Source organism: Mustelus asterias, chromosome 26 (genome assembly GCF_964213995.1).
Source record: "Mustelus asterias chromosome 26, sMusAst1.hap1.1, whole genome shotgun sequence".
Taxonomy (NCBI): Eukaryota; Metazoa; Chordata; class Chondrichthyes; order Carcharhiniformes; family Triakidae; genus Mustelus; species Mustelus asterias.
In genome coordinates this window covers 29,373,319-29,517,497 of record NC_135826.1, presented here as the reverse complement: position 1 = coordinate 29,517,497, position 144,179 = coordinate 29,373,319, and the positions used below count along the sequence as shown (strand labels likewise).

General features: G+C 45.8%; 1 protein-coding gene and 2 non-coding genes across 4 annotated transcripts; all 3 read right to left on the bottom strand.

Annotated features, from left to right (window-relative positions):
* Window positions 1-25,710: 25,710 nt before the first annotated feature.
* Window positions 25,711-140,874, bottom strand: LOC144479546 (phospholipid-transporting ATPase IC-like). 2 transcript variants are annotated; one of them, XM_078198370.1, is made up of 29 exons: window positions 140,660-140,874; window positions 112,125-112,172; window positions 111,937-112,005; window positions 104,271-104,362; window positions 102,661-102,774; window positions 98,804-98,902; window positions 94,496-94,557; window positions 92,575-92,647; window positions 92,411-92,481; window positions 89,717-89,799; window positions 88,375-88,533; window positions 81,825-81,913; window positions 80,272-80,468; window positions 77,438-77,646; window positions 76,964-76,995; window positions 75,501-75,657; window positions 72,967-73,155; window positions 67,817-67,929; window positions 60,880-61,044; window positions 56,345-56,456; window positions 53,832-53,907; window positions 52,762-52,906; window positions 51,714-51,990; window positions 40,624-40,847; window positions 39,382-39,465; window positions 32,511-32,756; window positions 30,943-31,081; window positions 28,782-28,912; window positions 25,711-27,593 (listed from the first exon to the last, which is right to left on the bottom strand). In XM_078198370.1, the coding sequence occupies exons 3-29, from the start codon at window positions 111,992-111,994 to the stop codon at window positions 27,354-27,356; spliced, it is 3,636 nt and encodes a 1,211-aa protein (XP_078054496.1). In that variant the 5' UTR covers window positions 111,995-112,005; window positions 112,125-112,172; window positions 140,660-140,874; the 3' UTR covers window positions 25,711-27,353. The 2 variants fall into 2 exon arrangements, with proteins under 2 accessions (XP_078054496.1, XP_078054498.1); XM_078198372.1 differs by lacking the exon at window positions 104,271-104,362.
* trnan-guu (transfer RNA asparagine (anticodon GUU)) lies at window positions 123,318-123,391 on the bottom strand. The gene has a single exon. It is a non-coding gene; the product is annotated as a tRNA-Asn (tRNA).
* A 2,065-nt stretch (window positions 140,875-142,939) lies between the features above and the next one.
* Window positions 142,940-143,131, bottom strand: LOC144479782 (U2 spliceosomal RNA). The gene has a single exon (XR_013495566.1). It is a non-coding gene; the product is annotated as a U2 spliceosomal RNA (small nuclear RNA).
* Between the last annotated feature and the right edge of the window lie 1,048 nt (window positions 143,132-144,179).

Sequence of the window (144,179 nt, the reverse complement as noted above, 5' to 3'; positions counted from 1 at the left end):
CTCACTCGTTTGGAGTATAGGCCAAAGACCATAACATAACAGGGTTGACTCAGCAGCCTACAGAAGGCAGCCCTCTGTGACACGGCCTCACAAAATCGCTCTTTTAAAGAATAGATTTAGAATTTAGAACAAGTTTTAATTAAAAATTAATTTGTGTCTATAGAGTAGCAGTCATACCTCACTATAACAGAATGAGAGAAATGGAAATTGAAATCGCCAACAGCACAATGGAATTCTAACACATGTTAAAGTAGAAATGTCCAGGAGTAATGTTATTTCACAAGTGTTTAATTTACTCATATCAAGTTCCTCTCTGCCATTTCAAGTTTTAGGCCACCTGGTTTAAACAGCGGAAAGTAAATAGCTATGAAAGGTGATGACCTAGTGGTATTATTTCTAAATTATTAATCCGGAAACTCAGTTAATGTTCTGGGGACCCAGGTTTGAATCCTACCACGCCAGATGGTGAAGTTTGAATTCAATAAAAAGTATCTGGAATTAAGAATCTGCTGATGACTATGAAATGATTGTTGGAAAAACCCATCTTGGTCACTAATGTCCTTAAAAAGTTAACGTTTTATTTATTAGTGTCACAAGTAAGGCTTACATTAACAGTGCAGTAAAGTTACTGTGAAAATCCCCCAGTTGCCACACTCCAGCGCCAGTTCGGGTCAATGCACCTAACCAGCACGTCTTTCAGGCTGTGGGAGGAAACCGGAGCATCCAGAGGAAACCCACACAGACACGGGGAGAACATGCAAACTCCACACAGACAGTGACCCAAGCTGGGAATCGAACCTGGGACCCTGGCGCGGTGAGGCAGCAGTGCTAACCACTGTGGAAATCTGCCGCCCTTACTTGGTCTGGCCTACACGTGACTCCTGAGTGACTATGTGCAACTTCAATGCGGTTGACTCTCAACTGACCTCCAAGGGCAACTAGGAATGAGCAACAAATGCTGGCCAGCCGGTGACGCCCACGTCCCACGAATGAATAAACAAAAACCAATATAATAAGCATATGCACGATAACATTGTCTTTAAATATTGTTGGTATTATTACAAAATCTTTAACTTAATAATGTGCCCCAATAAATCTTGCTTTAGCAGTTCATTCAATAATTCAAATATATATAAGCTAGAAATCTTTTAGGAAATTGAAGAATCCACATTTTTCCAATTTCACTTCATCGAATATCAAAAGTTATATTTTCAGAGGAGCGTCTCCCAGCTCATAGCCTTGCTAAATGAGATTGCATCAGAGACTTGGGGCCTGATTTTACCATTTTGATTCTAAGTGCTGAATCTGGGAATGATCTAGGTCCGACTTTTGGACCCGTTCTCAGGCGCCCCCTAAAAGCAGCGGTTCTGAATCACGCTGCAGAAGCCTGCGGGCGGGTCTTATCGTGCCCGAAACGTTGCAGCTCCGATTGGAGCCTTCAACTGAGCATGAGCAGGAAACAAATTTGCAAAACGCTCCCCTGCCACAACGCTCCCGGACAGCGGTGGCCCCCCACAGACATTGCCCCATCCCCACAACATAACTGTCCCCCTTAACCACCCACCCCTCCGCTACCCAGACCGATCGCAGATCCCAGCCCCACTTCCCCCCCATCGATCACACGCAGAGTGGCAGCGGAACCCCCTTCATCCCCTCCCCACCAGAGAGCCATCTGACCCATCTTCCTCCTCCCCCACCCACCAGAGAGCGATCAGACCCGCTTCCCTCCTCCTACCCACCCCCCCAACCAGAGCACAATATGGCCCGCCTCCCTCCCCCCCACCCACAAGAGATCCACGTGACCCGCCTCCCTCCTCCTCCCCCACCCACCAGAAAATGATCTGGTCCACCTCCCTTCCCCCTCACCAGAGAACGATCTGACCCGTCTCCCCCCCCCCGCCCCCCCCCCCATCACTGATCTGAGTCAGAGAGCCACTGGAAGCTCTGAACTTACCTCCTCAGAAGTTGGAGCGTCCGAAACAAACCTTTGCGGACCATTTCTGTTTTGTGTCAAATCTGGACGGGTGAATACGGTGGTAAAGGGGGAAATGCAGGTACGTTTGGGCATGCAGTCCATTAAGTCAATGCATGCAACTGCATTTAAATCGACGGCGCGCCCATTTCGGGCACGATGCCGATGGCGGCCATTTTAGTCACTTGGTAAAGGGGGAACGGGCGTGGAGGCAGGCATGGATCACGCTACTCGCCTCACGCCCAACTTTACCAAGTTTTCGCACCCGAAAATGGCCGCAACTTGTTGGCAAAATCGGGCCCTTGGTCTAGCACGTAATGGGAGTCTACTCTGTGACCCCCCTCCCCCCCACCTTGTCATGTTCCACAGTGAGAGTCCTGCTCGCAAAGTGACCCTTGTGGAGTCCAGTGATGACTGTTGGCAATATTAGCACACTCTTAGTGTGTCACATGGTGTTCCTTTATCCGTTATTTTAATGCGGGCATTATCCCATTTCAATGAGGTAATGTCTCCGTTAAGTAGCAGTCAGGGGAATGCCTCACAAATGTTTTAATTGTTTCTCCATTAATATGATCAACAGCCATTAATATGGTCAATAGAATTTTGCAGCATAGTTTACAGTTATTGAATACTTCAAAGAAACTTGTGTTATCTGTTCCCAACATGAAATCTTTCATTGCAATAACTAAAAATTTAATGCAGCATAATTTCCAAACATATATTTCTCCTTTTTAGCTCTCATTCTTCTATCTATTCTTTAGCTGATCTGTAACTGACTGCATGAACATAAGAATATAAGAAAAAGAAGCAGGAGAAAACCATTTGGCCCATCAAACCTGCTCTGCTATTCAATATGATCATGACTGATCTTGGGCTTCAACTCTTCTTTGCCACCCGCTCCCCATATCCCTTGATTCTCTGAGACAACAAAATTCTGTCCATCTCAGCCTTAAATAGATTCAATGATGTTGCATCCAAACAACCCTCCAGGGTAGAGAATTTCAAAGATTCACAACCCTTTGAGTGAAGAAATTTCTCCTCATTTCAGTCTTAAATGATCAACCGTTTATCCTGAAACTGTGTCCCCTTGCTCAAGCTTCTCAAACAGAGGAAGCAACGTCTCAGGGTCGACCCTGAAAGACCCTTCATTATCTTGAATGTTTCAATGAGATCACCTCTCATTTGTCTAAATCCCAGAGAAGATGAACCCAATTTACTCAGCCTCTCATCATCGGGCAATCATCTTATTACAGGGACCAATCTAGTGAACCTTTGCAATATTGCCTCCAGTATAAATGTATGCATGGCGACCATGCAGGCGGCACAGTGGCACAGTGGTTAGCACTGCTGTCCCACAGCATCAGGGATCCGGGTTCAATTCCCGGCTTGGGTCACTGTCTGTGCAGAGTCTGCACGTTGTCTGCAGAGGTTCCCTCCGGGTGCTCTGGTTTCCTCCCACAGTCTGAAAGACGCACTGGTTAGGTGGATTGGCCATGTTAAATTCACCCTCAGGCACCAGAGTGTGGTGACTAGGGGACTTTCACAGTAACTTCATTGCAGTGTTAATGTAAGCCTGCTTGTGACACCAATAAATAAAAATTAAACTTAAAACAATTTCACACAGTGGGCAAGATCTTCCAGCTCTTCATGCCGGCAGGATCTTCTGGTCTCACAAATGGCACCCCTGCACTTTTGACTTCATTTATTATTGTCACATGTGAAAAGAATTGTTTCTTGCACGCTATACAGACAGAACTTACCGTTCATAGAGAAGGAAACGAGAGAGTGCAGAGTGCGCTGCAGTGGGCAGCACGACAGCACAGTGGTTAGCACAGCTGCCTCACAGTTCCACGGACCCGGGTTCGATTCCCGGCTTGGGTCACTGTCTGTGCAGAGTTTGCTGCGTGTCTGCGTGGGTTTCCTCCGGGTGCTCCGGTTTCCTCCCACAATCCAAAAGACAGGCTGGTTAGCTGTGTTGGCCATGCTAAATTCTCCCTCAGTGTACCCGAACAGGCGCCGGAGTGTGGCGACTAGGGGATTTTCACAGTAACTTCATTGCAGTGTTAATGTAAGCCTGCTTGTGACTAATAAATGAACTTTAAAACTTTAGGTTTCCCAAAAGCATGCGCTGAAATCAATGGGAAATCCCATTGATAGCAACCAAGAAATTTGCCTCGCGCAGGCCAAAGAATTCCACCCAGTATCCTAGGCGTGGCCCCATACAACTGTAGCAAGACTTTTTTATTCATGTACTCCATTCCTCTTGAAATAAAAATGCTTCTTAATTACTTGCTAGACCTGCATGTTGACTTTATGCGTTCCTTGTACGAGTACACACAATTTCTGTTCTTATGACCAATAGTGAATAACTGCACACTTCTCATATTATACTCAATCTGCCATCTCAATGCCCACTCACTTGACCTGGCTACTTCTCTTTACGTCTGTGTCCCCCTTGCCGCTTGCTTTCCCACCTAGCCTTGCAGCGTCAGCAGACTTACTCTGTCTCATCATTCATTCATTAATCTGGATTGTAAATAGCTGCAGTCCCTGTGCTGATCTTTGTGACACTCCACCAGTCACAGACAGTAAGCTTCAAAATGTCCCAATTATCTCTGCTTACTGTCCATTAACCAATCAGAGTGGAATTCTCCCCAAAAAAATTCTAAGTGCCGAATTCATGTGAAAACTGGAGTAATTCATGCTGGTTTTTTTCAGTGGGAGTTCAGAGAAGAATCGCCCACATTCTGTGCACTGCAGAGATCACCAGCGTGAGATTTCAGGGGGCAGGGGGCCTATTGCCTCTGGAGAGGCTGAATTCAGCTCGCTGAGTGGGCCATTCCGCATGCGCCGATCTGTCAGTGCCAGGATTGGCGCATAAGCAGCGGCCCCACACTAATGGCCTCCCAGTTGCTGGCCCAGCTCACTCGCTGGCTAGCCCACTGACCCCCGCATCTCCGGCCCTCCATCCGCCCACAGCCCGATCCCTGCCCCCCCCCGACCATTCCTGGGGCCCAGCCCCAACCCCCCCACTCCCTGCACGCCACAAACTCCATGCCCGCTCCTCCCCCCCCCCCCCACCCCCCCCCCCCCACCCACCGATTCCCCCCTTAACAGTAACCCTCCCCCGCAGTCACAACCCCCTGCCCCCGCAGTGCCGACCCTCCTCCCGCCCCCCCCCTCCCCCCCAAGCAGGCTTACCGCCACCCCTAGCTGACCCTCTCCCCACAGCCCGCCCAATTGCTGGCCTCCCTGCTTCCCCCATCGATTCCTATGCAGAGTGGCACCCCCACCGATCACTCCCTAGGTCCTGCCCCCACCAGGCCCTGCCCCCAAATGCCCCACCCAGAATGCACCCCCATCAATCACTCCCTAGGTCCTGCCCCCACCAGGCCCTGCCCCCAAATGCCCCACCCCCCCCTTGGCACTCCCCCATGCCCGATAGGCAGTGCCAAAGGCACTTTGCACCCTTGGGCAATGCCAGGGTTCCTACGCTGGCACTGCCAGTGTGCTAATGCCCAGGGGGCACCCACTGCCGCCCGACCATCTGGGGGACCCTGTTTGCCCCTACTTCACTCCAGCAGGATCGGGCCACTAGCTCCCCAAATGTGAAGAGCTACTGCAATCCCCACTGGAGAGAAACACTCTGGCGGGCCCGCTAATTGTATTTGAAATATTTTACAATGACCATTTATATGGTCTTTGCGCCTCCCCGCTGATTTCCTGCAAGGAACAGCTGCCACCAGAAATCTGGCACTAGGAGGCGCTAGCGGGGCATGAACGCTCATGCGAACCCCACAAATCGGCCAATGTGAGAATCTCCCGGTCTGCTGCACTAAAAAGTTAGTGCAGTGGGATGAGAGAATTGCGGCTGCAGTGTCTATGCTAAGATATCACCCCCATCTCCGTGAACCCTTATCGTGTGCACACAAGGAGGCCATTTGGCCCATCAAGTCTGCACCAACCACAATCCCACCCAGGCCCTATCCCCGTGTGCATTAATCTCTTGTGTGACACCTTATTGAATGGCCTTTAGAAATCCAAGCATCCCACATCTGCTGGTTCACCTTTACCTATCCAAGAGTTACATCCTCAAAAAAAACTCTAATAAGCTTGTCGAACAGGATTCCCCTTTCGTACAATCACAGAAATCACAGAAACCCTACAGTGCAGAAAGAGGCCATTTGGCCCATTGGGTCTGCACCGACCACAATCCCACCCAGGCCCTACCCCCATATCCATACATACTTACCCGCTAATCCCTCTAACCTACACATCTCAGGACACTAAGGGGCAATTTTAGCATGGCCAATCAACTTAACCCGCACATCTTTGGACTGTGGGAGTAAACCGGAGCACCCGGAGGAAACCCACACTGACACGAGGAGAATGTGCAAACTCCACACAGACAGTGACCCAATCCGGGAATCAAACCCAGGTCCCTGGAGCTGTGAAGCAGCAGTGCTGACCACTGTGCTACCATGCTGCCCCTATGTTGACTTGTTCTAATCATATTTTGCTTTTCTAAGACTTCTTCAAGAATAGAAACCAGCACTTTCCATGACTGATGTCAAGCTAATTGACCTGTAGTTCCCTGTTTAGTCTGTCACTCCCATCTTGAATAGTGGTGTTACATTTACTCGCCTCTAATCTGCTGCAACTCTTCCAGATTCGGAGAGATTTCGAAAATTATAGGCAGCGCCTCCACTATCTCTTTTAGAATCCCAGAATGTAAGCCACCAGATCCTGGAGATTGGTCAGATTTTTGTCCCTTGAGTTTCCAATACTTTTTCGATATTAACTACTTTAATTTCCTCTCACGTATTAGCCTCTAGGACGAGGTTACTCGTTATTTCTGGTAGGTAGCTTGTCTTCTACTGTGAAGTAAAATGGTTCAGGCTCACTCTTGTATTACTTTATAATGTATAAATAAATATTTTATAATATATATTTTATAGTATGTTATTACATAAAGACCTACAGCTGTAAGCATACATTTTATCCACTGAATTTTGGACAACCGACAGATCCATTATTTCTATGACCACCTCCTTTAGTACCCCAGAGGATTTCTCAGCTTTCAATCCCATTAATTTCTCCAACACTATCTTTCTGGCGATACTAATTTCCTTCAATTCCTCCTTCTCACTGGACCCTTGCTTTCCTAGCATTTCTGGGAAGTAATTCCTCTGTGAAGACAGGGCTAAAGGAGCTGTTTAATTGCTCTGCCATTTCCTTGTCCTTTCTCTATCATAACTTCTCCCATTTGAGACTCATCATTTTCCTTTTCCATACTTTTGGAGGTTTGTAGAGTTTGTTTTTATTTTACTTGCAAGTTTACTCTCATACCCTATTTTTACCCCGCTTAATCAATTCCTTGGTCCCCCTTTGCTGAATTCTGAACTGTTCCCAATCCTCAGGCTTGCTACTTTTTAAGGAATTTTATATACCTCCTCTTTGGATCTAAAACTATCTTTAATTTACTTTGTTAGCCAAGACTGTGTTGTTTTTCTAGTTGTGTTTTTGCACCAGAAAGGAATGTATAACTGTTGCATTGCATATATTCATTCCTTAAATATTAGCCATTGCCTATCCACTGTCAAGCATTTTAATGATGTTCTCCAATGTATTTTAGCCAACTTATGCCTCATACCTTCATACTATCATAGAATCACAGAATCCCTACAGTGCAGCATGGTGGCACAGTGGCTAGCATTGCTGCCTCACAGAGCCAGGGACCTGGATTCGATTCCCGGCTTGGGTCACTGTCTGTGTGGAATTTGCACCTTCTCCCCGTGTCTGCGTGGGTTTCCTCTGGGTGCTCCGGTTTCCTCCCACAGTCCAAAGGTGTGCGGGTTAGGTGGATTGGCCATGCTAATTTGCCCCTTTGTGTCAGGGGGGACTAGTTAGGGTAAATGGGGATAGGGCCTGGGTGGGATTGTGGTCGGTGCAGACTCGATGGGCCAAATGGCCTCCTTGTGCGCTGTAGGATTCTATGCAGGAGAGGTCATTCAGCCCAATGAGTCTGCACCGCCTCTCTGACAGAGTATCTTACCCAAGCTCTCTCCCTGCCCTATCCCTGTAACCCCACACATTTATCATGGCTAATCCATCTATCTTCGATGTTTGCAGAGCTCTCTTGACTGTTGTTATTGTCACAAGATCAGAGTGGAGTTGTGCTGAAAACTAAGAGATTAAAATAAAAATTCTATACCATTGTACTGGGGAGCTTTATCACTCTTTAAGGTGCAGTGCGACTGCTTATTCTGAAGAGATTTTGTTGACCTTTGATTTGACAGATTTAGTGAAGATAATTGTCACTAATTGAACTTTTGGGAGCCCAAAGCATTCATTAATTATGAAAAGTAGGTATCTGCTGCTAGGGAGATTTCAGAAATCAATAGTGCATGGGCTAATTGGCAACTCTGTCATAATGTTGCTTTGGAACATTCCTATGACTTGGCAAAGTAGATAGCCCTTAATGCAATGCTTATCAGTAGTGGAAAGTCATTCCTTTTGCTTCACAAAATTCCTGGTTTCACATTTTTCTTGGGATAGGTCACTGGAATTACCAAACTGGTCTTGGAGATGTAAGTTCGTTACTTGTTAGCCTTCAGCCTCAGCAAAATGGAGGTCAGTTCACCAACTCTCTAATTTCCTCCTAGCTCTCCCTAGACTATGACCCCACCACCAAACGTCAAGCCATCAATTGCCACTGACCTCATCCCTGGAGATCTTCCAACCTCGTAGTCCCCCAACTCTAAGCAGGCAGATTATACCCCCCTCCCAAGATCCAAAAGTAGGATTGCCCGGTAGGTCCAATGTTTCAGCCTACGTCTGCCTCACTGAACCGATTTCTTCCCACCTTGACTATGGGTGGGATTTTCCGGCCGCGCTCACCCCGAAACTGGAAAATTCTGTCCAAGGTCAACGGATCTTTCCATGGTCGCCCCTCGCCTGCTACGATTTCCGTGGCAGGCAGAATGGGTAAATTTGCTCCTCTATCTTTGTAATCACTCCTGTCTTCCAGTCTGTCACACACTTTCCCTTTTACTTATCTTTCCATCCATCCCTTTTTCACTTACTTATAACCTTCAAACATTTCCAAATTCTAATAAAAGACCATCAATCTGAACCATCAACCTCCCTCCTCTCTTCACAGATGTTGCTTGATCTGTTAAGTATTTCCAGCTGTTTCTGTTTTTATTTCAGATTTCCAGCATCTGTAGTATTCTTTTGGCTTTTTCAGATGATTACAGGCTCATTTAACATTTATGAGAGAAAACTTTTGAATTATTAATTAAAATTATCCAATTGAAGAGAAAGTCATTAGAAGCATCCAATATGGATTTCAAAAAGGCAGGTTGTACTGAACGTGTGAACATGCCTAATAGAATGCTTTGAGGAGGTGATGCCGATATGGTGGATGAGGGAAATACAGCGGATGCAATGTACATGGACTTTCAGAAAGCTTTTGACAAGGTGTCCAATGAAGACTGTTGCGGAAGATTTTCATTCCAATCCTCTTCCCGCACCTAGTGATGCACTAAGGCAGACCTCTGTCTATTTCCACAGAACCATAGAATCCGTACAGTGCCAAAGAGGCCATTGGGCCCATCAAGTCTGCACGAACTCTCCAGCCTATCCCCATAATCCTGCTTGTGGCTAATCCAGCTAACCTACATCTGTGGATACTAGGGGACAATTTAGCATGGCCAATCCACTTTACAAACACATTTTTGGACAATGGGAGCAAACCAGAACACCCGAAAGAAACAAGCAGACACAGGGAGGATGTACAAACTCCACACAGACATTCACCCAAGGCCGGAATCGAACCCGGGTCCCTGGCATTGTGAGGCAGCAGTGCTAATCACTGTGCAATCGTGTCAACCATAGCTAGTAATTCCCAGAACAGGTCTCTAGTCTGTTGCCAGGGGCTTATCACTTGAGGGGACGCCACTCCGCATCAAGCGGCTGTTGTGGGAGTCTCTCCCATTCTTCCCGCCTGCCATTGTTGGAAGGATTTTCAGGTTGATACTCAACCTGTTTGACTGCATTCCATGGCCATCAAGTCTTGGGGTGGGACTCGAACCCGGAGCTTCTGGCTCAGAGGTAGGTACACTACCCACTGTGCGACAAGACCATTGGCGAAGATTGAAGGGTATGAAATTGAGGGATGGATAGGAAATTTGATTAAAAACTAGTTATATGGGAGGAAACAGGCAATATAACAGTTGTGGGAGCAGTTGGAAGTGGATTGTAGTTTCTTGCAGGGTTCTGTTTTGGACTCCATCCAAACATTGTTTATATCAAAGATTTGGACGTAGAGCCAGAAGAAGTAGGGACCAAATTTGTAAAACATACCAAAATAGGAGATATGCCAATAATTCTAAAGGTTAAAGGAAACTGTATGGGGTTATGGATATTGTGGCAGAAAGGCAATGGCAGATGAAATGCAATGTCAGTAAATATGAAGTCAGATTAAAATAGTGATAGCAATTATTTTACGTTGAAGAAGGGAAGTTAGGATAATGTATAAAAGCCAATGGAGTTGGGGTTCTAGTTCACAAGACATTAAAAGCAGCACCTCAAGTGGACAAGTCTATAAAATGTTTATGGAATTTAGAGAGACCACAGGTGAAATATAGTGTGCTGCTTTGGACATGGCGGCAGGTTGGCACAATGGTTATCACTGCTGCCTCACAGAGCCAGGGACCTGGGTTCGATTCCCGGCTAGGGTCACTGTCTGTGCAGAGTCTGCACATTCTCCCCGTGTCTGCGTGGGTTTCCTCCGGGTGCTCCGGTTTCCTCCCAGAGTCCAAAAGACATGCTGGTTAGGTGCATTGGCCATTCTAAATTCTCCCTCAGTGTTTCCCGAACAGGCACCGGAGTGTGGCGACTAGGGGATGTTCACAGTAACTTCATTGCAGTGTTAATGTAAGCTTGTGACACTAATAAATAAACTTTAAAACTTAAACCATGCACAAAGCTATATCAGCCCGAAAGAGTTACAACTGCCTCTACTGCTGTTTACCTGAGTGCATTGCTCTGTGTTTACCTGCAGGCCACATTTTTCTGTTGTTGCTGTGCTTGTTTCTTAGTGATACACTTTCGACATCTACACTGCAACATTGCATCCTCTGCTGTTATAATCTCTCTTAGGACGTATATTGTGAAATATTAATAAAGTGCGAATTCAGAGGCTTCGTATTTCCTATCCCACTCACTCTGGCTGAGCTGGAGGAGGAATTCTAAACATTGTTAACACAACAGTAACCATTCTCCTTCCCAAAGGCCAGTATCTTTTTCTGTGTACATTGTATAATATTCAGATTCCTCTGGACAATGCCAGTACCTCTGTTATTGATCATGGTGTTGCATTATACACCCTCCCAGGTTTCTGTGTCATGAAATTTCTCCTGACCTCTCCCCTCACCTTGTTAGTGGCAATTTTACATTGATGAGCTCACTGCCAATCACTGAACATATTTTGGCCCTATTCATTTCATAGAAATTCTTCAGAATTTTAATAACGTCTAATAAATAGCAATGGAAATAGTCTCAGTATTGCACATGTGTCTGCAAAATGTTGTGTCATTCTGATGAAACATACACTGCTCATAGAAACATAGAAAGTAGAAGAAGGAGGAGGCCATTCAGCCCTTCGAGCCTGCTCCGCCATTTATTTTAATCATGGTTAATCATCAAATTCAATATCCTGATCCTACCTTCCCCCCTTGATCCCTTCAGCCCCAAGAGCTATATCTAATTTCTTCTTTAAATCACACAAAATTTAAAAAATCATCCCCGGGATGTGGGCATCACTGGCTGGGCCCAGAATTCATTGCCCATCACTACCTGCCCCTCATTTCAGAGGGCATTTGAGAGTCAACCACATTGCTGTGGGTCTGGAGTCAGATGTAGGCCAGACCAGGTAAGGACGGCAGATTTCCTTCCCTAAAGGGCATTAGTGAACCAGATGGATTTTTCCGACAATCGACAAAGGTTTCATGGTCATCAGTAGATTCTTAATTCCAGATTTTTTTTATTGAATTCAAATTTCACCATGTGGCGTGGTGGGATTTGAACCCGAGTCCTTGGGGCATTACCCTGGGTCGCTGGATTATAAATCCAGTGACCATACCACTACACCACTGCCTCCTCTCACTACTGTTTACCCTCTGTGGCTTCACTACACTCTCTGTACATACCATTGATGTTGGTGATATATTTTGCTCTTTATTGGCTTCAGTTTTAGACACAAACAGATAGATCATTGTCCGTCATATTGAGCCCTTGTGGTCTCCATGAGAAAGAATATTAAGGAAATTTTGTTTTGGCCAGCAACTGTTGTGAAATACAAGGGGCCCAAACAGGGAACCAGGTTTCCAGTGAGCCCAAAGAATGAGTTCTGTCCTCTGGAGCAGTGGTTCCCAGCCAGTGTGCCACGGCGCACTGGTGTGTCGTGAAGACTCCGCCGCAAGAAAAGATTCAAAATGATCCGGAATTCATGTAATTAAACAAACTAACCTTCGTCTCCAGCTCTGTGGTCAGCATCTCCAAGACCCAACAAACCTCAGGCCTCCCCTGCATGCGCCAGCTGGGAAAGAGCGGCACATGCCCGGTTTATGTTGATTAGGCCCATGCACATGGCCAACGGGACTTGCGGCTGAAGACAAGGACACCATGTGCCAGGCGAGATCTGTGACTTCTGGGCTTTTGCCAAATCCTGAGCCCTTAACGTCATTCCCACAGACGGAGGGAGTAGGTTCAAGATCGCCGCCTCTGTGTTTACATTTATCATCATTTTTCTGTAAAGTCGGGCCAACCAACAGGTTATGTCGCAAAACATTTTAGAGAATTCCTCAAAGGAATCTAAAAAGAAGTGAAGTTTATGAGACAAAATATAGGTGGAACTTTTCAGATGTATTAGAGGCAAACATTGATGTTATAAAAAGCTGAACTTGCAGAAATACGTCTTCCAATTCTTTCCAAAATCAATGTATGTTTTCCTAGTAACCTGAAGCATTATTAAACATTCTGAACAGTTTATTGATTAGGAATTATCTCCATGTATATTCAGAGGTGTAATTATAGGTATTAAACTGTAAGTTAGAAAAAATTTCCATTCCAAATAAACTCTTGAATATAAGATGATGTTCAGCACTATGTAGGTTAAGGAGGCCTTGTAGCATGATGGATAGCAACCCTGCCTCTGAGCCAGAAGCTCTGGGTTTGAGTTCTACCGCAGGACATGATGGCCAAGGAAGGCACGTTCATAATGCGGACAATAAGTTGAGTGCGTCAACCTGCAAATGTGCCAATGCAGAGGGTAAGAGTGGAACAATTTCTGGTCAGCCATGCTTGATGTGGAGTTGTGCCCCTCAAGCTATAAGCTTCTGGCGACAGACAAGTGACCTGATCCAGGAAAAAGCTTGCAATAAGTTTATTTATTCATGTCACAAGTAGGCTTACATTAACACTGCAATGAAGTTACTGTGAAAACCCCCAAGTCGCCACACTCTGGCGCCTGTTAGGGAATTTAGCATGGCCAATGCACCTAACCAGCACACCTTTCGGACTGTGGGAGGAAACCGGAGGAAACCAATGCAGACACGGGGAGCACATGCAAACTCCACACAGACAGTGATCCAAGATGGGAATCGAACTCAGGTCCCTGTCGTTGTGAGACAGCAGTGTTAACCACTGTGTCACTGTGCCACCCACAGAAAGTGCAAACTCCACACAAACAGTGACCCAAGCCAGTAATTGAACCCGGGGCCCTGGCGGTGTGAGGCCAGTAAGAGTTTTAACAACACCAGGTTAAAGTCCAACAGGTTTATTTGGTAGCAAATACCATTAGCTTTCGGAGCGCTGCTCCTTCGTCAGCAACAGTGCTAACCACTGTGTCACTGTGCCACTCATAGAAAGTGCAGACTTCATACAGACATTGACCCAAGCAAGGAGACAGGTGAAAATCAGCCTTGTGCGCCATTAGATATGAGAAGAGAAACAACAAAATATGTTGTCTGCTATACCACAGCTACCGGTTTGACTCTGTTGCTGGCTTAAGAACAATAGGCCAGGAACATCGTGTATTCTGCTCATGACTGTGGCATCCAATGTAAAATAATACAGGCGCAACTTACATTGCTGGCTGCAGCACAGCTTAAGCAAAGATCTTTGCTTTGTGCTTAAACAATTAGGCTCTCCAGATCTGACCACACTCTGCTACAAAAAAACAGGTGGGCGTGTTTCACGCTGTCACTCAGGGGTAACGGAGCCTCAACAAGCTGTTACTCAAGGCACTGACTATATATTTAGTTAAGTGAAGACTCTCTTAGCAGTTAACATTAGCACCTACGAATATCACTACAACAACAGCCTGTACTTATCGAGAATCCAGGATCCTATAATGCAGAAGGAGGCCATTCAGCCCATCAGGTCTGCACCGACCACAATCCCACCCAGGCCCTATCCCCAAACCCCGATGCATTTACCCTAGCTAGCCCCTGTGACACTAAGGGGCAATTCAGCAAGGCCAATCCACCTAACCCGCACATTTTTGGACTGTGGGAGGAAACTCACGCAGACATGGGGAGAACATGCAAACTCCACACAGACAGTGACCCAAGCCAGGAATCAAACTCGGGTCCCCGGCGCTGTGAGGCAGCAGTGCTAACCACTGTGCCACGGTGCCACCCAAATATATCGCCTATATTTACTGAAATTTCCCAAGATGCTTCACAGGAGTGCAAACAGGACAATAATTGACACCGAGCAAAAATATTAGGAGAGGTGACTAAAGACTTAGCCAAAGAGATAGGTTTTGAACATTGTCTTAAAAGGGCACGGAGACGCAGAGATTTGTGGAAAGAATTCCAGATCTTTAAGGATGGCCACCTGTAGCGGAGAATGCATGCATATGCACTAGGGTGGTAGAGCTGGAGAAGGTTACAGAGATAGGTTACAGAGGTAGGGAGGGAGAGAGATCGCATGGAAGCTACAGTTGGTTCTGCAGCCCCAGTGAGAGGGGCTAAGTCTTTAGTCATCTCTCCTAATATTTGTGCTCAGTGTCAATTATTGTCCTGTTTGCACTCCTGTAAAGCATCTTGGGAAATTTCAGTAATTGTAGGCGATATATTTGGGTGGCATGATGGGACATTGTGGGCAAACAACCTGTGATTTTCCGTCTACAAATTTCAAGAGCAAGCAATCACAGACAATAGGTTTGGAGGGAGGGAACATTTAATAAGGAGGGAGAGTGAGGGGTAAGGTCCCTGCCACCTTCCTGTCTCTGGTCTATTTAATTCCCATGTTGGAAGCCACATGAATGGTTTTCCCGCCCCACTGCTAATTGAGGTTTCTAAGTGGAAATTCAGTGCCCACTCACAATGTTCAATTCCTCGCCGCTGGTATTCATCTGGTGTGGCAGGAAGGAAACCCAAAAAGCAAACCATGTCATGGGGGATTAGAAGAGGTGGTTGACAGCGGAAGGGGGGGACTCTCTTGTTGTTCATCATTCAGTGTCAGATTGGGGGACCCTGTCCTTGCCTCTGACCCATCCCCCCATCCCACCACCAGTGACCCCCACCTCTCAATCACATCCTTTCCTCATTCAGTGTGGTCTGGTTCCCTCGTTGATCCTGGGCCTCTGGCATGTGCATTGCTGGCAACAGTCACCATTTCCCTGGTGCCTCTGATAGGTTGGCACGGTAGCACAACGGTTAGCACTGCTGCCTCAAATCTCCAAGGACCCAGGTTCAATTCCCGGCTTGAGTCACCGTTTGTGCGGAGTCTACACGTTCTCCCCGTGTCTGCGTGGGCTTCCTCCGGGTGCTCTGGTTTCCTCCCACAGTCTGAAAGGTGGTTAGGTGCATTGGCCATGCTACATTCTCCCTCAGTGTATCCAAACAGACTCTGGAGTGTGACGACTAGGGGATTTTCACAGTAACTTTATTGCAGTGTGAATGTAAGCCGACTTGTGACTAATAAGTAAAAACTTTAAAAAAGTTGAAACTTTACAGCAATGAGGAGCTGGTTGACTGTCTCCTGGATCTCTGGGAAGGCCCTTCGCTTGCCAGTGTAGGGCTTGATTATGACAGGCATTTCCCAGAGAAGGCAACAGTGGTCTCGCGCCAGCAAGCAAGCAAGACAACCGTCATTGGATTAAATTCTGCCCCATGTGTTGAATTTCCAACCATGCACTGCCCTCAGAATTCTGCTCCCCTCTTCATAGAAATCATAGAAACCCTACAGTACAGAAAGAGGCCATTCGGCCCATCGAGTCTGCACCAACCACAATCCCACCCAGGCCCTACCCCCATATCCCTACATATTTTACCCGCTAATCCCTCTAACCTACGCATCCCAGGACACTAAGGGGCAATTTTACCATGGCCAATCAACCTAACCCGCACATCTTTGGACTGTGGGAGGAAACTGGAGCACCCAGAGGAAACCCACGCAGACACGAGGAGAATGTGCAAACTCCACACAGACAGTGACCCAAGCCGGGAATCGAACCCAGGCCCCTGGAGCTGTGAAGCAGCAGTGCTAACCACTGTGCTACCGTGCCGCCTGGTCTTGAACCAGAGAGTGAAATTAGCTCTGTATCACAGCCTATAGTGAGACTGGTGCCTAAGTGTTACTATAAGACCATAAGACCATAAGACATAGGAGCGGAAGTAAGGCCATTCGGCCCATCGAGTCCACTCCACCATTCAATCATGGTTGATTTCAACTCCATTTACCCGCTCTCTCCCCATAGCCCTTAATTCCTCGAGAAATCAAGAATTTATCAATTTCTGTCTTGAAGACGCTCAACGTCTCGGCCTCCACAGCCCTCTGTGGCAATGAATTCCACAGACCCACCACTCTCTGGCTGAAGAAATTTCTCCTCATCTCTGTTCTAAAGTGACTCCCTTTTATTCTAAGGCTGTGCCCCCGCGTCCTAGTCTCCCCTGTTAATGGAAACAACTTCCCTACGTCCATCCTATCTAAGCCGTTCATTATCTTGTAAGTTTCTATCAGATCTCCCCTCAACCTCCTAAACTCCAATGAATATAATCCCACGATCCTCAGACGTTCATCGTATGTCAGGCCTACCATTCCTGGGATCATCCGTGTGAATCTCCGCTGGACCCGCTCCAGTGCCAGTATGTCCTTCCTGAGGTGTGGGGCCCAAAATTGCTCACAGTACTCCAAATGGGGCCTAACCAGTGCTTTATAAAGCCTCAGAAGTACATCCCTGCTTTTGTATTCCAAGCCTCTTGAGATAAATGACAACATTACATTTGCTTTCTTAATTACGGACTCAACCTGCAAGTTTACCTTTAGAGAATCCTGGACTAGGACTCCCAAGTCCCTCGAAATTGGCCTATAATAAATATCAAAATAACAGAGTGCGCGGTATTTTTAACGAGTAAGTCTTTTAACAATAGTTTCTATCGATTTCTCAGCATTGCCTCTTCAGCTGCGGAATGGCAGTCTGTACTTAGCACAATGACACAAAGCTTATCAAAGTTAGCAAGGAGCAGTCAGCAACGATTACATTGCTGAAAACACTACACATCACATCAGATTGATGATAAATACTCTTCTGAGGCTTCTCGAAATGATGTCTCACTCAAAATCATTTCACCTTTGCAAATCAATTATTTGGATTGGACTGTGAGTTTGATACATGTGGTGGATGAACAATGGTTTAATTGTTGCTGCATCACAGCAAACGTAAGCACGTTGGTCTCAAAATTACATCGTACAATAATTTAAACCGTTTCTCACTGAGTTAAAATAAAGGGGAGAATATAGAACTGCAAACTTACTGAGATACGTCGCAATGTAGCATACTCTCTTAAGCTTTTGACTAAGATCAAGCATCAGATCAAGCCCAAGATCAGATACAATGTCTCATCTTGTCAGCCTGGATCTTAGAATCATAGACTCATAGGATCCCTACAGTGCAGAAGGAGGCCATTTGGCCCATTGAGTCTGCACTGACCACAATCCCACCCAGACCCTATTCCCGTAACCCCGTATATTTACCCTGCTAATCCCCTGATACTTGGGTCAACTTAGCATGGCCAATCAACCTAACCCACACATCTTTTGGACTGTGGGAGGAAACTGGAGCACCCGGAGGAAACCCACTCAGACACGGGAAGAAATGCAAACTCCACACACACACACCCGAGGCCGGAATTGAATCAGGGTCCCTGGCGCTGTGAGGGAGCAGTGCTAACTATTGTGCCACGTGCTGCATGTCTCTCTTGTGGGGACCATGAATTGGATTCAATTTGAATTTGGTTTTTGGAGCAAGCAAGGAGATGGATTTGGGCTTTCCGGGTCCAAACTGAGCTTTGGCTTTGTAACTTTAAGAATGGAGTAAAAGTTTTTTAAAAAACATGTGGATCTGATAATCCAAGTTCATTCTGATGGCGGGGACCTCACATTACATCACTCCAAATCAACAATTATAGTCAGACTATGTCGCTCAACATATAACACAAATTTCAATGTTAAAGTATGTACGACCGTCCAGATTGTACCAAAGCAGTGACTGCACTTCAACAATGTTTCATTGGTTTCAAAGTGCTTTGAGATTTCTGAAGGTCGTGAAATGTATCATAGAAATGTCTTTCTTTCTTTTTGAGATTTACACATTAATGTGAATCTTCATGTCTGATGCTTTAGGCTTGCTGTAGTTTGACACACTACAAAAAGTCATATCACTATATGTCCTGGGCTAGATTTTACTGTGCATTGCACTTAATAGGGTGGCACGGTGGCACAGTGGTTAGTACTGCTGTCTCACATTCCAGGGGCCCGGGTTCGATTCGCGGCTTGGGTCACTGTCTGCGTGGAGTCTGCACGTTCTTTCCGTGTCTGCGTGAGTTTCCTCCGGATGCTCCGGTTCTCCTCCCACAGTCCGAAAGACGTGCTGGTCAGGTGCATTGGCTGTGCTAAATTCTCCCTCAGTGTACCCGAACAGGCGCCAGAGTGTGGTGGTTAGGAGATTTTCACAATAACTTCATTACAGGGTTAACGTAAGCCTACTTGTGACACTAATACTTAAACTTAATAGCACCGACTGTATATGAACACTCGATTTAAAGTTTTTGTGCAGGCAAGTTGCTAAAAATATAGGGTAATAACGACACAGTGAGGAAAACAAAGGGCAGAATTTAATCTAACAGACTGCAGTGGCAAACATGACCGTCAGGCCCACATAGGAGGAGGCAGCGATGCTGTGGTATTGTCACAGGACTGGTAATCCAGACACGCACTCTGGGTTCAAATCCCATCATGGCAGATGATGAAATTATATTTCAATGAAAAAAAGGAATTAAAAGCCTAATCACGACCATGAAAACATTAGTGATCGTCACAAAAACCCAGCTGGTTCACTAGTGTCCTTCCGGGACGGACATCTGCCATCCATACCCAGTGTGCTCTACATATAATTCCAGACCCAATGTAACTGACTCTTAAATGCCCACTGAAATGTCCTAGCAAGCTACTCAGGTCAAGGGCAATTAGGGATGGGAATAAATACTGGCCCAGCCGGCAAAGCCCACGTCCCATGAATGAATAAAAAGAAAACTTGATCAGAGAATCCCTACAGTGCAGATGGAGGCCATTCAGCCCATCGAGAGCCTGGACTGACAACAATCCAACCCTATTCCCATAACCCCACGTATTTACCCTGCTAATCCCCCTAACACTAAGGAACAATTTAGCATGGCCAATCCACCTAATCCCCAGATCTTTGGACTGTGGGAGGAAACTGGAACACCCGGAGGAAACCCACACACAGGGAGAACGTGCAAACTCCACACAGACAGTCACTTGGGGCTAGAATTAAACCCTGGTCCCTGGCATTGTGAGACAGCAGCGATAACCACTATGCCACTGTGCCGCCCGTCAAAGGAGAGGTTGTGCATCAGTCACCTGGTGGTAGGAAAGCCTCTTGCAATTAAGTTGGAGGCAGGAAGAGGCTTTCCCTTTCCACTTTCCTAATGAACAGAAAACACATTTGCATGCACGATGCTGTGTGACTGTGAGTTACCCAAGTTAACCACTACACACCCACTGTTCCCATATGCATTGACAATTGTTTATTTTACTAGTTGATCAGGGCACAGGCAGTGAACATAAATTGTGCCACGCACTTCATGGTACCTGTGTACGTCTGGGTGTTTCTTCTCCAGAGAATGTCTTTCCCATGGTCCTTGTTGCCTTTGTAACTATTGTTGTTTCATTGCGGTTGCTGGGGGCAAGTGGACCTCTGGGATTGCTGGTATATCTTTACTCAGTATGGAGTCTTCCATGGTTGCAACTTCTCCTTGTGCCTTTTCTGCCTGCCATTTTCTCTGTTGTATATTTGGTCGAGTTGTTCTTTTAATTCCTGCTTTGAGTTGCCAGCTGCGGAATTGAAAGTCATTATTCCCTCCAGGTACTTTTGCATCGTCTCTGAAATTTGTTCATTCAGATGTTCACACTGCTCAGTTAATTGAAAACTCCAGTTTATCATGCATGTTCAGAGGTATATACTCAGCTTAAATCTTGTGCTTCAAAACTCCCAGTTCAGCTCTGATGTGAACATTTTTCTGTAAAACTGCTTCATTTATGTTTGGCTGGTGTATTTCATTTCGCTGAACTGATTGGCAACCATCTTGTGATTTACTTGATTATTGGTTCCCTCGCTCTGAAGTCTTTTGTCAGCCTGTCTCTGGCAATTTCTGTCACCTTCTCTCTGGCTCTTTCGCTGTCCTGTCTCTGTTGGCACTTTTAGGGATCCCGGCCCAAATGTTAGACATGTCTCAACTGAGATGAGTGGCTGTTGTATCGCATCTATGATCTGGAACTCTAAATCTTTCTTATTGCCATTGCATTGGATACTCAGACTAACTTAGAATCACTGAATCCCTGCGGTGCAGAAGGAAGCCGTTTGATCCATAAAGCCTGCATCAATAACAATCCCACCAGGCCCTATCCTTGCAAACCCACATATTCACTCTGCTAATATCCCTGACCACTAAAGGGCAATTTAGCATGGCCAATCAACCTGACCCACACATCTTTGGACTGTGGGGGGAAGCTGGAGCACCCGGAGAAAACCGACGCAAGCACAGGGAGAACGTGCAAACTCCACATGGTCAGTTAATCGAGGCTGGAATTGACCCCAGGTCCTTGGCACTGAGAGACAGCAGTGCTAACCACTGTGCCACCGTGTTGCCCCATCCTCTTAGTACGAGCATTGTACCATTTTTTAGCCTCAACCTCACTTTTGGTTAGCCATGTTGAGCCACTTCACACAAGTCTATAAAGGTCATTATGTTGCATGATGCACCAGTGCCTATCTGACATTTCTTGTCCATTTGATATTCTCCTGCTGCGGTCACCATTGCAACAGTCACAGGCCATTTGTTGGCCTATAGACTTGACAGAACCAACCCATTGTAATGTACATTGTTAGAATCATAGAATCCCTACAATGCAGAAAGCGGCCATTTGGCCCATCAAACCTGCACCAATAACAATCCCACTAGGCCCTATCCCTAGTAACCTCACATATATACCCTGCTAATCTCCCTGATACTAAAGGGGCAATTGAGCATGGCAAATCCACCTAACCTGCACATCTTTGGAGTGTGGGAGGAAACCGGACCACCCGGGAGGAAACCCATGCAGACACAGGGAGAATGTGCAAACTCCACACAGATAGTGACCTGAGAACAGAACACTGGTGAGTGTACCACACCATGAAAGCAGATTCCCTGATAGGTATAGCTGTAAGTAGCAGCAGCAACTTGGAACATTGAAAAATTCTAATCTAGATCTGAAGCTCTATTGGAGATCCATGGGCCACCAAGATGGCACAGAACATATGGGCGGCACAGTGGTTAGCACTGCTGCCTCATAGCGCCAAGGGCCCAGGTTCAATTCCCAACTTGGGTCGCCGTCTGTGCGGAGTCTGCATGTTCTCCTCGTGGCTGCATGGGTTTCCTCCGGGTGCTCCGGTTTCTTCCCATAGTCTGAAAGACGTGCTGGTTAGATGCATTGGCTATGCTAAATTCTCCCTCAGTGTACCCAAACAGGCGCTGGAGTGTGTCACAGTAACTTCACTGCAGTGTTATTGTAAGCCTACTTCTGAGACTTAGAAATAAACTTTACTTTAGGTGTTGTTGCCTCACTGAAGAGATAAATCCTAAATCAGATCGTCAAGATCTGCTGGTATCAGTACACTGGGAAAGTAACAAATTAATGGGATCATCCATGTGATCCAAGGCTCTATATTGCTCAATGATCCATGAGGACAAATGGACATCCCTAATATGACAAAAGACTTGCATCCTAAAGAAACACAAAATGCCGGAAAATCTCAACAGGATTGATAGCATCTGTGGAGAGTCGGATTCCAGCATCTGCAGTATTTTGCCTTTCATCCTAAAGAACCAGGCTGGAATGATACGGCTGTTCATGCCAACGGGATTTTCCCATCCCGCTGCAGTGAATGGAGATTTGGCTGGGCGACAAATTCTTCAACCTCGCCGCAGTGGGAGTGTGACGTGAATGGCCGGTAAGATCACACTGCCTGTCTCAAAGAAAGGAAATTGATTGCAAACAGCAGAAAATGATTTGATAATCTCAGTAATTTATTTAACAGAACACGATGTACTCAAGTAGAGGAAGCAACTTTAAAGTGCAATTCCAATTACACTTTTCTTGCACATAGAAATGGGAGTAGATATTAGTACAGACACTATTCTCATACAGATTATTGATCAAATACAGCAGAGATATCAGAGGAAATTGCATTGTGTTTGTATAAAAGCAGCAAGAGTTCAAAATTTCTACCCATCGAACGGTTGCACATTCCTCATTGCCTAGTCACAGTGATAATCTATGTGCTGACAAAATACGCATTTAATTCAAACATATCTCCAAACTGCATCTGATATGGATTTGATGACATTCGCAAAAGGCTATTTATTCATTGAATCTTTACAGTAAAGTCTTTTTATATGAAATGCTTCATTTCAAACACATTTGAATATAAAAGTATCAAAAATACAATATATGCAAATATAGCCTCTGTGTAATGAATTCCAATGGCATTATTTAAAAATAACATGAAGAGTTCAGATTATTGTCCTTTCTTATAATATACCACATAAAGGTCAACAATAAAGTATCTCCCAGTCCATACTCCAATCTGCACATTGTCAATCCTGCAGGCTCAGTATAGATGCTCTGAGCACATTAGGAAAGGAGGCGAGAAGGGGTCAGGGTTAATTTAGTTTCAGAGACAGTTCCAAATGTTACCAGATATGAATTTTGTGAATTCTAAAAAAAATTCAATGATTTGAATGGGATGAGGATGGAATGGTGGGGGGGCTTTTAAGTTGGCCAAATAATTGAGATCTGCAGGGACTGAACCGTGCAGAGGCACTTAGGTTCTGGGACAAAGGGAGCATCACTTCCTAGCTTGAGAACTTGCTCCGCTCAAATGAGAGACATAATTTTGCTTCTCTGGTCCCTAAAGAGGTAGCACCATTGATTAAGGCATATAGAGTCATATACAGCAAGGAAACAGGTCCTTCGGCCCAACCCGTCCATGCCGACCAGGTTTCCTAAACTCAACTAGTCCCATTTGACTGCGTTTGGCCCATATCTCTCTAAATCTTTCCTATCCATGCACCTGGAAGTTCTTTGGAACACATAAGGCCCATTCAGGCTGCAGCACAAGGAAGCTCTGGGAACATTGCAAAATTATCCAGAGTATAGCATGCTTTGGTTTTCTTTTGGGTTCAGTAATAATGAAAAAGTGGATTTGGAATTAACATTTGAGTGAATCCATCACTGAAGCTTCCTAATGTGGTATTCGAGGGATATACATCACCAGAGTGTGTGCTGGGGCTTAGGCTCATCATTTAAGCGGTGATTCCTTCAGTAAAGCTACCTTTTGGAATTTCAAATACATCGATCGCTAGAATTCCACCATCCCGCCCACCGCAGAATCAGAGTGGGCAAGGACGGACAACGGAAATGTCCGTTGACCTCACTGGAGCGAGACCGTAAAACACTGCCCATAATCTTAACCACACAATAACTGGTAAAGTAACCACCATGCTGGCTTCTAACAGTGCTGAGTTGAACGTGAGTTTCAAAGTGACTGCAAATGGTCCTATCTGGGTTACTCAAAATCCTGACGCAGATAGGCATGCATGTGCAAACATCAATACCGACCATCAATTTTTACTGATGCCACAGTGACAAAGATAGAGCTAATTTGAATAAAATACAAATGATCAACAACCAAATAATGGGAGGGTATAAATCTCTGACCCCTGTCAATCTATTGCACATTTACATCCAATTATACTCAAGACCCGATATCTTGATGTTATCAAGATCTCGGTAAGTCCAAAGATGTGCGGGTTAGGTTGATTGGCCATGATAAAATTGCCCCTTAGTTTCCTGAGATGCGTAAGTTAGAGGGATTAGTGGATAAAATATGTAGGGATATGGGGGCAGGGCCTGGGTGGGATTGTGGTCGGTGCAGACTCGATGGGCCGAATGGCCTCTTTCTGCACTGTTCTATGATCTACGATCTAAGACATAGCAGGGACTGAGTGCCTGAAAATGGTACCCGAGGAAAGCACTGATGATGTTGATGACTTAGTCAGTGTTATATTCAACCTTTAGTGTTCTAGTGCAGTGTTGTCTAATACATTTGCCACTAGTTAATTGGGGATGCAGATGGTAAAATAATTTTTAAATTAACAGCAAAAGATGGGTAATAGACAGTATCATCAACCATGTGATCCCAATGTTCATATGCATGCGCATTTGAACATTTTTGCGTGCTTGTAGGTAAAAAGCTATTAAAAGCACAATGTGTGAATGTTTATTGATTGTTGTTTGTGCTTTTGCTTACTGATAATTGGTCACTCGCTAACATGGAGTGCAAGCCCAATGAAAAGGCTGAACTGAAAACGCTGCCATGGAAACAGCAGAAACATCAAACAGAGAGGAGAGTTGATATTGTCATCAGCTCGACCAATCGGGATAACTGCTCCAGGCCAGAAGAAAGCAAGACCAATCAACACCAGCAGTTTTAGTGGGCACCTCATGGCAAAGGGCAAGCAGCGTCCAATCGGCACTCTGGATGGAGCAGGACGGGGCATGTCTGACACATCTCGCTCCGAGGATCAACATTTGCAACAATCTCTCACATGAAGTCTTTTTATTCGTTCGTGGGACATGGGCATCGCTGGCTGGCCAGCATTTATTGCCCATCCCTAGGTGCCCTTGAGAAGGTGGTGGTGAGCTGCCTTCTTGAAACGCTGCTGTCCATGTGCTGTGGGTTGACCCACAATGCCGTTAGGGAGGGAATTCCAGGTTTTTGACCCAGTGACTACGAAGGAACGGTGATATATTTTCAAGTCAGGACGGTGAATGGCTTGGGAGGAAACTTGCAGGTGGTGGTGCCCTTGTCCTTCTAGATGGAAGTGGTCATGGGTTTGAAAGGTGCTATCTAAGAATTTTTGGTGAATTTCTGCAGTGCATCTTGTAGATAGTACACACTGCTGCTACTGAGTGTTGGTGGTAGAGGAAGTGGATATCTCATAGAATCACAGAATCCCTACAGTGCAGAAGGAGGCCATTCAACCCATCAAGACCGCACCAACAACAATCCCACCCAACCCCTATCCCCGTAACCCCATGTATTTACCCCACTAATCGGCCTAACCTACACACCTTGAGACACTAAGGTTCAATTTAGCATGGCCAATCTACCTAACCTGCACATCTTTGGACTGTGGAAGGAAACCAGTGCACCTGGAGGAAACCCACTCAGACATAGGGAGAACATACAATCTCCACACAGGCAGTCACCCAAGGCCGGAATTGAACTCGGATCCCTGGCGCTGTGAGGCAGCAGTGCTAACCATGTGTATTTGTGGATGTGGTGCCAATGAAGCGGGCTGCTTTGCCCTGGATGGTGTCAAGAGTGTTGTTGGAGCTGCACCCATCCAGGCAAGTAGGGAGTATTCCATCACGCACCTGACTTGTGCCTTGTAGATAGCGGACAGGCTTTGGGGAGTCAGGAGGTGAGTTACTCGCCGCAACATTCCTAACCTCTGATCTGCTCTTGTAGCCATTGTGTTTATATGGCGAGTCCAGTTGAGTTTCTGGTCAATGGTAACCCCAAGGTTGTTGACAGTGGGGAGATTCAGTGATGATAGCACTGTCCAAGTGTCATTTGCAGGGGTCAGGAAAAAAAATGAAGAAGCTGCACTGAGATGTGACGGGTTTGGTCAGTTCATGTCAGTGTTCCAAACGGACATGAACGGAAAGGAAAAGACTGCAGAATCCCGCAGTGAATGGCCATAGCCGTTTGTTGAATAAATAAAGATGTGAAGTTCTTGTACTGAATGTAAGGAGCTTATTAGTGCATGTGACCTAATTGTTGCCAACATGACAAGACGTGTGGTTAGTCAGTGATTTCTATTGGACAAGACCCTTCTAGTGAGTAGTAGGTCCGCACATAGCACTGCTGGACAGCTACATGTTATGTATGTTACTGGAATTTAATAGGCGATATGTGTTTTGATGCTCTAGTGAAGGTTAATCCCCAGTGAGGGTTAAATGTGTAGGGAGCAATTTTAACCTCATCCGCCCATCGTGAAATTAGTGGTGATCGGGTTCAATGTTGATTTTCCACCCACCCAATTTCATTCCTATTGAAGTTGGTGAAGTGTAATATTAGGTTGGGTGTAAAAGGCAAGAACTCCACCCAAACTGGTCATTATCCTCCCCGGTGGGTTAGATTAAAATTGCCCTCTTAATCTCTAACAGTTTACATTGAGGTCAGATACCCAAGCTCAAGCATTTAATGAGAGAGGGTGGATATATATGTGCAATCATTACTGGGGCAACAGCAACTTGTGACAGTAGTCATCTCTCTTCCTGGTGGTCTCACATTCTTTCGGAGTGGAAACCTGAACGAGGTTTGGCTTTCGGAAACCAAAAATAAGAAATCCAATCATGGATCCCTTAATTGCACCACAGAACAAACTAAATAATTTTTAAAAAATCAACGAAGAAAATCTCTCAATTCTATTTAAGTAGATTGAAATAACAGAATGTCTAATGCACTGGCCCAAACAAATCAGGAGGAAAGGCACTCTATTCATTCAAATTGCAGGGACAAGACGAACTCTTAACGTGGGCTGCGCACAGTCTTCAGTCAGTCAGAATCCTTCAGAAAGCTGGCGTTTGGGATATTTACCAGAATTGTCCACAAAACAGCATCAGAACATTTCCAGCATCTCGGTAAGTGCACAAAATGAAGAATGCGGCAACTTCAGAATCTTTCCTGCATCACATCTTTTTCCCCTTCAGGCATGCTTTGAGCATTGTTGTTTGTGTTTGCTTCTGAAGCGAGCTTTTGCCTCCGAATGCTTGCTCCGGAGGTGATGAGGTCAGCGTAGCCTTTGTCCTGGGAAAAGGCATAAGCCGAGCGGCGTTGTGAGGAATCCCTGTGGAAATGATTGGCCTTGTTGCTGGAAATTTTCTCACCTTTGTTTCGATTTTCGTAGGTTGCCTGGAAATAATCAAAAAGGCTGTCACTTAGTGAAGGCATTTGCATTCCGTCTTGTGCATCCACTCAGTGCACACTGCATAAATTATAACTCATAAAGGGCCATCCCTCATTCACCACCATAGCTGATCCACCAATGGACTCCTCTATGGAATATTGGCGTCCTTTGTAGGGCTATGGGGAATGTCTTTAAGACACAAGGGGTAATTTTAAACTTCACTGCAGAAGGACGAACCTGGTGAGGTGGAGAATCAGTGTTAGAGTCCTTACAGTGCAGCAAGAGGCCACCTGACCCATCGAGTCTGCACCGATTCTCTGAAAGAGCATCCCACCCAGGCCCTCCCCTCCGCCCTCTCCCCGAAACCCTGCATATTTTCCCATGGCTAATCCACCTAACCTACACATCTTTGGACCCTCGGGGACTATTTAGCATGGCCAATCCACCTACATCTGTAGATGTTTCCTAATTCTGTATTTCTTACAGATCTCCATGTGGCTGGTGGGCTGCTGGTGTTATTTGGCACCAGACTGCAGAGTTTATTGATGCATGAGGTATGGTCAATACACCACCCCCCACCCTCTGAAGCCAGACCCCAAGCCTCCCCCCTCTGAGGCCTCTGACCCCTCCTCCCAACACCAGCCCACCATCCCTAACCCCGCCATCAGGCAATCGAGCCAAGCCCAAGTTTAAGTTTTATTAAGTTTAAGTTTATTTATTTAGTGTCACAAGTAGGCTTACATTAACTCTGCAATGAAGTTACTGTGAAAATCTCCTCGTCGCCACACTCTGGTGTCTGTCCGGGGACTCTGAGCGAGAATTTAGCATGGTCAATGTACCTAACCAGCACGTCTTTCGGACTGTGGGAGGAAACCGGAGCACCTGGAGGAAACCCACGGAGACACGGGGAGAACGTGCAGACTCCACACAGGCAGTGACCCAAGCTGGCAATCGTACCCGGGTCCCTGGTGCTGTGAGGCAACAATGCTAACTACTGTGCCTCCGTGCCGCCTTAGTGTCAGGGGGATTAGCTGGATAAATGCATGGGGTTACGGGGATAGGGCCTGGGTGGGATTGTTGTCGGTGCAGGCTCGATGGGCCGAATGACCTCCTTCTGCACTGTAGGGATTCTATGATTCTAAATACCAGACACACTGAATGATAAGAAACTAATTTAAAGCAGCTCTACTTACTCTTCCTCCCCCTTTGGAGTTGAAGACTCCCCAAATTAATCGAATTGTAATGGAAGGGATAAAATTTACAGCAACCGTCAGTAGGATGATGAGCCAGACATAAGGCTGTTTAAAAATGTTTAATGCCGCTCCTGCAAAATACAATGGAAAAAATATTGAGCGCCCAAACGTCTGACAATAATCATTATTGGGGCAGACATCAACGACCTTAATGCACAAATCTAACAAAGCACACTCCTTCGCCAGTACCTTCCAAACATGTGGACCACTGCCAACCACCAACCCCCCTCCCCCACCCCCGCCTCCGCCCTGGAAGTACAAGGGAAGAATGTACATGGGAGCATCATCACCACCAATTCACATAACATCCTGATTGTTCCTCCATCTTGACTGGGTTAAAATCATGGAAACTCCATGCCCAGAATTACCCGACTGTTCATGCTGGTGGAATCTCTTGTAGACCTAGCTCATTTTCCATTACTTTAATCAGAAAACACCGCGGGTGTCCTTTCTCGGTTATACAAAGCCTCATTAAGTCTTCTGCTAAATAAATACTTGCGTGGCTAAAATGAGTAATTATCCTGCTCTCTCAGCATCTGCTGTATTACCTCTAGGCACTGGAAGATCCCAGCCGCGAATGAGGATGGAAGATTTTGGGCACTGTGACAGCAAATCTTCTTCTAGAATATCCAATTGAACAGAAGACTGGTGGGATTTTCCAGTGCTTTCTTTTGAGGAGGGGTCGTGGGGGTCGGGGATCTTCCAGTCCCGCCAAAGGCAACCGCCCATGGCGGGTTCCCCAGAGGTGGGATGGACAAGTCACACAAAACGCTGTCGACATCAGTGGGACCAAAGGGCTGCCTCCGCCACGAAAACACATGCCACGGGGGTGGGGGGGGGGGGCTGCTGGTGTTATTTTACCCACCCAACATCTGTTAAAGAATCTTGGTTCAACTGCTTCACACTGAGAGATTCACTTGATCCCACCTTTCCAATTATATGAGCATTCATTGTTTGATTAAATGAAAATTCACAAGTCACTTTTTATAACGTTTTGCTGCAGATTGAAAAGGAAAATGTAATAAAATACCAAGAAAGATGCAGGCTGCAATTAGGGCTTAGAACAGAAGTATCCAGCCTCTCATCAATTGACTCTGTCTACGCTTCCCGCTGCCTCGGCAAAGCAGCCAGCATAATTAAGGACCCCATGCACCCGGGACATTCTCTCTTCCACCTTCTTCCATCGGGTAAAAGTTACAAAAGTCTGAGGTCACACACCAAACGACGCAAGAATAGCTTCCCTGCTGCCTTCAGACATTTGAATGGACCTACCCTGCATCAAGTTGATCTTTCTCTACACCCTAGCTATGACTGTAACACTACATTCTGCACTCTCTGCTTTCCTTCTCTATGAACGGTATGCTTTGTCTGTATCGCGCGCAAGAAACAATACTTTTCACTGTGTGCTAATACATGTGACAATAAATCAAATCAGAGTTTCCATAGGGTTCTTGTCCTATACTAGAACATTTCTCAGAGTTAAAATAATATTCACTTCAACACCAGAGAATTTGGTGATAAACTAGCAATAAAGATACACATTTGGATTATATCTGCTGATCTTAAATTTGGTTGCAAATTGGCATTGACCAACTGTTAAAATAATTCAGAAAATGCTGGAAAATCTCAGCAGGTCTGACAGGATCTGTGGAGAGAGAATAGAGCCCAATGGGATTAGTGTGCCTTTAGTGGTTATTTATTGTCGGTGCAGATGCGAGGGGCCAAAGGGCTTTTCCTGCGCTGTTTGACTCTATGGCTGGAATTTTACTGCCCTGTTCACCACAGGAATCGGAGCAGGTAAGGGGTAGACAACAGGAATGTCCGTTGACCTCGGGCGGGATTTTATGGTTTCGGGACGAGCGAGGGTGTAAAATCCCACCCTATGACTCTAACTTTTCAAGTCTGGATGACCTTCCGAAGGATCATCCAGACTCAAAACGTTGGCTCTATTCTCCCTCCACAGACGCTGTCAGACCTGCTGAGATTTTCCATCATTTCCTGGTTCAGATTTTAGCATCCGCAGTAATTTGCTTTTATGCTAAAATAATTCACTTGTCCTCTGTTAAATGTATACATCAAAAGAGATAAATTGCTTTCTTACCTTGGAATTGGAACATATCTGGTTTCAGTTGAGACAAGGAATTGCTTTGGGTTAAAAAGGTGAAGCAAAAGTATAGTCCAAGACTGATGATGATGGACAAAACACTGGGCACTGTCCAGTATGAAATCTCCAACATAACCTGTACAGAAAATAAGTTATTCCCTCGAGTTCTTCCAGACAGGTGCAGATATTTTGTGATTAAGTAGGAACTGGCTCACTCCCACATGAAAGTACTTTTCATTTAGAATCCATAGGATCCTACAGTGCAGAAGAGGCCATTCGGCCCATCGAGTCTGCACCGACTACAATTCCACCCAGGCCCTATCCCCGTAACCCCACATATTTACCCTGCTAATCCCCCTGACACTAGGGGCAATTTAGCATGGCCAATCAACCTAACCCGCACATCTTTGGACTGTTGAAGGAAACCGGAGCACCCGGAGGAAACCCATGCAGACACGGGGAGAATGTGCAAACTCCACACAGACAGTCACCCAAGCCAGGAATCAAACCTAAGTCCCTGGCGCTGTGAGGCAGCACTAACCACTGTGCCACCATGTCGCCCCATTTAGATGAATTAAACTTCTGACAAAATACTACACTCATTGCAGTGACGAACTTCATTGCAGTGTTAATGTAAGCATACTTGTGACTAATAAATACATTTTACTTTACTTTTTTACTCTGTTCTACAGAATTATTTGGCTCCTAAATTCCATCAAGGTTGTAGCAATTGGCTCCCAGAGATGTCCTCCATCCGCAGAATGCAACAAAAAAGCCAGAAAGGGAGTCTTGCCATCACTCAGAACCCCCAGGACTGGAATCAGGCAGAAGTGTTTGATGACCACACTTAAATATAGTCACATCCACTGCTTGAACCAGTGATTCTCAAACACTTTTGGTTGAAGGATCTCTTTGCAAGTGGATTAGTAAACGCAGACCCCCCCACCCCCCCCAAAATCATAACACCATGTAACACTTACAATATAGAAGTGTGGCATGTATAAAAAGTTCCATTATGCTTTTTACTTAGAGATATCAGAGAAATGAGTGTGCCTGCTTCTCATTGTAGAGGCTGCCTATGCTTAGTGTGTTTTTTTTAAAAAGTTTATTACTGTCACAAATAAGCTTACATTAACACTGCAATGAGGTTACTGTGTAAATCCCCTAGTTGCAACACTCGGGCGCCTGTTTGGGTACACTGAGGAAGAATTTAGCATGGCCAATGCACCTAACCAGCGCGTCTTTGGACTGTGGGAGGAAACTGGAGCACCCAGAGGAAACCCACATGGGGAGAATGTGCAAACTCCACACAGCCAGTCACCCAAGGCCGGAATCGAACCCGGGTCCCTGGCGCTGTGAGGCAGCAGTGCTAACCACTATGCCACCATGCCGTCCCAATTACACATTATTTTTCCACCCCAAGGGGTATGTGGACCCACGTACGTCAGCCAACTTGAGCTTCACAGGGATTTACATTTGTTAATTGGATTATTTGTGTTGATAGTCATTAACATAGATTCCAATGAATAGTCCTGTCATGGCCAAAGATTTAATTGTGGACTTACCTCCAAATTAACAGAAAACACCACAGCGGTGCCAATGGTTGTAGATAAGGACTGGTAATCTGAGACTGCTGTGCCATCTCTCCCCCCAGACTCCAAGAATGCTCCATATGGTATAAAAAATAAAACTATTGAACTTAGAAGGCCATGAAATAGAGTAATTAAGAAGATCCTATAATTAAATAGTTCATTCCGCTGTCCAATTTTGTAGAGTTTCGGGTGCTTCATGCTCAGATTGTCACCTACATCCTGTAATTCCAAAAGTACAAACACAGTTAGAAGCATTAAGTGTAATAACCCAAAACTTGATTGAATCCTCAATATTATAAAGGGAAGGACCAGTGCTTCCCTGTTGCCTAGAGTTATTAAGTAATAATAGAGGCTTGGGACGGCACGGTGGCACAATGGTTGTGCTAACTGTGCTAAGCTGCCTCACAGCGCCAGGGATCCGGGTTCAATTCTGACCTTGGGTCACTGTTGTGCGGAGTTTGAGCATTCTCCCCGTGTCTGCGTGGGTTTGCTCTGGTTTCCTCCCACAGTCCAAAGATATGCAGGTTAGGTTGATTGGCCATGCTAAATTGACTTTCGTGTCAGGGGATTAACAGGGTAAATACGTTGGGTTACGGGGATGGGGCCTTGGTGGGATTGTGGTCAGTGCAGACTCGATGGGCAGAATGGCCTCCTTCTGCACTGTCGGGATTCTACGATTCTGTGGGAGTTCCAACATCATAATGGATGGAAAGAGTCTGATGTGGGGCAAACAGCCAAGGCAGCAGATTAAATTGCACACCAATGTTGCACCTTAATATGTCTCAAAGAGCTTTTCATAATGTATCACTTTTAAAGTGTAATAACTATAGTTGTATAGGCAGACAAGGACACTTAAAGGGGAATGTACTTAATTTTCCTGCTGCCATCCATATCATTCTCTACCCAGGAAGAAAGCCAAGACCTGGTTTAAGTTACCCTAGGACACTTACAGTTGATATTATAGCGGAGGCTCATTTGGGCCTAACCTGTTTGACGGGAAGGAGTATCAATGTCAAAAATGCAGGTCCTTTTAAGACTTAACCAGGACGAGCCTCACAGTGAATTGGGAGCAGGTGACGCTCACTGAAACTTGTATTTAAGAGCTGGATTTCCCACCCAACCTCCATCCCCCACCTCCACCCACCCTCCCTCCCGCCTCCACCCACCCTCCCTCCCGCCAGCCCTCCAGCAAGAGAGGTTGTTCTTTTTTGACAAAGGATGCAGAAGGGAAGACTGGAAACCAGTATTTGTGCTGAACCATTGTATCACAATAACACTCTTGTGAATCATCAGAAGTCAAATTGTTGAATTTGATGAGTTTTAAAGTTTATCTATTAGTGTCACAAGTCAGCTTACATTAACACTGCAATGAAGTTACTGTGAAAATCCCCTAGTCACCACACTCTGGCGCCTGTTCGGATACATTGAGGGAGAATTCAGCATGGCCAATGCATCTAACCAGCATGTCTTTCGGACTGTGGGAGGAAACTGGAGCACCCGGCGGAAACCCATGCAGACATGGGAGAACGTGCAGACTCCACACAGACAGTGACCTGAGCCGGGAATTGAACCTGGGTCCCTGGAGCTGTGAGGCAGCAGTGCTAACTGTGTCACCGTGCCGCCCTAATGGATATTCGCCTGTTTTAACATAGAGTTGGGTTCAGGTTGACTGCCTGCTCTATTTCCTACCCATGATGAGGCAATGGCCTAGTGGTATTATCGCAAGACTATTAATCCAGAAACTCAGCTACTGTTCTGGGGACCCGGGTTCAAATCCCGGCACGGCAGATGGTGGAATTAAAAATCTACTGATGACCATGAAACCATTGTCGGGGAAAAAACCATCGAGTTCACTCATGTCCTTTAGGGAAGGAAATCTGCTGCCCTTATCTGGTCTGGCCTACATGTGATTCCAGAGCCACAAGCAATGTGGTTGACTCTCAACTGCCCTGGGGAAATAGGGATGGGCAATAAATGCTGGCCAGCCAGCGACGCCCATGTCCCACGAATAAAAAAAAATTCTCCACTGAAGTCAGTGGGGAGTAAACGTGTTCATGTTGTAAAGTGGTCAGCTGACCAAATCAGAGCAGGTATCTTCCCAGGCAAGGTAAAGATACCCCCACATCATGAATGTTCATCTGTCAGTTGCCAGTGCACACACACTGGTAGAATGAGCTAAACTGGTGATTCTTTGTTCCTGTTTCTGGAGAAACCACAAGTATGCTTGCAAAACATTTTGTACTGAACTATCCAGAACCAAACAGCACCACCTTTTGTCAGGAAAAAATAATGGACTGGATTTTCGCAGAGTCGTGGAGATTTTGTGCCTTATCCAAAATGGTGGACTTGCCTCCATATTAACAATATGACTTGCGATTTTTAAGAGTAGACCTGAACTCTTCTGAAAGGCGGATAAGGTCTGTGGCATGATCAATCTATCAAGTTATTTCAATCCCCTGCACTTCAAGTTTTGAATATAAAGACAGCCTGATGAGTCTCTGAGTTGAAAAAAATTGGTGCTTGCTGTTTCAATAGCTGTTTGTTGACAATGTGAATGGTTTTCATATTATTGCTGTTTGACTGCTTTCACAAACTATCATTATCACAGTAGGGGGACTACAAGTAGTTGAGGGGATTTAAATGTTGAATGGGCTTTTAAGTGAATTCTGTAATAGATACTTAGCACTTTATTTTAGTTAATCCCAGCACACTCCTGAAGTCTGCCCAGGGTGAGTGCTGCTGAGCTGGCATGGAGGGTGCAAGGGCAAAGGGTCAGAGGCCACGTGTTCCTATTAGTTTGCACTAACTAGACGCAGGGGCTAGAAAGGGTCATTGGGATAGGTTGGGGGGGGGGGGGGGCTTGGGTTGGCATAAAAGTTTATTTATTAGTCACAAGTAAGGCTTACATCAACACTGCAATGAAGTTACTGTGAAATTCCCCCAGTCGCCACAGTCCGGCACCTGTTCGGGTCAATGCACCTAACCAGCGCATCTTTCAGACTGTGGGAGGAAACCGGAGCACCCGGAGGAAACCCATGCAGACACGGGGAGAATGTGCAAACTCCACGCAGACAGTGACCCAAACCGGGAATCGAACCCGGGTCCCTGGCGCAGAGAGGCAGCAGTGCTAACCACTGTGCTACCGTGCCACCATGGATGAGAGGCAGGAGGAGTGGGTGGCCATATGTGGGGTGAGAGCTGGAGGGGCTAATATCAAATAAAACAACGGGGACAATGTCCCAGAGAATGCAGGAGGGTCTGTTAACTGGCATGTATCGTCACTCGGCAGCCTCTTTATGTTCTAAGCCCCTCCAAACTGTTTCAGGGAAGCAGTGCACCAAACTCCATCAGCCACCTGCAGCCCCCACCCCTCTTGCCCTCTCACCATCCTCCCATCCCTCTGCCCACCACCCAATAATGAAGATCCTACCTTCTTGAGGCAGGTTCAGGGAGCCAGAATATTTCCCGACTTGGAAACAACAATCTGGGCCGATGAATCAGATCCTTTTGCCTCTTAAAAAGATTCATCTACCCCACCCTCGGAATTATTCCTTCCTAGTTTATGATGCCACATTTGAATATTCAATGTTTTGTCAACAATTGAAACTAGTTAAATGATCATTTTTGGTTGAAGTTCTTATCCGAGCTGGCACTTAATTCCTCTGTCATAAACTTAATCCACATTACAAAGACACAAATGATGGAAAACATGCCATAGAGTCTTTTCGCGCAATTTGTTTGGAAGTGTAACACATCCACCCAACTCTGAATCTGTGTTTTAAATGCCTTATGTTACTTCAAGCAGGAAATGCCCGCAATAGTAGCGAAAATAGGAAGCCAACAGCACCATCCCCATATTAACAATCCCTCTCAACGCAACAGAGTTACATGAGGGAAAACAGCGCACCTTGCATTGAAAAGTAGTAGTTAGCACTGCAGCCTCACAGTGCTCGGGCCCTGGGTTCAATTCCGGCCTGGATCAGCAGGTTTGCTGATGATACAAAGATGGGAGGTGTAGTGGACAGTGAGGAAGGTTTTCAAAGCTTGCAGAGGGATTTGGACCAACTAGAAAAATGGGCTGAAAAATGGCAAATGGAATTTAACGCAGACAAGTGTGAGATATTGCACATTGGAAGGACAAACCAAAGTAGAACGTACAGGGTAAATGGTAGGACTCTGAAGAGTGCAGTTGAACAGAGGGATCTGGGAATACAGGTACAGAATTCCCTAAAAGTGACGTCACAGGTGGATAGGGTCGTAAAGAGTGCCTTTGGTACATTGGCCTTTATAAATCGGAGTATCGAGTGTAAAAGTTGGAGTGTTATGGTAAGGTTATATAAGGCATTGGTGAGGCCGAATTTGGAGTATTGTGTACAGTTTTGGTCACCTAGTTACAGGAAGGATGTAAATAAGGTTGAAAGTGTGCAGAGAAGGTTCACAAGGATGTTGCCAGGACTTGAGAAGCTGAGTTACAGAGAGAGATTGAATAGGTTGGGACTTTATTCCCTGGAGCGTAGAAGATTGAGGGGAGATTTGATAGAGGTGTATAAGATTTTGATGGGTATAGATAGAGTGAATGCAAGCAGGCTTTTCCGCTGAGGCTAGGGGAGAAAAAAAACCAGAGGGCATGGGTTAAGAGTGAAAGGAGAAAAGTTTAAAGGGAATATTAGGGGGGGCTTCTTCACGCAGAGAGTGGTGGGAGTGTGGAATGAGCTGCCGGATAAAGTGGTAAACGTGGGGTCACTTTTAACATTTAAGAAAAACTTGGACGGGTTCATGGATGAGAGGGGTGTGGAGGGATGTGGTCCAAGTGCAGGTCAGTGGGACTAGGCAAAAAATGGTTCAGCACAGACAAGAAGGGCCAAAAGGCCTGTTTCTGAGCTGTAATTTTCTATGGTTCTCAGGTGACTGTCTGCGTGGAGTTTGCATGTTCTCCCCATGTCTGCGTGGGTTTCCTCCGGGTGCTCCAGTTTCCTCCCACAGTCCAAAGATGTGCTGATTAGAATGTTTGGCCGTACTAAATTTCTCCATACTGTCCCAAGATGTGTAAGTTAAGGGAATTAGCGGGGTAAATATGTGGAGTTACAGGGAGAGGACCTGGGTAAGATGCTCTGTCAGTCAGAGAGTCAGTGCAGACTTGATGGGCTGAATGGCCTCCTTCTCCACTGTAGGGATTCTATGTTTCTAAAATGAAAACTCAAATCCCCCCGAGTGGGTCACACACAGAGATTGATGGTCATTCGCTCAATATGGCAGTATCTCGCTGGTAACTGGAATTGACCAAGAAGAACTATTTAAATAGCAATGACATGGGGCAACAAACAAACTAACATAGATTTTATAACAGGGTAAATGCCAGAAATCTGAATTAAAACAGAGTTCTGGAAATGGACAGCGGATTTACCTGCATCAAATGACTAGCCTGTATTTAGCAAGGATTATTCAACTGTGGCAATCTCTTCCAAAGATGTGCGGGTTAGGTTGAGTGGCCATAGTAAATTGCCCCTTAGTATCAGGAGGATTAGCAGGGTAAATAAATGGAGTTATGGGGATAGGGCCTGGGTTGGATTGTTGTTGGTGCAGACTCAATGGGCCAAAGGGCCTCCTTCTGCACTGGAGGGATTCTATGATTCTTAAGGGCATGGATGATGGTCCCACCAAGAACTCATCGTGCCCCTTTTCGAAGTTGATGGGCCGACCTGTGCATTTGCACCCGGCTCTGTTTTTCCTGTTCCCAGCCACCAGGCCTAATAACCATTCTCCAGCTGCAGAATTACTCATTTGACAGGGGAAAATCCTCCGCTATTACGAAAGGTGGATTTCCCACCTCGGACCAAATCCACTGGGTTTCCAGAAAAGTGGAAAAATCATTTGAGTCACCCTACAATTGGAATCCAGTTGGATGTCAATCTTAACAGCTTTGGGTTTGAGGTGTGACTGATTACACAACTCATCATGTCACCTCGATAAGTTACACTCACTCTCATGATTGGAAACAGAATTAATGCAGGCAGACAATGACTAGAGTTTCTTTTCATTTGTGCACATTTTTAAGGCCGGAATAAGCAAGTAAGTAATTTTGGTTACATTATAAGTGACCATAAATATGATATTGTCTCTAATAGTTCAAATAAATAACATTCTTTGAATAGTGATAAGCGTGTGGATCTCACCGTTACGGTGGGTGGTTGAAGCAGAAAGCATTGATGTATTGAAGGGGAGGGATGATGCATACTTATAAAATGGGAACGAAAGAAAGGTGGAGGAGGGGGGTGGGGTGGCAGTATGAGAAGAGCTAATTAGAACAAGAGGAGGCTCCAGTGGAATATAGGCTGGGATTTTCCAACCCCAACACCAGCGGGCATGGCCGAAGGGGGGACTGGAAAACATGGTGCATCATCACAGCTCTCCAAATTTCCCCCGTCCCTCCCACAACGATGCCCACCGGTGTGGGAAATCCCACACCCAGGGCTGAAATTTTCCAGTCCTTCCCGTCGATGGGATCTCCCAGTCCCGCCGATGCCGACCTCCTGCGGTGCATTCGCTGACGGCTAATGGTGCAGGACACACAAAACCCCCAAGGACGGCAGCAGGACTGGAAAATCTTGCTGCTGGCTAATGGTGGGCCAGTGGGGCTGGAAAATCCCACCCGATAGACACTTTGATCAATTGGGTTGAGAGGCCTGCTTCTATGCTGAAGATTCAGTGCAATTCAGTGAGCTATTGCAACTATTTTCACAGTGTCAGGACCGTACAAATATTCTGAGCATATTCAAGGATGACTCATTGATTTCCACTCACAGCTGACACTGGGAATGTACACTGAGGCTAGATGGCATCTTACCTGATCCAACGCCCCCAGGAACAGAATAGGCAGCCAGCTGTACGCCACCTTATAGAAGGAGATGCACCACTTCTCAAAAACAGACTTTGGATAAAACAAAAATTAGGAATGTGAAAATTACTTCATGTTGGTTACAGAGTGAGAAGACACAAAGCGAGTTCAAATACGCCATATTTCAATGCAAGTTTAAATTGATTGTCTAACAGTGGGTTTGATAGCATGTGCAGAGGGCACATTTCACATCTCTTTTTTTTAAATTCTGTCATGGAACCGGAACCTTTGACTATTTTTCTTCCACAATTCATACACTAGGATCACTTACGCTACGAGACAACATAATAACTGAATTTCTTTTTTATTCATTCGTGGGACGTGGGCGTCGCTGGCTGGGCCAGCATTTATTGCCCATCCCTAGGTACCCTCGAGAAGGTGGTGGTGAGCCACCTTCTTGAATCGCTGCAGTCCATTATTTGTGGGTTGACCCACAATGCCGTTAGGGATGGAATTCCAGGATTTTGACCCAGCGACTGTGAAGGAACGGCGATATGTTTCCAAGTCAGGATGGTGAGTGGCTTGGAGGGGAGCTTGCAGGTGGTGGTGTTTCTATGTATCTGCTGCCCTTGTCTTTCTAGATGGAAGTGGTCGTGGATTTGGAAGGTGCTGACTAAGGATCTTTGGTGAATTGCTGCAGTGCATCTTGTAGATAGTACACACTGCTGCTACTGAGCGTCGGTGCTGGAGGAATTGAATGTTTGTAGATGTGGTGCCAATCAAGCGGATTGCTTTGTCCTGGATGGTGTCGAGCTTCTTGAGTGTTGTTGGAGCTGCACTCATTGAATTCCCATTGAAGGCGGTGGGACCAGAGAATCCCATCGCTAGCAAACAACGTGCACCTCCCGCCAGCAGGAAACACTCGGCTGGGAGGCCGGAGAATCTCACCCTTCCCTTTCATGTGGGTTCCCATCTGAAACTCTTCTGCCTTTTAGGTTAAGGAAACAGAACAGAATATTCTAGCTAAAAGGAAGGAGGATTACAAGGGGAAAATCTTCTCAAGATTTATTTCATATTGCCAAATCTGATGTGTTTTATGTCAAACGAATTTGGTGGCTTTTAGGTCTTTGAAGTCAGACATTTCCTGTCCCAGAAATTGAGCCTCTAGGTGCTTCCACTCCTTGAATCCCAAGTTTCCCAATAAATTGGAACTTTAGGTAAACAAAGTAGCAATGTTATATTCTTACTTACCAGACCAGAGAATCCATTAAAGAATGAAAACCAGATTTGGACAAAGGAAAATGCGAATGTCTTGTAGAGGAAATATCTCAGGAACTTGCAGATCCTTAAGTAAGACCATCGACCGTGAACCAGGAGCAGGCGTTCGAGGTAGCGGAACTGGGCGAGTGAGTAATCGCTGGACAAAACAGCTTGCATGCCCTCCTGACCGCTGATTCCAACTCCAATGTGTGCAGCTGGGGAAACACGCAATGCGTTGTAAAGTCAGGTCGCTGTGTACGGGGGAACGGATAGCGTGTTTCAGACCATTCACAGGCTAGTGAGCAATATGGATCTTAGTGACCCTGAATGGATGGTTAGAGCACCAAACCCAACGCCACTCAGGAGGAAGGCCCACCCGCACCTTTATCAAGGCAATGGGCAATAGATTCAACACGAACCCAACGCGGTGAAGGCAAAGCTGATGTGGGACTAGATCTCATGCGGAGCATCATCTGCCAGTTTATTTATTCTGCATTTCCTGTTATGGGTGGCTTGCTCCAGAGGTAGCACGAAGCAAATGTAATTGCCAAATGATAGTTTTAAATTGTGGGTATTGATAGTCGATGATAAAACAAAAGAACTAGACTTACTGGGGCCTTCATGGACTGAGTGATCAGGGACGGCAGGGGACGAGGAGAGGAAAAAGTCAGAAAGTAGAGACAGGGGCCACTTTAACTTGACATAGTGACACAGTGGTTAGCACTGCTGCCTCACAGCACCAGGGACCCGATTCAATTACTGGCTTGGGTCACTATCTGTGCACATTCTCCCTGTGTCTGTGTGGGTTTCCTCCAGGAGTTCCAGTTTCCTCCCACAGTCCAAAAGACGTGCTGGTTAGGGTGCATTGGTAGAAATCATAGAATCATAGAAATCCTACAGTGCAGAAGGAGGCCATTCGGCCCATCGAGTCTGCACCGACCACAATCCCACCCAGGCCCTACCCCCACATATTTACCCGCTAATCCCTCTAACTACGCATCTCAGGGACAATTTGTAACCTGGCCAATCAACCTAACCCGCACATCTTTGGACTGTGGGAGGAAACCGGAGCACCCGGAGGAAACCCACGCAGACACGAGGAGAATGTGCAAACTCCACACAGACAGTGACCCGAGCCGGGAATTGAACCCAGGACCCTGGAGCTGTGAAGCAGCAGTGCTAACCACTGTGCTACCGTGCCGCCCTGTTGTGCTACCGTGCTGCCCTGTTATGCTAAATTCTCCCTCAGTGTACCCGAACAGGCGCCGGAGTGTGGCGGCTGGAGGATTTTCACAGTAACTTCATTGCAGTGTAAATGTAAGCCTACTTGTGACAATAATAAATAAGCTTAAAACAGGAAACTGATGGGAGCAGCTGCCCTGCAATGTTAGACTCCTTCAATTTTACTCTTCAGTGAGGACAAGAGTGTGGGGGAAGTGGGTGCCAATCCCATCAGATTCCAGCCGAGAAAGGGGGCTTTAACCCCCCCCCCCCCCCTCCCCTCTACCCCCCCCAACATCCGGAATTGTTGTTTCAACACTAATCTGCAGAAAATAAAGTGTTAAAACACACACACAGTTTTTTTTAAAATTCCGAATCAGCAAATAATTGAAGACATCAAAACAAGTTTGAAGAACAGAGTTAGTGTGTGTAGAAATTCATAACTGTCCTAAATTAATCAAATCACAAATTTGAATTACCCGCTCGTCATAAGATCGCTGCCCTTACAATTCCTGACATTCCTGAACTCCTTAAAGTCCTGTCGATAAAAAGCTAATTTACTTGATTTCAGTGAACAAAAATAATAACATCTACTAGATTTAAACACCGAGTCAAATCTTCTCACGGCAGCAAGCCTGACGGCATCAGTGGAACGAGAAACAGAGTTAACGATTCAAGTCTGTGTGACTCTCCTTCGCTCTGTTTCCCTCTCCACAGATGCCGACAGACTTGCTGAGTTTTTCGGGCACTTGGGTTTTTGTTTCAGATTTCCAGCAACTGCAGTATTTTGCTTTTGTTTTTCTAACCTCAGCACTCAGTTCACTCACTGAGCTAGCGTACACCTGTTACTTTACAAAGCCCATTCTGCCCACTGCTGGTGGTGCTTGGGTCAAACGCAAAGCCAAGTTGTCAGAAACCACCCTACCCCACCCCCTAGGCTGACCCTTTGACCCCCATGTGGGGGTGAGGACGGAGGCTGACAGGTGTAAATATTCACACCGGGGGCTGGCCTGGCGGTTTACTGCAACCATCCGGGCGGCACGGTGGCACAGTGGTTACCACTGCTGCCTCAAAGCGCCAGAGACCTGGGTTCACTTCCGGCCTCGGGTCACTGTCTGTGTGGAGTTTGCACGTTCTCCCCCCATATCCGTGTGGGTTTCCTCCGGGTGCTCCGGTTTCCTCCCACACTCCAAAGATGTGCGGGTTGGGTTGATTGGCCATGATAAATTGACTCTAGTGTCAGGGGATTAGCAGGGAAATACGTGGGGTTACAGGAATAGGGCCTGGGTGGGATTGTAGTCGGTGCAGACTCGATGGGCCGAATGGCCTCCTTCTGCACTGTAGGGATTATATATATCCCTGCCCAGGGCATTTTCCTGGAGGCAGGATGGAGGTCAGAAGGGCTACCCACCTACAAGTGGCACGTAGCCAACTGAGGTTAAGTTAATGGCCTAATAAGGCCTACAGTCTGTGTGTGCCCAAAGGCTTCTGAGAGTTGGCCCGATGTCTGGAGGACAGACTGGTGACAGACTTGAGGGGTGAGTAGGAGGTTGGGGGGGGGGACGTGGGTGGAGTGTGGTGGGACGGAAACATTCCAGACCAGCTTGGAGGCCTTCCACACCTGCCTGACTATTGTTGCAGCCACAGCCACCCACCGCCACTTCCCCCACCCACCTGTGAAGGTCTTCTTCACAGCCCAGGTTCTGAAGGCATTCTTTAATTTAAAAATGTCTAGGAGTTGGAGAGAGGGCATCTCTAGATGGATGCTCTGTCAATCTCTCCCTTAGCTGAAATGGGAAGCTGAAGCTTCTTCTATGCTGCTGGGGCCTCGTACTGACCCAGCAGGTTCGAGCGCCTGCCTGCTGTATTTCATTGAACCGTCCTCAGGCCACTAATTGAGCAATTTGGGAAAACATCACTGCCTGTAACCTTCCCACATAGCTTAGGGCCGTGACCCCCTTTTGACGCTGGCATCAAAGTCCCAACCCAACTGCTGCAATAATTGGTTAGGTTGATTGGCCATGGTAAATTTCCCCTTAGTGTCAGAGGGAGTAGCGTAAATACATGGGGTTACAGGGATAGGGCCTGGGTGGGATTGTTGTCGGCGCAGGCTCGGTGGGCCGAATGGCCTTCTTCTGCACTGTCGGGATTCTATCATTCTATCAATCGCCATTTGAAAATATGCCAACGTTACAAAGTTTGAAAAGAGTTCCTTTTAAGTTTAGGACAGAGGGCACTGTGAATATACTCAACTACAGCTGCACCTCCCCACAGCCCCTATTGTCATCTTTTACCTCACCAATCAGTTTGGTGCCCCTTTCTCCAACAAATGCTTGAAACTTTGAATGTATCTGGAGCTGGCTTCATTCATAATCACGTCAAAGTTTAGATTAAGGGCATTGGTGAGGCCGCAGCAGGAATACTGTGTGCAGTATTGGTCCCCTTATTTGCGGAAGGATATATTGGCCTTGGAGGGAGTGCAGAGAAGGTTCACCAGGTTGATACCAGAGATGAGGGGTGTTGATTATGAGGAGAGACTGAGCAGATTGGGTTTGTACTCATTGGAATTTAGAAGGCTGAGGGGGGATCTTATAGAGACCTATAAGATAATGAAGGGGCTGGATAGGGTAGAGGTGGAGAGATTCTTTCCACTTAGAAAGGAAGCTAGAACTAGAGGGCACAGCCTCAAAATAAAGGAGGGTCAGTTTAGGACAAAGTTGAGGAGGAACTTCTTCTCTCAGAGGGTGGTGAATCTCTGGAACTCTCTGCCCACTGAAGTGGTGGAGGCTACCTCGCTGAATATGTTTAAATCACGGATAGATGGATTCCTGATCGGTAAGGGAATTAGGGGTTATTGGGATCAGGCGGGTAAGTGGAACTGATCCACTTCAGATCAGCCATGATCTAATTGAATGGCGGGGCAGGCTCGATGGGCTAGATGGCCTACTCCTGCTCCTATTTCTTATGTTCTTATTAATCCCAGAAACTGTTTGGATGATGTAATGACTTCAATCAGGTCACTGAGGTTGGCCAATTGGAGCAAGGCCAATCAGGGCGTCTTCGCCTTGTACTTAACAGGGACACCCCCTGAGGTAGACTGCTGACTGCTAGCACTCTGTGTACTGCTGTTAGAGTTTGTAAATAAAGGGATTTTGGTGAAGGCCTCCATAGACTTATTGCAGATGCGGAGCCCACAAATGCTGTCCCTTTACTGGAAGAGAGTAGACAGTCCAAAATCACCATCAATAAAGCTGTTTGTTATATCTTTGAGAGAGTTATCAGAATGCAGTGGAACTCACTGAAACCTAGTTACTGCTGGGGTAATCAATCCTCAACAGTAACAACACTTTAAACCCTCTTCCTACATCCAGGTGACAGGACAAAATAGAAAAGCCCTACAAAATCTGGCTTTTAAGTGTCTGATTTGCCTGCTTATTAATAAATAGAGGACCTGTTATGATATAGGTTCACAGCATGTTTCAAACACTGCATATGTGTCTGACAATATTACCATTCACTTAAATGACAAAATTCAGGACTAATCTCTCTCCCCATGCCCAGAGCTCTTAAATCATAATTTGATATACTTTGTTTAAAGTTTATTTATTAGTATCACAAGTATTATTAGTGTTACATTAACACTGCAATGAAGTTACTGTGAAAACGCCTAGTCTCCACACTCTGGCACCTGTTCAGGTACACGGAGGGTAAATTTAGCACGGCCAATGAACCTAGCCAGCACATCTTTCGGACTGTGGGAGGAAACTGGAGCATCCGGAGAAAACCCACGCAGACACAGACAGTGACCCATGCCAGGAATTGAACCCGGGTCATAGAAATCATAGAAATCATAGAAACCCTACAGTGCAGAAGGAGGCCATTCGGCCCATCGAGTCTGCACCGACCACAATCCCACCCAGGCCCTACCCCCACATATTTACCCACTAATCCCTCTAACCTACGCATCTCAGGGGCAATTTTAACCTAGCCAATCAACCTAACCCGCACATCTTTGGACTGTGGGAGGAAACCGGAGCACCCGGAGGAAACCCACGCAAACACGAGGAGAATGTGCAAACTCCACACAGACAGTGACCTGAGCCGGGAATCGAACCCGGGACCCTGGAGCTGTGAAGCAGCAGTGCTAACCACTGTGCTACCGTGCCGCCCTTTTTTCTTTTTTAGAAGGAGGCCATTTGGCCCATCGAGTCTGCACCGACCACAATCCCACCCAGGCCCTACCCCCACATATTTTACCCACTAATCCCTCTAACCTACGCATCTCAGGGGCAATTTTAACCTGGCCAATCAACCTAACCCGCACACATCTTTGGGTCCCTGGTGCTGTGAGGCAGTAATGCTAACCACTGTGCCACCCTGCCACTTACTTTCACTGACTTTCTTAAACGGAATGTTTCAATTACCCTGAAAAGAAAAATTGGGAATGGATTGGATATTTTACCCCGATTCACTTAACCAGGATAGATGCAATAAAAGAGACTGCTCCAAGGGATTGAGTGCTGAATGGGTTGCAATTCTGAAGATGATGCAGTAACTACTGAGAGCCACTAGATGGTAGCACCGTTCCTGGAAACAGTGGGAGACACTACACGAGACCAATTCCGACGTCTCCAACGCGGCTCAGGCCAGTGGCAGACTTGCACTTTGTGGGGCCCCGCGCTGACTTCCATTTCTGGGCCCTGCCCCCATGACATCACACCCCCTCCCCTAACGACATCACGTCCCTCCTGACCCCACTCGCCTTCGCCCCACAGAACGCAGCGGCCCAAGCCACAAAAATACACAAAAATTGATCACTGCTTTAGCTCGTCAAAGGACACCTGTATGAATAATTACTGAACTGAAACCCCAAGCTTGCCTCTGGTCAGAATGATGGTAAAGATGGTCAATATTGTGATGCGAGTCTTGAGGCAAACAGACATGGAACTTGCTGATGAGAAGGAAATATCAGCCAATGATATCACTGCAGCCCAGGCCAGAACAGGAGCCGGTCCAGCGCAGGAGCAAATACTCCAATCAACAAGATGCATGCGCTGCCATTCAGTATATTTCAGAATCTCATTCAGGTTCAGAAGTTAACTTCCTCTCACAAAATCAACAAAGTCATTGCCGTAAATTCACGTGAGTGGAGGGTTCAGTGAGTCCAAGTCCAACATCAGTGGCTCTTTCTGCAGATATTCCGTTCTTTGTCCTGGAAGAGACTTTCTGAAGGCCAGTCTTGAGAGCGATGGTGGTTCGAACCAACCGCCTGTGACCAGCTGCAGCCATTATGTCAGACCAGCAATGGTCCATTTGGAAAAAAAAAACAGAATTTAAACAGGAAAATATGGAAGACAGACAGATTTTTAAGGATGTTTTTTTGCCTCATCCCTTGTTGGCATGGTAATTTAGATAACTTTTCTCCTGCACCTTCTCTTCACAAAATCATCAATTACATCATTTTGCGGGTAAAATCTTTTAAAGACGCACTTTCAACCGTTGCTGAATTTGTCAAATGTTCCTGACTCATCGTAATTCGCAAATAATTTTCAACTCTTATGTTCGTCAGAAGCATTTCTGACAGGTATTGTTAAAAATATTTTCGGAATGGTTTCCGCATTTGGAAAGGTTGTCAGCAAACAATCAGATACAAGTCTGTACAAATCAGCTGGTGATTTCAAAGCACAGAGCTCATCATTATCAATGAAATGAAATGAATTGTTTCACTTCATCTTCAAACAGATTTGTGTCCATTTCCTCCCGGTGGAATTCATTTAATTTCTCACTGCCGCGGCTTTTAGCATTCTCATCCACACTTCGGTTGAAAAGCACGCAAAATAAATCAGCAGTTTCTTCAGAGATTCACTTCTACTCTGCAGTTGCACCATTATTGTGTCACAAGCAACACTGGCAGTCTCGATGATGATCTTCTCTTTCTCTTCGAAAGTGATTTCATTGCCTCCAGTTTCATCAAAAAATAACTTCCGGCATTTTGTATGCTTCTCATCATGCAGATTAAATTCAAGGAGCGTCTGGAACTTGGGATGAGTAACGCACAGGGGCTTGCATTCTTCAGTCCTGCTTTTAGACCCGAGTATTTTCCTTCCATCGTTGTGACATTATCAAAGCTCTGCCCATTACAATTTTTGATGTCCAAACCTAAGTTTGCAATGATTTCCAAAACAGTTCCCTCCAGACACTTGGGATTGTAACTGAACAAAACAAGGAATCACTCCACAACTTCGCTGGTCACATATTTTAAAATTAATGTTAATTGGTCCACATGATTTACATCTGGTATTGAATCAACTATTGTGGAGTAATATTTGGCATCTTTTACTTCATTAGTGAATTTGTTCCTGAGATGCTTTGCCATTATTGTGATGGAGTCATTCTAAGTTTGATATATTAAAAAGTTGGTCTTCCCTGAGTCTCAATACTGATGAACTTCTCAAAGAACATTTAAAAAGTTATCAAATTCACTGAGATATTCAAGGCAGACTAAAATATTACCTCTTCGAGTTGACAATGATGACTCATCCAAAGAAGACACCAGTTTGACAGTGCCAACAACACATCTCAGCACTTTTCTCTAATTAGAATATTCCTTTACAAACTGAGCCAATAACATGGAATCAATTCTTCCAGATAAATTACATCTTTGAATGAATGCGCACATAGCTTTAATATGAGCTTTAGAAGTTTCATGATCAACAATATCTCTTCCAACATTTCTCCAGTTAGAGCACCCATCGCCAAATGCTCATTTCCCTTTACTAGGGTCAGGGAATCATTTGCAAACATAACAGTAGACGGCCTTAGAGATGTCCATGAAAATCAACCAATTTCTAATTTCTGTCGTCCCATTTCTGTTCACGGTTAGAAAATGGACTTATGAAAACTTCTAAACTGCTTTCGGTCTCCAACCTCAAGCTCCTTCCTCAAATTTTCCATATTACCCATGTTTTCTGGTTTATTTAGTATGAAATATTCTATCATAGGTTTTGGCCATAAGCCATGTCTTCAGGGTAAGTTTCTTCCCTCACTTCAAGAAAGGAATCAGCAATAGCTTGCAGTTCCATTGTCATTTCAGATTCCACTCCTTGTTCAACTTTGTCAGGCAATGTGGTTTCCCTGGATAGCAGCAAGTCTAAGTCATCAGATAATTCACCCATACCTCAGGTGGATGAGGACGAATGTGCAGTTTGAGCATTGCTCAATACTTCAGACTTTTGAAAGTAACATGAGGAAATGTATTTTTGCCTGGCTTTGTCCTCTTGCCTCGCCTTCAATTTTCTGCGTTTCTTTACTGCCAGATAGATAGTGTCGTTTCATCTTTCTCATGGATATGAACTTTCTGAAAAAGCAGACTGTTGTTGTTCTCCTCAGCCCTTGGGGTGGTGTCGCCGCTGTTCCCCAGGCTGTTCAATAACAGCTGCGCCAGGTCCCGCCAGCTGGCTGGCTCACTCACCACTTCCCTCCTGGCTGTTTTCACCAATTTGCCCAGCCCCAATGGTACCTTGCACCTCACCTCACCGCTGGCTGCGGGCTTGCCCAGCCCTCCTCAGCCCTGGCCTGGGGGCTGACTCACCCCTGTTTCCCTCGACGATGGCTTGCTTCTGAATCCCGACCAGCTAGTTGATTCACTACCCCTCTCCCTCATGGCAAAACGTTAGTTAAGTAAACCCAAGAGATCTTTGCCTTGACCGCTGCCTCTCTCCCTCGTAGTCCCCTCAACTTTCACCTGTATTTTCCCGCTCTAAGGGGACTAATCGGAGCCTGATAGCTCTACGTTGCCTGCTGATTAGGCTCAAATGAGCCTATCAGGCTCTGATTGGTACTCACAGACACCGGCCTGCGTGGGCCCACACCCCTCTCGGCCACCACTGGTGAGGGCCCTGTGTCTAGGCAAGATTTGTTTCATTGTAAGTCCACTTCTGCTTCAGGCCTTGCTCGCAGAGAAATGAACAAATATTTAACCATCATGGAAAAGGCAAAGCCAGAAAATGACGTAAAGTGAAATTGGGAGGATGAAGAAACAAAGGTTCAAACAAATAAAGGGAAAATCTAGGCTCAGGTAGTCCGTCACATGAAGAGTGATCGGTATGTCAAATTAGATTTCAGCAATGGTGGCAAAAAAAAAAATTAGGATCACTTAACTAACTATTGGCTTTGAGTTATGGGCTATTAAGCTACCTGATTCCCTGGCAGGTTTGGGGACCATTAAGTAATCAGATTTTGTGGTGTCTTTACATCCTAGTGTAGGGGGGGCACGGTGGCACAGTGGTTAGCACTGCTGCCTCACAGCGCCAAGGACCCGGGTTCGATTCCCTGCTTGGGTCATTGTCTGTATGGAGTTTGCACGTTCTCCCCGTGTCTGCGTGGCTTTCCTCCGGGTGCTCCAGTTTCCTCCCACAGTCCAAAAGACGCACTGGTTAGGTGCATTGGCCATGCTAAATTCTCCCTCAGTGTACCCGAACAGGCGCCGGAGTGTGGCAACTGGGGGATTTTCACAGTAACTCCATTGCATTGTTAACGTAAGCCTACTTGTGACACTCATAAATGAATGTTAACTTTAGTGCCCGAATACTTTGGAATCCAGTAGCAGAGGTAGCTGTGACACTCTGTCAATATGATTGAAATGCGTCCGTTTGCAAAGCTTTTAAGCGTCAAATTAGCTTTTTTGTTAATGATTCAGAGACAGATAACAACCATGTTAACCTATTGTGAGATAGGCTCATAGAACGTTTCTAATGCTGAGTCTGTGTCCAATAATAGTACAGTTCCCTTAAATGCTCAATACCCCTATAAAATAAAGCTGCCACCAGTTCTGATAGCTCTTGTTATAGAATTATATATTACAGCATAGAAGGAGGCCTTTCATCCCATCAAGCCCATGCTATCATTCTAGGATTCTGTGCTGGTGGCTCTCTCCAAACAAGTATCCCCGTTCAGTCATGCTCCTCTGCTTGCTTTCCATACCTTTCAACATTCTTTTTTCCCCCCCTCACATTCCCTGAAATACCTGCCCAGCCACGTCAGCTATTCCCGCCAGATTAGGCTCCAATCATGTGGACAGGACCCAGCAATTGAGAGATGGTGGGTGTCCAGCTGCGAAGGGCCAGGTAGCTTCCCATCCACCTCAACCCTCAGCTCTCCTCTCCCCAACCCCCATCTTCCTCACTCACAAAAACATCCCATAGTTATTGACTGACAACTGAAGGTGACTAACTGCCCAATGGCTTTGGGCCCTCGGCCTACTTCCTGTCTTTGAACCGCTACTTTCCCAGAAGGCTAAGGAAATTCGTCATGTTCACTGCGACTCTCACCAAATTCTACAGATGCACCATCAAAAGCATTCTTTCCAGATGCATCACAGCTTGGTTTGGCTCCTGCTCCGACCAAGACTGCAAGAAACTACAAAGGGTTGTGAACATAGCCCAGTCCATCACGCAAACCAGCCTCCCATCCATTGACTCCGAATACACTTCCCACTGCCTCGGGAAAGCAGCCAGCAAGATCAAGGGCCCCATGCACCCTGGACATACTCTCTTCCACCTTCTTATGTTGGGAAAAAGCTGTAGAAGTCTGAAAACATGTACCCACCGTCTGAAGAACAGTTTCTTCCCTGCTACTACCAGACCTTTGAATGGTCCTATCACACAATGAGCTGATCTTTCTCTTCACCCTATCTGTCGCTGCAAGACTATAATCTTCACCCTCTCCTTTCCTTCTCCCCTATGTACTCCATGAGCAGAATGTTTTGACTATATAGCGCGCAAGAAACAATACTTTTCACTGTATCCCAGTACATGTGACAATAATAAATCAATCCAATAACTTTGTGAGTCTTTTCTTACTTTTCAGCATGTTAACATCATTAGCTCCGTCCCCAATGGCCAGCGTGATGGCACTTTTGTACTTTTTGACCAGCTGCACCACCATGGCTTTCTGCTTGGGGGTGACACGGCAGCAGATGACCGCCTTGCACTGACAAGCCAGTTCCACAAACGCCCTCTCGTGAGCTTCCTCCTCACAGTCAACTTCCTCTCTTGACTGCGGACAAATGGCGGTTCTCAACTTCCAGCAATGTGGCTTCTTCCTTTTCGATCGCTTCAAGCGTCGGATGAATTTATTCTAAACGTAGATTGGAAAATGAACGTTACAAATTCAGCAAACGCCATTGACAGCAAATTGATATTTGTAATGAGACACTTCACCAGTGGGAGGAGATTTTTTTTTGTGTGTACTTTTTGGGACTTCATTCCCATTCAAAACAGATCCAAGCTGAAAAGACAGGCCATAACTCCCATCTTAGACCCGATCAAACGAGATCCAAACTGACAGGGTGAGGCATTGCACCCCATCCCGGGCTTGATCCCAGCTTCCTCTTAGCCAAAAGTCCCAGATGGCTTTTAAAAAATTGCTTCAGGTGAAGTCTCAGTCTAACCTCATTGACTTAGACCAGATGCAGGATCAAAAACTACACTCGATTTTAGCCAAAAGGCCAAGAAATGAGAGGAGATATTTCATCCAGGCCTCCCTGGAGTTATATTGCAATCTCTCACTGGCAGTCGGTGACCATGTTGGAGTACCTCAGGGATACACATTTGGCATAACTTAGCCAAATTTAAAATTGACCAACCCGTACCAACACATAGTTTGCAAAGTCAAGGGCTTTTTCCAAAGGTGACCCCGCCAGAAAGTAGAGGCTGCGATTCCCGTGACGGGTGGGATGGGAAGATTCCGCCCACTGGGTGCTGAGATATTCTCACAGGGCACACCATTAGAACGTGTGAAATGCTTCCATTTTCCTCTTCATTGTTAAGATCTGCGCCTGACACGTTTGGATAAAATAATCCTGACCAGACCCCAGAGGTGAATATATCAAAGAATCAGGTAACGTACCAGGAAGCTTCCTGTGATAATCAGTGCCTTGTTACTGCAGGATAGCATGTCAGGCTGCTCACTACTGCTTATGGCCCCTGAAATGGTTGCAATGTTGTTATCTTTGTTCGTGTAGTTGTTCATCTGTAACTTCTCCAGGGTTTTGCTGAGGTGGTAATAGGACAGAAATGTGCACAACGTCACAGTTGGCTCATCGATGCACAGCTCACTTTCCACACAAGTCGCCTGGGCTCACACTTCTCCGCGGTTAAGTCACACATTGTGCAAACCTACTGAACATACACGCTCGTCACCGTTAGAGGGTCAAACCTAACAGAGAGTGGGATGCTGAATATTCCTTCTTTTAAAGCAGTGACCAACAAAAATACACCTCACAAGAAGGCGGGGGAGGGAGGGCAGTGGTCTCTAATGGTGCCAAGCTCGTAATTCTGTCGGAGAAATGCTACGAGACATTTTTATTAGGATAATTTCCTACACAAGTGATAAAGTGAAGTGGTTTGACACATTTATGTTACTTGGCATGCTTGGGGACCATCACAATAAAGTTTGCCATTAATTGTTGTAATGACAGAAGCCCCTAACGACCACAGGCCATCCAGTGTGAGTTGGAAAGCCTGGATTTAGGCCGAGCCTCAGAAACAACAGGTTCCAATCTTCACCTTCATCAGCCTCAAAAGTCAGCGAGGGTGAATCATAGAATCCCTACAGTGCAGAAGGAGACCATTCGGCCCATCGAGCCCTGGACCAACCACAATCCCACCCGGGCCCTATCCTCATAACCCCACATATTTATCCTGCTAATTCCCCTGACACTAGGGTCAATTTATCATGGCCAATCAACCTAACCCGCACATCTTTAGGTGCGGCTGGAACAGAGAGGATTCCCAGAGCTTCCTCAGCCCTGGCCTGGTCGGTACGGTTAGGTCCTGAGGCTTCCAGAACAGCGTCATAGCAACAGGCCGCTATTGCATACCTCCCCACCAATGCCAGAGAAATTTAAATTGGAGAATATCTTCCGCGCCCCACATATTCTGGCGGACAACCCAAAACTGAAACAATTCTTTACTCACCTAACATCATGCCCTTCAAAAAGCACCATTCTATCGGAGAGCAATTTACAGGAATACCCAATATTTATCGCCGTTTCTGTTCACAATAGAAAAAGACAAGAAAACATTCAAGGAAGGTAACTCGCATTCATTTAAAGCAGTGAATTACTGCTGTTCCTTATCCAGTAATAATCACGTGATTTTCCAATGATTTATTCACCTATGTTCCAATGGTGGTGGGGTGGGGCGATGTTGGCATTGTAGTGTAGTGGGAGGGTGTACCCCAATGCTTGGGGGTGTCCCGATTTCATAGATGGGGCTTTTTATTTAAGTCAGAGATTCGGACGCCCTTTAGAATAGGGGGCCCCTGATCTCAGGATTCCTGGCCTTGCCAGTAGCTTCAGGTGCCATTCCTCCAGCTGATGGTGTGAATCTCGCTTCCCGTTTTTGAAATACACAGAGTGTTGCTAAATGCGACAGGAAATGTCGACCGTGGAGCCTGCAAGCTCCACACCCATTTTCCCTCTGAGCCAACACTCTGTGCATTTTTGGGAAGATTGCACCCCACGGCTGGGATTTTCTGATCCAGTCGGTGGCGGGCACGGCAGACGGGTCAGGAAAATGTGGAGAGATGTGACTTTGAACGGTTTAAGGTGCGTGGGGACAAGTTTAGAGGAGATGTGTGAGGCAAGTTTTTTTTTTACACAGAGGGTGGTGAATGTCTGGAACACGCTGCCCGGGGAGGTGGTGGGAGTGGGTACGATAGCGGCATTTAAGGGGCAACTAAACAAATACATGAATAGGAATGGAAGGATACAGACTCCGTAAGTGCATACGGTTTTAGTTTATTTAGGGTATCATGATCGGCACAGGCTTGGAGGGCCGAATGGCCTGTTCCTGTGCTGTACTTTTCTTTATTCTTTGTTCTTTAGCTCACCAAAGTTTCCCATCCCACCCATGACGATGCCCGCTGGTGTCCAGGCTGGAAAAGACCGCCCCGCCCATTACCTTCACAGGTTTGTAATGACAGTAACAGGTCTGCCAGCTGTCTTCCTGTGATGTAAATGAGCTTTACCAATATCACATTTTCCCCTCTTTAAAACTTTTGAAAAATCTACTCAGAGACTATTAAACCTCTCCGTGTAAACAGTTAACATTCCTCATTATCCTTACCTGCTGCTCTCCCTCACCTTCATTTTGTTCAGTATATTAAAGGTATTTGTAGAAATGAAAATGTTTACACCCAAAACATTAACTTGTTGTTTCTCATTTCAGATTCGTAGAATACTTACAGTGTAGAAGGAGGCCATTCGGCCCATTGAGTCTGCACCGACTCTCTGTCAGAGTACCTTACCCAGGGCCCTATCCCTGTAACCCCACACATCTACCATGGCCAATCCATCCAACCTACGTGGAATTTTCCCGTTCCTCTCGCCACGGGAATCGTAGTGGGCGGGGGCGGACCATGCAAACGTCCGTTGACCTTGAGTGGGATTTTCTGGTCTTGGGGCGAACGCGGTTGGAAGATTCCGCCGTAAGATGCAATTCAGCATGGCCAAACCACCTCACCTGATTCTGATGTGCCACCTGTAAAATTCCAGGTCTTACTGTTCTTTGGATAAATCCCAGCAGCACCTCAGCCCCAGCAGAACACCCACTATTCGGGCACCCACACACACATTTAATTTCCTTTTGTTATTCTTTCATGAGACGTGGGCAGCACTGGCAAGGACAATATTTATTGCCCATCCTTAATTGCCCTTGAACTGAGTGGCTTGCTAGGCCACTTCAGAGGGCAGTTTGGAATCAACCACATTGCTGTGGCTCTGGAGTCACATGTAGGCCAGACCAGGTAAGGACAGCAGATTCCCTTCCCTAAAAGGACAGATATGTTTTTACAACAATCTGTGATAGCTTCACGGTCACCATTACTGAGCCTAGCTTTCAATTCTAGATTGATTAAATAATTAAGTGAATTTAAATTCCACCAGCTGCTGTGGTGGGTTTTGAACCCATGCCCCCAAAGCCTGGGCTTCTGGATTACGACAGTGACATTACCACTAAACTACTATGCCTTCCATGCTCTACTGGCTGGAGGCAGACCATATTCACAGAGCAATTCAGTCAGTAAATCATAAAATCATAGAATCCTACAGTGCAGAAGGAAGCCATTCGGCCCATCAGTCCTGCATCGACACCAATCCCATCGAGGCTTTATCCCCTTAACCCCACATATTTACCCTGCTAATCCCCCTGACACTAAGGGACAATTTAGCATGGCCAATCGACATGACCCACACATCTTTGGACTGTGGGAGGAAACCGGAGTACCAGGAGGAAACCCATGCAGACATGGGGAAAATGTGCAAACTCCACACAGACAGTGACCCAAGGCCGGAATTGAACCCGGGTCCTTGTGAGGCAGCTGTGCTAACCACTGTGCCGCCCACAAATGAAAATGAAAAGCATGTGGACATGAAAGAAAACAGGGAGAGGTTGATGAGGAATATATATATATCTGATGGTCTCAGCACCTTTCTTGTCTCCAGTCAGTACCCAGATTTTAATATCTGCCTCCTTCAAGTTTTGAATGGTTTCAGGAACTCCGTCTTGCAATTTATCCTCAATCGCAGTGGCTCCAATGAGCTGTAATATAAATGCAAATAAGAACTTCACTTGAGCAAAAGCCTTTTTATAGATTTGCAAATATTATATTCAAAATAAGAGTGTATTATGGAGAACCATGAATAGATAGAGTTTAAAATTCCATTGCTGTTATAATAGAATTTTATAAAAGTCATAGTCATCGGGAAACATTTTCATTCTTTTTGCATTTGATTTAGAATTTGATTTCAGATTCTCCCCTCTTTATTTTCCAGGCTGTGGGAGTTTATCCAGTAAGCAACTTAGATCAAAAAGGTTCTAAGTTTGAACCTTCATAACATTCTACAATGAACAAGGAAGCCATTCGGCCCATCGAGTCTGCACTGACTCTCTGTCAGAGTATCTTACTCAGGCCCTATCCCCATAAACCCGTGAATTTACCCCATTAATCCCATCTTGGGACCCCAAAGGGCAATTTAGCATGGCCAATCCACCTAACCCGCACATCTTTGGACTGTGGGAGGAGAACCGGAGCACCCGGAGAACATATAAACTCCACACAGTCACCCGAGGCTGGAATTAAACCTGGGTCCTCGGCGCTGTGAGGCAGCAGTGCTAACCACTGTGCCGGGTTAGACTGATCCAGGGAAGAGGTCTTGTAATGAACCTTAATATCCAGAGAAGAAGAGCTGGAAGGTTGCCCAGAGCTGCCTTTACCTATCTAACCACCTCTGCTGGAAGTGCATGCCCGAGTACACTGGGTTAAAATAGGATCCAGCTTCCTCTTTGTTCCTCCCTCCCCCACAGTCAAAAAGCTTTCTGACACCTTGGGGGTGGCGGAGGGGGGGGGGAGGGGGGCGTAGTTTTAACTCCAAGGGGAATGGATTTGGACAAGAGGGGAGGTGTTAAAATCTGAACCCGAATTCCAACCTGCCCATTTCCAGTTTTAATGAAGGTTGATTGAAAGGTGGCCAATCAATATGCCTTCAGAATGCCAACTGGCAATTTAAATATTCAAATGAGGCTGGCAGCTTCATTTTCATCCACAATTTACTTTGCCAGCTAAAGGAAAGAGAGGATTCTGGAGGTACCTTTTGTTTTATCTGTTGGATCCAACTTGCCTGCTTCACCAACTCTACAATCACCATGGTTGGACACCCCAATGACTCTTCTGATGCCAACCATCTCATGAGGCTTCTGATCTCCCGTATGAGGCCTGCAGTCCACTCTCCTCAGCACCATCTACCCCCCCCCCCCCCCCCCCCCCCATGCACCCCCTTCAACCTCCAATGCCTCAGGATCTCCAACCCTGGCCTTCAATCCTTTCCTCCCCCCTTCTCCATTTCCCAGCTGTGACCTTATACTAAAACCCTGCTCTCCCCACCCTCAGAGAGCCCCTCAGTCTGGCTGGCACTCACCAAGAATGAGTGTAAAACCATTACTCATGTCCTGCGCTTAAAATCAGCTGGGACTAAGGGAGACCCCATTATTCCCTCGCCTCTGCTTTTCTCCCACCTACAAGTAAAAGTCCAGCTTCCATTGTCAAGGATCACAAGTGAATAACCATCACTTGGGTGACAAACCAGAACTTATAGCTAAGAGTAGGAGAGTGGGGCGGCACAGTAGCACAGTGGTTAGTCTCACAGCGCCAGGGACCCAGGTTCGATTCCCAGCTTGGGTCGTTGTCTGTGATGAGTGTGCATGTTTTTTTTAAATTCATTCATGGGACATGGGCATCAGTGGCTGGGCCAGCATTTGTTGCCCATCCCTATTTGCCCTTGAACCGAATGGTTTGCTCGGCCATTTCAGAGGGCAGTTAACAACTGCTTTGCTGTGGCTCTGGAGTCACATGTAGGCCAGACCAGGCAGATTTCCTTCTCTAAAGGACATTAGTGAACCAGATGGGTTTTTCCGATAATCGACGATGGTTTCATGGTCATCAGTAGATTCTTAATTCCAGATTTTTTTTATTGAATTCAAATTCCACCATCTGCCGTGGCGAGAATCGAACCCGGGTCCCCAGAACATTGGCTGAGTTTCTGGATTAATAGTCTAGCGATAATACCACTAGCCATCGCCTCCCCCCCATGTTCTTCCCGTGTCTGCGTGGGTTTCCTCCGGGTGCTCCAGTTTCCTCCCACAGTCTGAAAGACATGCTGGTTAGGTGCATTGGCCATGCTAAATTCTCCCTCCGTGTACCCGAACAGGCGCCAGACTGTGGCAACTAGTGGATTTTCACAGTAGCTTCATTGCAGTGTTAATGTAAGCCTACTTGTGACTAATAAATAAACTTTAACTTCAGCTTTAGAGCAAGGGAGGAAATTATCAAGATTACACATCGTAAAAAAGTCCCCTTTGTTATTACATTAAATGAAACGTGGAATACGGAAGATACTGGAAATCTCAAATTAAAACTGAAAATGGTGGAAATATTCAGCAATAGATTTAAGAGAGATTTTCCCACCTATCTGCTTTGTTATATAGTAAATGGCAGAACCCTTAAGAGTATTGATAGGCAGAGGGATCTGGGTGTACAGGTACACAGGTCACTGAAAGTGGCAATGCAGGTGGAGAAGGTAGTCAAGAAGGCATACGGCATGCTTGCCTTCATTGGTCAGGACATTGAGTTTAAAAATTGGTAAGTCATGTTGCAGCTTTATAGAACCTTAGTTAGACTGCACTTGGAATATAGTGTTCAATTCTGGTCGCCACACTACCAGAAGGATGTGGAGGCTTTGGAGAGGGTACAGAAAAGATTTACCAGGATGTTACCTGGTGTGGAGGACATTAGCTATGAGGAGAGGTTGGAGAAACTTGGTTTGTTCTCACTGGAACGACAGAGGTTGAGGGGCAACCTGATAGAAGTCTACAAGATTATGAGGGGCAGGGACAGAGTGGATAGTCAGAAGCTTTTTCCTAGAGTTGAAGAGTCAATTACTAGGGGGCATAGGTTTAAGGTGTGAGGAGCAAGATTTAAAGGAGATGTACGAGGCAAGTTTTTTACCCTGAGGGTGGTTGGTGCCTGGAACCCGCTGCCGGGGGAGGTAGTGGAAGCAGATACGATAGTGACTTTTAAGGGGCGTCTTGACAAATACATGATATGGTCCCTGGAAGGGTAGAGGGTTTTAGTTAAGTCGGGCAGCATGGTGGGTGCCTGGAACTCGCTGCCGGGGGAGGTAGTGGAAGCAGATACGATAGTGACGTTTAAGGGGCGTCTTGACAAATACATAGAAAGAAATCATAGAAATCATAGAAACCCTACAGTACAGAAAGAGGCCATTCGGCCTATGGTTCTATGGTTTGGAAATAAATACATGATATGGTCCCTGGAAAGGTAGAGGGTTTTAGTTAAGTCGGGCAGCATGGTTGGTGCAGGCTTGGAGGGCCAAAGGGCCTGTTCCTGTGCTGGAATTTTCTTTGTTCTTTGTTCTTGTTTTAGCGGCTACAATGGGCCTGACAGACTCCACATGACAACACTACAAATTGGATTGTTTAAACCAATTCATCTTTATCAGTTCAATAAATGGTGAGAAATTGATGTTAAATACACTTACACCTACACTACAGTTACTCCCACATATCGCAGTGATTTTCTGAATTCTCCGTGCTGTTTCTCTCGGGGTGGGAGGTAGCGCACCAGTGGCAGGATCTCCTAGTCCCGCCGCTGTCAATGGGATTTCCCATTGATTCCATCCCAGCGGGAAATGGACAAGAAGCCAGAATTGGACAATTTTTCAGAGGGGCATCAGGCTGGTGGAGGTTACAGAGTTATTTTGCCAGTGATTTTGTCAGTGAGAGGGGGTGTAACTCAGAGAACAGCCTGTCACCATTAATATTCAGATGACATACTAGTAGAATCATTATCATCATAGAACATCATAGAATCCCTACAATGCAGAAGGAGCCTGCACCAACTCTCCGACAAAATATCTTACCCAGATCCCTATCCCCATAACCCCACATACTTACTCCGCCAATCCCCCCTAACCTACACATCTTGGGACAGTAAGAGGCAATTTACCATGTCCAACCCACCTAACCTTTGAACTGTGGGAGGAAACTGGAGCACCCAGAGGAAACCCTTGCAGTCACGGGGAGAATGTGCAGACTCCGCACAGACAGTGACCCAAGCCGGGAATGGAACCCAGGTCCCTAGTGCTGTGAGGCAGCTGTGCTAACCACTGTGCCACCGTGCCTCTATACAAGTATGCATCCAATTGGTATGGTTGCACATTCCAACGGGGCCCTGAATTCTCTCTGCATTGCTGAAGGCCTGAATGGTGAGACTATCCTGGTGATGCTTAACTCACGTGAGAGTGTCACATCAGCTGCAGGTAAATAATGGTGCCTAAAGGTGGCAGGTACGCAGTCTAGGGGCAATACTCATTATTACTGGGCAGATAACAGTTTGATTTGGAAACACCGCTTTTAGACACATCTCTATCTAATAAAGGTGAGACCTTACCACCAGATCCGTTTCGATTTCTTCGTACAGCTCTTCGAGCAGCGTCCCGCGATTCTGAAGAACGACGCTAGCCTTGTGGTGCCTTTGGTTCCAGTCTTTGAAGTAGCTCTCGTCCACCTCTTTGTATGCCAGGCACAGCGTCCGCAATGTTTCCGCAGCAAAATACTGCAGGAGGGATAACAAAACACAAGTCCTGGCAAATGAAGCTTACCTTCAAGCAAGCATTGATTTACACCACAATTTATGTGTGAAAAGATTATTGAAGATACACTACTCCCTCTGCTGCCTGCCTCAAACATTTTTCATAAGCAAGAGACGCGCTTTCTAATATGACATTTCTAATATTTGTGATGAGCCATTTTTAATGAGAAACATTTACCGTGCATCAGGGAGAAAGGCAGTTGGAAAGTTAGGTCTTAGTGATCTTCAGAATTAGGGAAAATATCTTTTAAATCTTACTTTAATCGTTTGAAAATAATGAGTTTCGATAATGGAAAGGTTTTAATGCTATTCTGCCTCTTATTTTAAGTACGAGTTTTAACAACACCAGGTTAAAGTCCCACAGGTTTATTTGGTAGCAAATGCCATTAGCTTTCGGAGCACTGCTCCTTCGTCAGATGGAGTGGAAATCTGCTCTCAAACAGGGCACAGAGACACAAAATCAAGTTACAGAATACTGTAGAGAATACTGTAGGCTGTAGAGATTCGCATTCTAATTAGTATTCTGTAACTTGATTTTGTGTCGCTGTGCACTGTTTGAGAGCAGATTTCCACTCCATCTGACGAAGGAGCAGCGCTCCAAAAGCTAATGGCATTTGCTACCAAATAAACCTGTTGGACTTTAACCTGGTGTTGTTAAAACTCTTACTGTGTTTACCCCAGTCCAACGCCGGCATCTCCACATCTTATTTTAAGAGCAGGGCCAGCAGAGGCATGACGGGCTGATTGGCCTCCCTTCTGCGCCAGAAAGTTTTCCTTGTTTCTATGTTTATAAGAGTCTGCTAGCTTGAGTTGTCACACATCCTCCCTCAGTGGGAACAGCAGGGTGGACGGAATCTTAGAATCCTACAGTGCAGAAGGAGCCCATTCAGCCCATCGAATCTACACCGACCACAATCCCACCCAGGCCCTATCCCCATAGCCCCATGCATTTACCCTAGCTAGTCTCCCTGACACTGAGGGGCAATTTAGCATGACCAATCCACCTAATCCACACATCTTTGGACGGAAACCAGTACATCCAGAGGAAACGCACGCAAACACAGGGAGAATGTGCAAACTCCACACAGACAGTGACCTGAGGCTGGAATTGAACCTAGCTCCCTGTCGCTGAGAAGCAACAGTGCTAACCACTGTGCCACCATATCTCAGTCAGTGTTGGCCCAGATCAGCTGACAGCAGGATCCATTGGCGATGTCACTCCTTGCCTTGCTCCCAGTCAGATTACTCTAGAATAACGGAGGGTTTCATCTCTTAGCTCAACCAAGAACTGATAACCTGCTCACTCAGCTGCAGTCTTCCCAGTCATATCAATATTGAAGCTTTGATTTGTTCTCAGGGTTGATGGACGAGGGATGACTCTGACTCGCTGGTGTTATTAAGTCCTTCACTTGAAACCTTTGCACAAACATTACATTTCTTTTCTAAATGGCCAGTGTAAGTTCATCTAAAAAATGGAAGAATGAAGCTTTCAAATCAGCCACAGGTTTAAGTTTTTTAAGCTTAAGTTTATTTATTAGTGTCGCAAGTAAACTTACATTAACACTGCAATGAAGTTACTGTGAAAATCCCCTAGTCGCCACACTCCGGCGCCTGTTCGGGTACACGGAGGGAGAATTTAGCATGGCCAATGCACCTAACCAGCACATCTTTCAGACTGTGGGAGGAAACCCACACAGACACGGGGAGAACGTGCGGACTCTGCACAGACAGTGACCCAAGCCGGGAATTGAACCCGAGTCCCTGGCATTGTGAGGCAGCAGTGCTAACCACTGTCACCCCGCCACATAAAGTCAGGTCAGGTGATTAGATCACTGATCTGTCTGGAACCAATCAATAGTCAGAATGATTTGTTACCCATCAGTGTGACAGCATTACCCCACCTTGATTCAATAACTGGATTACATGATGTTATAATGCGATCAGCGTCAAGATGCATTAATTCAAAATTTGCCCGGGTCCTTTACACTTGACAAGGGTTACAACTTTAATTCATGAAATTCAGCATAAAAGTGGTTGGTGGAATGAAAGGAAGTAGCACACTCCAGAGAGTCCAAGATTTACTCAATGATTTTAATTCTCTCTCCTGAATTGAGGACCTATTTTAAGCTCCGAACGTTTCTGTTGGTACGGCGTTCTGTTTGATAGCCGAGTTTGTGTTAATCATTACTTCCAGCACTTTGATTAAACTGCCGCCTTCAAAGTTAATTTCCACTGGAGCCAATTATTGCCTCATACTGGTGGGACAAATGGACAAATCACTTATTTTGGGGCCTCACTCACATTGCTGATGTTATGCTCCCATTATACACTGCCAAGTGCAAGAAGATCTACAACTCATTACCTTAGCACTGCAACGATATGACCATAAATCACATGATCATACTGCACGTTGGTGATTGGATCAGTGCTGAAAATGGCTACAATCCAATCCCCATTGTGTAACACACGTAACAGGGCAAACACGATGTAGTGCAGCGTATGGTTTAGCTTCCCACATTGGGAAGCTGGATTTTATGGGGAGCAGGAAAGACGGCGGGTCGGCACGGAGAATCATGCGGGAGGAAAGGTCCATTGACCTCAGGCAGGATTTTCCAGTTTTGGGGCGAGCGCAGCCGGAAAATCCCGTCCCATGTGTTAGATTCCCAGCGTTGGGAAAACGGCAAGCGATCAAGTCAGCAGCGGGAAGGTAACAAAGCGGGAAACTAACCCCAAGATCAACAGTGCAAAGCTCATTGCTATGCTCAATATAATGCAAATGTAATTTGAATTGAGTATGTGGACTAACATGAGATTGAGTCACAATGGGGTGGATTGCTTTTGGAGAACTTTTCTTTCGTGTTGGAACTTGGTACCCTTTAACTCTGAAGGGTGGAGGCCGAGGCAGAAAGGGCATGAATCCAAAGTATTGGCTCCAAACATTAAAGGGGCAGTTCATGGCCGAGGGACAGAGGGGGCCACTCATTAGGTGATGGCATAGTGGTATTATCCATAGATTATTAATCCAGAAACTCAGCTAATTTTCTGGGGACCCGGGTTCGAATCCCACCATGGCAGATGGTGGAATTTGAATTCAATAAAAGAAATATATCTGAAATTAAAAATCTACTGATGACCATGAAACCATTGTCGATTGTCAGGAAAAACCCACCTGGTTCACTAATGTCCTTGAGGGAAGGAAACCTGCGTCCTTACCCGGTCTGGCCTACATGTGACTCCAGAGCTACAGCAATGTGTTTGACTCTCAACTGCCCTCCAAGGGCAACTAGGGATGGGCAATAAATGCTGGCCAGCCAGCGATGCCCATGTCTCAGGAATAAATTAAAAAATCTAAACCGAGTCTCCAAGAAGTGGACACTTTGGAAGCTGCCTTTAAAGAAAGGAAGAGGCAGTGGCCCAATGGGAATCATTCACCTTGTGCTCCCTCACCCTCGAGGAGGGGATCAGCACTGCACAGGAATACCATGCTACACTGAAACCGATGTGTGCCAACTTACAGCTGTATCACAGGGCTGTCTGTATGGTGCCATCTCCATTAGACAGTGTGGGCTTCCTGCCCCGTAATCCAGTGGCAAGTCCATCTCACCTATTTTTTGGGAGCTTACTCTCACTTGATTGGATTTGGCAGCCGCATCCCTCTTGCGCCAGATTCCCAAATATTTCTGGGCTCTCTGGCAGAGACAGTGAAGGTCGGACCAAATCCAGCACAGGGTCTCGATCTTACCAAGATGCAAAAACACTGCTGCCTCACAGTGCCAGGGACCTGGGTTTGATTCCCAGCTTGGGTCACTGTCTGTGCAGAGTCTGCACGCTCTCCCCGTGTCTGCGTGGGTTTCTTCCGAGTGCTCCGGTTCCTTCCCACAGTCCAAAAGATGTGCTGGTTAGATGCATTGGCCATGCTAAATTCTCCCTCAGTGGACCCAAACAGGCGCCGGAGTGTGGCGACTAGGGGATTTTCACAGTAACTTCATTGCAGTGTTAATGTCAGCCTACTTATGACACTAATAAATAAACTTTAAAAGCCATTATTTTTAGAGAAAGTACCTTTCCACAATAGCATTGGCGGTGGTATAGAATAATTTTGAAATTCTACATGCAAAAATTCAAGTGTTAATTAGATTAAGTCACTTTCAGATGGAAGGGCTGTTTGCACAAATTTTGTCCCAATGAATATGGACCAAAAATGATCAACTTGCACTTCAATAGCATCTTCAGCAAAGTGAAACATGCCAAAGTGCTTCACTGACGTACTAAATGACTTGATTTGACATTGAGCCACATAAGGAGAAAAAGGAAATTAGAAATAAGACCGTACGACCATAAGACGTAGGAGCACCTCCTCCCCCGAGCAGAAGTAGGCCATTTGGCACATTGAGTCTGCTCCGCCATTCAATAAGATCATGAGGGACCTGATATAATTCTCAACTCCATCTTCCTGCCTTATCCCCACATGAGAATTAGAGACAAATCATGTAGATATTTATCTTAGAGAGTTACTGTACATGAGCATTCTGGTTGTGTTACAACGGTTGATATATGGCTTCTTGGATATTATCAATCTTAAATCCCCAATTTACAAAAGAACAAAGAACAGTACAGCACAGGAACAGGCCCTTCGGCCCACCAAGTCTGTGCTGACACAGATGCCTCTCTAATCTAATATTTTCTTGCCTCGACATGGTCCATATCCCTCTATTCTCTGCCTATTCATGTATCTATCCAGATGCCTCTTGAACGTTGATATAGAATCTGCTTCCACCACCTCCTCTGGCCAGCACATTCCAAGCATTCACCACCCTCTGTGTGAAAAACTTGCCCCTTACACCTCTTTCTCAACTTTCCCCCTCTCACTTTCAGCCTATGTCCCCGAATAATTGACCCTTCGACCCTGGGAAAAAGATTATGACTGTCCGAGACCGTTATAATCTTGTAAACCTTTAATTGAATTGTGATGGACTGCCTGCGTTGTAATAATGGTTCTGATTTTAACTCACCCTGCCTGGCAGAAATCTGGCTGCAGCTGCAGTTAAAATGACGGCAGTCACTCATCCTCCCCGGTCCTGTTGCTTCCTTGCTGTGTCCTGATATGAGAAGGTGAGGAAAACACCAAAGGACAGAAGGGGAGGTTGTGTTTTAAATATACCCCACTCCTCTTGCCATTGAATTCCCACTCTCACCCTCTCACCAGGAAGATGGGTTTGGACCAGCCATAAATGTGGGCTGCCGTGTTGCCGGCCTCCTGGATTCGTTGCCTGTTTCAGGGCTTGTAGGTATCTTGTCCATTGTCCTCCCCCCTCCGCACCATTTAGCACTGGTTAGCACTGCTGCCTCACAGCGCCAGGGACCCGAGTTCAATTCCCGGCTTGGGTCACTGCCAGTGTGGAGTTTGCACATTCTCCCCGTATCTGCGTGGGTTTCCCCTGGGTGCTCCGGTTTCCTCCCACAAACCAAAGATGTGCAGGTTAGGTGGTTTAGCCATGCTAAATTGTCCCTTAGTGTCAGGGGGACTAGCTAGGGTAAATGCATGGGGTTATGAGGATAGGGCCTGGGGGTGGGGGGGGGGGGGGGATTGTAGTCAGTGTAGACTCGATGGGCCGAATGGCCTCCTTCTGCACTGTATGATTCTATGATCTATGATTTCCCCACTTAAAATCAGGACCAAAAATTTCTAGACTGAACTAGTGACTTATCAGTGATGATGTGATCAAAATGCTTCTAGTGGGTACCCAAACATTTATAATTGCCACGTGACAGAGACTCCCAACATCACTAACTATTCACTGAAGACTGCAATACAAGAGGTTACTGTAATGGGGTCACTAAGTTGGCAGCATTGCTGTGATTATCCTTTGTGAATGTTCTGATCACATGCATATTCCTGCTTGGGAAGTCCTGTTACATAGAAACATAGAAACGATGAGTTTCTAGGAGTAGGCCATTCGGCCCTCTGAGCCTGCTCTGCCATTCATTTTGATCATGGCTGATCCCAAATTCCCCCCTATATCCCTTGATCCCTTTAGCCCCAAGAGCTATATCTAATTTCTTCTTGAAATCAGACAACGTTTTGGCCTCAACTGCTTTCTGTGGCAGTGAATTCCACACATTCACCAACCTCTGGGTGAAGAAATTTCTCCTCACCTCAGTCCTAGAGGGTTTACCCCTTATCCTCAAACTATGACCCCTAGTTCTGGACTCCCCCACCATCGGGAACATTCTTTCTGAATTTACTCTGTGTAATGCTGTTAGAATTTTATAAGTTTCTCTGAGATCCCCTCCCACTCTTCTAAACTCCAGTGAATATAATCCGAACCAACTTTGTCTCTCCTCATATGACTGACCTGCCATCCCAGGAATCAGCCTGGTAAACAAATCTAATGACCTCCAGAGTAAAGGGCGCGCCAGAAAAGATCAAATCAATTTATCAGCTCAATGCGACCAGACGGTTCTCAACCTGTGAATCCTCAATTCCCTGTACAACACATGGAAGCTGAATTAGCTATCGTCAACGTAACATTTAGAAGACTGAGGATCGTTGAAATGATAACTTGAGAAACGGAACAATATCAAAAGAAAAGCTTAAAAACAAAAGACCATTTCCACGTCTCCTGATCTCTGAACAATTCTAGAGACTGCTACATTTCTGAATGATGCCAAAGTGCATTCACAATCCTCAAAGATTCGGATAGTCAGAACATGGGGAAAAAATGAGCAGCCTTACATCGAGTGCTGTTTGAGTACACTCCTTGTGGAGACAGCTGGGACAAAGTCTCTCATAGATCACCGCATCAGCTCCTTTGCAGTACAACTTAATCTTCCCTTCCGAATCTTCCACTGCGGAGGAAAAAGTGCTCAGGGTGAACTATTGCACTGAAACCTTTACAATCACAAAGAATCTTTACAATCGCGAAGAATTGGGTGGCATAGTGGTTAGCATTGCTGCCTCACAGCGCCAGGGGCCCGGGTTCAATTCCAGTCTCTGGTGACCATCTGTGGAGTTTGCACATTCTCCAGGTTATTGTGTTTGTGGTCCGGTATTGTGACTAATAATAAACCACGAGGTCAGTGGTAGCAAACTAACTGGAACAGTTTGTTAACACGTCTTTATCCTAGCACAGTCAGCACTAGACTGGCTAGGCAAGCACCTGATGTGGAGATGCCGGCATTGGGCTGGGGTAAGCACAGTAAGAAGTTTAACAACACCAGGTTAAAGTCCAACAGGTTTATTTGATAGCAAATGCCACGAGCTTTCGGAGCACTGCCCCTTCGTCAGTATGCCCTGTTTGTGAGCATTTCTCCACTCCACCTGACGAAGGGGCAAGCTCCACCCAGGGTAGCAAAACCTAGGGTGGAGCTCGAATCCTGGGTCATATGACCCATTCTCCTAAAGGGGCATGCCCCCAACACATGTGTCTGCATGGTTTTCCTCCAGGTGCTCCAGTTTCCTCCCATATTCCAAATATGCGCAGGTTAGGTGGATTGGGCATGCTAAATTGTCCCTTAGTGTCCCAAGGTGCGTGGGTTAGGGGGATTGATGGGGTGAATATGTGGGGATAGGGCCTGGGTGGGATGCTGTTTTGGAGAGTCGGTGCAGACTCGATGGGCCAAATGGCCTCCTTCTGCACTGTAGGGATTCTACGATTCTATAAATTCACAACATTAATCTGAGATTAGGCTCAGCACAGAAAGTAACAGAGGAAATATTGGATTATATCAGGTCTATATCACAAAGTGTGGTACTTTCCAAGCAGACTTTTTCTAAAAAAAAACCAAAATGTCAGAGCTTGATTTTGTATTTAAATTGTTTCTGATTGGCTGGTTCCAGCTAGGTTCCAGGGAACCGGGAGAAGAAAACTAAAAAGCTAGCTTCATCCTTCGTGATGAAGAATGTTTTACTTCTCTGCGGTACAGCTTTGCTTAGAGAAAAACAATCCATATAAACCCAGAGATTTTCAGTCCTGATGCCCTCCCTATATGTGGTAAGTTTGAGGCTGATCGGACAACAGGGCAGATGCAAGGCAGCTGCATTTCAAAGTTATGCTTCCTGCATGTTTATATAAGACTTTGATCTCATAAAACGTCATGGCTCTGATGGGGAAGAGCTCCAGAAACAGGTGTTAGACATCACCTGTGCATTTGTAAAGCATTCAAGTGTTGTCCCTGAACCAATAAGTGTACATCATGGGGAGGCGATAGCCTAGTGGTATTATCGCTAGACTATTAATCTAGAAACTCAGCAAACGTTCTGGGGACACGGATTCGAATCCTGCCACAGCAGATGGTGGAATTTGATTTCAGTAAAAAATTATCTGGAATTAAGAATCTACTGATGACCATGAAACTATTGTCGATTGTCGGAAAAACCCATCTGGATCACTAATGTCCATTACGCAAGGAAATCTGCCGTCCTTACCTGGTCTGGCCTACATGTAACTCCAGAGCCACAATAATGTGATTAACTCTCAACTGCCCTCCAAGGGCAACTAAGGACGGGCAATAAATACTGGCCCAGCCAGCGACACCTATATCCCACCAATGAATTTTAAAAAATCTGACTCAGATATCTGTGCACCACTGTAACGACTTTAATCAGGCAATTGAGGTGGGCCTGTAGAATATGAACTCCCTGATTAAGAACATAGAACATAGAACAGTACAGCACAGAACAGGCCCTTCGGCCCACGATGTTGTGCCGAGCTTTATCTGAAACCAAGATCAAGCTATCCCACTCCCTATCATCCTGGTGTGCTCCATATGCCTATCCAATAACCGCTTAAATGTTCCTAAAGTGTCTGACTCCACTATCACTGCAGGCAGTCCATTCCACACCCCAACCACTCTCTGCGTAAAGAACCTACCTCTGATATCCTTTCTGTATCTCCCACCATGAACCCTATAGTTATGCCCCCTTGTAATAGCTCCATCCACCCGAGGAAATAGTCTTTGAACGTTCACTCTATCTATCCCCTTCATCATTTTATAAACCTCTATTAAGTCTCCCCTCAGCCTCCTCCGCTCCAGAGAGAACAGCCCTAGCTCCCTCAACCTTTCCTCATAAGACCTACCCTCCAAACCAGGCAGCATCCTGGTAAATCTCCTCTGCACTCTTTCCAGCGCTTCCACATCCTTCTTATAGTGAGGTGACCAGAACTGCACACAATATTCCAAATGTGGTCTCACCAAGGTCCTGTACAGTTGCAGCATAACCCCACGGCTCTTAAACTCCAACCCCCTGTTAATAAAAGCTAACACACTATAGGCCTTCTTCACAGCTCTATCCACTTGAGTGGCAACCTTTAGAGATCTGTGGATATGAATCCCAAGATCTCTCTGTTCCTCCACAGTCTTCAGAACCCTACCTTTGACCCTGTAATCCACATTTAAATTAGTCCTACCAAAATGAATCACCTCACATTTATCAGGGTTAAACTCCATTTGCCATTTTTCAGCCCAGCTTTGCATCAGATCTATGTCTCTTTGCAGCCTACAACAGCCCTCCACCTCATCCACTACTCCACCAATCTTGGTGTCATCAGCAAATTTACTGACCCACCCTTCAGCCCCCTCCTCTCAGTCATTAATAAAAATCACAAAGAGCAGAGGACCAAGCACTGATCCCTGCGGCACTCCGCTAGCAACCTGCCTCCAATCCGAAAATTTTCCATCGACCACCACCCTCTGTCTTCGATCAGACAGCCAGTTACCTATCCAATCGGCCAACTTTCCCTCTATCCCACACCTCCTCACTTTCATCATAAGCCGACCATGGGGGACCTTATCAAACGCCTTACTAAAATCCATATATATGACATCAACTGCCCTACCTTCATCAACACACTTAGTTACCTCCTCAAAAAATTCTATCAAATTTGTGAGGCACGACTTGCCCTTCACGAATCCGTGCTGACTATCCTGGATTAATCCGCATTGTAAGCAAGGCAGTTCCACCAATATGGTCTATTCTGTGTGGCTATTTCCTTTCCAAAGGTGAAATTTTCATGTGTTTAATGGTATGGGAATCATTGTATCCCATGGAAAATCCGATCATTTCAGGACTTTCCCAATCTTAGGTTTGCTTCACTGTTTCCCCCACCAGAGTAAGAAGTCTGACAACACCAGGTTAAAGTCCAACAGGTTTATTTGGTAGCAAAAGCCACTAGCTTTCAGAGCGCTGCTCCTTTGTCAGGTAAGTGGGAGTTCTGTTTCCCCACCAGAGGGCAGGCTAAACATCATCATTCTCTTCAGCAATGGTTCCAGCTTCTGAGGCTGTTTTAATTTCATAAAATAGCTCCCTCTCCTGGACATCAATATAATCACCACACATTACTTCATAGAATCCTGACAGTTCAGGAGAAGGCCATTCGGCCCATCGGGTCTGCACCGACAACAATCCCACCCTGGGCCCTGTATCCATAACTCCATGTATTTATTAAGGGCCAAATTGCTTTGTACGTTCCTCTGGCACTCCTAGTGTAGACTGCTAACTGGAAGCACTCTGTATGCTGTTGTCAGACTTGTAAATAAAGGAATTTTGGTGAAGGGACTTCTGCCTCTGAGGTCTTATTACAACCACCCACCACATCGGACATGTAAAATCGTCTGGTAATTTATGGGCTGGTATCAGCAAATGTCAATGAAAGCTGTTGGATTCATAGAATCATAGAAACCCTACAGTGCAGAAGGAGGCCATTCGGCCCATCGAGTCTGCACCGACCACAATCCCACCCAGGCCCTACCTCCACATATTTTACCCGCTAATTCCTCTAACCGACACTTCCCAGGACTCTAAGGGGCAATTTTTTAACCTGGCCAATCAACCTAACCCGCACATCTTTGGACTGTGGGAGGAAACCGGAGCACCCGGAGGAAACCCACGCAGACACGAGGAGAATGTGCAAACTCCACACAGACAGTGACCCGAGCCGAGAATCGAACCCGGGACCCTGGAGCTGTGAAGCAGCAGTGCTAACCACTGTGCTACCGTGCCGCCCATTAAAAAAACAGAACAGAATCACCTGGATTGCTGTGAAAATCCTACAGGTTCATGAATTTAGGATTGCTGTGAGAATCCTACAGGTTCATGAACACACCTTAGAGGAAAGCAACCTGACACACCTGTATCCGATCTGGTCTATCTGTCCTGCAGACCTGCACTGTATGGTTAATTCTCAATGCTCTTGACAAACCACTGGGTTAGAATCATGGAATTGTAGGAATTCACATTGTCAGTCATAAAAGAATTATCCAACCAAATCCAGGATCTGTATTCCTGGAGCTCAGCACATCTAAACCCGTCGAATTTCATTCTTCGCCCGTGCCGCCATTGGGGAATCCATGGCGGGGGTCTGACTTCAGGAGGACTGGAAGATCCCGGTGGCGGGAAGGGCTGGAGAATTCTGCCCTAGGCTTACGTCACACAGTGTAATCAGACGGTGGGATTTGAAAGGGAAGTTCAATGCTGAGATGGGCAATGGGATTGGCAGAGGACCAAGAGGAGGTCTCTACTTTTCCTCTTCGCTGCATCCCTGAGAAATGACAGGATGCAAAAATCAAAAAATTCGGGAAATAACTTTCATTGGAAAAGAAATTTCACCTTACAGAAGAAGACCTTCTATCACGCAGCGAGTGGTAATGACCCATTGTCTATGAGGGTGGCAGAAGGGAAGCCAATCAACAATTTCAAAAGCAAACTAGATCGGGAAATAATTTCACATGATTTCGGGGTAGAATAGGGGAATGGGACTGAATGGATTGTTCCATAGAGAGACAGCATAGACTCCATGGGCTGAATGGCCTCCTCCTGTGCCAGAATGACTCAAAGTGGAAATGTACTTTTTTTTTTAATTAATTGTCTTTAGGTTAGCTACTTACAGATAACAGACATCCTCTTTCGGCAGCTGTTGAAATCCAGTATCGCCAGCATTGTGTACGTCCGCTGCACTCCCAGTTCACTGATGGTGATGGTGTCCTGTGTACGTGACAGAAACACGTAACCAAAATTTCTTGCCGCAGTGACCAGAGCCTCTTCATCCGGGGAAGCAGCTTGGTATGCAAGCTGACCTTGAAGTAAGAAAAATAAGCAAATTTCAATGTCCAAACATGGAATAGAGTCAGGATCTCTGTCAAATCAACTTTCAGTTCCCATTGAACACCGCTGAACTATGTTAGCGACGGCACACCGGAGTGGAACAGACTGTTTGAGCTGTTCGAGGGCGGCACGGTAGCACAGTGGTTAGCACTGCTGCTTCACAGCTCCAGGGACCTGGGTTCGATTCCCGGCTTGGGTCACTGTCTGTGTGGAGTTTGCACATTCTCCTCGTGTCTGCGTGGGTTTCCTCCGGGTGCTCCGGTTTCCTCCCACAGTCCAAAGATGTGCGGGTTAGGTTGATTGGCCAGGCTAAAAATTGCCCCTTAGTGTCCTGAGATGCGTAGGTTAGAGGGATTAGTGGGTAAATACGTAGGGATATGGGGGTAGGGCCTGGGTGGGTTTGTGGTCGGTGCAGACTCGATGGGCCGAATGGCCTCTTTCTGTACTGTAGGGTTTCTATATTGTTAATTGTGTCCAATACTGAATGTTATCTGTAGAATTGAACAGGGAGATCCAAACTGCAATGAAAACCTGAAATGGTCCCAGTTATCCCATTTCACCAAACTCACTGCCCAATTTCTGCTACTATTCTCATCACAGTGGTTAGCACTGCTGCCTCACAGCGCCAGGGACCCGGGTTCACTGCTCCCTCACAGCGCCAGGGACCCGGGTTCACTGCTCCCTCACAGCGCCAGGGGCCCGGGTTCACTGCTGCCTCACAGCGCCAGGGACCCGGGTTCACTGCTCCCTCACAGCGCCAGGGACCCGGGTTCACTGCTGCCTCACAGCGCCAGGGACCCGGGTTCACTGCTCCCTCACAGCGCCAGGGGCCCGGGTTCACTGCTCCCTCACAACGCCAGGGACCCGGGTTCACTGCTCCCTCACAGCGCCAGGGGCCCGGGTTCACTGCTCCCTCACAACGCCAGGGACCCGGGTTCACTGCTCCCTCACAGCGCCAGGGGCCCGGGTTCACTGCTGCCTCACAGCGCCAGGGACCCGGGTTCACTGCTGCCTCACAGCGCCAGGGACCCGGGTTCACTGCTGCCTCACAGCGCCAGGGACCCGGGTTCACTGCTGCCTCACAACGCCAGGGACCCGGGTTCACTGCTCCCTCACAGCGCCAGGGACCCGGGTTCACTGCTCCCTCACAACGCCAGGGGCCCGGGTTCACTGCTGCCTCACAACGCCAGGGACCCGGGTTCACTGCTGCCTCACAACGCCAGGGACCCGGGTTCACTGCTGCCTCACAGCGCCAGGGGCCCGGGTTCACTGCTGCCTCACAGCGCCAGGGACCCGGGTTCACTGCTCCCTCACAGCGCCAGGGGCCCGGGTTCACTGCTGCCTCACAACGCCAGGGGCCCGGGTTCACTGCTCCCTCACAGCGCCAGGGACCCGGGTTCACTGCTGCCTCACAGCGCCAGGGGCCCGGGTTCACTGCTGCCTCACAACGCCAGGGGCCCGGGTTCACTGCTCCCTCACAGCGCCAGGGGCCCGGGTTCACTGCTGCCTCACAGCGCCAGGGACCCGGGTTCACTGCTGCCTCACAACGCCAGGGGCCCGGGTTCACTGCTGCCTCACAACGCCAGGGGCCCGGGTTCACTGCTGCCTCACAACGCCAGGGACCCGGGTTCACTGCTGCCTCACAACGCCAGGGACCCGGGTTCACTGCTGCCTCACAACGCCAGGGGCCCGGGTTCACTGCTGCCTCACAGCGCCAGGGACCCGGGTTCACTGCTGCCTCACAACGCCAGGGGCCCGGGTTCACTGCTGCCTCACAGCGCCAGGGACCCGGGTTCACTGCTCCCTCACAGCGCCAGGGACCCGGGTTCACTGCTCCCTCACAACGCCAGGGACCCGGGTTCGATTTCCGGTTTAGGCCACTGTCAGTGCGGAGTCTGCACCTTCTCCATGGGTTTCCTCCGGGTGCTCTGGTTTCCTCCCACAGTCCAAAGATGTGCAGTTTAGGTTGATTGACCATGCTAAATTGCCCCTTCGTGTCAGGCGGACTAGCAGGGTAAATATGTGGGGTTACAGGGATAGGGCCTGGGTGAGATTGTTGTCGGTGTAGGATCGATGGGCTGAACGGCCTCCTTCCACACTGTAAGGATTCTATGATTCTATGAACCTCTCCATTTATTGATATGATACAAATTAAAGCAATCTCACTGTCCTTGTTGAGGTGTAAAGAGCTAATTTATGCAAGAATAAAGACGGCCTATTTATTGCTGTAGAAATGTTCTGTCTGCATTTCAAGCTGTATTCTGCACGAACCTCAGTAAAATTCAACAGTTGCTGAGCAAAGACAATTCAGACTCACCATTTTTGTCCTCCGCCATTACCGTGTGACAAACAGCCAGGAGCTTAAAGAATTCATGTACTCCAGAGTCTCCGCCTGATCGAATGAGGTCCGGAAGCGAACTGTCGTGAAACGTCAGCTTTCCATCAGCGAATGTGTTCCAGCTAAAGTCAACCACCTGAAAACATCCCAGTAACTTTCTCAATGCGAGCTGAGACGAATCACACAATAATCGACCAGCGCGACATCGAATGCAGATTGAAGCACAGAATTATTGAATACTGGGGCAGATGCTCTGTTGGAGAGTCGGTGCAGGCTCAGGATTCTATGGAAAAACTGAACTATAATGTCTGACAATTGATATTCCACCTCTGTGGGATGGTGGGGGGAATCCCATGGTTGGGCTTGGCAAGGTACTGCAGTGGTTTGTCATTGCTTTCTGCCGGTTCTGGCTGACTCTTACCACCTGCCATAGACATTTTGGAATAATTTGCAGGTTAATAATTATCCTGTTTGGCCGGGTAATAAGTGTGAATTTCATGACCATCAAGTCCCGGGGTGGGACTCTGTGGTGAACCATCGTTGGTTCCCACTGGATAGTGCTGAGCCAGGGGCTGGCCAGGACTACAAGGATGTACATATGTTACTGTTGGATTGTGCTATTGTTGCTGTTGGGTTCGGGTGGGGTTGTTACACCTGTGTATGTTACTGTTGTGGCACATCCCAGTCGGGCTCCGCCTCCTGGGAGAGGTATAAGAGTCCCTGCTCTGGCCGGGACCCCTTCAGTCTGGGATAGTGTATATAAGTTCTGATAGCTTCATTAATAGTAAATAAAAGCCTTCATTTACTGAGCTTCGAGCCTTGTGTCTAAATTGATGTGCATCAGACTCGAACCCGGAGCTTCTGGCTCAGAGTGCGGGAGCTTGCACTGTGCCACAAGCTATCCCATCTTGCATCTAACATGGCTGTACATTCATAACCCTCCAGGTTCCCGATCAAAGCTACTGGCAATGAAAACATACATCCCAAGTTGTCATTTGCTACATTTTGCTATCAGTGCTTCATGAGGCAGTGATACTAAGTTCTGGGCAGCCCAGTTAAAGTTTTATGACAAGGCAATTCCTTGTAGGTCAGTAAACAGCGCTCAGCGAGTGCAAGGTTTTCACTATTGATGCACCATCAACTACGAGGACTGCAGCGAGCGAGTGAAAATAACAGGCTTTTAATCGCCAAGAACTGGAACACACCCTTGTAGCTAACCTGGCCCAGACTGAGGCAGGGAGGAGGAGCCGTCACCTTTATACCTCATTCAGGTGGAAAGGGAGGAGTCTCAGGTGGAAAGGGAGGAGTCTCGGGCCAGGTGCAGCAGGGGTGTGTCCAGGCATACAACATGTAATTACAGTGGGTCACCACACACTGAAACTCAAAATGCAAGGAATGCCAAAATCATTCCTGCCAAATAATTTGGATTAAAAAACACTTACCGTTGCTTTATTGACATCGTCAAATTGATTGCCTGAAAGTCAAAGAATTCAACTTTTAGTGTATAGAATACAGAATATTAACTATTTCTTTTTAAAGTAAAGTTTATTTATTAGTGTCACCAGTAGGCTTACATTAACACCGCAGTGAAGTTACTGTGAAAATCCCCTAGTCGCCACACTCCGGCGCCTGTTCGGGTACACTGAGGGAGAATTTAGCACGGCCAATGCCAGCACATCTTTCGGACTGTGGGAGGAAACCGGAGCACCCGGAGGGAACCCACACAGACACGGGGAGAATGTGCAGACACCACACAGTCACCTGAGGCCAGAATTGAACTCTGGTCCCTGGTGCTGTGAGGCAGCAGTGCTAACCACTGTGCCACCGTGCCGCCCATAGCCTTCGAAATATTTCCACTGAAGAGTTCTGCAAAATGGAATATCAGTTGTTTCTTATGGAGGAATATTAACAGTTACCATATACCCGTCCACCGATGCTGCATTTCTTAAACGTCATGATGTTTTGGGTCAGAGTGCCTGTCTTATCCGAGAAGATGTACTTTATTTGGCCAAGCTCTTCATTCAGGGTGGTGGTTCTTGCTTTGGCAGGACAGTCTCTCTCAGCACAGTACATTTTTATATCCCAGTTAATGAAAAAACTCTGGACTACGTGGAGGAGTTCAAACCTGAAAGATAACATTTCTGCCATTATCTGCTGTACGCTGATAGGTTTGCTTGTAATGTTAACACAGTCAGAATTACAGTAAGTTAAACCTGCTCCATTAATTCTCTGCACCAACTACGTGAACACTAACCATTGAAAAGGAAAGTTGTGATCGCATTTATTTGTAACATCGGGTGATTAAGAATCGTAGGGTGCGCTCTTACTGGCCGTTCACGCCACGTTCCCGCTGCAGCGAGGTCGGAGAATTTGGTGGTTAGCGGGATGGGAAAATCCCACCGGGCCGAACGGTCGTAAGATTCCGGCCAACGCCATGTTTTTCAGTCAAATACAAGATCCGCTAAAATATTTAAAATAAGCGTCTCAGGATATTGTGAGCAAGGCATTTCCACCAATATGGTCCATTCTGTGTGGCTATTTCCTTTCCAGAGGTGAAATTTTCATGTGTTTAATGGTATGGGAATCATTGTATCCCATGGAAAATCCGATCATTTCAGGACTTTCCCAATCTTAGGTTTGCTTCACTGTTTCCCCCACCAGAGTAAGGAGTCTAACAACACCAGGTTAAAGTCCAACAGGTTTATTTGGTAGCAAAAGCCACTAGCTTTCAGAGCGCTGCTCCTTTGTCAGGTAAGTGGGAGTTCTGTTTCCCCACCAGAGGGCAGGCTAAACATCATCATTCTCTTCAGCAATGGTTCCAGCTTCTGAGGCTGTTTTAATTTCATAAAATAGCTCCCTCTCCTGGACATCAATATAATCACCACACAATATTACTTCATAGAATCCCGACAGTGCAGGAGAAGGCCATTTGGCCCATCGGGTCTGCACCAACAACAATCCCACCCTGGGCCGTGTATCCATAACTCCACGTATTTACCCTAGCTAATCCCCTGACACTAAGGGGCAATTTAGCATGGCCAATCAGCCTAACCCGTACATCTTTGGAGTGTGGAAGGAAACCGGAGCACTCGGAGGAAACCCACGCAGACACGGGGAGAACGTGCAAACTCCGCACAGACAGTGACCCGAGGCCGGAATTGAACCCGGGTCCCTGGCGCTGTGAGACAGCAGTGCTAACCTCTGTGCCACCATATGATGCCCCTAGTTTGTTCTACTGTGTAATCGGACTCATTCGAAGTCGGCATTGATCAGTACGTGATACAACTGTTAACCATCGTTGCTGCAACATTCGCTACTCGGAGAACAGCCTTTGCTCAGAGAAAAAATGTGAATGTCTAGTTTGATGACAAGGAGGCTCTAGCTTTGGGTATGGTCAATGTAGGTACACATAATTCAGAGCCTTAACATGCAATAGACATCTTGTCAACTCTTTTCAGAAGGTCAGTCCATATCACAGCCAGTCTTGGGTTATCTTTTAAAATTACAGAATTATATTTTAAAATACAAAATTCCACTAATTATTCATAGAGTCACCTTCTCTTTCAAAGCTTATTGCTTCAAATTGCATTACTATCAAACATTCTAATAAAAGAAATACATCTTTCAATTAGGCCCTCAGGTCTCAACATTGAGTTCAACAACTTTAGACTGTGACCTCTCTCCTCCATCTTAACCCCCTTTTTTTTTAATGCCCCATACACTTTTTGTTTCAATGCAAAAATCCTCCACCCCTCTCCCACTCCTCCCCCGCTGGCCCATCTGTCACTCGTTCTTAATTTTTGCTACATCTTTATTGCAATCTCTCCCAGCTCCCGCTAACCGCAGATCCAGCTGTCTCACCCCCCTCTTATACTATATAATATCCCAACACATCCTCCCTCTCTTCCATTTCCACAGAGCAGCCAAACAGACTGGAAACACTGGCCAGAATTCTCCGGCCCCCTGCACACCGCTGCAGTTGCCAGTGAGAATTTGGCGCTCAGCCAAATCTCCATTCACCGCAGCGGGATCAGGTAATCCCAGCCGCCGGTGAGGCCGGAGAATTCCGGCCTTAACTCTGTTTTCTCTTCCTATGGATGCTAGCAGATCTACTGAGGTTTTCCAGCATCCTCTGTTCTTGTTTTAGATTCCAGCATCCGCAGGATTTTGCTATTATTTTAATACATTGAATACATTGAATCATAGCATTGCTAGAGTGCAAAAGGAGGCCTATCGAATCTGCACTGCAACTCTGACAGATTGTCTCACCTAGGACTACCTCCTGCTCCATCCCCTTAACCGCACGCATTTACCATGGCTAATCCATCTAACTTATACATCCTTGGACACTAAGGCGCAATTTAACATGGCCAATCCACCTACCCTGCACATCTTTGGAGGAAACTGGAGCACCTGGAGGAAACCCACATAGACACGGGGAGAACGTGCAGACTCCGCACAGACAGTGACCCAAGGCTGGAATTGAACCCGGGTCCCTGGCGCTGTGAGACAGCAGTGCTAACCACTGTGCCACCGTGCTGCCCTGAATTGCTTGCGCTCCAACAGTTTTTTTTTTCCTTTGCTTTCTGAATTATGAGGAAATCAGTTGAATTGTTTGAGGTGGCAGCCTTCGCTTTACATCATAAATCTCCAGGAAGAGGGTAAAGGGCAAACCAGTCTAAACAGCTGCACATTTCAAAGTGTTTGTCAGTTTGTCAGTAGCTTTGCAGAGGGATAAAGACGTGCTTACGTAACGTAAAGTGACATTGGCAATATGGAGTTCAATATAATAACATATCCCCAGAAAGACACAAAGCCTTGGTATCCTGGACTGAAACCACCTTCAGACGTAATGTTGAGATATGGAACTTTGTTTCCGAATTTCACACCCCAGACAGCACTTCCAACAGCAAGGCAGAATGATAAACCAGCAAGAATCAACAGGACCTGGAAAAGGATTAAGTACATTCGCAGTGAGTGATTTCAGTTGCGTTTCACCGTACAGGTGTTGTTACAGACATCTTTCATCCCCACAGCCAGTGCTGATACTCTGACACAGTCAACACAGAACTTACACCAATCAAACAGGTGGTGCAAAATATATACTTGCAGACACAGCACCTTTTTAATTATGATCTGGACATTTTGAAGTAATTCCTGGACAATAAAGTACTTTTTGAAAGAAGTATGATCAGCTTTGTTACTTAAGCAAGTCTGGAATGAACACAAGTTGGAATTGCAACAAGTGCAGCACAATGCAGTGAAAAGGTTGATGTGCGTGTTCCTACTTTGTGCTTCATTTACTCCCTTCACCACCTGTCCCCACACACAAACACGCACACACATACATGCACACACATACATGCACCCACACACACACATGCACGCACACACACACATGCACGCACACACACACACGCACCCACACACATACATGCACACACACACATATACACCCACATACAAACACGCAAATACATGCACACATACACATACAAGCACCCACACACATACATGCACACACGCACCCACACACAAACACGCAAATACATGCACACATGCGCACACACATACATACACACAAACACGCAAATACATGCGCATACACACATACATACACCCACGCACAAACATGCAAATACATGCACACACGCGCGTACACATATATACACATACATACGCACGTGCACACACATATGCACACAAGCACGCACACAAAGACACACACTCACCCACACATGTATATACACACACACACAAGCACACACCCACACTACATGCGCGCGCGCGCACACACATGTTTAATTACATGATTGAGTTCTTATGACAGGTCATTAACCTGAAACATTGGTCAGGATTTTCCAGTCCCGTCAGCGGAAAATTTGGAGGCCCGGCTAAAGATCCTTTGGCTTCCAGTGGGACTGGATGATCCTAGAGTGTAAAATCCCACCCATTACCTTCTCTCCCAACAGACACTGCCAGACCGGCTGAGTGTTCCCAACACTTTCCCGCTTTTAGTTCCAGTTCCAGGCTGCTGCCTGATTGACTTTAAAAGCTGAACAAGGATTGCTGATTGGTTGAGAGGTAAAAAACCAGTCGGGATAAAGGGAAGATGCTCTGACTGGCGGGAGGCGATGAGCGGAGTTCCCAGGGGGACTGTACTAAAGCCTCAGCTTCTCCCCACACAATTTTCAATGATGTGATCGGGAGTTGTTGGTGTGCAAGCGACACAAAAATAGGTGGTGGAGAAAGTCACAAATGGGCACATCAGGCAAAGTGTGAGTGGAAAGTGAATGAGCGTACCAGAAGCACCACACGATTCATTAGATGTTCGATTCTGGTTTTCTTCAAGATATATCTCCCACTGTTCTTCATTATCTTTGTATCCACCCCTGAAAATTAAATGGAATAACAAAACAAGTCAAAATGTGCGTGCTCAGAGCTAACATTAGCAGTAGATTTATGGGACAGGGATAGTAATTTTGGCTTTGGAAGATACAGTAAGTCCTCACTTAAAGTTGTGTTTGCGTTCCTGAAAATCATGACTTGAAGTGAAGTGACTTTAAGTGGAACCAACATTAAAGCCAGAGTCAGGGGCAGCACGGTGGCACGTGGTTAGCACTGCTGTCTCACAGCTCAAGGGACCAGGGTTCAATTCCAGCCTCTGGTCACTGTGTGGAGTTTGCACATTCTCCCCATGTCTGCGTGGGTTTCCTCCGCGTGCTCCGGTTTCGTCCCACAGTCTGAAAGATCTGCAGTTTAGGTTGATTGGCCATGCTAAATTGCCCCTTAGTGTCAGGGGAATTAGCAGGGTAAGTGCGTGGGGTTACGGGGGCAGGGGCTGGGTGGGATTGTTGTCGGTGCAGGCTCGATGGGCCGAATGGCCTCCTTCTGCACCGAAGGAATGATTAGCCAGAGTTAGATTCCTTCTGACCATGTCTTGCCCAGAAAAAATAATGCACAAGTTCAAATACTGAACCATTTATGTACCGCACTGTGCATTCCTTCCAAAATAATATATACATCCCTAAATATAAAAGAAATCAATACAGTACGCAATAAAAAAATACATTCGCCATCTAAGTACCTGTTCAGTACTTTTAGAGTAACCAAGTTCCATCTAGTGACAGGAGTTGGTTGATGCCATTATCAGCTGAACTACCTGCACCGACCAACACCTGCCACTAGATGGAGGCAAGGGCTGCATTGGGAGTTCAGTAAGAAGTCTCACAACACCAGGTTAAAGTCCAACAGGTTTATTTGGTAGCACATACCAGCACAGGTGAAGACAGGATTGGAGGGCGGCAGCATCAAAGTGAACAGCCAGGGGATGAATAACAGGGTTCAGGGACTAAGGTGAGAACAGAGGGTGGGAGGCAAGGCCCTGGAGCAAGGGCACTGAGGACAAAAGTGGAAATGCTGGGGTAAAGTTCCTATAAGTGCTGGTAAATGGGATTAGGTGGGAGGTCAGGTGTTTCTCATGTATGGGTGCAGACTCGGTGGGCCAAAGGGCCTCCTCTGCACTGTATAATTCTATGATTCTATAAAAGGCAGACCAGAGAAGAGGAAGTCTGGCAACTGATGTTGAAGTGAAACTGGCAATGTTAGATACCAATACAACTTTATTAATGATGTTAAACGAGGCAGCGTTGAGTGCAGACTTACCCTAGCGTAAAGCCGCCACTTGATTAACATCTCTCCACATTTTCACCCCCATTGATCTTAATGGTAATAGTAACCGGAAGAGACGTTAACATGTGTAGCTGATTTGCTATTGTCCGTTTTGCACTATCTCCGGTCAAACTTAGCCCATTGGGTCGGTCCCATTCCAGCATAGTGCAATGTGTACGTATCCCTGTCCCTGCTCCCACACACACACACACACATACAAATCTCCTGGGAGAAGCAATAACCAGAGACCAATTTCCGAGAAATACCTCTCTGACCACAAGGGAGATCGTAATGACAGGTAATACCGGTCTTAGGTACCGAGAGAAATTTAGCACTTGCAGGAACTTTCTAGTTCCCCTGATGTTCACGCAGCGAATATGCACTCAGAATGTGTCAGTGCTTATTCCAGAGCTTGGTGCATCACTGCTAAAGGAGGCACTTCAAAGCAGGCAACTTCGCTCAGTGCTTTCTTAACTTATACATGCATTCCCGAGTCTATCTAGCTGAAATAGCTTAGCCACGTGAACAGATTCTTAATGCTTTTATTATCACAGTCACATCATCTCAAAGCCTAAGCTTTTCCAATATAAGGCCTCTATAAGTCTGTCCTGGGGACAGTGGTTTTCACTTGGGGTGAGATTCGGGTGAGCAGGGAGGACAGGCTAAAACCTCCCGACCTCAGCAACATTAGGCCGGGGTGATGTGGACTCCTGGAGACACATCCCTGTTGACATTGAAGCATAGAAAATAGGAGTAGGCCATTCGGCCCTTTGAGCCTGTTCCACCATTCATTATGATCATGGGTGATCATCCAACTCAATAGCCTGAACCCACCTTTCCCCACATCCTTTGATCCCCTTTGCCCCAAGAGATATATTTGATTTGATTTATTATTGTCACATGTATTGGGATATAGTGAAAAGTATTGTTTCTTGCGCGCTATGCAGACAAAACATACCGTTCATAGAGTACAAATGGAAGAAAGAAAGAAGAGGATGCAGAATATCGAGCGGGATTCTCCGGCCGCGTTCGCCCCAAAACTGGAGAATCCCGCCTGAGATCAATGGACTTTTGCGTGGTCCGCCCCCCGCCCATGACAATTCCCGTGGCGGACGGGACGGGAGAATTCCCCCCATGGTGTTACAGTCATAGCTAGGATGTAGAGAAAGATCAACTTAATGTAATGCAAGTCCATTCAAAAGTCTGACAGCAGCAGGGAAGAAGCTGTTCTTGAGTCGGTTGATACGTGACCTCAGACTTTTATATCTTTTTCCCCCCAAGAGAAGAAGGTGGAAGAGAGAATATCCGGGGTGCGTGGGGTCCTTAATTATGCTGGCTGCTTTTCCAAGGCAGCGGGAAGTGTGGACAGAGTCAATGGATGGGAGGTTGGTTTATATGATGGACTGGTCTATGTTTACAACACTTTGTAATTTCTTGCGGTCTTGGTCAAAGCAGCAGCCATTCCAAGCTGTGATACATCCGGAAAGGATGTTTTCTATGGTGTATCTGTAAAAATTGATGAGAGTTGTACCAGACATGCCAAATTTCCTTAGTCTCCTGAGAAAGCAGAGACTTTGGTGGGCTTTCTCAACTATAGTGTCAGGACAGGTTGTTGGTGATCTGGACACCTAGAAACATGAAGCTCTATCTAACGCATTCTTGAAAATATACAATGTTTTGACCTTAACTGCTTTCTGGTGATGGTGAATTCCACAGGTTTACCACTCTTGAGGGAGGAAGTTTCTCATCTCACTCCTAAAAGATTTACCTCGTATCCTTAGACTGTGATACCCTGTAAGAGGGAGTTTAGAATAACTTGGGACTAAAAGACTAACAAATCAAAGTGGATTAATTTAGAGTGAAGTCACAAAGTACCTGGAATATATTTTACAAGGTACAGTTTGCATAGAGACACATATAACCACTATTAGAGCATTTAAACATGTATTTTTTTAAAATATATTGTATTCTGTGTTAAAATCTTGGCTAATGGCACAATACTCTAAGGCATGATGGGACTAGTCAAGTAAAAAGAACCACTTTCTTTAGGAACAATATAGCCACAGAGCACAATTCTTATCAGTATGGACTAGAGACCTGCTAGTCCCAGATAATTAATGAATAGGCCATACAGCACACGAGAGAAGGAAAAGTCTAGAGAATGCTAGGAGACTGAGAAAGAACTTTCAAAGTCCATGACCACATGCTGTATTCCCATGCTGTCAGAGAGTAAATGTTATTGGCCAAGGTAAATGACCTATACTAACAATGATTGGCTCTTGCTCGGCTGGGATGAGCCAAGGGGCAGGCAGAATGACTTTTGAAAAATGTATAATTATAATGTTGAGAGTGATGTAACTTCAGAGTAGAATTGGACTGCCCTAAATCTCTTTCCCAGCGTACACTGGTCAATAAAGAAACGTCTTTAACCAGGATACTGCCTCCACGCGTCTTCGTATTAGCTGAAAAGGTCAACATAATACATGGTCTCTGAAAAACGCACCTACACATTCCCACCATCTGGAAAACCCTTCCTACATCCACCCAGTCTAGTCCTGTTAAAATTTTATATGTTTCTATGAGGTGACTCCCGAGTACCTCGCAGCCATTTCTCGCTTGAATGAGCGCCAGTTGGCTGCAGGCAGAACTTCCTAATCTAAGGATTAAAATGGACACTTGCACTCCCTGGCATGCAGCCTGGACAAGCTACCAATACCACCAGCCTGAAATAGGCCCATACTTAACCTACAGCGCACCACAGTGAACAAACATACACTATGGACAGCACAGTGGCACAATGGTTAGCACTGCTGCCTCACAGCGCCAGGGACCCGGGTTCGATTCCCGGCTTGGGTCACTGTGCAGAGTCTGCACATTCTCCCTATGTCTGTGTGGGTTTCCTCGGGGTGCTCCGGTTTCCTCCCAGTGAGAATGTGTATAAGATAGATTGAGAAGAGGAAAGGGTTAAAATTGGGATGCGTAACTAGAAGTCAGTTGAGGAATGAATTGGTTTTGGAAAGGGCCTGAGGCGAGGGTGACAAGCGAAACTAATGATCACGTTAAAGAAACCGCTAATAGGTAATTGTGGTTCTGGCTTCGGAGGGCAGGGCCTTAACAATTGGCTTTTTGTCCTTGAAAGTAATCTAATCAGAAACTTTAATAGCCATGTCTTTATGTGGCTATTGTCTTTTGTCCTTGAATTTCATCTAATCAGAAACTTTAATAGCCATGTCCTTACGTGGCTATCGCTTTTTTGTTCTTGAAAGTAATCTAATCAAAATGTAACAATACAGCTATGCCCTTATTGGCTAACAGAAGTATGTGGATGCATCTCCGTCGGGTATAACTGAAAACTGTTTTGTAAGTCGGACAGAGACTGACGAACCCATGCTGGATATGCATGGTCTTGCGATCTCTCCTCCGATGCAATAAAGGCGGCTTTCGGAGAAACCTGTGTCTCTTCAGTTTTTGATCCGACTTCCGAAAAACAAATTCTACACCAGAGTCCAAAAGACTCTGTTAGGAATGTTAGCTGCATTGGCCATGCTAAATTCTCCCTCAGTGTACCTGAACAGGCGCCAGAGTGTGACGACTAGGGGATTTTCACAGTAACATCATTGCTGTGTTAACGTAAGCCTACTTGTGACAGTAATAAATAAACTTTAACTTTCAACTCGTTCTCAGATCAACAATGATTGGAAACCACCACCCGCCCCCCCCCCCCAACTATAGTGAAGGCTCTGTCCTGCTCCCAGACAATTTAATATAAATGGGGAATCTTCCTTTAGCCATGGGCACATGCAGCAGCTGCTCACTGCCTATGGCCCAACGATGTTAGAACACTGACTGCTTTAAAGCGCTCATTTGTACAAAAACTGCCAACATGCAGTCACAGAGCGACAGTTCATGTGTGCTGCAATTCTGTCAGCTGGAATTGAAAGTGTAGTTTACACCTCAATATTCACAGGCATTTTATGCATTAAAGGAGGTTGAATTATTCACTAACTTGAATCATCAAGTAATTTGGATTAAGCAATGTAATTAACACAATTAAAGGAAGGAATAACACTTAAGGAGTAGACCGTATTTCCCGAGTAACCCAATTACCAAATTCTTTTTTATAAATTTTATTACTTTCTCAGAGTTACAATGCCAGTGCGCAGAGTGGACATGGCAAACCCTTAATCCATCTCCTTGCTTGCTCCAAAAACCAATTCAAATCTGACGAAGAGTCATCCAGACTCAAAACATTGGCTCTCTTCTCTCTCTCCACAGATGCTGTCAAGACCTGCTGAGATTTTCCAGCATTTTCTGTTTTTGTTTCAGATTCTGGCGGTATGGTGGCACAGTGGTTAGCATTGCTGCTTTGACAGCGCCAGGGACCCGGGTTCGATTCAGGCCATGAGCGACTGTCTGTGTGGAGTTTGCATGGTCTCCCTGTGTCTCTGTGGGTTTATTCCGGGTGCTCTGGTTTCCTCCCACATTCCAAAGATGTGCGAGTTAGGTGCATTGGCCATGATAAATTCTCCCTCAGTGTACCCGAACGGACACCAGCGTGTGGCAACCAGGGGATTTTCACAGTAACTTCAATGCAGTGTGAACGTAACCCTACTTGTGACTAATAAATAAACTTTACTTTTAACCCAAGTAAATGATCAATTTTTTTGTTCCCTTGAAAAGAAGTTACTAACAATGTGGAGAAAAGGCTGGACAGGTTTAGGAGGTCTGACAGCATCTATGAAACAGTAATTTATTTATTTTTATTAGTGCCTCAAGTAGGCTTACATGAACATTATAGTGAATTAATATTTTGAGTCCAACGTGACTCGTGGAAGTCACCGAGTCAATTCAACTCCAAACATTAACGGTTTCTCTCTCTATAGATGCTGCCACACTGGCGCAAGAGTGTGGTGACTTGGGGATTTTCACAGTAACTTCATTGCAGTGTGAATGTAAGCCAACTTGTGACATTAATAAATAGAAAAGAAAATCCACAGTAATTTGCTTTTATCCAATTCATAATCCCCACAGCAGAGACGTACAGGATCCAAATTGATAAAAACACCCGATCTTAGCCAAAAGGCCAAGTTGACAGTCATCGCCTAGTATCGAGCAGATAGAACGTTGAACGTGAAGACCCACATTCTGACTACAACCCATCATTATCCACTGTCCGACTTACCTGCAAATAAAACCACCCCGTAGCACTTCTCAGTATTTCGTATTCTACAACCGCGGAGTAATATTTGCTCGTTATCAAGTGAGAATTCTTGATTTTTCCAAAATAACGTGCCGGTAAATGAGTGCAGGTCACAGTTTGGCTTTTCACAGATTATTCTACCTGTGGAGACATTAAGCATTTGCTTAAAGGCTGCTGGCAATTATTTACCCTGTTCAAGAAATTCTGATGTCAGTGAAGGTGCCCTATTGGCCCACTAAGCTTTCCCCAAAGTCTTGAGACTTCACGCGAGATTGAATTTACTAATTGAATTCATCGTTTTAATTTAATAAATGTAATTTAGTGATGTAAATGCACATCTGGCTTCTTTCACTCTCAAAATCATGCATCATAAAATTGGGCAAATGGAAAATCTGACAAACAACTGATTTTCCCAGTTGCCATGCTGCTGACAGGACCCCACACACTGGGCAGCAAAGTGGCACAATGGTTAGCACTGCTGCTTCACAGCGCCAGGGAGGCGGGTTCAATTCCTGGTTTGGGTCACTGTCTGTGTGGAGTTTGCACTTAAAATATAACAAAACATCAGCATAACTTTTACCAATTGAAAATACTTAATTCTTAACTTTCTCTACAGTTCCAATGTAAGCATGGACGGCACGGTGGCACAGTGGCTAGCACTGCTGCCTCACAATGCTAGGGCCCTGGGTTCAATTCCCGGCTTGGGTCACTGTCTGTGTGGAGTCTGCACGTTCGCCCCGTGTCTGCGTGGGTTTCCTCCGGGTGCTCCAGTTTCCTCCCACAGTCCAGAGATGTGCAGGTTAGGTTGATTGGCCATGCTAAATTGACCCTTAGTGTCAGGGGGAATAGTGAGGTTAATATTTGGGGTTACAGGGATAGGGCCGGGGTGGGGTTGTTGTCAGTGCAGGCTCGATGGGCCAAATGGCCTCCTTCTGCACTGTCGGGATTCTATGATTTGGAGAAGATTAATAATGATGTGATTTCAAAACTGATGGACCCTAGTTGCTCGCCTTGGGGCCTAAGATCTGACAACACAGATGTCCATTCAACTTCCAACCATTTATTTAATCCTTTGGATCAGGCTTTAGACATTAAGGAATTTTGAGTTTGCAGATATGATGCACATACCTTCTTCACCCCTCCCAAATCAACATCAGTTTATCATTTGCAACACACGGCAATGCTTCAGATTAGATAAGAGATTGTAAAGAGCGAATTTATGGAACAAGGCAAGATCCTCGAGTCCATCCATCCTGTCCTGTTTGAAAACCATTCCAATCAATGAAACTCGGAAGGTGGTTCTGGAACCATAGTTCACACTTACCGTTAAACTGTGCTAGTTGGTCCATGGTGTTCACCTCACTGTGTGTATCACTCAGTGCTTGTCTGTATTTAAGGTTGGTTTCACTGAAAGGAAAGTAGCTTTCAGTTAGAAGGTTGTTGCATCAATTAGTTTCAATGGCTGGGAGGCGATGACCTTGTGTTATTCCCACTGGACTATTAATCCAGAAACATGTTCTGGGGACCCAGGATCAAATCCCGCCACGGCAGATGGTGGAATTTGAATTTAATAAAAAATATCTGGTATTAAGAATCCACTGATGACCATGAAACCATTGTCGATTGTCAGAAAAACCCATCTGGTTCACTAATGTCCTTTAGGGAAGGAAATCAGCCGTCCTTACTTGGTCTGGCCTACATGTGACTCCAGAGCCACGGCAATGTGGTTGACTCTCAACTGCCCTTGGGCAGCTAGGGATGGGCAATAAATGCTGGCCAGCCAAAGACACCCATGTCCCATGAATGAATAAAAAACATTAATGCTGCCAGGCTACACAATTCACTGAGAATCTGGTAAAGGCCTTGTCACATTGGAGGGATTTGATGATATCAAGAGTTACTTTGATATTTTTGTTCAACTCAACAGGTCTGGCAGCATGTGAGGAGAGAGGAAAAGAGCTAACAGTTTGAGTAGATATGACTTCAGGGCTGAAGAGTGCTAGAAATGTGAGGGATTATATCATTGGGAAGGAGGGGGGAGCAAGTAGAGCAGGATTGAACTCAGGGATAGTTGGGAGCTCTGGAGAGATTTGACAAAGATGTCATGAACACAAGACAAATGGAGTTTTAATGGTAATGATAAAGGTGCTAATATCGGTGTAAAGGTAAGATAGCAGAATGTGATAATTGGAGAATAAAGATCAAATAAAAAAACCTAAGAACAAGTGAGAGATGGCCCTGTGGGGGAGGGGTTGCATTGGGACAAAGAAAGAAAACAAGAAACAAAAAAAGGGATCAAGATGGAGGAGAAAACGTTAAAACAATTTCTGGTGTGGGTGACACCACTAGAGAAGATAGCAAACAAAACATAGTAACTTTCTAATGGAATGGGTGGGTATGGAAAGGCAGTCTGGGAAATACAATATGCAAAAGGCAGGCTAACAGTTATCCCTGGTTGCACAGCCTGGGGAAAAGTTATTATTCATCACTCAAGATCAGGGTCACAATAGTGGGAACTCGTTTGCAGAGTTGTGAGTGTCTGATTTGTAACCGTTATGATTATCTCTCAACTTATGTGGACGGTAAACCCACATGCTGACCTTTGCACCGGAATTCCTTTCATAAGAAGCTCTGCATTCTATTTCCTATGTTTCTATATTAGATATAACTCTAGGGGGTAGAGGGATCAAGGGATATGGTGGGATCAGGATATTGAATTCGATGATCAGCCATGATCAAAATGAATGGCAGAGCAGGCTCCAGGGGCCGAATGGCCTACTCCTGGCTTCTAGTTTCTATATTTCAATGAAACCATGAATTGACAAATTTATCTCTAAATGCAGGAGACAGGGAATTTCTTGTATGTCTTTAAGCTCTTTATCTATATCCCTCAAGACCATCAGTATCATCGCTGAGAAATGGAGCATTCCAACCAAGAGCATTGCTCTCCAAATCATGAAATGAAGAACGTTAAATGAAAATAGGACAATTAGGCAACTGGGATTTTTAAGTAAGAGGGTGATAGAATTGTGGAAGAACATTATGGGTGGCACAGTGATTAGCACTGCTGCCTCACAGCGCCAAGGACCCGGGTTCAATTCTAGCCTTGGGTCACTGTCTGTGTGGAGTTTGCACATTCTCCCCGTGTCTGCATGGGTTTCCTCCGGGTGTCCCGATTTCCTCCCACATTCCAAAGATGTGCAGGTTAGGCGGATTGGCCATGCATTGCCCCCGTGTGTCCAAAGATGTGTCGGTTAGGGAGATTAACGGGGTAAAAGCATGGGGTTACCGGGAAAGGCCTGGGTAAGATGCTCTGGTGTGGAGATGGCTGGCTTTAGGGATTCGCATTCTAATCAGTATTCTGTAACTTGATGTTGTGTCTCTGTGCCCTGTTTGAGAGCACATTTTCACTCCATCTTACGAAGGAGCAGCGCTCCGAAAGCTTATGGTATTTGTTACCAAATAAACCTGTTGGACTTTAACCTGGTGTTGTGAGACTTCTTACTAAGATGCTCTGTCAGAGAGTCAGTACAGACTCGATGGGCCGAATGGCCTCCTTCTGCCCTGTAGGGATTCTATGATTGTCAGTGAGTTTGAACATAATAATGGCGGGCGGGTCAGGAGCAAATGGGATAGTGAACTATTTGTCCCAAAGTACAGTAAGGAAAAGGGTAGCTGGTTAGGAAAGAGCTGGGCTGTCCTATGTGATTGAGGTAAGTAAGCTGTGTCACTGGGCAGAGAGTTTGCTATTCTTACCGAGCAAGCTTCTCAGTAGCTTGAATTGGAGACTGGTAAACAGGGTGATGCACGAGTGTGTCAGACACACCACTGACCAGAGACAAATGTAGTTAAGAAACTGAGACTGACCTAATGTCATTAACAATTTAATAGTAGACTGGTAAATGTTCCCTGTGCCAATACCACTGTCAGGAAAGGAAGCGGAGATCCATCACTTCCAAACACAACAAACACTGGAAAGTTCAACGTGAATGGTGACCAGCAAAGGTAGGAAACTTACCCATCGATTTCAGCTGTTTCAACATAACACAAGCTATTTGGCTCCGAACTGGACAGCAAGAAGAGATCAGCCTGAGGAAACCGCAAACATCAATATTGTTAAGAGATACTGAAGCACTGTCGCTCAGGAGAATAAAAAATGGATAAATTTAAATGATAACTCACCGGGACAAAGTCATTTTTCTTCAGACAAACCACATCACCTACTTGGAGTTCTTTCCATTTTGCAACAGTCAAACTATAAAAGAAACAGGTAAAGCATTTGCATTTATATGGTGCTTTCAATGCCTTTGGGGCTTCCCACAATACTCCCTCGCCAAGGGAATACTTCTGAATTAATTAGTCTCTGTTGTGATACAGTAGATTTGGCAGCCAAACTGCAGGCAGCAAATTCCCCCAAACAGCAGTCAGATAAATTCCCTGATGTGGAGATGCCGGCATTGGACTGGGATGGGCACAACAAGAAGTCTCACATCACCAGGTTAAAGTCCAATAGGTTTATTTGGAATCATGAGCTTTCGGAGCGCTGCTCCTTCATCAGGTGAGTGGAGAGGTAGGTTCACAAGCACGGCATATATAGGCAAAGACACAATAGCAAGATAATTACAGATTGGAGTGTGAAGAATGGTGTTTGTGAATCTACCTCTCCACTCACCTGATGAAGGAGCAGCGCTCTGAAAGCTCGTGATTCCAAATAAACTTGTTGGACTTTAACCTGGTGCTGTGAGACTTCTTACTGGGGTGGCATGGTGGTACAGTGGTTAGCACTGCTGCCTCACAGTGCCAGGAACCCAGGTTCGATTCCCGGCTTGGGTCACTGTGCGGAGTCTGCATGTTCTCCCTGTGTCTGCGTGGGTTTCCTCTGGGTGCTCCGGTTTATAGAACATAGAACAATACAGCACAGAACAGGCCCTTCGGCCCACGATGTTGTGCCGACCTTCATCTGAAACCAAGATCAAGCTATCCCACTCCCTATCATCCTGGTGTGCTCCATGTGCCTATCCAATAACCGCTTAAATGTTTCTAAAGTGTCTGACTCCACTATCACTGCAGGCAGTCCATTCCACACCCCAACCACTCTCTGCGTAAAGAACCTACCTCTGATATCCGTCCTGTATCTCCCACCACGAACCCTATAGTTATGCCCCCTTGTAATAGCTCCATCCACCCGAGGAAATAGTCTTTGAACGTTCACTCTATCTATCCCCTTCATCATTTTATACACCTCTATTAAGTCTCCCCTCAGCCTCCTCCGCTCCAGAGAGAACAGCCCCAGCTCCCTCAACCTTTCCTCATATGACCTACCCTCCAAACCAGGCAGCATCCTGGTAAATCTCCTCCCACAGTCCGAAAGACATGCTGGTTAGGTGCATTGGCCATGCTAAATTCTCCCTCAGTGTACCCGAACAGGCGCCAGAGTGTGGCGACTAGGGGATTTTCACAGTAACGTCATTGCAGTGTTAATGTAAGCCTACTTATGACACCAAATAAACTTTAAACTTTTAAACCTGTTGGACTTTAACCTGGTGTTGTGAGACTTCTTGCAGATAAATTCCCAGACAATCTCTTGATAATGATGCTGCTGGCTGCACAGACCGGAATATGGACCGGGACATGCCGGCTTTCATTCAATGAGTGCCATGGGACCTTTTGCATTCACCCGAGGGGGCAGGCGGGAAATCAGTTGAATAGTTCATCTGATGGTGTGGAGATGCCGGCGTTGGACTAGGGTAAGCACAGTAAGAAGTCTCACAACACCAGGTTAAAGTCCAACAGGTTTATTTGATATCACAAGCTTTCGCAGCGCTGCTCCTTCCTCAGGTGAGTGGAGGATTGTTAACCTGGTGTAGCGAGATTTCTTACTGTAGTTCATCTGAAACAGTGCCACATGCCCTCAGCGCCACAATGAAGTGTCAGATTAGATTGTCTGCTCCATTCTCAGGAGAGGGACTGCCACTTCGAACCTCCTGCCTCAGGGGTGACAGTGCTAACACTTAGCCAACGTGGAATGCAATGCGGTAGGTACTCTTGATACTCGCCATGCTGTGTCGGGCGATGATGGAAGTCGTGCTGTTTGACTGCTTACCTTTCCCCAACAAGAATATCACACGGTCTGTTGTTGATCTCTTTGTCACTCCTGTGACGTGCCTGACAAACACAGGGCCAAAACAGTGAGCAATTATATTATTTCTTGCCAATGACATCTGTCTTTATACAGTCAATCATTACAAATGTAATAAAGTGTCGACAATAAGTTAAAACAACAAAGTTTTATATGTTTGGTGAAGAGAATAAACACACACATACATCTGCCAAGTTACAAATATTTTGTTTGCTTGGCTTAAGTTAATAGAATATCCAGTTTAAATGTATTTCTTGAAGGTCCCAGTGCTTTCCTAGTGTGTTCCAGCAATTGTAGGTCCATCATACAAATGGAATTGTGAGCAATATGCTATCCATGACAAGCTAAAATTCTCCCTCAGTGTACCCGAACAGGGGCCGGAGAGTGACGACAAGGGGATTTTCATCGTAACTTCATTGCAGTATTAATGTAAGCCTACTTGTGACACTAATAAATAAACTTTAAACTTAAGCTGGCGTGCATTACACAAGGCAAGAAGAATCAGCTCACATGTAAAGGAAATATGAAGCCCAAGTTCTACAATATAAAAGGGGAAAACTGAGGAGGGATCTCATTTGTGCTGAATGAAATTCGATGTGGCATAACTAAAGTAAACTCAGAATGCTATTTCAAAATGAATCAAAGCAGGACCAGAGGGGGTCTCCAAATGAATTGGGGTGGAGTGAGTGGGATGGAATTACTGCCAGCCATGAGCTGGAACATGAACTGATCCTGGTAAAGGGAGCCAGCAAAGCCTTCCTGTAACACATTGGTACAATTGGTTTCCTTCACTGCTTTAAATCCTGTGTTCTAAATGGTGAGTGTTCCAAATATATTCTGTCTCCAGCGGGTTGGTTACAAGGATTGTTTTTAAATTCATTCATTGGATGTGGGCATCACTGGCTGGGCCAGCATTTATTGCCCATCCCTAATCATCTTTGGAATGAGTGCTTTGCCAGGCCATGCCAGTTAAGAGCCCTGGGGCAGAGTTTTCCCGTCCCGCCTGCCACGGTAATTGTAGCGGGCGGGACACGGATCATGCAAAGATCCCTTTCCTCGGGCGGACTTTTCCAACCTTGAGGCGAGCGCCGCCAGAAAATCCCACCCCTGGAGTCACATGTAGGCCAGACTGGGTAAGGACGGCAGATTTCATTCCCTAAAGGACATTAGTGAACCAGATGGGTTTTTACAACAATCGACAATTGTTTCATAGTCATCATTTAATTACAGATTTTTATTCGATTTCAAATTTCACCGTCTGCCGTTGACGGGTTTGAACCCAGAACCCCACAACATTACCCTGGATCTGTAGATTACTAATCCAGTGACAATACCACTACCCCACTGCCTCCCCATGTGGCATGCACAAAATAATTCAGCATTATCCTCCTCCTTTGTGAAAACATCACCAAACTGTGGCATAGTGGTATTGTCGCTGGACTAGTAATCCAGAGAACCAGGGTAACGCTCTGGTGACCTGGGTTCAAATCCCACCATGGCAGCTGGGGATTTGCATTCAATAAAGAAGTCTGATTATGACCACGAATCCATTGTGGACTGTCGTAAAAACCCATCTGGTTCACTGATGTCCTTTTAGGGGCGGAAATCTGCCGTCCTTACCCAGTCAGGCCTACATGTGACTCCAGACCCACAGCAATGTGGTTGACTTTCTAATGTTAGAAATGGGCGATAACTGGTTGGCAGCCAGTGATGCCCGCATCCCCTGAGCGAAAAAAATCCCACCATGGCAGCTAATGGAATTGAACTTCCGTTAATAAATTTGGAATATAAAAAGCAGTCTCAGTGATGGTGACCATGAAACTAACATGGGTTGTCATAAAAACCCATCTGGTTCACTACATGCCCCTTTAGAGAAGGAAATCTATTTGGTCAGATCATGTGACTTCAAGTCTATTAACTGAAATGGCCCAGAAAGCAACTTAGTTGAGGGTTGATTAATTCAAGCCTTGCTGGTGATGCTCATGGCAAACTCTGGCCCTAATTCCTATATTCAAAAAATCAATTAAATGCGATGCCTGCTTTCCCAAAATTATGTTTCCCCATGATAGAAAAGTTTTTTTAAATGATACACACTCAGAATGCTAATCACAGGCCATAACCTTGGTGTGGTTAACTGAATGATTAGCTTATGATACGTAAAATGGTATATCCAGCCATCTAATGTCATAAAGGAATAAATATACCTGAACGCCAAGTGTTCAAAAAACAAGGAGACATTTTAACTAAACCTAACCTGCACCAACCCCCTTCATCCCAGGGATTCATCGAGTGAACCTTCCCTGTACTGTCTCCAGTGCAAGGATATCCTTCCTTAAAATACGGAGACCAAAAGTGCACACGGTATTCCAGATGTGGTCTCACCAAAGCCCCATACAATTGAAACAATTGGCCATCAGCGCCAATGGCCGAGCAATGTGCCCACCAGAGGCCTAGGATTAGTGAGGCACCTAGTCTACAAATGAGTGACAGCAAGATGGAAGTCACAGGGTGAAGGCTGTTGGGAGGTTGGAGGGGGAGGACTGACAAGTAAGAATAACCCCCCACTGCACACTCTAGTAATCGTGTAAACCCAAACCCTCAACTGACGAGAGCAAGATTGGAAGGCTCTGCCCACAAGCCTTCCTGCCTCAAAAGTAATCGTGGCAGAGGTGGGGTTTTCCAAAATTATGTTTCCCCATGATAGAAAAGTTTTTAACAAAATGATACACATTCAGGATGCTAATCACAAGCCATAACCTTGGTGTGATTAACTGAAAGATTAGCTAATGATACGTAAAATGGTATATCCAGCCATCTAATGTCATAAAGGAATAAATATACCTGAACTCCAAGTGTTCAAAAAACAAGGAGACATTTTAACTAAACCTAACCTGCACCAACCCCCTTCATCCCAGGGATTCATCGAGTGAACCTTCGTTGTACTGTCTCCAATGCAAGTATATCCTTCCTTAAATTAATTTAATTGATTTTTTGAATATAGGAATTAGGGACAGAGTGCAGTTCCCATCTCACACACTCCCACCCAACTAAATACCCCCAACCCACCTCCAATCACACCTTGGAGAGGGACATTAAATCCCACCCAACCAATCATAGCTGGGGAATGTGGAAGATTCAAGTTTCTGATCAAATCATAGGTTTATAATTTATACATAACACAAACAGAATAATAAATTGCGACTTAATATTTGGGACTCTTTACAGTGCAATAATACCTATAACAGGTGAGTGCCAGCTGGAAAATCCAGTAATTTCAGTTCACCTTCCTGTCCAAGGATAAGTCACCCTTGATCGGGGAAGCTTCCCTCTGAGCTAGGACTGGGATGTGAAAATATTCTCCCAATGAAACCCAGAATACAGTAATCACAGCAAATGACCTTCCTTTTATCTATATAGTTGAGTATTAAATATTGGGGAGGCGATGGCCTAGTGGTATTATCACTAGACTATTAATCCAGAAACTCAGCTAATGTTCTGGAGACTCGGGTTCAAATCCCGCCATGGCAGGTGGTGCAACTTGAGTTCAATAAAAAACATCTGGATTTAAGAATCTACTGATGCCCTTGAAACTATTGTCAATTGTTGGAAAAGAAATCTGGTTCATTAATGTCCTTCAGGGAAGGAAATCTGCCTGCCTTACCTGGTCTGGCCTACATGTGACTCCAGAGCCACAGCAATGTGATTGACTCTCGACTGCCCTTGGGCAACTAGGGATGGGCAATAAATGCTGGCCAGCCAGCGACGCCCATGAGTGAATAAAAAGTTTAAAATCTTCTATTTTGGACAAGCATTTATCACCTGCCCTTATGTTTATTTAGCTCAGTACCCATTATTGTCTGATAACGCTGCTATGAAGGCTATTAAGACATTTTACTACATTGATGATACTACATAGATGCAAATGATGGTTGTTAGCTCATAACGAATGCACAGTGGCATAGTGGTTAGCACTGCTGCCTCACAGTGCCAGGGACCCGGGTTCAATTCCCGGCTTGGGTCATTGTCTGTGAAGAGTCTGCACGTTCCCCCTGTATCTGTGTGGGTTTCCTCCGGGTGCTCCGGTTTCCTCCCACAGTCTGAAAGACGTGCTGGTTAGGTGCATTGGCCATGCTAAATTCTCCCTTGGTGCACCCGAACAGGCACCGGAGTGTGGCGCCTAGGGGATTTTCACAGTAACTTCATTGAAGTGTTGATGTAAGCCTACTTATAACACTAATAAATAAACTTTAAAACAAATTTGGAAGTACTCACAATGTCATCAATGATATCCTTAACTGCTGTTATTCCCAGAACAAAGGTGAGAGGAATCATTGTTGTATACCAAGGTAAAGTCGCAATAGCAGGGATGGCCTAAACAACGGAAAGAACATTCAGGTAAAGAGGAAGGTACTTCCACATCTACCAACAGATCTCAGATAAATTATTTGGTTTTGTGTTCCAGTTCCTCTCATCCAACAGGATTTATACAGAGCGGGCACTGAAACAGGCACCAAAAATTCTCAAGACGAGATTTTCCGGCCATTCCCACCGATGGGAATCCCCCACCACGGGCTTCCAGGAGATGGAGGGTGCGAACAACAGGAAACCCTATTGACAGCGGCAGGACCTGAAGATCCTACTGCCAGCCAATGGCGGGCCACCTCCGGAACAGACATTCCCAGGGCGCAGTGGGGTGGTGGGGGTGGTAAATCCCACCTCAGACTTCAGGGATAACTCTCAGCTTCATGGGCACATATCTGTACACAGCAGGAAAGTACTGGTTTCTGTGTCTATTCCCAAGTGACCATTACAATTTCCCTTTGAGAATCATGTGTTCCAAGATCCGACTTACTTTCTCATCGGGATTAGAGGCTGGGAACTCCACTCGCTGGAACGCATCAGGGGTTTTGCACCTGTACAGACTGGGAGCGGGTGCAATCCAGCGTTTTGTTATTCTTCGGGTCGAGGGTGGACACACAGCGCCCGGGTAAAAAACCCTGATCATGTGGCCTGGGAGCAGAGCGCCATAATCGAAAGGCATCCCAGGGAGTGGACAGGGAGAGGGGGACAAGGAACAGGGAGTAGTCGCAGTTCAAAAAAAAAGGGAGAGGAGAAGAGATGGAAGTTCCAAGCAGAAAAAGAGCTGTGGTTGACAGTGTGGACGGTGAAAGAACGGCTACAACAGTGATTTAACAACAATAATGGCAATAGTGGCTATAAAATGGCTACTCTGGCTGAGAGCTAAGCATGCTGGGAATTTTGGTCAACTTATAGGTTAAAACCAGATGCAGGTCATAAAGAGGCTCTGTCTGAGAGCTGTGATCTGAAGCTTCCCAGATCAGGGAAGTTGTTTACATTAACCGATGACATTATTCGGGCTGTATTTGATTGGCCTAATCGATGGATGCAATTGGGGGTTTCTGATCAATTCATTGGCTGGATGACAGAATCTTCCAGAAGCAAGTGGAGAATTGTGGATAAAGAGACATGCAGTCCTTTGTTTGCCAGCGATAACTTAAAGAGACCAACCATCGCAACAGGACCTGTGCCCTGAAGGATACTTCAGAGAAGGAGACAATAGATTCTACATCGAGCATATTTCTTGGCCAAGGTTTTCCTCAACTCAGTAATATCTATTTTCAGTTAAATAATTGAAGTTGATGTTCAGTTAAAGTTCAAGTGCAGTTTAAGAGTTAAAATTCAGTTGAAAGTTGATGTTCAATTAAAGTTCAGTGAAGAGTTAATGAGTTGCAACTGTTTATGTTTGAGTTGGTACTAGAAGTGTTAAATAAAGAAATAATTGAATTACTGTCCTCGTTTGTCTCATTAAACTGGAATACTTGGAAAGTGTTTAAATTAAAGCTGTATAACAATAGACTATAACTAATGAGTGCTCCAGGGAATCCCTGAAGATCTAAGAAAGCAGAAAATGGTTGGTGACTCCATGTTGTGGGCCACTGGGACACAGGAAGAGCTTTGGAGTAATGCTATCCTGCTTGGTGCGGCCAAAGAGTGGAAGCTGTGTTTGTGAGTTGGTGCTTAGTGCAGACTCGGAAATCCATTGGAACAGTGCCATAGAATTCCTACAGTGATGAAGGAGGCCATTCAGCCCATCAAGCCTGCACCGTCAACAATCCCAGCTGGGCCCGATCCCTGTATCCGCCTGACCCAAGGCTGGAATTGAACGCAGCATCCCTGGTGCTATGAGGCAGCAATGCTAACCACTGTGCCACCGTGCCGTCCATGCCTCGGGAGACAAGATTGAAACCCCATGAGGTGGGCCATCGTTGAGGCCATCCAAGCTGGAGCAACTTTTGGAGATCTTCGCAAGGCGCGATCTTCGAAGGCGAAGACTGGAATCCCTCCTAAGGAAGGCAGAGTTTTAGTGAGATGGGTTCACTCTGAATGTTTACTGAGGTATTGTGTGTTTGGCCACAGTTTGCCTGTTAATTCACAGGCATCTGATCTTTCCTCTTAATGGTCCATTAGTCTGTGGAATCCTCTTCCACCCGGCTGGGAGGCTGGGTTACTAAATTTACTCAGGACAGACTTAGACCGATTGTTGATTTGCAAGTGAGTCAAGTGTTATTGAGTGGGGCAGGGCAGACAGCAAAGTGGAGTTGAGACCACAACCAGATCATCCATGATCTTACCAGATGCTGGAATAGGATCGATGGGCTGAATGGTCTACTCCTGCTCCTATATTCCTATGTTTAACCCTCAATGTTAAAGTATCAGATAAGTCGTTTTATCCTTCTGACCTTGTATACTAAAGTTCATTTTTGTTTGTTGAAAATCCATGGTATTTTCTGGCTTTATTCCCTTAGCAAGTGTGTTGAATCTCAAACTTTGTCTGCTTCAAACAAAATGTTATTGATACGATCTGGTTAGCGACCAAACATTTGGGAGACTGGTCCAGGATTATAACACAAGTCATGAGTACCTTCACAAATTACAATACACTAGTTACTCCACTGAGATCCCCGCACACCCTCCCATCCCCCAACCATTATATATTGTGGTGGGGCTTCCACTACAACTCTCACCAATTTTTACAGATGCACCATAGAAAGCATTCTTTCTGGTTGTATCACAGCTTGGTATGTCTCCTGCTCTGCCCAAGACCGCAAGTAACTATAAAGGGTTGTGGACGTAGCCCAGTCCATCACACAAACCAGTCTCCCATCCATTGACTCCGTCCACACTTCCCGCTGCCTTGGGAAAGCATAATCAAGGACCCCACGTACTCCGGACATACACTCTTCCACCTTCTTCCGTCGGGAAAAGGATGCAGAAGTCCGAGGACACATACTAACTGACTCAAGAGCAGCCTCTTCCCTGCTGCCATCAGACTTTTGAATGGACCTGCTTTATATTAAGTTGATCTTTGTCTACACTCTAACTATGACTGCAACACTACATTCTGCATCCTCTCCTTTCCTTCTCCCCTATGTACTCTATGAACTGTGTTTTGTCTATATATCATGCAAGAAACTTTTCACTGTATCCCAATACATGTAACAATAATAAATCAAACCAAAGCTCTGCCAAGACTCAATCAGTAGAATATCCATTCCATTGCACATAAGCAGTGCATTAGAATTGGCTTTTAGCTCTGCCCCTCATCAGCAATAACCACTAAGCAGCTAAGGATTTACTTCGTGTTCAACTGACCTCCATTCTTAACCTGTGGTTATATTTGGGTTGCAGAACCACATCCAAGAGAACAGACTTCACACCGGGGGCAGCACGGTGGTAAGCACTGCTGCCTCACAATGCCAGGGACTGATTCCCGGCTTGGGTCACTGTCTGTGCGACGTCTGCACGTTCTCGCCATGTCGGCATGGGTTTCCTCCGGGTGCTCCGGTTTCCTCCCACAATCTAAAAGACGTGCTGGTTAGGTGCATTGGCCATGCTAAATTCTCCCTGAGTGTATCCGAACAGGCGCCGGAGTGTGGCGACTAGGGGATTTTCGTAGTAACTTCATTGCAGTGTTAATGTCAGCCTACTTGTGACACTAATAAATAAACTTTAAATACAAGGATTGCAACTTGTTGTTCCAAATAATTTCTTCTTGTAATATGGCCAAAGCACAACATAGAGAGAGAGTCAAGTTAAACAGTTCTTACCTGGAGAATGCAAATAAGCAAGTAGTAGAAATTAGCAACTCGGTGGAATTGTTCAAACAGGTTGCGAGGTAGAAATGTAATAACATTGTATTTCGAAGTCTTAATTTCATTGCCCTGGAATTAAACATATATAATGACAATTGCAAGATGATTGTAACATAAATATGCATTTTCATAATATACACAATGATTGATTTGACCTTTGTTGAAAGTTGGCTGCTATTTTTGGTTTGATTTTGAGGAACTTTGTGTTAGTCAGATAAAGTAACTCTCTCGTAATGATTATACAGCTTTTAAGAAATCTGCCTCTTCCATATTTAACCTTTGATTCTTTTCTATCTTTCAGAATTAGTGAATACAGCTCTTAGCACCCACCGGCCACCACTGTAGAAAACCAAAGAGGAAAAAAATTAACTTTGAGTCGATGATTGATACCTCTCTGGGCAGAATTTAATGCCCTCCCCCATGGCTAGTGTGGCAGGGAGGTGAGGCATTTAATTATGGAATCATAGATTCACTACAGTGCAGAAGGAAGTCATTCGGCCCATCAAGCCTGCACCGACCACAATCCCACCCAGGCCCTATCCCTGTAACCCTATGCATTTACCCTAGCTGGACCCCTGACAGTAAGGGGCAATTTAGCGTGGCCAATCCACCCAACCTGCACATCTTTGGACTGTGGGAGGAAACCGGAGCACCCGGAGGAAACCCACGCAGACACGAGGAGAATGTGCAAACTCCACACAGACAGTGACCCAAGCCGGAAATTAAACCCGGGTCCCTGGCACTGTGAGGCTGCAGCACTAACTACTGTGCACCGTGACACCTGTCTATTCTATTCCATTTAATGTAAAGCCATTGGAGTTATACAACATTTGGACAAGGTTTTGTACAATCTGATGCTATTTAATTCCCTTGCATATTTGATGCTTGCTTTAACAGGTCTGCAGTTCAGGATAAAGAAAAAGGAACACTGATAACACACTCCGTGATTTGAACTACAGAAGCTGCACAACATACAACAGGCGTGTGAAGGCTTTGGTCTACAATTAACCTCATAGCTCACCTAGACATCGCAAGTCCATTAGCAAGTGTCACAGGTCAAACACAAAAAAAACTTCCAGAGTTGCAGCATCTGTCTGCATATCTACACAAATCAAAGAATCACAGAAATTGTTACGCACAGAAGGTGGCCATTCGGCCCATCGTGTCTGTGCCAGCTCTCCAAACCAACATCTTGACTTAGTGCCATTCCCCTGCCTTTTCCCCATACCCCTGCACATTGTTTCTATTCAAGTAATCATCTAATGTCCTCGAATGCCTCGATTGAACCTGCCTCCACCACACTTCCAGGCAGCGCATCCCAGACCCAAACGATTCATCCTATGAAAAAGTTTTTTTCTCACAAACAGTGAGATTCAATTTTAAATACAGGCAGTTTCCTTGGAATTGCCCCCATAATGTTGCTGGGAGCGTATCTGAAACCCCGTTTACACAATTTAACCAGGAGTAACTCAAGAGAAATTTCCTGGCCACAACCTGTGTTTAGATCATGAAATATCGGACATCAGTGAATCAATTTTGACATAAAAGTGAAGAAAGAGACTTACAGCATATTTCCTTTTCTTAAAGCAGAGGAAGGAAGGTTCCTTAATTTGAGTGTGGTACCTCCTGTTGTTAGCTTTGACTTCCCAGGTATGGTCTAGAAAGTAGAAAACCAACATGCGTTCAGTTTGTGCTTTAATCTGCTGATTTCTCCAGCTATCTGCTGTGTTTCCTACATCCTTTCCTCTTTATATTTGATTTATTTTCTTTTTCTGCATTGCAAAAAGACACAGCTTAGTTTCTAGAAATCTTCCATTGGCCAATAAATTCAATCCTCACAAATACTGCTTTATCTCTGCTCATTACAGACTCCCGCTGCTCTCGAGCCCACTCAGTCCTAAGCTCCAACTGCTGTCCCCCTGCTTACACCTAGCCCCCACTGCTGTCCCCCACTCACTCCTAACCTCCAACTCTCACTCCTGACCCCCCCCCACTGTTGTCCCTTGCTCACTCCTGACTCCTGCACACCCCCATTCCTGTCCGCCGCTCACTCTTAACCTCCAACTCACACTCCTGACCCTCCACTGCCGTACCCCACTCACTCCTAACCAACTCTCACTCCTGACCCTCCACTGCCGTACCCCACTCACTCCTAACCAACTCTCACTCCTGACCCTCCCAGCTGCCAGCCCCTGCTCACTCCTGACCCCCCACCCCCCCCCCCCCCCATTCCTGTCTGCCGCTCACTCCCAAGCTCCAACTGCTACCCCTGCTCACTCCTAACCTCCCACTCACACTCCTGACCCTCCACTGCTGTCCCCCACTCACTCCTGAGCCCCCCACTGATCAATACCAGCTCTCATTACTCCCCACCACTCCGCTCTCAATAAGAGTACTTGCTATTCTGTCATTCTGGGTATCAGCGAATAAAATTTACAAATAGACAAAACAAAATAGACTCCTTCACTAAAATGGAAACCAGGGTGACTGTTGGTAACAAGAAATTTATGTTGATTTTTTATGGCAATTGCAATTTTCATTGAAGTACTTTCACTTTTCACACTGTGGCTAGCACCACAGATAATCACTTGGATCACAGAGTGAAAATGGAATCCACACTCTGCCTGTTATGTGAATCCGTAACGGCACAGATACAGCATTGTTCAGAGGCTTGTTCAGGGGTCCCACATTATGTGGAACAAGGTAGCTTGCTTCTGATGACAAGGCTTTTATAAATAGGTTAAAACCAAGATGTCATTGGATATTATCGCTAACCGTCCTGACTGGGAAATATATCGCCGTTCCTTCGCAGTCACTGGGTCAAAATCATGGAATTCCCTCCCTTACAACATTGTGGGTCAACCCACAGCACATGGACTGCAGCGATTCAAGAAGGCAGCTCACCACCACCTTCTCAAGGGCAGCTAGGGATGGGCAATAAATGCTGGCCCAGCCAGTGATGCCCATGTCCCACGAATGAATAAAAAAAATTGAGTTTCAAAGCAAGATTTCTGGCAATAACCACCATCCCCAACCCCCCCATTCCCCCGTCCCCGCGGCAGGTTTCCCAGAGCGAAGGCATCTCGCCATTGGTCGCCGGTGGGATGTCTCAGTCCTGCCAAAGTCAATGGCAATTTTCCTGGCTCACTTCTCGTGCCACTGAGGCCGGGGTCAACTTTGGCAGGACTGGAAGATCCCACCAGCGGGAAGGGCTGGAATATCCCGCACATAAACTATTTTTCTCTCTCCACAGAGGCTGCCAGACCTGCTGAGTTTCTCCAGGACTTCAAGTTTTCATCACTTATTATCTGTAAAATAGTCAGCAACACCCTGCTGGTCTCTGAGGATGCATTTTTAAATTAACAAGCCAGCTATAATTTTTGCTACAAAGTGGTTACAGATGTGCATTCAGACAGCAGCATGGGCAGCATGGTGGCACAGTGGTTAGCACTGCTGCCTCACAGCACCAGGGACCCAGGTTCAATTCTGGCCTTGGGTGAATGTGTGGAGTTTGCATGTTCTTCCCATGTTTGCATAGGTTTGCTCCGGGTGCTCTGGTTTCCTCCCACAATCCAAAAATGCACTGATTAGGTGGATTGGCCATGCTAAATTGCCTCTTGGTGTCCAAAGAGGTATAGGTTAGATGCATTAGCCATGGTAAATGTACAGTGTTATGGGGATTGGGAAGGGGTGGGCCTGGGTAAGATGCTATTTAGAGGGTGGCACAGTGGTTGGCACTGTTTATTTATTTATTAGTCACAAGCAAGGCTTACATTAACACTGCAATGAAGTTACTGTGAAATTCCCCTAGTCACCACACTCCGGCGCCTGTTAGGACCAATGCACCCAACCAGCACGTCTTTCAGAATGTGGGAGAAAACTGGAGCACCCGGAGAAAACACATGCAGACACAGGGAGAACGTGCAAACTCCACACTGACAGTGACCCAAGCCGGGAATCGAACCCGGGTCCATGGCGCTGTGAAGCAGCAGTGCTAACCACTGTGCTATCGTGTGCTGCCTCACAACGCCAGGGACCCCTGTTCAATTCCATCCTTGGGTGATTGTATGGAATTTGCTCGTTCTCCCCGTGTTGGTGTGGGTTTCCTCCGTGTGCTCCGGTTCCCTCCCACAGTCCAAAGATGTGCAGGTTAGGTGGATTGGCCATGGCAAAGTGCCCCTTAGTGTCCCAAGATGCGTTGGGTAAGGGGAATCAATGGGCTAAATACAAGGGGTTTCGGGGATAGGGCCTGGGTGGGACGCTCTGTCGGAGAGTCTGTGCAGATTCAATGGGCCGAATGGCCTCCTTCTGCACTGTAGTTATTCTATGAGCATCAGTGGACCTCTGGATGGAAACCACTGTGACCTGCCAGAGCCAGGCAGGATGGGAACATCAGCACAAGGTGTCACCAGCACAAGGAGCCTGTTTTATTTGGAGTTAATTTGTCAGTGTTGGCAAGGAACTAGCTAACCCACTCATCTCTTACTACACTAAGAATTTAAAACTTCCTCCATTAACTTGGGCAGACAGCAATGTGGAGCCAGCAGTATAACTCTGCAATACCCGCAGCTGGGAATACTCTAAAACTCATACTACACGCACTGCGTTGACGAGCACCACAAATCAGTGAAATACAAACTACCTGTAAAGTATTAAATGGAGGGGCTTTGCATGCTTTCTGTACCATTGTGAGTACTCTAACTAAACACACTGGATTAAATGTCCAGTAAATTAGTGTACTGCTGTGCCAGTGACAGTATTTGATACCAATACACTGGCTGCATGTTGAGAAGTAAAATTAAGCAGGCAGAATAAGAGTCTTGTTCTAAAATGATGCTGTAATTCACACCACTTTCAGACAATGTCAAAAGATGCAAGAGATGAATGGTATGGCCGAGAAACTACACAACAATTTATTCATGTGCGTGTCTAGTGAAAAGAACTAAGAAAGCAGCTCAAAGAACAGTTCAAAAGACTGAAGGAAACCAATCAAAGTTCAACCAAGGGATTAACCCTGAACTTTTATATCCTGAATCAATCCACACAGCACCATGGCAACCTGTATCATGCAGATGACTTTGTAACCCGGCTACGTCCTGTTGTTAAAGTTTAGTTATTTATTATGTCACAAGTAACGTTTACATTAACACTGCAATGAAGTTACTGTGAAATTCCCCGAGTCACCACATTCCATGACTGTTCGGGTCAATGCACCTAACCAGGTTATTAATACTTTCAAAATTGTTGCCGTTCCCCCTCGAGACCAAATATTGCATTAAACCTGTGAGCAAAGTAAGCAGTGATGTAGTGCCTCCACTATGTGACCTGCCTTATAGGCCAGAGTTTTCCGGCCCTGACACTCCTGGAATGATCATGGGAAGGGCAGGAAAATTTGACGTTTAATGGTTCTCCAAATGTTCCCGTCCTGCCCGCAACGATGCCCGCCAGAACCCACAGACTGTTAAAAATAACTCCTCCTTATTTTCCTGTGGGGTTTCTCACACTGTGTAAGCTGCAGTGTATGAAACCCCACAGGAAGTGTCATAATACTTTCCATTATAGACTGCCTGGGATTGCCGCAGCTCCACCCCCAGTGACAAGTTCACCTCCTTTCCCTTATACCTGGGAGGAGGACAGCTAGCCTCTGCTTGGCATTTGGACAGCCTATTATCAGGGATTTGCCAGGGGCGTGGATTGCAAATTTAAACCTGTGCCCAGCACTCTGCATCTACTTTATCAACTAGGGATGGGCAATAAATGCCGGCCAGCCAGCGATGCCCATGTCCCATGAATGAATTTTTTAAAAGTCCAATAGCTGTGCCAAACTTACACTTTTTATAGTGTCACTCAGAGTTTGTAACACCACTGGGGCTTCTTAAAGCTTAAAGTTTATTTATTAGTGTCACAAGTAGGCTTACATTAACATTGCAATGAATTTACTGTGAAAATCCCCTAAATGTGCTGGTTAGGTGCATTGGTCGTGCTAAATTCTCACTCAGTGTACTCGAACAGTCGCTGGAATGTGGCGACTAGGGGATTTTCACAAGTAACTTCATTGCAGTGTGAATGTAAGCCTACTTGTGACTAATAAATAAACTTTACTTTTTCTGCTGCTGTTCCATTTCATACAATAAAATGGGCCAATCCAGCAAGCTACGATTAGCATTTTGAGCCTTATATCACATTACTTTTATATCGGACCACCACTACTGCTAATTAAGCACTTTTCCTTTTGAAGTCTAGTCACTGTTATAAGGCAGCAGTAGTGCAGCAAGCTTGCACACAGCAGGATCCCACAAACATCAATGCGATAATAACCTGATGACGTGTTTTTAGGTGATGATTGAGGGATGACTGTTGGCCAGGGCACTGGGGAGAACTTTCCTGGTCTTCTTCGAAATGATATCAAAGGACAGATAGGGTCTTTAAAACTCAAGTCACAGAATCCAAGAATAGTTGCAGCACAAAAGAGGATCTTTGGCCCATTCTGTTAACACTGACCCTCCTAACGCACAATTCACGTTCCTTTTCAGTGAATAACCTGATACCTTTTGAAAGCCTGGATTGACCCTGTCTCCAACAGACAGAGCATTTCAGACCCTAACCACTCAGTCAGAATTTTCCCCTCACATTGTCATTCTTTCTTTTGCCAATGACCTTAAATCTGTGCACAATGGTTCTCGATTTTTCTCCCAAGGGAAAGTTTCTCCTCATCTACTCTGTCAAGGTCCCTCATGATATTTAATACCTTATCAAATCTTATCTCAGCCTTGTATTCTCCAAGGAGAACAGTTCCGACATCTCCAACTAATGTTCTCAATCCCTGAAAGCATTCCTGATCATCTTTCCACACTCTCTTGTGCCTTCACAACCATTCCTAAAATCATAGAATCCCGACAGTGCAGAAGGAGGCCATTCAACCCATCGAGTCTGCACAAACCACAATCCCACCCAGGCCCTATTCCCGTAACCCCACACATATTTACCCTGCTGATCCCCTGACACTAGGGTGCATTTTGTATGGCCAATCAACCTAACCCACACATCATGGGAGGAAACCGAAGCACCCGGAGGAAACCCACGCAGGCACAGGGAGAACGTGCAAACTCCACACAGACAGTGACCCGGGCTGGAATTGAACCCTGGCACTGTGAGGCAGCAGTGCTAACCACTGTGCCACCATGCTGCCCCCACATTCTCTGCATGAGATTCTTCCAGGTGCTCCGGTTTCCTCCCACAGTCCAAAGACGTGCGGGTTAGGTTGATTGGCCATGCTCCATTGCCCCTTAGTGCCAGGGTAAATGCACGGTATTACGGGAATTCGGGCCGGGGTGGGTTTGTTATCAGTGCAGGATCGATGTGCCAAATGACCTCTTGCTGTATTGTAGGGATTCTATGATCCTTACTGGGAGCTTCATTTTTAACTTCTCCCTGTCCAATTGCCTGTTTCTTTAACCTCTCCCCGTCTCTCCTGCTTCTCCCATGGTTTTTGCACCCTTTGTGAGTTTTCAGATAGGACATTTGTCTTCGGCTCCAGGTCCTGTTGATCATGTACATGGGCCTGACTAATGTAAAAAATCTAAACCGTGCACATTCGTCTTGGAGATGCCAAAGGCGGAGCTGAAGACAAAGGTTAGCTTTCAGTTCAATCACACAAATTTTGAATATTTCTGAATCTTTTTTGGCAGCACACTCGCGGCACACCACTAGTTGGGAATCACCGATCTAGCACGCCCCTTGATTCTAAGGAAGGTTGGAAAATTATGGCCAGTCTCTCCTCAACTTCCACGCTCATTTCTTTCAGTATCCTCATACAGTCCTGATGCCTTATCAGTAAGACAGCCTATTCAATACCAGCTTCTTACCAATTTTACACCCTTCAAGTGGCTGAACTACCTCTTCTTGGGTAGCATCTTAATCTTTGGTAAAGTCAGATGGAAAGTATCGATTCAATGCCTCAATTTACACCTGCCTCCTTACGTAAGTCCCCTTTTTGGTCCCCATTTGGCCCCACTCTACCATCTCTTGTACTATTTATGTACCTGTGTAAACTTTTGGATTCCCCTTTATATTAGCTGCCAGTCTCGTATCATGCTCTCTCTTTGCTTCTCTTATTTATTTTTACAGTTCTCTCTACATTTGGCCTGCTTCATAGAATCACAGAATCCCTACAGTGCAGAAGAAGGCCAGTCAGCCCATCAAGCCTGCACTGACAACAATCCCACCCAGGCGCTATTCCCCATAAACCCATTTTTTTACCCTGCTAATCCCCTGACACTAAGGAACAATTTAACAAGGCCAATCAACCTAACCAGCGCATCTTTGGACTGTGGGAGGAAACCAGAGCACCCGGAGGAAACCCACACAGACATGGGGAGAAGGTGCAAACTCTACACAGTCACCCGAGAGTGGAATTGAACCTGGGTCCCTGGTGCTGTGAGGCAGAAGTGCTAACCACTGTGCCACCCTTCTCAATTGCATTATCCCCCTGACATACATCATAAACACGCTTTTTCTGCTTAATCTTAATCTCTATCTTTATATTACCCAGGAAGCACTAAATGTGTCATTAGTGCAAGCAGTGCCACCCTTTTGACCTCTGCTAAATCTATTCCAGCTAATTACACTCTCTTTTGCGTTCCACATTTGGGAGTGTACTTGTGCCTCCTGAATAAAGTGAGATCAGAGGTGAATTAACATTTATTTATTAACTAGAAATCGAAATTTTGCTCTCATTTGGTGCTTTGTTTAGCTTTTCAAAATAAAGATGCAAAGCAGTGTGGTTTTACTCAGTTTAACATTAATTTATTAGTGTCACAAGTAGGTTTACATTAACACTGCAATGAAGTTACTGTGAAAATCCCCTAGTCGCCACACTCTGGTGCCCGTTCGGGTACACTGAGGGAGAATTTAGCACGGCCAATGTACCTAACCAGCACATCTTTTCAGACTGTGGGAGGAAACCGGAGCACACTGAGGAAACCCACACAGACACAGGGAGAATGTGCAGACTCCGCACAGATAATGACCCAAGCTGGGAATCGAACCCAGGTCCCCGAGACTGTGAGGCAGCAGTGCTAACCACTGTGCCATCGTGCCGCCCTTAGTTTGGTTTCAGTGGTTGCAAACCCACATCGCAGTGCTCTGGACTCCAGTACTAGCTGAAAGTACGCAGGACAATCAATTCTAATGCAGTGCTGAGTATATAACATCAATGGACAAATCTCTTACCCTTTGGTAGTTGAAATGTCTCAAACTGATTTGAATTTGAAGTTTCGGAAGTGTTCATTATGGAAACTGCTGTCAAAAAATAAAATGGCGACTTAATAAACTCCAAACTGGACAGGTGAAGAAAATCACAAATGATGAATAAAAACGATATGAAACAAGACCAAACTGCAGAAAGAGATTCTTCATACCTGCAACCCTCAACAGGGTTAAACTCAGGCTCACCTCAGCCACCTATCCTGCAAAGAGAAGATACAAAATTTAAAACATGGGAAATATTGTTTTGATCATGTTGGCTATGTCCCTGTCTACATCAACAGGGATGAAGTGGAAAAGCTTCAAGTTTCTCGGTGTCCAGATCACCAACAACCTGTATTGGTCCCTCCACACTGATGCTATAGTTAACAAAGCCCACCAGCGCCTCTACTTTCTCAGGAAGCTAAGGAAATTTAGCATGTCCGCTACGACTCTCATCCAACTTTTACAGATGCACCATAGAAAGCATCTTTTGTGGTGCATCACAGCTTGGTATGGCTCCTGCTCTGCCCAAGACCACAAGAAACTACAAAGGGTTGTGAACGAAGCCCAGTCCATCACACAAACCAGCCTCTCATCCATTGACACAAAAACAGAAAATGCTGGAAAATCTCCGCGGGTGTGACAGCATCTGTGGAGAGAGAATAGAGCCAACGTTTTGACCCTTCGCAAGGTCATCCAGACTCGAAACGTTGGCTCCATTCTCTCTCCACAGATGCTGTCAGACCCGTGGAGATTTTCCAGCATTTTCTGTTTTTGTTTCAGATTCCAGCATCCGCAGTGTTTTGCTTTTTTCCAATACATTGACTCTGTCTACACTTTCCGTTGCCTCAGAAGAGCAGCCAGCATAATCAAGCACCCCACGCACCCTGGACATTCTCTCTTCCACCTTCTTTCATCGGGGAAAATGATACAAAAGTCTGAGGTCACGTACCGACCGCCTCAAGAACAGCTTCGTCCCTGCTGCCATCAGACTTTTTAATAGACCTACCCTATATTAAGTTGATCTTTCTCTACACCCTGGCTATGTAACATGACATTCTGCACTCTTTCCTTTCCCTCTCTATGAACGGTATGCTTTGTCTGTATAGCGCGCAAGAAACAATACTTTTCACTGTATACCAATACATGTGACAATAATAAATCAAATCAAATGAATATTCATTTCTGATGTCTCAGTACACTTCCTTCTACCAATAGCCATATGGTTCTGCTCAGGATTTGTGGCAGGTTCATAAGACCATAAGACATAGGAACAAAATTAGGCTACTCGGCCCATCGAGTCTGCTCCTTCATTCAATCATGGCTGATTATTTTCTCATTCCCATTCTGCTGCCTTTTCCCCATAACCCTGATCCCCTTATTAATCAAGAACCTATCTATCTCTGTCTTAAAGACATTCAATGACCTGGCCTCCACAGCCTTTTGCGGCAAAGAGTTATTCATGAGAAATTGGGACCTCAACAAGAATTTCCATTTGGGAACTATCTCCATGGAAGCCTATAACGTAATGTGTTTTTTAAAGAATGGAGGCAGTTAATCGAGGTGGAGAGATTCTTTCCACTTAGAAAGGAAGCTAGAACTAGAGGGCACAGCCTCAAAATAAAGGGGGGTCAGCTTAGGACAGAGTTGAGGAGGAACTTCTTCTCTCAGAGGGTGGTGAATCTCTGGAATTCTCTGCCCACTGAAGTAGTGGAGGCTACCTCGTTGAATATGTTTAAATCACAGATAGATGGATTTCTGATCGGTAAGGGAATTAGGGGTTATGGGGATCAGGCGGGTAAGTGGAACTGATCCCCATAACCCCATGGTCAGATCAGCCATGGTGTTATTGAATGGCGGGGCAGGCTCGAGGGGCTAGATAGCCTACTCCTGCTCCTGTCTCTTATGTTCTTATGTTCTTAAGGCTGTCATTCCACATTGCCACAAACAATTTTAAATTCTTCCAGATATCTTAATTTATTAATAATTAGGCACAAGTGAGAATAGTGAAAGGATATGTAATGATTAAAGAACCTGACCATGCACCAAGTCCTTAGTCCAGTCTTATGCTGCTTAGTAATCACTTCAGCTGCATTTATGGGTCAGCTTCAAAGGTGCATTTAAAAAGCTTCTTATTACTTGTTGCAAACATTTAGAAAGTATACAGCCCTGAATCTACTCTCTGTCATCTCCTCCTGCCCTAAGGCCAAGCTTAGACCTTGGGTGGAATTTTCCGGCCATGCTCACCCCAAGACTCCCGCCCAATGGCAATGGACCTTTGCATGTTCTATGTCCCGCCTGCTACGATTCCCATGGCAGGCAGGATGGGAAAATTCCACCCAACTTGTGACTATAGTTTCTTAACGCTGAAACTTTTCCCCATGACGCAGTCACATGGGAGACGGGGCCCATGACACAGACACACACGGACACACACACACGCGCGCACACACCTGCGCACAGCACCAAAGACAGAAATGCTCTAGAGCTTTTTAAAACTCATTATTAAAAATGACCTCGTGAGGAAGATGTTCAAGGCTCTTGTGCATCTTAGCTTTGGAAGACAATGTGAAACATTCAACCTTTGCACCCACTATTCATGCTGTCATTGAAATGCCTCAAGTGAGATACAGCTTTGCCTCTGCATAACCGTACAAAGTAGCAAGACTATCACAACACTGACTTCAGTGGAGTATGCAGAACAGTCATTCATGCTTTGGAATTATATGACCAAACTTAAATTTTAAATTCATCCCTCCCCTAAGTATTCACCAGTTATGTAGAATTGCATGGAGTGTACGGCACATAAATAGACCATTGGTTCAACAAGCCTAGACTGGCATTTATGCTTCACTCAAGCCTCCCCAGACCTAGCTTGATTGGCATTAACCCCCTCAATTGACTGCTGTCTGATATAAAGCTTCCCCTTCAATAAATTCTCTCTCAATTTTCTGTCTGTTTCCATAGCTAGTAATTCCCGGAACAGATCACTAGTCTGTTCATAGAATCACAGAATTCTTACAGTACAGAAGGAGGCCATTTGGCCCATCGAGTCTGCACCGACCACAATCCCACCCAGGCCCTATCCCCATAATCCTACTTATTTACCCAACGAACCCCCTGACACTAATGGAAAATTTAGCATGGCCAATCAACTTAACCCACACATCTTTGGAGTGTGGGAGGAAACCGGAGCACCCGGAGGAAACCCATGCAGAGACGGGGAGAATGTGCAAACTCCACACAGACAGTGACCCAAGAGCAGAATTGAAGCCAGGTCTCTGGCACTGTGAGGCAGCAGTGCTAACCACTGTGCCACCCTGGTGCCAGGGACTTATAACTTGAGGGCGCCACTCCACATTAAGCGCAGCTGATCAGGAGTCTCTCCCACTCTTACCACCAGCTATTAGCGTGTTTGGAAGGATTGGCAGGTTGACACACCCAACCTGTTTGATCACGTTATGAACGCAGCTTCCTTGGCCATCCAGTCCTGGGATGGGACTTGAACTTAGAGCTTCTCGCTCAGAGGCAGGGAGTGCTACCCACTGCGCCACAAGACCTTCACCATCAAAGAGATGCCTCTGTACTGTTTAAACACAGTGACTGGGTGACCAAATTTGCATTATTAATATATTAAGACCATAAGACATAGGAGCAGAATTAGGCCACCCAGCCTATCGAGTCTGCTCCGCCATTCAATCATGGCTAATATGTTTCTCATTCCCATTCTCCTGCCATTTCCCCATAACCCCTGATCCCCTTATTAATCAAGAACCTATCTATCTCTGTCTTAAAGATACTCAATGACCTGGCCTCCACAGCCTTCTACGGCAAAGAGTTCCACAGATTCACCACTCTCTGGCTGAAGAAATTCCTTCTCATCTCTGTTTTAAAGGATCGTCCCTTTAGTCTGAGGTTGTGCCCTCTGGTTCGGGTTTTTCCTACTAGTGGAAACATTGGCATTTTCAGATCAATAGATTTAAACACTGAGAATGCCACTACTTGATGTTGCAAGAACCATTTCTGTCACCAAGCTGGAAGGGGTAATTTATGTCTAGTGAGGATAAGGCTGAACTGAACCAGCATGAATTAGGCAGCTTCTGGAACCAAATGAAAAGGTTCCTCTTGCTGTAATTCAAGTAGAATCAAAGAATCTTACAGCATTACCGCGTTAGGTCTCGGAAAGATTTCTCCACTGGGTCCATCTCCAATTTCTTTTTAAGTTTCTCCTTTTTAAATTTATCCACTCGCCATTAAAAACTATGATTGAATCTGACTACACATTTGCTTCTCATAGGGCGTACCCTATCCGACAAAAAAATGTCCCCATCAAAATGTTCTCCCAACCTCTCCCTTCACTCTTGTGTTGATGACCATAAGCTGCATACATTTGCAGTGACTAATGTCCCAACCACTCCACCACTACCAACTTACCTGGGGTGGATACAAGCAAGAAACAGGGAAGTGAGGAGGGCAGAAGGAATTTAAAATAAGGGCAGGGCTTTGGATTGATTGGCTAGGTCTTCAGAAGTGAAATGGCTGTTTTGTGTCTTGCTCATTCAAAATGCACCCACTCCCAAGCCACCCTGTAAACACACAGTATCAAAAGAACAGAGAGTAAAATAACTCTGAGAACCTCATCAGTGTCACATTCTTCTGCACATTCCATGAAATCCCAAACTGAAGTGGCTCAACCACAACTTTTGCAAAAACATAAGACAAGCTAAGCAGTAAATAATCGAGAAATACGGGCTAACTGAAATCTCAGGTGTGCTACAACCTTCGGGACACACTACACAATTCCATATTCAATTAAGTAGAATAGTTTGAGTTAAGACATTCATTATTTCATAGAATCATAGAATCTCTACAGTGCAGAAAGAGCCCATTGAATCTGTGCCAGCTCTCTGACAGGGTATCTTATCTAGGACCTCTCCCCTGCACTATCCCTGTAACCCACGCATTTACCATGGCTAATCCATCGAGCCTACGCATCTCGGCACATTAAGAAGAAATTAGATATAGCTCTTGGGGCTAAAGGGACCAAGGGTTATGGGAGGAAGAGGGGACCAGGATATTGAATTCGATGATCAGCCATGATCAAAATGAATGGCGGAGCAGGCTCGAAGGGCCAAATGGACTACTCCTGCTTCTAGTTTTTATGTTTCTAAGGGGCAATTTAGCATGGCCAATCCACCTGACCTGCACATCTTTAGACTGTGGGAGAAAACCGGAGCATCCAGAGGAAACCCGCACAGACACAGGGAGAACGTGCAAACTCCACACAGTCACCCAATTTGCAGGCTCAAAATTTGATTTCTCCAATCTTCATCGCTCAACAAACCCCAACTTGCTGTAGGAAACCCCTCTACAAGGTCATCTTTAGCTGTACCGACACCCAGGCGGGTATTAGAACCTTGGTCTGCCACTGAGAGCCCACCTCTGGTTCGTCACGTCAGGAAACTGAAGGCTGCCTGAAATTTAAGTCGGCCTACTTTCAGTGTGCTCATCCAGGGACTAATTAGCATAATTGGCTAACCGGCACCAGACCCCCTTCATCAAAAATGGCCGACATGGGGAAACAGGTCTGGAAACCGGTACAGCGGCCAGCAGTGGGTATTGACAGGCCCTGCCCACCTCTGTTCCTGCACCTCTGCGGCACCCAAAGATTCTGGCACTAGTACGTGTGCACTAACCAAAGTTTCAGGAAAAGCAGCGAACAAGCGTGCAGCTAAATAGGCATCCGAGTGTCAGGCTTTAGAACATAACTTCATTATTTCACTGCTCACTGCATTCCAAAACTCTTACATGTAAAAGATGAAAAAATGGAGAGAATGGAGGTGGAGAAGATGTTTCCATTAGTGGGAGAGACAAGGATCCGAGGGCACAGCCTCAGAGTAAGGGGGCAAGCCTTTAGGACCGAGGTGAGGAGGAATTTCTTCAGCCAGAGGGTGGTGAATCTATGGAACTCATTGCCACAGAAGGCTGTGGAGGCCAGGTCATTGAGTGTATTTAAGACAGAGATAGACAGGTTCTTGACTGGTAAGGGGATCAAAGGCTACGGGAAAAAGGTGGGAGAATGGGGTTGAGGAACTTATCAGCCATGATTGAATGGCAGAGCAGATTCGATGGGCCGAGTGGCCTAATGCCACTCCTATATCTTATGATCTTATGGAAATACCTTATCCAGCATATTTTTGTCATTTTGAGAGACAAATGTTTTGAAAATGTCTTGGTTCCAAGAAGCACTGAGAGCTTTTCTAGCAGGTGAATTCCTAGAAGGTTACTGATCTGAGATACCAGAGTGTCACTGTGCTAACTAGGCAGGGAAATCACATCTGAAAAGCAACACGATAAACAACAGGACAAAACATGTACTTATTATTGGCGCAAAGTAACTGTAACCATAATGGTGTGCTCTGCAAACGTTACGGGGTAGAAATTGGAATGCATTGTGCTAGTCTTTCAGGTGGAAAATGGGTGCAAAGCCCACAATTTGGCACTGAGATGATGCTCTCCAGAGCTTCCCTGGCCATCACACCGTCAGATTTGTGAGGCATGTTTTCTTTGGCTACCCCAGGTGGTCGCCTAAGACATTGAGGCCCTTGAATATGTGGATTTGCGGCCAAACATCTCTCAAACCTCTTTGCTAAATTGATCCCAGATCTTTTTTTAGCAGTCGTAGCAAATGCCTACAAAAGCTACATTTTAGAACTTCTTTAAGAAAACATTTTCCTACAAAGCCAGAATAAGCAAAACCTGACTCAATGGCCATTCTGCTATGGCCTGCTCCAACCCCTCCCCACTTTCGAATGATAAACTCACAGAATCATAGAATCATTACAGTGCAGAAGAGGCCATTCGGCCCATCATGCCTACACCGACTCTCTGACAGAGTACCCCACCCAGGCTCTCTCCCCCCACCTATCCCCGTAACCCCACACATTTCCCATGGCCAATCCACCTAACCTGGACATCTTTGGACTGAGGGAGGAAACCGGAGCACCCAGAGGAAACCCACGCAGACACAGGGAGAACGTGCAAACTCCACACAGTCACCCGAGGCTGGAATCGAACCCTCGAGTGCTAACCACTGTGCCACCATGCTGCTCCAAAACTGTGGGTGGAAAGCCAGGCAAGAGACTTTTGGAGTGTACTTGTTGTCATAGTACAGGCAAGTGTGGGCAAATCTTGCAGCCAATTTTGCATGTTGTAATGTTCCACAAAGAACAATGAGCTGAGGCCAGATATTTTGTTTCGAAGACATTTATTGAGGGATAACTTCCAGTTAGGACATTGGAGCATTCTCCTGTTCTTCTTTGAATATTGCCATGGGATTTTTTACATCCACCTCATAGGAGGAATAGGGCTTTGGTTTAATACTTCATCTGCCAACCCTCAGAACTTTAGTTGGTTTTATCCCGAGAGAGAGAGCAAATGTGCAATTTACCTGACAAAGAGAAACTCTACCCGAGTAGATCCCCAGCAGCTTGGTTTGGAGACCATGGCACTGGGTCCTTTGCAGTTCAAACAAAAAGACGGGGGCGATTCTCCCAAAACAATTCGAAGAGTCACATTCGCCTAAAAACTGGAGTAAATCCACTAGGTTTTTTTAGCAGGACTTTCAAAATGAATCTCCCACACTCTGTGCACTGCAGAGTGCACTAGTGTGAATCCCGTTGAAAATCAGTGGGTGAAGCCTATTCCCGCTGGAGAGGCCGGCAGCATAGCGCTGAGCGAGCCACTGCGCATGCGCCGATCTGTCAGCGCTGAGATGCGCAGTGGCCCCGCACTACTGGCCTCCCGATCGCTGGCCTGGTCGATCATTGACCAGCCCCGTGACCCCCACATTGCCGGCCGTGCGACCCGCCCACCGCCCGATCGCTGCCTTCCCCCCCGCCCCCTTCCGACCATGTACAGGCCAGTGTCGACCCAACCACCCCCCCCCCCCCACCCCTGCGCCCACCCACCTCAACTCCTGCCCCCCCTCCCTCACAGCCCTGACCTCCCGATAACCCCCTCCCCCCTCAAACCTGACATGTTTGAAACTACAAACAGGCTGAAGGTGTGTTCGGTGTACTTATGGAGAAATTATGAAGCAAGTATCACAACATTAATGATGGAAAGTACTGCAACAGTAAAAAGTTTAAGAGGATTTTCAGAAGTTCAAAGTTGAGTGGTGCAGTGTTTTATCAGTGATCTTCCGCAAACCCATGTATTCTGTTTTAAATGATTTCGCTCATACCTGCCTAGTTGGATAAGCGTACATGTTATTCACAGGGCAATTTGGCAAAAACAAACAAAAATAACAGGCCATCCGCGACTCACTCACAAGGGAGACATTACTAATCGCAGAACACAACAGCAGCAAATGATAAACTTGGCTTTGTCTTTTAGGTGTTCTCTACGGTTGCCGTCTCTCACCATACTACCACAAGGCCTCTCCCTTTGCTTCTGCTTCTCCCCTTGGTTGACATATCCTTGGTTGACCGTGTGGCAGCAGGGGAAGAGAATGTTGCAGCCAGTCTCTCTCTCTGCCGTTGTGGCACACTGTTGTTTAATTGGCCAGCCGAGCACTTGGGAGTAGTTGAGGAAGGAATGGCATGTTTTGCATGGGTGAGGAGCGTCCTGGATGGCATAACTGAAACTGAAAGTGTTTGCTGATGCCTCGACCCGGAAAGCCTTGCTCTTACGGGTAATGGTTGGAAATGATGACAGGATGTACTGTGAGCAAACTCTTACACATTGTGCATCAAAATTCTGCATGCACAGAGTTCCAGAACTGTCAAAATCCATAAATCATCCACACTGGCTGCCGAGAAGGTGCGTGAAAAACAGATGGTAAGTAGAGAGTGATTACAGCCTTGTAGTACATTTAAAATTCTTACAACTGCATTCATGCCCTGGTTACAGAAACTTAGGCCACAATTCTCCCATCGCGACCCGCAACTTTTCTGGGGGGTCGCGGTTGGAGGTGAGTGTCGCCGCCGGCCTTGTTCCGGGATTTGCGCATGTGCCGGGAACGCAGCGCATCTCCCACAGCTGGCGAACAGTCGCCGGTCAGACCACGCTGGAAACCGGCTGGAAGGCAAGTAAGTAATTTGAATCGGTTTTAAATGTATTTTAAATTTGTTTTCAATCTAATTATCAGGAACTTTCCAGTCCCGATTGAATCTCCCACCCCGCCAAGAGTACTTCATTCCGGCGGGGTTTACACTAGCTCCCCACGTTCGGGGAACTATCGGGAGACCCTGCCAGAGTGATGGGGGGGCAATCAGGGCCCCCCAGGGGGTTGGGTGGCAGAGGGGTGATTCTCCCCGGGCATTGGCACTTTGGCAGTGCCAGCCTGTGTCCCCCTGGGGCACCTTGGCACTGATCATCAGGCATCGGGCAGTGCCAAAGGGGTGGGGCCTATTGTGGGCGGGGCATGGAGGCGATCGATGGGGATGGGGGGGTCCCGCTGCCACTCCGCAGACAGGATCAGTCTGGGATGGTGGGAGGGCAGCGATTGGGGCGGGCTGGGGGGAGGGGCCTGCCTCCAGGTGGGGGGGGGTCTGATCCTGGGGGGGAATCAGCTGGGGGGTGGGGGGAGCCACTGCTGGGGGGTGTGGGCTGTGCATCAGGGCGCTCCGGGACAGGAGGGATCAGGGCTGGCCTGGGAATTGCTGTGGAGACCGCGATCGGGCCATGGGGGAGCTGGAGGGGCAGCACTGCAGGGGTCCCGGGCTGGCCAGCGATCGAGCCGTGGGGGGGGGGGGGGGGGGGGTGCTGGAGGGGCAGCACTGCAGGGTCCCGGGCTGGCCAGCAATCGAGCCATGGAGGGGGGTGCTGGAGGGACAGCACTGCGGGGGTCCCGGGCTGGCCAGCAATTGAGCTGGCCAGCAAACGGGGAGACTGATAGATCAGGGCCACTGCACATGCACAGAGTTCCAGAACTGTCAAACTCTGGCGCGAATAGGCCCCGCTCCCGCGGGTTTTTAATGAGATTCACGATTGGGACCTCTGCAGTGCTCAGAGTGCAGAGATTCGGGCGAGAAGCTAAACTGACAAGCTGAACAATCGGGATCTAGAACAGTTTCCCGCCAATTCTGCACTTTTGGGAGAATCACGGCCTTACTTCCTATTGACACAGTGTTACCCTTCTCCAATTATAAATTATCATAGAATCCCTACAGTGCAGGAGGCGGCCATTCAACCCATCGAGTCTGCACCAACCCTCCAACAGAGCATCTTACCCAGGACAATCCCCCCACCCTTCCCCCGTAACTCCACACATTTACCCCATTAAACCCCTAACCTACACATCTTGGGACATAAGGGGCAATTTAGTATGGCACATCTTTGAACTGTGGGAGGAAACCAGAGCACCCGGAGGAAACCCATGCAGACACGGGGAGAACAAAATTCTTATCTCCACCTTCATAGTGGAAAATACCCTTTTTTTTGCTACTTTAAATGTACTATATGTGCTCAGCCTGTACAATAGAGAAATTCCTATGTAGAAATTACTGTACAGAGAAAGGGCATTCAGCCCAGATAGTCTAAGATTAATCTCCAATCTAACAATAGTCATAATCCCACATGCCCACAATGTTTTTAATTCAATTTATTCCCTTTTCTTTCAACAAGTTCATAATTATATCAAGCATGGCCTTTAACATAATAAAATATCAGGCACTTCACACGGGCAATATAAAACAAACTGTGACACCATACCACATGAGGAGTTTATTTTCAAAGTTTTATTTATTAGTGTCACAAGTAAGGCTTACATTAACACTGCAATGAAGTACTGTGAAAATCCCCGAGTCGTCAGACTTGGCCGCCTTTTCGGGTACACTGAGGGGGAATTTAGCATGGCCAATGCACCTAACCAGCACGTCTTTCAGACTGTGGGAGGAAACTGGAGCAGTCGGATGAAACCCATGCAGACGAGGGGAGAATGTGCAAACTCAGCACAGACAGTGGTTAGCACTGCTGCCTCACAGTGCCAGGGACCCGGGATCAATTCCGGCCTCGGGTCACTGTCCGTTGGAGTTTGCACGTTCTCCCCGTGTCTGTGTGGGTTTCCTCCGGGTGCTCCGGTTTCCTCTCACAGTTCAAAGGTGTGCGGGTTAGGTTGGTTGGCCATGCTAAATTATCCCTTAGTGTCAGGGAGATTAGCGGGCTAAATACATTGGGTTATAGGGATAGGGCCAGGGTGGGATTGTGGTTGGTGCAGGCTCGATGGACCAAATAGCCTCCTCCTGAACTATAGGGATCTATGACAGTGACCCAAGCTGGGAATCGAACCCGGGTCCCTTGCGCTGTAAAGCGACAGTGCTAACCACTGCGCCACCAGGCCGCCCACAAAGCTGTATGCATTTCGTCCCTGGGTGGAATCGAACCACCATCCTTTCGGTTAACAGTCAAACACGCTAACCGATTGCACCACAGAGATTACCCAACACTTGTAAAATCAGTGTGGATTTGAGCATCTTAAACCCAGAAATGAGGCAGAGGAGCAGGGAGGAAATTCCAGAGCTTGGGGCCTGGATAACTGAAAGTACGGCCAACAATGGTCAAAAATTAAAAACCCAAAAACTAAAGAGGTCAGAACCAGATGAGCGTCGATGTGTTGGAGGGTGTGGGGATGGAGAGGATTACAGAGATTAGGATTTGGCCATGGAGGGATTTGAAAACAAGGATGAGTATTATTAAATCCTGGATGTTGTTTGACCGAGAGTCAAAATGTAGGTCGGTGAGCACAGAGATGATAGGGAACGAGACTTGGTGCAAGCTAAGGCAGCGAAGGTTTGAATGGCCTCAAGATTACAGAGGGTAAAATGTGAGACCAGCCAGGAGTGCATTGGAATAATCAAGTCCAGAGTTGACAGAAGCATAAGTTAGGATTTCAGCAGCTGACGAGTTGCAATGGGGTGAAGATAGGGAATGTTATGGAAGTGAAACAAAAACAGAAAATGCTGGAAAATCTCAGCAGGTCTGACAGCATCTGTGGAGAGAGAACAGAGCTAACGCTTTAAGTCTGGATGACTCTTTGTCAAAAGTGAAAATAGGCCGTCTTAATGATGGCATGACTGGCACATCTCAGGGTCAAACATGACACCACGATTGAACAAACAGCATTAGTCTATGACTGTCACTTTCAAATATGGATCTAACCTATTCTCAATGTTGGGTGGGATTCTGTGATCTCCCCGTGGTGTGTTTCCTATGAAGGGAGGCAGTGCGCCATTGGCTAGCAGTGAAGATCTTCTGGTCCCACCGCTGTCAGTGGGGTTTCCCATTAACTCCACCCCACACCACCGGAAACCCATCAAAACGTTCCAAACACTATAAAATTGTCTCCAACAGCTGATGAGAGTTCATCAAATTCATTGGGGGCGGCGTTTTCCAGCCCTTCCTGCCAGTGGGATCTTCCAGTCCTGTCGAAGACCATCCGCTGTAGTGAGTTACCCCCGTGGTGGGTCCCCTGGCGGTGGGACGCGCGAGCCACGCAAAATGCTGTAGACATCGGCAGGGCAAGAAGATCCCACTGGTGGCCAATAGCAAGCCGCCTCTGTCACCGGAAAATATGTCACGGAGGGACTGGAAAATCTCGCCCTGTGAGTCACTTTGGGTAACTGTTCATTCGGTAACTTTAGCAATCATCTTTCCTTCTGTGTGTGGTGTGAATGAAGAGTGGGCATTTGTTGCATTTACATTTCAGGTGGTGCAAGGAATAAACCTTTACCCTTTCTTTTGATCTAACCATACAAGAGAGCATGTTCTGGGCCAGATTCTCCCGTTTTGGGACTAAGGCCAGAATTTTACCGCCCCGTCCGCCACAGGAATGGGAGCGAGAGAGGGGCGGACAATGGGAAGGTCCGTTGACCTCGGGCGGGATTTTAGAGTTTTGGGACAAGCAAGGCCATAAAATCCCGCCCTAAGTGCTTCTGCTGGAGGGAAAGTGGGAGTGATTCCCACTTCCGCTGGCAGCAATGTTCACAAAGCCACCCTGCCTATTCAAATGGGCTAACTCATCCCCCACATGAAACATGCGGATTCTCCAATTCCAGCGGCAGCTGATTCGCTGGAGTCGGGAATGTTCTGAATGAACAACAAGTGGGAGCAGCTTAAAAACACCCCGTTGCACAGCCCACACTCATCACCAGGGAAGATAATCGGAAGGAGACCAGCCCCGCGCTTCCTGGATATGGATGTTGTCCGGGAGGTTGGATGCCATCGAGGAGAGGAGGGCTGCCCCGTTCCCCAGGGTAGACAGCAGACTACCTGCTAACGTGGTGGCAGAAGCCTGGGAGGCAGCAGACAGCAGTAGTGGTTTGACCCTGAGGACAGCCGTTCAATGCAGGAAGAAAATTAACGACCTCCCTAGAGCTACAAGAGTGAGTACCTACTTATGACCCTAATGCAGCCATGTTACATTAAGCACTTTCAGCTTCAACCAGCACCTCACTCAATCCCCATTCCCCTTCTCCCGAATGATCCCCATCTGTCTCACCCCCTCCTCCCCCGACACCCATCGTGATCCCTCACAGACTTGCCCCAGATCATACACATGGCACTGATGTTAAACCCCCAAACCTATCCTGCCACCCCCCTCAAAATCTCCCTTTTCTGTCCTCAAAGGATGAGGCTTTACATAACAGGAGGGAGAGAGGGAAGACGGGCAGGGGGGTCCTTACCCACTTCAAAGAAAAGGCCCTGGAAATCACAGGGGAGGGCCAGGAGCGGTCAGTACCCATCTGGGAGGTAAGGACGGCCCAAGCAAGTGAGAGTCCAAAGCAAATTCATCCATATCTCAAGTGAGTTGAACATTCTCCACACCATTGAGGATCCCAGCAGCTAACCCAGGTCCTCTGGCTTCCAGGATTGGCATCCGATGAGACAGGGCCACCTGGTGTCACACCCCCTTGTTGAACCCCTCACTACACCGCTCCAGCGATGACACGGATTTCTCGGCACTACCTTCACCGGCACAATCCACCAGCATAGATCCACTCACCTCGGTGGGGAATGTTAGCCACCAGACGTCTGGGGCACTTTCTACCGAGCATCACTCAGCTGCTGCTGCACATCGGGTGGAGGTGGGAACTTCCAGGTGAGCCAAAGTCGGAGGATTGCTGATTGCTCTGGAGGCAGAGGGTTATCACGGAATAAAAGGAATAGTAGGAATGTGGGTACAAAATTGGCTAAGTAGGGTTCCCCAGAGGTCGGTATTGGGAGACTTGCTTTTCCTGATAAATAAATGATTTAGATCCTGGTGTGCGGGGGACAATTTCAAAGTTTGCGGATGACCCAAAACTTGGAAGTATTGCAAACTGTGAGAAAGACAGTATCGACTTTCAAAAGGACATGGACAAGTTGGTTAAGTGGACAGATAGGTGGCAGATGAAGTTCAACTCGGATAAGTGTGATGTGATGCATTTTGGTAGAAGAACATGGACAGACAATATAAAATATGGGTACAATTCTTAATTGGGTGCAGGAAGAGAGGGATCTGGGTGCATATGTGCATACATTATTGAAGATGGCAAGACAGGTGAAGAGAGCATTTAGTAAAGCATATAATATTCTGGGCTTTATTAATAGGGGTATAGAGCAAGGATGGTGAACTTATAAAAAACACTAGTTAGATCTCAGCTGGAGTATTGTGTATAATTCTGGGCACCGCACTACAGGAAGGATGTGAACGCATTTGAGAGAGTGCAGAAGAGGTTTACAAGAATGGTTCCTGGGATGAGAAAAATTAGATTGAGGATAGACTGGAGAAGTTGGAACTGTTCTCTTTGGAGAGAAGAAAGCGAAGAGGTGTTCAAAATCATGAGGGAGCTGGGCAGAGTTATTTTAGTTCTGTGGGCTTTGCTGGTCAGGCCAGCATTCATTGCCCATCCTTAATTGCCCTTCAGAATGCGATGGTGCGCTGCCTTAGTGTGAACGGCATTCTGGCTCAATCATCCATCTAGCCCTACTTCACCTGAGGACTACACGTGATTTTATCTCCAGGGTAAATATTCACCGTCGCCACACGGACTGGGGATACTCTCTACAATTTCCACTCCATCAACTTCAATGGGATGAAAATCAGGCAGAATGTAGAATGACTGCGAAATTGCCTCTGTTGGTTCACTGACTGCATGGTGAAGATGGAAACATATCCTCTGTGAGCAGTGGAACAGGAAATTAATTGGGTTACTACAGTAACCATAAACAACAAAGGACATGCTTACCATCCTATGTCAAGGTTATGAAAGTGAAACCTTACCTTACTTGGTAAAAGCAATTTAGGCTGGTCTACTTCTCAAGGATGTCAATTATGGAGGTGTTGATTCTATAATGCACCTTTTACCCACCGTAGGAAAGGCACTCTGATCAAATTGCTTCATCCAAGTGTATTCGAAAGTTCATTCAATACAAACAATGCAGTTGTTCATTCGCTGCCTGTTTTTATTATTCAATGTGACTCACCATTATTTTTCTTTGATTTATTTTCCATTGAAGTGTCACACATCCACAAAACATTGTTTAAACATTAAACACATTACTCCATGATGTGTATCTCATGGCAAAATCCATTAACATGCAGAGCTGGCTGATCTGTGACCACTTCAGCAATAGAGATGTCTCGAAGGTTTTTCCATCCACAGGACACGAGTTCATGAGTGAAAGTGTTCCATTTATGTACCAATATAACTAAATTTACTTTCACAATAAAAGAGGGATAATTGGAATGCCATCTGCTCACAATTTGCTCTATAAAGGAGATTGAGCTAAGATTGATTAGTGATTGTAGAATAGGGTGTTAGCGGTCGTGGGTTTGGAAGGTGTTGCCCAAGGAACCTTGGCGAGTTCCTAGTTTAGTTTATATATTATTGTCACAAGTAGGCTTACATTAACACTGCAATGAAGTTACTGTAAAAATCCCCTAGTCGCCACACTCCGGCCCCTGTTCGGGTACACTGAGGGAGAATTTAGCATGACCAATGCACCTAACCAGCACGTCTTTCGGACTGTGGGAGGAAACCGGAGCACCCAGAGGAAACCCACGCAGACAGAGGGAGAATGTGCAGACTCCACGCAGATAGTGACCCAAGCCGGGAATTGAATCCAGGTCCCTGGCACTGTGAGGCAGCAGTGCTAACCACTGTGCCACCACCCCACCCGGGAATCAATCTTGTAGATGGTGCACATGGCTGCCATCGTTCTTCAGTGGTGTTGGGGGAGAATGTTTGTGGTAGGGGTAGCAATCAAACGGGCTGCTTTGTCCTGGATGGTGTCAAACTTCTTCAGTGTTGTTGCAGCTACACTCACCCAGGCAAGTGGAGAATATTCCATTACACCCATGATTTGTGCCTTGCAGATGATGAACAAGCTTTAGGGAGGCATATAATTGACTTCAAAAGCTTACATCTGTCTAGAAAACCATGTTTCCTATTATGTTTTTTCCCACTTTTACAGCTTTTTCCACTTTCATTATACACTAAATTTCCTTTGCATGTCATGCACTCCTTAAAGAGCATCACCTTTCACATTAGCTGCTGTGACCTTTTATCGCTAGATCAACTGCAGATTTCCCCCTACCTATATGTGCCACATTACTCATACCCTCAGTGAAATTCACTTTGTTCTATCTTGGGCAGTACTATGGCAGATCAGCCAATACATTCATCATGATAACAGACTCAACAAATGAGTCACTTTGAAAGTGCACTCACCTGCCATTGGTTACACTGCAGCATCTCAGTTTCACATCTCCCATCCTACACTGCAGAGATTTCTATTGTCTAACCTGTTCCATTTCTGTGCTCTTTGGGACTATAAATCTCAAAGGTGTTTACAATCTCTGTTCAGATAAGTATCTGTGAACTTGATCAAACTCAGGACAAATATATCTCCGTTCGTAGAGCAGACCGAAAAGTATTTCTGTGCCTATTAGAAATACTATTAGATCAACAACCTTTATTTTCAAAGCTTGGTGTAAGAGAAGTTTTCTGAGGTGTCCCACTGGGGTGTCTTGTACTTGGTTGATCTTACACAACCAATACCTAGACTACGAAAGACAGCATGTAGTTAAAAAATGAAAAGGATTTTTATTTGCTAATGCATGCATCAGGTGAGGGTTGACTATCCTCTCTGACATAATAATAACGTGAAATTGATGTACTCTTCTGAACACTTCAATATCCCGCCCAGCTTGCCACCCAAACTGGAGGGTCCAATTATAATAGGACAGTATTACCTTAGCCAATAACGTTCCACCTGTCAACAGGAAAGGAGCTCGTTAGTCCATGGTATCTAAAGGCCCTTCCCTCGTTACTGGGAAACCTAACTACGCAAAACCCAGTAGATTCAAGGATATTGCTAATATCTACACATTTTAATCGGTTAAAGGAGTCAGTTCTTTTGCCTGAATCTGGCCTCTCATCAGCTTGAGAGACTGTACCAGCCTCGCTAGCCAGGAATGAAGATACTCCCATTCATTCCAGACATCTGATTAACTTGCAGCTGCCTAACCCAGGCAGATAAGAACGAACTGCTCACTCTATTTCCTGGTCTCAAAAATGTGGCATGTCTGCTGCTGTCTATTTCCCATCATGCTGAGCAAACAGATTGTTGTTTGGCCAAGGTTCGCAAACACATTGAAAACTACATTTTAGTTACAATACTTGTTTAAAAATTCATTACTATTGATTATATGTGATTAATAGGTAATACCTTTGCATATATTGTATTAGGCACATGGTGAATCTCTATTCTATATATAAGGCACCTTGTAATCTCCTCCTTAACCTAGTCGACTTATTATGGTAAATCCAAAATGACAGCCTTTATGCTAGGAATTCTACACTACTTCCCCATCACTTCGCATAGTAGAAGTTAATGTTATAATTGAAAAGGTTCAGAAATAACTCTTCACTTGTAAGCTCTTACCAGAAGGAGACATTAGGTTATTAAAAGTGATCAGAAGCCCAGTGAAACCAAGGATTTGGAGAATCGCTTTACAAGCTATTCCGGCTCTGGCAGCTCTCCCCCATCTTCATTTCCACAAATTTGGCAACTTTTGTGAATTAAGAACCAATTATGTTGTGCTTAACTGTGCATAAATATCAGTCCAAAGATATGCGGGTTAGGTTGATTGGCCATGCTAAAATTGCCCCTTAGTATTCTGAGATACGTCGGTTAGAGGGATTAGCAGGGTAAATATGTAGGGATATGGGGGTACGGCCTGGGTGGGATTGTTGTCGGTGCAGACTCGATGGGCCGAATGGCCTCTTTCTGCACTGTTGGGTTTCTATGATTCTATGAATTGAGCTACCAACATATCATTTTTGCCTATAGTTTAAAAGCTTTGTGAAATATGTCATTAAACCATTCCTGATAAGCATTTTTTTAAAAATCCAACTCAACTTTGTGTTTGCAACCTCCAGAGATTGCTTTATGGATCTCAGACTTCTGACAAGAGATTATTAAATTATCTCATTTATCTAAGCTGATTAAATTCTTTTTAAAAACAATTGCTTCTGTTTTTTGTGACATATGTTACTCTGTTGTGCACGTGAGTGTGTCGGAATGCTGAATGTGGAATGTGAAAATAGGTGCCGAAACGCCTGTCAGTTATGAGGCATATTTTTTGCCCCGAGTGTAGGATGGTAATGCACGATTACTAATTTTAACAGGGAGTGCCAAATTGATCAGTGAGCAACTATTAAAGTTGCTACTTAGAAATTAGCAACAAGTATATAATTGCTCATGTCAGAGCAGCAGCAGAAATGGTTGAATCAGGAAATGCAACTGACAGCGTTGAGCACTGGGCGTCACGAGTTACTTGAGCAAGTGAAAGTTCAATGCACGAAGTGGCAGGAGGCTATGCAAAAGATGCAAGCACTAGAAACAGCTCAAATGGTCAGTGCTGAGAATGAGCAGAGATAGAAGGACAGAGAGTAAAATAACTAATAGCTCATAAAATATATAATTGGTCAATGGATTCAAATGCTCCAGGTACTGAGCGGGTTTTACATTGTTGAATATGTAGGTATGTTTCACTCCACCTGATCTTTTTTGCTTTAATATGGAGTCGACCTACCCATTGAGCTGTTTAGCTGATAGCTTTGGCTATGTTTTGATCATAACAGCAGAAAGCTCTTCCTATGTGCATTTGAATGTTATTAGCTGTGAGACAGAGGGAGGGAGAAACGGAGGGGGAGAAAGAGAACAGGAGGGTGGGAGAAATGGGGGGTGAGAAAAAGAGAGCAGGAGGGAGAAATGGAGGGAGAGAAAGAGAACAGGAGGGTAGGAGGGAGAAAAGGAGGGGGAGAAAGAACAGGAGGGAGGGAGGGAGGGGGAAATGGAGGAGGAGAAGGAGAACGGGAGGGAAGGAGAAACGGAGTGGGAGAAAGAGAACAGGATGGAGAGAGGGAGGGAGGAAAGGGAGAGAGAGAGGAAAGAAGGACGGAAAGAAGGATTTCATTTATACGGCATATTTTATAGCTTCAGGACACTCCAATGCAAAGAACAAAGAAAGGTATAGCTCAGGAACATGCCCTTCGACTCCCCCCCCCCCCCCCAACCCCACCACCCCACCAAGCCTGTATTGATCATGATGCCCTAACTAAACTAAAAAAAATCTTCTGTCCTTACTCGTACTATATCCCTCTATTCCGTCCCTATTCATGTACCCATCCAGATGCCTCTCAAATATTACTAATGTGCCTGTTTCCACCACCTCCTCTGGCAGCGCGTTCCAGGCACCCACACTCTGTGTGAAAAGCTTCCCCCACACATCTCCCTTAAACTTTCATTCCAGGCCGGTAATAAGGAATGCCTCAATTCTCTGGAACACTTTTGCTGTTATTTTATTCAATATTAGTCCCCCCCCCCGTCCCCCCGTCCTGTCATCTCCCCAACCTAACTAACCTCAAAGTGTCAATCAGCCAGATCATTAAAGTATCAATAGCAGAAACTATAAGCACTTGACACCTCTTTATCTCATGCAAAAATGGACATTGAGTCAGTAACAGAATAGATCTAAGGAAAAAAGCTGTCAATCAAGCCATGTTTTCCCTTGTGTGCAGCAGTGGCAGAGAGCCTCGGCTTTCATTCATTGGTTAGAAATGCAGGGCTTACTTGCCCATATGCCTCTCTTACACAAGTGCAAATTGGAGTATCGGGAAAGGGGAGGGAAGCAGGAATCTCAGAATTGGGTCCCATCAATACAGAAGGAAGCCATTTGGCCCAAAAAGACTGCACAAACAACAATCACACACTACTCCTATATCCCCATAACCCCACACATTTACCCTGCTAATCCTCCTGACTAATCTACTTTAGAGCAGAGAAGGCTGAGGGGAGACCTGATTGAGGTGTACAAAATTATGAAGGACATAGGTAGGGTGGATAGGAAGAAACTTTTTCCCTTAGTAGAAGGGGGGCGATAGGTTTAAGTTAAGGAGCAGGGCAGTTAGAACATAAGAACTAGGAGCAGGAGTAGGTAATCTGGCCCCTTCAGCCTGCTCCACCATTCAATAAGATCATGGCTGATCTTTTCGTGGACTCAGCTCCACTTACCCGCCCGCTCACCATAACCTTAATTCCTTTACTGTTCAAAAATGTATCTATCCTTGCCTTAAAAACATTCAATGAGGTAGCCTCAACTGCTTCACTGGGCAGGGAATTGCACAGATTCACAACCCTTTGGGTGAAGAAGTTCCTCCTCAGCTCAGTCCTAAATCTGCTCCCCCTTATTTTGAGGCCATGCCCCCTAGTTCTAGTTTCACCCGCCAGTGGAAACAACCTTCCTGGTTCTATCTTATCTATTCCCTTCATAATCTGATATGTTTCTATAAGATCACCTTTCATTCTTCTGAATTCCAATGAGTATAGCCCCAGTCTACTCAGTCTCTCCTCATAAGCCAACCCTCTCAACTCCGGAATCAACCTAGTGAATCTCCTTTGCAACCCCTCCAGTGCCAGTATATCCTTCAAAGGGGATTTGAGGAGAATTTTCTTCACCCAGAGGGTGGTGGGAATCTGGAACGCCCTGCCTGAAAGGGTGGTAGAGGCGAGAACCCTTACAACATGTAAGAACCATTTAGGTGAGCACTTGAAACGACATAGCATATAAGGCTACAGATCAGGTGCTGGAAATTGGGATTCAAATAGATAGGTGCAGACACAATGGACTGAAGGGCCCCATTCTGTAAAACTCTCTGGCCATGACTCTAAATTCTGGCTTTCAAACAAGAGGCACCCTGCCACAAAAGGTGGAAGTGATTTCATGCTATCAAAGCCTCATTGATGAGAAATATCACAGGTCAACATGACACGCCTATACGTGGAAGTACCCAGTTTTAGTAATGATTTAGTGATTTCATGCCATCAAAGCCTCATTGATGAGAAATATCACAGGTCAACATGACACGCCTATACGTGGAAGTACCCAGTTTTAGTAATGAAGCTGAAACTATGAGGTAATCCCATCTATTTACGGACACCATTTTGCAAAACAGTTAAGAAATTGACTGTTTAAGGCTCCATGTACAATGAATAAATTTTATTTGAAAATCATAGAATCCCGACAACCATTTGGCCCACTGAGCCTGCACCCTCAACAATGCCACCCACCCCCTTTTCCCGTAACCCCACGTGTTTATCCTGCTAATCCCCCTGACATGAAGGGACAATTTAGCATGACCAATCAACCTAACCTGCACAACTTTGGACTGTGGGAAGAAACCGGAGCACCCGGAGGAAACCCACGCAGTCACGGGGAGAACGTGCTAACTCCATACAGTTATCCCCGAGGCCGGAATGGAACCCGGGTCCCTGGCACTGTGAGACAGCAGGGCTAACCACTGCGCTACTGTCCAGCTGAAAAGCTCACTTGGACTGGGAGAAAAACCAAAAAATATCACCCACATACACTTGTCACTCAGGCGAGACTGCTTGGTAGTTGCTGTGCACCATCATCCTCCTGACCTCTGTCTGTTTTTTGCTTGATGCATTCACGTCAATGCTTAGTAGCAATTTTGTGCAACATGCTTCCATTATTCGGACCTTCTTGTTATAACCCTTTGGCCAACAGTTCAATATCTGGAACATCACTTTAACTACTCAATGGGGGTAGGGCCTGGGTGGGATTGTGGTCGGCGCAGACGTGATGGGCCAAATGGCCTCTTTCTGCACTGTAGGGTTTCTATGATGACTCAAACAGGACACTTTGTCATCAGTGTGACTCATTCATCCTGAGCTTTGATGTCTATGGGTTTTTTGCCGAAATGTCACTAAAGTATGATCACAAGTCATCATCATAGAAATCATCATAGAAACCCTACAGTACAGAAAGAGGCCATTCGGCCCATCGAGTCTGCACCGACCACAATCCCACCCAGGCCCTATCCCCATATCCCTACATATTTTACCCACTAATCCCTCTAATCTACGCATCTCAGGACACTAAGGGACAATTTTAGCATAGCCAATCAACCTAATCCGCACATCTTTGGACTGTGGGAGGAAACCGGAGCACCCGGAGGAAACCCACGCAGACACGAGGAGAATGTGCAAACTCCACACAGACAGTGACCCAAGCCGGGAATCGAACCCAGGTCCCTGGAGCTGTGAAGCAGCAGTGCTAACCACTGTGCTACCGTGCCGCTCATGTCTATGAAGAGCTACCATTCCACCTTCATTCTCCATCAGGAGGCTCAATTACTACAGAATAATAGTGTGACGTGTGTTACTTAGAAGTGTGCCACTGTTTTGCTCAGTTCTTGGGTAAGGTTTACATATTGTAAAAATCAGCTTTCTGCTGCTAAGACTGCTGCTTTCTGCTGCTGCCTCAATGGCACTGAATGCTTCAGTAATTGTAATTGCCAGTGCTTTTTAATATCATAAAATCCCTATGATATGTTCAAGAATGGCTGATACAGCTTTTATACGTGACTTAAAAACGTTGTCTACAATTCACTTCTGGTGATATTATGCAAGTAAATGCAAAAACTGCCCTTCTTTCTATTCTATAAAGTGAGGTCAAGACACAGTTTTGTTTTTGAAATGTCCCTCCTACCAAGCAAACTTTGCACGACTCTTAATAAGAACCTCGGTAAGTCTTTTATAGGGATTAACAGGGTTTATTTACCTTCACCTTGAAGCTCCCCGCTGAAGTGTAGCTAATCTACAGAACTAGTGAGAAGCTGTTCAACCTCTGACACCTCCAGGCCGGAGCTAAGACCACCCCGGCCTCAGTCATCAAGCGGCAGTAGGCAGACGATGCCGATGTGTGTGCACACTCAGAGGCCAAGCTACAGGTCATCGTTGATGCATTCGTTGAGGCGTATAAGAGAATGGGCCTCAGACTAAACATTCAGAAAACAGAGGTTCCCTACCTGCTCTTGCCACACAATGGTACCCAACAACTATCAAGAACCACAGTGAGCCCCCGGACAACGTGGATCATTTCCCATACTTCAGGAGCCTCCTCCTGGCGCAAGCAGTCGTCGATGATTAAATTCAGCATCCATTCCAATGCGCTAGTGCAGTCTTCAGATGCCTGAGGAATAGAGTGCTCAAAGACTGAGACCTCAAATCCAACCCCATGTTCATGGCCTACAGAGCAGCCATGGTCCCCGCCCTCCTGTATGCATCAGAGACATGGACAATGTACAGCAGACACCTCAAATTCCTGGAGAGATATCGCCAACATTGCCTCCGCAAAATTCTGTCAACCCACTGGCAGGATAGGTGTACTAATGTGAGCGTACTCTCCCAGGCCAATATCCCCAGTATTGAGGCACTAGTCACTAGCTGCGATGGGCGGGCTACATTGTCCGCATGCCCGACACAAGACTGCCGAAACAAGTGCTCGACTCTGAGCTCTGCAATGGCAAACGTTCATTAGGAGAGCAGAGGAAACACTACAAGAACACTCTGAAAGCCTCCCTAAATAAATGCAACATCTCCATCAACACTATTATAGAAAGGATATTATTAAACTAGAAAGAGGGCAGAAAAGATTTACTAGGATGCTGCCGGGACTTGATGGATTGAGTTATAAGGAGAGGCTGGATAGACTGGGAGTTTTTTCTCTGGAGCGTAGGAGGCTGAGGGGTGATCTTATAGAGGTCTATAAAATAATGAGGGGCACAGATCAGCGAGATAGTCAATATCTTTTCCCAAAGGTAGGGGAGTCTAAAACTAGAGGGCATAGGTTTAAGGTGAGAGGGGAGAGATACAAAAGTGTCCAGAGGGGCAATTTTTTCACACAGAGGGTGGTGAGTGTCTGCAACAAGCTGCCAGAGGTAGTAGTAGAGGCGGGTACAATTTTGTCTTTTAAAAAGCATTTAGATAGTTACATGGATACGATGGGTATAGAGGGATATGGGCCAAATGCAGGTAATTGGGATTAGTTTAGGGGTTTAAAAAAAAGGGCGGCATGGACAAGTTGGGCCAAAGGGCCCGTTTCCATGCTGTAAACCTCTATGACTCTATGAACACGGGGAAGCACTTGCCTTAGAACAGACAAACTGGAGAAGAAGCGTCCGTGAAGGCACCAACCACCTTGAGCGTCACCGGGTGGAGCACGCAGTGGCCAAGTGTAAACAGCGGAAAGAGAGCGCAGAACCCAGAGCGTGCCACCCACCCGCTTCATCAAACACCACACGCCAAACCTGTGGCAGAGTCTGCGGCTCCAGGATTGGACTGTTCAGCCAGAGCAGAACCCACCTCCCCGGAGTGGCAACAAGTCATCCTCGACCCAAAGAAAGAAAATTCACCTCTTTTCCTGCTCTCTTTACATCCATTTCAGACCACAAACAAAAATGTGAGTGCACCAATAAGGCAGAACACATCTACCATTGTTTTCCCAGCAGTTTGTGCGTATGTTAATTATCACTAATGTCAGAGCAGAACATTTCACCTTCCCTATTCAGTTCAATTTCAGCATTATCACTGCAACACCAACAATAACCATAAAATATCATAATCTCAATGCTCATTGAACAATAGTATCGTAAAACTTATATCATAGAAGAAAGTTATAACCCCATTATGTTAGTTTTGACTTCATGAAAGATCTATCCATTGGGTCTATTTTCTGTGTTTTTTTTCTCCACAGCCATGGTACTCATTTCTTTCTCATGTATATACATCCAATACCCATTCGGAAGTCACTATTGAATCTGCTTCCACTACCCCTTCTGTTAGTGCATTTCAGATGATCGCAACTCACTGCATATAAAGAATTATCCTCATCTCCCCCGCCTCGGTTCTTTTCCAATGATCTGTAAACTGCGTACACCCATTATTATCTCTCCTGCCAGTGGAAGCAGTTTTATTTTTTCTCTTAATCGGCCACATCAAAATCAAAAGGGAACAAAAATTACCAACAAGTTCAGAAGTGGCAAAAGAAGCTGAGAAGAAAACAGAAACAAGGGGAGAAAATATCGATTCAAACGACCTCTTATTTCCTTCTTCCTCTCCTTACCTGTAAACCTCTGCCCTTATCTCTCTTTACAGCCACAGTGAGTCAGTCACCTTAAATACTGGTAATCTTTGGCCTTAAGCCTATTAAGAACAGTGCCATGTGATCAGTCTGTTTAGGAAAAAAATTATTGCCAGCTCATCGAAAACCACAAATAAACAGATCAAAGAAACAATAAATCATCAACAAAAGTTCTTCCAGAAACACAAAAATGGCATACCTTGACCTTCATAGCCAAGATTATACCCCCTGAGATACATACTTACATTTTAATACCACTTTGATTATTTGCACTGCTAAATTCAACATGTAAAGTGTCACAAGTAGGCTTACATTAATACAGCAATAAAATTACTGTGAAAATCTTCTAGTTACCACACTCTGGCACCTGGTTGGGGTGCATTGAAGGAGAATTTCGCACAGCCAATGCACCTAACCAGCACGTCTTTTGAACTGTGGGAGGAAACTGGAGCACCCGGAGAAAACACATGCAGACACGGGGAGATCGTGCAGACTCCACACAGACAGTGATCCAAGCCAGGATTCGAACCCAGGTCCCTGGCACTGTGAGGCAGTAGTGCTAACCACTGTGCCACCGTGCAGCCCTATGTATGCAAGGTTTCAATCTGACAGCATGACTGAACCATAAAAAGGGTTCGAATTCAGTAGCGCATGCAGAATGAAGTGTTGTCAGTGCTGATATTGAAAGGTAATATGGCTCAGCTAGAGATAAACTTAAGTGAAGCAACCTATAACCAACAAAATTGCACATTCAAGTGTCAGCAAAACTCCACTGTGATAACAAAAAATAGGTGCTGCCACTACATCCAACCCTTTCCATGCCAGTCTCAGGCCCTGAGACAGGGGCAGCATGGTAGCATAGTGGTTAGCACTGCTGCCTCACAGCACCAGGGACCCGGGTTCAATTCCCAGCTTGGTCACTGTCTGTGCGGAATCTGCACATTCTCCCCGTGTCTGCGTGGGTTCCCTCCGGGTGCCCCGGTTTCCTCCCACAGTCTGAAAGACGTGCTGGTTAGGTGGATTGACCCAAACAGGCGCCATAGTGTGGCGACTAGGGGTTTTCACAGTTACTTCATTGCAGTGTTAATTTAAGCCTTGCTTGTGACTAAGAAATAAAAAAAAAAGAGAATGTTGAATAACATCAATGCTGTCATGTCAGCCATGCAACCTTGTCTACCCACAAGAAGCACCTGCTTCCTTTGAAAAGCCCTCTACTGTATTGTCTGTTACATGTTTGGACAATGGCCCTCTGTCTTTCAAAGAAAATCCCACCCACGCCCTATTTCTATATGCTAAATGCTGGTATTTATAACCTGCACCTTTTCCTTCTGTCATCAAGTGTTACAGATAGTGTGAGGTTGAAACATTTTGAAACAGAAATGAAAAGTTCAAAATAAAATTATACTGTGCCACATCATAAAACCACCGGGCATCAAAGTAACCTTGTTAGAAAAAAAAGCACATCAGCCTAGTTATGGTAAGATTCTTTCAGTTTTAAACCTAGAACGTGTAGTATGGAGTGAGAGGGGATCTCATAGATAATTCTAACAGGGTTAGACAGGGTAGATTCAGAAAAAATGTTCCCAATGGTGGGGGAGTCCAGAACATAGTTTGAGGATAAGGGAAAAGTCTTTCAGAACTGAGGTTCTTCACCCAGAGGATGGTGAATGTGTGGAATTCACTACCACAGAAAGTAGTTGGGGCCAAAACATTGTCTGATTTCAAGAAGAAATTAGATATAGTTCTCGGGGCTAAAGGGATCAAGGGAGAAGGGGGTGGGAATCAGGATATTGAATTTGATGCTCAGCCATGATCAAAATGAATGGCAGACAGGCTCAAAGGGCCGAATGGCCTACTCCTGCTTCTAGAATCATAGAATCCCTACAGTGAGGCCATTCAGCCCATTAAGTCTGCATAGACCACAATCCCACTCAGGCCCTATTTCTATAACCCCCACATATTTACCCTGCTAATCCCCTGACACGAGGATCAATTCAGCATGGCCAATCCACCTAACCCGCACGTCCTTGGACTGTGCAAGGAAATCGGAGCACCCGAATGAAACCCACGCAGACACGGGGAGAATGTGCAAACTCCATTCAGACAGTGATCCATGGCCAGAATTGAACCCGGGTCCCTGGCGTTGTGAATTGATGTGGAATTGCAGTTTCACTGGCTGTCTTGTCTGGAGACAATACACATCTTTTTAGCCTGTCTTGATGCTCTCTCCACTCACGTTGTTTGTTTCTTAAAGACTTGATTAGCTGTAAGTATTCGCATTCCAACCATTATTCATGTAAATTGAGTTTGTGTCTTTATATGCCCTGTTTGTGAACAGAATTCCCACTCACCTGAAGAAGGGGCTTGGAGCTCCGAAAGCTTGTGTGGCTTTTGCTACCAAATAAACCTGTTGGACCTTAACCTGGTGTTGTTAAACTTCTTACTGTGTTGTAAATTAACAGTGCTAACCACTGTGCCACCGTGCCGTCCCAGTTTCTATGGTCCCGTAGTTTAATTTTTCCAAAGTTCCATTCTATTCCCATGGGGCCGGATCATAAACTGAATTTCTATCTTGTTAAGTCGGAAGAAATGTAATGGAAAAGATGGACTTTGAGCAAAAAAAAAGTCAGAAAATGCAAAGAACTAATTTTATTAAAATATTACTCCCCTGTTCACCTTGCTAATGAATGTGATAGTTGATCCTTAGCCTTGTAGTGCTAACCTTTCTCCGGCCAGAGCACCGCTGTATCCCATTACACATGAACAATGTCTAATTTGTCAAGCACCGACAGAATGGGTCCACTGTTTAAGTTTCAGATCTGAAATGTCAGTCATTCGAAACAAGCCAATTTTCGGTAAGCTCTTTTTTTCGTAACCTGTTGCGCAATTTAAAAAAAAACCCATTAAGCTGCATAATCGTGAGTTGCCAGAATACAAACTGATTTAACCCATTCTGGTCACGATGAACCTTCAAGAGCTGAACATCCCCACAGTTCCTGCTATCAGAGCAACAGAGAGACGCCAGTTAACTCTTAGAAGAGCGGGGATGTTGAAACTTAGCTGCGGTTGAGTTATATTGCGGTGAGTGAAGAGTGTTCGCTGGCATCTTATCAGTGGTATCGACAAAGCCCTGTCTGAGCTCACAAAACATGAAGTTGGAGCCTATCTAATTCACTGTTCACTATATAACATATACATCGAAAAACTTACCGAACAACAGGTTGTGTTCCCAAGCATTTGCTTTGTACCAAGTTCTCCCAATGTAAGTCGCTGTGCAACCATGTGGCTCGGACGATTTTGTCTTGCAGAGTTTTTTGACATAAAGTATCAATGAAACTCCAGCGGAGGGGGTAGATTCTAACAGTTTAACTGGTAACTTCTTCTCTCTCGCCACAGTCCTGAAGCCAGAGAGAGTGAGGATGTAAGTGTTCTATTCAGTACAAGAACACAATTCTGCTCCAGTGAAAGTTCGATGCCGTTTACAAGAGAGGAAATTGCATCACATGACGCTCTCGCATCATCTCATCTGAAAGTTAATGTGGGGATTGGCTGGGATTTGCCCTGGGATGTCCAGAGTTAGGGAAGGGCTGGCTGTTAATGTGAATCCTCCTTAACACACTCTGCCGTGGAGTTCCACAAGTTAAAACGTGGCTTGATTTTCCGTTGGGAACTGGGTGCCCCAGTTCACAACAGAGGGGAGCTTCCCGGATCGAGAAAGGACAGAACAACCTCTCTATTTGAGCCAGAATTACAGAATACCGCAAGCATTTCAATCTGAAAAAGGCTTAAACTGGGCTGTGACTAATAAGGTGTGATATAAATACATGAGTTAATTACAGGCAGATTCCAACAACTCATATAGAATCCCGACACTGCAGAAGGAGGCCATTTGGCCCATTGAGTCTGCACCGACTCTCTGATAGAGCATCTTACCGAGGACCACACCCCGCCCTCTCCCTGTAACCCCATACATTTTCCACGGCTAATCCCCCTAAACTAGACATCCTGGACACAAAGGGGCAATTCAGCATAGCCAATGCACCCAACCCGCACATCTTTGGACTGTGGGTGGAAACCGTCGCACCTGGAGGAAACCCACGCAGACACGGAGAGAATGTGCAAACTCCACACAGTCAACCAAGGCCAGAATTGAACCCAGGTCCCTGGCGCTTTGAGGCAGCAGTGCTAGCTATTGTGCCACCATGCCACCCCAAATATCATTACCAATGTTAGGAGCTGGCTGCATGTATCAATATAGGGGAGATATGGCCAGAATTCATTGCTGATGATATTAATGTCTAATGTTTGATGTGTTCCTCAGACAGTCTCTGTTATTTTGAAGGAGTTAGTTTAAAATGTCACTTGAATGAATTAATCCTCTCGTATCATCGGCACGGTGGCATAGTGGTTAGCACTGCTGCCTCACAGCGACAGAGACCTGGGTTGGATTCCCAGCTTGGGTGACTGTACAGAGTTTGCACATTCTCCCCTTGTCTGCGTGGGTTTCCACTGGGTGCTCCGGTTTCCTCCCACAGTCCAAAAGACGTGCTGGTTAGGTGCATTGGCCATGCTAAACTTTCCCACAATGTACCTGAACAGGTCTTGGAGTGTGGCAACTATGGGATTTTCACAGTAACTTCATTGCAGTGTAAGCCTATGTGTGATGCTAATAAATAAACATTTAATTTTTAACCGTATATTTGTAAAATATCTTAAGATCAGAAGAATCCAAACTTAATCATATGTTAAGAAAGATTGCTGAAGAGTGCTTGGAGGATGTGCAACAATGCTGGCCTTGCCAATGATGCTCACCTCTGATCAAAGAATGGAACATACAGCTAAGTGGCCCAAAGCATTGTATCGCAATATTCACAATGATCCTGGGAGTTGTTGTATGGGATTTGAAGAGGATGAGACCCGGGGGGATTTTCCGACCTCACTGTGCCTGGTGCAGATTACGCCAATCCCAGAAATAATGTGTGGGCCTAAAAATCAGTTTTGCACCCGGCACCAGTTTGCAATTGTTTCTAATGGCACAAACCAGATCACGCTCAGAAAGGGTGCAAGACCGATTCGTATGAGACTGAATGGATTTCAATCTCATTAACGAGTTTGGCACGCGATCATTCCTCCCTGAATATCCCCACTTCTCTGACAAGGGGCCATGCCAGCCTGAATCACTACTGGTACCAGCGGAGACCTGGCACTGAACTTGTCCTCGTCCAATCTGTGTTGAATCTTGTAAAATCACTCAGACTGGGCTAACAAACAAAGCTTTATAAATGCTTACATTCAGATCCAGGAGTTAACACTGCCCAAGATAGGCAGAGTTTCCGAACACACTGTCCTGGAAAATGGCACAGCAAAAGGTTTGATTTTTAAAAAATCCAATTCAATCAAATCAAGTCCAATTCAGAGTCTCAACAAGTGAGACATTCCCGATCCAAGCTGACAAGACAGGGCTCTCACCTCCTGTCTTGGGCTTGATCTACATGATCCAAGCTGATTGGAGTCGGCATTGCACCTCCTCCAAGGCTTGATCTCATTTGCATCTTAGCCAAAAGGCCGAGATGCCGCTTTTAAAAATTGCTTCAAATGAAGTTAAAATGTAATCTAATGACTTCAACCAAGTACAGCATGTCGATACTACACTTGATCTTAGCCAAAAGGCCGAGAAGGTTTGATTATCATAACAATGGGTTCACCACTAACCATCTGCAACACGTGGACCAATGCAGTTGCAGAGACCTGTCTGGGAAGATCACATTTTGCAGAGCCTTTTGCTCATTAATTTGTTATTAATTACTTACTGACAGAAGGAGACTTAATTTATAAGTTATAATTAGTGTCACAAGTAGGCTTACATTAACACTGCAATTAAGTTACTGTGAAATTCCCCTAATCGCCACACTCCGGCACCTGTTCGGGAACACTGAGGGAGAATTTAGCATAGCCGATGCACCTAACCAGCGTGTCTTTTGGACAGTGGGAGGAAACCGGATCACTTGGAGGAAACCCATGCAGACACAGGGAGAACGTGCAAACTCCACAGACAGTGACCCAAACCAGGAATCGAACCCAGGTCCTTGGCGCTGTGAGGCAGCAGTGCTAACCACTGTGCTGCCATAATTTAAAAGAGCCCCGATTTCTTCCCTCACTACCCATCTGTAAACACAAAGGCGTTTTTAAAAATTTTCCCCTTTATTAATGGTGACATATTTTCCCAACCCCTCAGTTTCGAAGTGATCCAATCATCTATTATAACAAAGCAAGCTCAAGATAGGGTAAACTCAGAGTTTATTTTACACACATTCAAAATGTGGGAGAAATTGTTGCCAGAGACAGAGTTACAATTCATGGGGCTCTGCTCATCTTTGCACATATATCTTTACATCTCAGCCATATCCTACACTTCAATCCTAACCATCGTGCTAAATGTTTCAACAGACTTTTGTGGCTTTGCTGGCCACTAACAGAACTTATAAAACGTTACCATGGGAATGTCACCTGATCAGTAATTTTGTTCCAATATATTTTTGGCAATCAGTTTTGGCTTTAGTTAATGCCAGCTGTACCTGATACCTATACATGCAATCTTGCCAATGCTTTACACTATGTGAAATATTTATTTTTGAGGCTACTTTCTGATTATTTAGGTAAATAACTTCATTTTTCTTCTCTATAACATATTTTCCACAATCAGCACACCCCAATCTCCATTTTCTTTATA

What these genes read in the sequence shown, in the direction of transcription:
- LOC144479546 (XM_078198370.1), bottom strand. Translation starts at nt 111,994, where the DNA reads ATGAACACTTCCGAAACTTCAAATTCAAATCAGTTTGAGACATTTCAA. An exon ending in GACATTTCAACTACCAAAGG is followed by an intron (nt 104,363 to 111,936) that starts GTAAGAGATTTG and finishes TCTACTTTCTAG; the next exon opens with ACCATACCTGGGAAGTCAAA. An exon ending in CGGGGTGGTTTTATTTGCAG is followed by an intron (nt 81,914 to 88,374) that starts GTAAGTCGGACA and finishes TTTAATTTTCAG; the next exon opens with GGGTGGATACAAAGATAATG.